The sequence below is a fragment of the Bufo bufo genome, chromosome 9 (genome assembly GCF_905171765.1).
Source record: "Bufo bufo chromosome 9, aBufBuf1.1, whole genome shotgun sequence".
In the NCBI taxonomy this organism is placed as follows: domain Eukaryota; kingdom Metazoa; phylum Chordata; class Amphibia; order Anura; family Bufonidae; genus Bufo; species Bufo bufo.
The window spans coordinates 1,779,693-1,923,871 of NC_053397.1; the positions used below are offsets into that span (position 1 = coordinate 1,779,693).

General features: G+C 46.3%; 1 protein-coding gene across 1 annotated transcript; it reads right to left on the bottom strand.

The window, feature by feature from the left end:
• Positions 1-22,954: 22,954 nt before the first annotated feature.
• LOC120979092 lies at positions 22,955-115,126 on the bottom strand. Its single transcript, XM_040407638.1, has 5 exons — positions 114,617-115,126; positions 114,353-114,448; positions 113,895-114,236; positions 23,444-23,484; positions 22,955-23,230 (listed from the first exon to the last, which is right to left on the bottom strand). Exons 1-5 carry the CDS (start codon positions 115,029-115,031, stop codon positions 23,105-23,107), a joined length of 1,020 nt encoding a protein of 339 aa, XP_040263572.1. The 5' UTR covers positions 115,032-115,126; the 3' UTR covers positions 22,955-23,104.
• Between the last annotated feature and the right edge of the window lie 29,053 nt (positions 115,127-144,179).

Here is a 144,179-nt window from a genome sequence, read left to right on the forward strand (position 1 = left end):
ATAGTCTCACTGCTCTTACAGTAAAGAGTCCATAGTCTGACTGCTCTTACAGTAAAAAGTCTATAGTCTCACGGCTCTTACCGTAAAGAGTCCATAGTCTCACTGCTCTTACAGTAAAGAGTCCATAGTCTCACTGCTCTTACAGTAAAGAGTCCATAGTCTCACTGCTCTTACAGTAAATAGTCCATAGTCTTACCGCTCTTACAGTAAAGAGTCCATAGTCTCACTGCTCTTACAGTCAAGAGCCCATAGTCTCACTGCTCTTACTGTAAAGAGTCCATAGTCTCACTGCTCTTACAGTAAAGAGTCCACAGTCTCACTGCTCTTACAGTAAAGAGTCCATAGTCTCACTGCTCTTACAGTAAAGAGTCCATAGTCTCATTGCTCTTACAGTAAAGAGTCCATAGTCTCACCGCTCTTACAGTATAGAGTCCATAGTCTCACCGCTCTTACAGTAAAGAGTCCACAGTCTCACTGCTCTTACAGTAAAGAGTCCATAGTCTCACTGCTCTTACAGTAAAGAGTCCATAGTCTCACTGCTCTTACCGTAAAGAGTCTATAGTCTCACTGCTCTTACCGTAAAGAGTCCATAGTCTCACTGCTCTTACCGTAAAGAGTCCATAGTCTCACTGCTCTTACAGTAAAGAGTCCATAGTCTCACTGCTCTCACAGTAAAGAGTCCATAGTCTCACTGCTCTCACAGTAAAGAGTCCACAGTCTCACTGCTCTTACAGTAAATAGTCCATAGTCTTACCGCTCTTACAGTAAAGAGTCCATAGTCTCACTGCTCTTACAGTCAAGAGCCCATAGTCTCACTGCTCTTACTGTAAAGAGTCCATAGTCTCACTGCTCTTACAGTAAAGAGTCCACAGTCTCACTGCTCTTACAGTAAAGAGTCCATAGTCTCACTGCTCTTACAGTCAAGAGCCCATAGTCTCACTGCTCTTACTGTAAAGAGTCCATAGTCTCACTGCTCTTACAGTAAAGAGTCCATAGTCTCACTGCTCTTACAGTAAAGAGTCCATAGTCTGACTGCTCTTACAGTAAAGAGTCTATAGTCTCACGGCTCTTACCGTAAAGAGTCCATAGTCTCACTGCTCTTACAGTAAAGAGTCCATAGTCTCACTGCTCTTACAGTAAAGAGTCCATAGTCTCACTGCTCTTACAGTAAATAATCCATAGTCTTACCGCTCTTACAGTAAAGAGTCCATAGTCTCACTGCTCTTACAGTCAAGAGCCCATAGTCTCACTGCTCTTACTGTAAAGAGTCCATAGTCTCACTGCTCTTACAGTAAAGAGTCCACAGTCTCACTGCTCTTACAGTAAAGAGTCCATAGTCTCACTGCTCTTACAGTAAAGAGTCCATAGTCTCACTGCTCTTACAGTAAAGAGTCCATAGTCTCACCGCTCTTACAGTATAGAGTCCATAGTCTCACCGCTCTTACAGTAAAGAGTCCACAGTCTCACTGCTCTTACAGTAAAGAGTCCATAGTCTCACTGCTCTTACAGTAAAGAGTCCATAGTCTCACTGCTTTTACCGTAAAGAGTCTATAGTCTCACTGCTCTTACCGTAAAGAGTCCATAGTCTCACTGCTCTTACCGTAAAGAGTCCATAGTCTCACTGCTCTTACAGTAAAGAGTCCATAGTCTCACTGCTCTCACAGTAAAGAGTCCACAGTCTCACTGTTCTTACAGTAAAGAGTCCATAGTCTCACTGCTCTCACAGTAAAGAGTCCATAGTCTCACTGCTCTTACAATAAAGAGTCCATAGTCTCACTGCTCTTACAGTAAAGAGTCCATAGTCTCACTGCTCTTACAGTAAAGAGTCCATAGTCTCACTGCTCTTACAGTAAAGAGTCTATAGTCTCACTGCTCTTACAGTATAGAGTCCATAGTCTCACTGCTCATACCGTAAAGAGTCCATAGTCTCACTGCTCTTACAGTATAGAGTCCATAGTCTCACTGCTCTTACAGTATAGAGTCCATAGTCTCGCTGCTCTTACAGTAAAGAGCCCATAGTCTCACTGCTCTTACAGAAAAGAGTCCACAGTCTCACTACTCTTACAGTATAGAGTCCATAGTCTCACCGCTCTTACAGTATAGAGTCCATAGTCTCACTGATCTTACAGTAAAGAGTCCATAGTCTGACTGCTCTTACCGTAAAGAGTCCATAGTCTCACTGCTCTTACAGTAAAGAGTCCATAGTCTCACTGCTCTTACAGTATAGAGTCCATAGTCTCACTGCTCTTAAAGTAAAGAGTCCATAGTCTCACTGCTCTTACAGTAAAGAGTCCATAGTCTCACTGCTCTTACAGTATAGAGTCCATAGTCTCACTGCTCTTACAGTAAATAGCCCATAGTCTCACTGCTCTTAGAGTACAGAGTCCATAGTCTCACTGCTCTTACAGTATAGAGTCCATAGTCTCACTGCTCTTACAGTAAAGAGTCCATAGTCTCACTGCTCTTACAGTAAAGAGTCCATAGTCTCACTGCTCTTACAGTATAGAGTCCATAGTCTCACTGCTCTTACAGTAAAGAGTCCATAGTCTCACTGCTCTTACAGTACAGAGTCCATAGTCTCACTGCTCTTACAGTATAGAGTCCATAGTCTCACTGCTCTTACAGTATAGAGTCCAGAGTCTCACTGCTCTTACAGTAAAGAGTCCATAGTCTCACTGCTCTTACAGTATAGAGTCCATAGTCTCACTGCTCTTACAGTAAAGAGTCCATAGTCTTACTGCTCTTACCGTAAAGAGTCCATAGTCTTACTGCTCTTACAGTATAGAGTCCATAGTCTCACTGCTCTTACAGTAAAGAGTCCATAGTCTCACTGCTCTTACAGTATAGAGTCCAGAGTCTCACTGCTCTTACAGTATAGAGTCCATAGTCTCACTGCTCTTACAGTAAAGAGTCCATAGTCTTACTGCTCTTACAGTAAAGAGTCCATAGTCTCACTGCTCTTACAGTAAAGAGTCCATAGTCTCACTGCTCTTACAGTAAAGAGTCCATAGTTTCACTGCTCTTACAGTAAAGAGTCCATTGTCTCACTGCTCTTACAGTAAAGAGTCCATAGTCTCACTACTCTTACAGTAAAGAGTCCATAGTCTCACTGCTCTTACAGTAAAGAGTCCATAGTCTCACTGCTCTTACAGTAAAGAGCCCATAGTTTCACTGCTCTTACAGTAAAGAGTCCATAGTCTCACTGCTCTTACAGTAAAGAGTCCATAGTCTCACTGCTCTTACTGTAAAGAGTCCATAGTCTCACTGTTCTTACAGTAAAGAGTCCATAGTCTCACTGCTCTTACCGTAAAGAGTCCATAGTCTCACTGCTCTTACAGTAAAGAGTCCATAGTCTCACTGCTCTTACAGTAAAGAGTCCATAGTCTCACTGCTCTAACAGTAAAGAGTCCATAGTCTCACTGCTCTTACAGTAAAGAGTCTATAGTCTCACTGCTCTTACTGTAAAGAGTCCATAGTCTCACTGCTCTTACAGTAAAGAGTCCATAGTCTCACTGCTCTTACCGTAAAGAGTCCATAGTATCACTGCTCTTACCGTAAAGAGTTCATAGTCTCACTGCTCTTACAGTAAAGAGTCCATAGTCTCACTGCTCTTATAGTAAAGAGTCCATAGTCTCACTGCTCTTACAGTAAAGAGTCCATAGTCTCACTGCTTTTACAGTAAAGAGTCCATAGTCTCACTGCTCTTACAGTAAAGCGTCCATAGTCTCACTGCTTTTACAGTAAAGAGTCCATAGTCTCATTGCTCTTACCGTAAAGAGTCCATAGTCTCACTGCTCTTACCGTAAAGAGTCCATAGTCTCACTGCTCTTACCGTAAACAGTCCATAGTCTCACTGCTTTTACAGTAAAGAGTCCATAGTCTTGCTGCTCTTACAGTAGAGAGTCCATAGTCTCACTGCTCTTACAGTAAAGAGTCCATAGTCTCACTGCTCTTACCGTAAAGAGTCCATAGTCTCACTGCTCTTACAGTAAAGAGTCCATAGTCTCACTGCTCTTACCGTAAAGAGTCCATAGTCTCACTGCTCTTACAGTAAACGGTCCATAGTCTCTCTGCTCTTACAGTAAAGATTCCATAGTCTCACTGCTTTTACCGTAAAAAGTCCACAGTCTCACTGCTCTCACAGTAAAGAGTCCATAGTCTCACTGCTCTTACCGTAAAGAGCCCACAGTCTGACTGCTCTTACAGTAAAGATTCCATAGTCTCACTGCTCTTACAGTATAGAGTCCATAGTCTTACTGCTCTTACAGTAAAGAGTCCATAGTCTGACTGCTCTTACAGTAAAGAGTCCATAGTCTCACTGCTCTCACAGTATAGAGTCCATAGTCTCACTGCTCTTACCGTAAAGAGTCCATAGTCTCACTGCTCTTACCGTTAAGTGTCCTTAGTCTCACTGCTCTTACCGCATAGAATCCTTTTCTATGTTTGTGTACAAACCTTCTTTCCTCCAGACGCAGAGGATGTCCCCTTATCACAGTCTTCCATACTGTGAGAGCAGGGACACTATGGACTCTTTACTGTGAGAGCAGTGAGACTGTGGACTCTTTACTGTAAGAGCAGTGAGACTATGGATTCTTTACTGTAAGAGCAGTAAGACTATGGTCTCTTTACTGTAAGAGCAGTGAGACTATGGACTCTTTACTGTGAGAGCAGCGAGACTATGGACTCTTTACGGTAAGAGCAGTGAGACTATGGACTCTTTACTGTGAGAGCAGTGAGACTATGGACTCTTTACTGTAAGAGCAGTGAGACTATGGACTTTTTACTGTGAGAGCAGTGAGACTGTGGACTCTTTACTGTAAGAGCAGTGAGACTATGGACTCTTTACTGTTAGAGCAGTGAGACTATGGACTCTATACTGTAAGAGCAGTGAGACTATGGACTCTTTACTGTAAGAGCAGTGAGACTATGGACTCTTTACTGTAAGAGCAGTGAGACTATGGACTCTATACTGTAAGAGCAGTGAGACTATGGACTCTGTACTGTAAGAGCAGTGATACTATGGACTCTTTACTGTGAGAGCAGTGAGACCGTGGACTCTTTACTGTAAGAGCAGTGAGACTATGGACTCTTTACTGTAAGAGCAGTGAGACTATGGACTCTTTACTGTAAGAGCAGTGAGACTATGGACTCTTTACTGTGAGAGCAGTGAGACTGTGGACTCTTTACTGTAAGAGCAGTGAGACTATGGACTCTTTACTGTAAGAGCAGTGAGACTATGGACTCTTTACTGTGAGAGCAGTGAGACTGTGGACTCTTTACTGTAAGAGCAGTGAGACTATGGACTCTTTACTGTAAGAGCAGTGAGACTATGGACTCTTTACTGTGAGAGCAGTGAGACTATGGACTCTTTACTGTAAGAGCAGTGAGACTATGGACTCTTTACTGTAAGAGCAGTGAGACTATGGACTCTTTACTGTAAGAGCAGTGAGACTATGGGCTCTTTACTGTAAGAGCAGTGAGACTATGGGCTCTTTACTGTAAGAGCAGTGAGACTATGGACTCTTTACTGTAAGAGCAGTGAGACTATGGACTCTATACTGTAAGAGCAGTGTGACTATGGACTCTTTACTGTAAGAGCAGTGAGACTATGGACTCTTTACTGTAAGAGCAGTGAGACTATGTAATCTATACTGTAAGAGCAGTGAGACTATGGACTCTTTACTGTAAGAGCAGTGAGACTGTGGACTCTTTACTGTAAGAGCGGTGAGACTATGGACTCTTTACTGTAAGAGCAGTGAGACTGTGGACTCTTTACTGTAAGAGCAGTGAGACTATGGACTCTATACTGTAAGAGCAGTGAGACTATGGACTCTTTACTGTAAGAGCCGTGAGACTGTGGACTCTTTACTGTAAGAGCAGTGAGACTATGGACTCTTTACTGTAAGAGCAGTGAGACTATGGACTCTTTACTGTAAGAGCAGTGAGACTATGTACTCTTTACTGTAAGAGCAGTGAGCCTATGGACTCTTTACTGTAAGAACAGTGAGACTATGGACTCTTTACTGTAAGAGCAGTGAGACTATGGGTTCTTTACTGTAAGAGCAGTGAGACTATGGACTCTTTACTGTAAGAGCAGTGAGACTATGGACTCTACTGTAAGAGCAGTGAGATTATGGATTCTATACTGTAAGAGCAGTGAGACTATGGACTCTTTACTGTAAGAGCAGTGAGACTATGGACTCTTTACTGTTAGAGCAGTTAGACTATGGACTCTTTACTGTAAGAGCAGTGAGACTATGGGCTCTTTACTGTAAGAGCAGTGAGACTATGGACTCTTTACTGTAAGAGCAGTGAGACTATGGACTCTATACTGTAAGAGCAGTGAGACTATGGACTCTTTACTGTAAGAGCCGTGAGACTGTGGACTCTTTTCTGTAAGAGCAGTGAGACTATGGGCTCTTTACTGTAAGAGCAGTGAGACTATGGACTCTTTACTGTAAGAGCAGTGAGACTATGGACTCTTTACTGTAAGAGCAGTGAGACTATGGACTCTTTACTGTAAGAGCAGTGAGACTATGGGCTCTTTACTGTAAGAGCAGTGAGACTATGGACTCTTTACTGTAAGAGCAGTGAGACTTTGGACTCTTTACTGTAAGAGCAGTGAGACTATGGACTCTTTACTGTAATAGCAGTGAGACTGTGGACTCTTTACTGTAAGAGCAGTGAGACTATGGACTCTTTACTGTAAGAGCAGTGAGACTATGGACTCTTTACTGTGAGAGCAGTGAGACTATGGACTCTTTACTGTAAGAGCAGTGAGACTATGGACTCTTTACTGTAAGAGCAGTGAGACTATGGACTCTTTACTGTAAGAGCAGTGAGACTATGGGCTCTTTACTGTAAGAGCAGTGAGACTATGGGCTCTTTACTGTAAGAGCAGTGAGACTATGGACTCTTTACTGTAAGAGCAGTGAGACTATGGACTCTATACTGTAAGAGCAGTGTGACTATGGACTCTTTACTGTAAGAGCAGTGAGACTATGGACTCTTTACTGTAAGAGCAGTGAGACTATGGACTCTATACTGTAAGAGCAGTGAGACTATGGACTCTTTACTGTAAGAGCAGTGAGACTATGGACTCTATACTGTAAGAGCAGTGAGACTATGGACTCTATACTGTAAGAGCAGTGAGACTATGGACTCTTTACTGTAAGAGCAGTGAGACTATGGACTCTATACTGTAAGAGCAGTGAGACTATGGACTCTATACTGTAAGAGCAGTGAGACTGTGGACTCTTTACTGTAAGAGCGGTGAGACTATGGACTCTTTACTGTAAGAGCAGTGAGACTGTGGACTCTTTACTGTAAGAGCAGTGAGACTATGGACTCTATACTGTAAGAGCAGTGAGACTATGGACCCTTTACTGTAAGAGCAGTGAGACTATGGACTCTTTACTGTAAGAGCAGTGAGACTATGGACTCTTTACTGTAAGAGCAGTGAGACTATGTACTCTTTACTGTAAGAGCAGTGAGCCTATGGACTCTTTACTGTAAGAGCAGTGAGACTATGGACTCTTTACTGTAAGAGCAGTGAGACTATGGGTTCTTTACTGTAAGAGTAGTGAGACTATGGACTCTTTACTGTAAGAGCAGTGAGATTATGGATTCTATACTGTAAGAGCAGTGAGACTATGGACTCTTTACTGTAAGAGCAGTGAGACTATGGACTCTTTACTGTTAGAGCAGTTAGACTATGGACTCTTTACTGTAAGAGCAGTGAGACTATGGGCTCTTTACTGTAAGAGCAGTGAGACTATGGACTCTTTACTGTAAGAGCAGTGAGACTATGGACTCTATACTGTAAGAGCAGTGAGACTATGGACTCTTTACTGTAAGAGCCGTGAGACTGTGGACTCTTTTCTGTAAGAGCAGTGAGACTATGGGCTCTTTACTGTAAGAGCAGTGAGACTATGGACTCTTTACTGTAAGAGCAGTGAGACTATGGACTCTTTACTGTAAGAGCAGTGAGACTATGGACTCTTTACTGTAAGAGCAGTGAGACTATGGGCTCTTTACTGTAAGAGCAGTGAGACTATGGACTCTTTACTGTAAGAGCAGTGAGACTATGGACTCTACTGTAAGAGCAGTGAGACTATGGACTCTATACTGTAAGAGCAGTGAGACTATGGACTCTATACTGTAAGAGCAGTGAGACTATGGACTCTTTACTGTAAGAGCAGTGAGACTATGGACTCTATACTGTAAGAGCAGTGAGACTATGGACTCTATACTGTAAGAGCAGTGAGACTGTGGACTCTTTACTGTAAGAGCGGTGAGACTATGGACTCTTTACTGTATGAGCAGTGAGACTATGGACTCTTTACTGTAAGAGCAGTGAGACTATGGGCTCTTTACTGTAAGAGCAGTGAGACTATGGACTCTTTACTGTAAGAGCAGTGAGACTATGGACTCTACTGTAAGAGCAGTGAGATTATGGATTCTATACTGTAAGAGCAGTGAGACTATGGACTCTATACTGTAAGAGCAGTGAGACTATGGACTCTTTACTGTAAGAGCAGTGAGACTATGGACTCTATACTGTAAGAGCAGTGAGACTATGGACTCTATACTGTAAGAGCAGTGAGACTATGGACTCTATACTGTAAGAGCAGTGAGACTGTGGACTCTTTACTGTAAGAGCGGTGAGACTATGGACTCTTTACTGTAAGAGCAGTGAGACTATGGACTCTATACTGTAAGAGCAGTGAGACTATGGACTCTATACTGTAAGAGCAGTGAGACTATGGACTCTTTACTGTAAGAGCAGTGAGACTATGGACTCTTTACTGTAAGAGCAGTGAGACTATGGACTCTATACTGTAAGAGCAGTGAGACTATAGACTCTTTACGGTAAGAGCAGTGAGACTATGGACTATTTACTGTAAGAGCAGTGAGACTATGGACTCTATACTGTAAGAGCAGTGAGACTATGGACTCTTTACTGTAAGAGCAGTGAGACTATGGACTCTTTACTGTAAGAGCAGTGAGACTATGGACTCTTTACTGTAAGAGCAGTGAGACTATGGACTCTTTACTGTAAGAGCAGTGAGACTATGGACTCTTTACTGTAAGAGCAGTGAGACTATGGACTCTATACTGTAAGAGCAGTGAGACTATGGACTCTATACTGTAAGAGCAGTGAGACTATGGACTCTTTACTGTAAGAGCAGTGAGACTATAGACTCTTTACGGTAAGAGCAGTGAGACTATGGACTCTTTACTGTACGAGCAGTGAGACTATGGACTCTTTAGTGTAAGAGCAGTGAGACTATGGACTCTTTACTGTAAGAGCAGTGAGACTATGGACTCTGTACTGTAAGAGCAGTGAGACTATGGACTCTATAATGTAAGAGCAGTGAGACTATGGACTCTTTACTGTAAGTGCGGTGAGACTATGGACTCTATACTGTAAGAGCAGTGAGACTATGGATTCTTTACTGTAAGAGTAGTGAGACTGTGGACTCTTTACTGTAAGAGCAGTGAGACTATGGACTCTTTACTGTAAGAGCAGTGAGACTATGGACTCTTTACTGTAAGTGCGGTGAGACTATGGACTCTTTACTGTAAGAGCAGTGAGACTATGGACTCTTTACTGTAAGAGCAGTGAGACTATGGACTCTATACGGTAAGAGCAGTGAGACTATGGACTCTTTACGGTAAGAGCAGTGAGACTATGGACTCTTTACTGTAAGAGCAGTGAGACTATGGACTCTTTACTGTAAGAGCAGTGAGACTATGGACTCTATACTGTAAGAGCAGTGAGACTATGGACTCTTTACTGTAAGAGCAGTGAGACTATGGACTCTATACTGTAAGAGCAGTGAGACTATGGACTCTATACTGTAAGAGCAGTGAGACTATGGACTCTATACTGTAAGAGCAGTGAGACTGTGGACTCTTTACTGTAAGAGCGGTGAGACTATGGACTCTTTACTGTAAGAGCAGTGAGACTATGGACTCTATACTGTAAGAGCAGTGAGACTATGGACTCTATACTGTAAGAGCAGTGAGACTATGGACTCTTTACTGTAAGAGCAGTGAGACTATGGACTCTTTACTGTAAGAGCAGTGAGACTATGGACTCTATACTGTAAGAGCAGTGAGACTATAGACTCTTTACGGTAAGAGCAGTGAGACTATGGACTATTTACTGTAAGAGCAGTGAGACTATGGACTCTATACTGTAAGAGCAGTGAGACTATGGACTCTTTACTGTAAGAGCAGTGAGACTATGGACTCTATACTGTAAGAGCAGTGAGACTATGGACTCTTTACTGTAAGAGCAGTGAGACTATGGACTCTTTACTGTAAGAGCAGTGAGACTATGGACTCTTTACTGTAAGAGCAGTGAGACTATGGACTCTTTACTGTAAGAGCAGTGAGACTATGGACTCTTTACTGTAAGAGCAGTGAGACTATGGACTCTATACTGTAAGAGCAGTGAGACTATGGACTCTATACTGTAAGAGCAGTGAGACTATGGACTCTTTACTGTAAGAGCAGTGAGACTATAGACTCTTTACGGTAAGAGCAGTGAGACTATGGACTCTTTACTGTACGAGCAGTGAGACTATGGACTCTTTACTGTAAGAGCAGTGAGACTATGGACTCTTTACTGTAAGAGCAGTGAGACTATGGACTCATTACTGTAAGAGCAGTGAGACTATGGACTCTTTACTGTAAGTGCGGTGAGACTATGGACTCTATACTGTAAGAGCAGTGAGACTATGGATTCTTTACTGTAAGAGCAGTGAGACTGTGGACTCTTTACTGTAAGAGCAGTGAGACTATGGACTCTTTACTGTAAGTGCGGTGAGACTATGGACTCTTTACTGTAAGAGCAGTGAGACTATGGACTCTTTACTGTAAGAGCAGTGAGACTATGGACTCTATACGGTAAGAGCAGTGAGACTATGGACTCTTTACGGTAAGAGCAGTGAGACTATGGACTCTTTACTGTAAGAGCAGTGAGACTATGGACTCTTTACTGTAAGAGCAGTGAGACTATGGACTCTTTACTGTAAGCGCAGTGAGACTATGGACTATATACTGTAAGAGCAGTGAGACTATGGACTCTATACTGTAAGAGCAGTGAGACTATGGACTCTTTACTGTAAGAGCAGTGAGACTATGGACTCTATACTGTAAGAGCAGTGAGACTATGGACTCTTTACTGTAAGAGCAGTGAGACTATGGACTCTTTACTGTAAGAGCAGTGAGACTATGGACTCTTTACTGTAAGCGCAGTGAGACTATGGACTATATACTGTAAGAGCAGTGAGACTATGGACTCTATACTGTAAGAGCAGTGAGACTATGGACTCTTTACTGTAAGAGCAGTGAGACTATGGACTCTTTACTGTAAGAGCAGTGAGACTATGGACTCTTTACTGTAAGAGCAGTGAGACTATGGACTCTTTACTGTAAGAGCAGTGAGACTATGGACTCTATACTGTAAGAGCAGTGAGACTATGGACTCTTTACTGTAAGAGCAGTGAGACTATGGACTCTTTACTGTAAGAGCAGTGAGACTATGGACTCTTTACTGTAAGAGCAGTGAGACTATGGACTCTTTACTGTAAGAGCAGTGAGACTATGGACTCTATACTGTAAGAGCAGTGAGACTATGGACTCTTTACTGTAAGAGCAGTGAGACTATGGACTCTTTACTGTAAGAGCAGTGAGACTATGGACTCTATACTGTAAGAGCAGTGAGACTATGGACTCTTTACTGTAAGAGCAGTGAGACTATGGACTCTTTACTGTAAGAGCAGTGAGACTATGGACTCTTTACTGTAAGAGCAGTGAGACTATGGACTCTATACTGTAAGAGCAGTGAGACTTTGGACTCTTTACTGTAAGAGCAGTGAGACTATGGACTCTATACTGTAAGAGCAGTGAGACTATGGACTCTTTACTGTAAGAGCAGTGAGACTATGGACTCTTTACTGTAAGAGCAGTGAGACTATGGACTCTTTACTGTAAGAGCAGTGAGACTATGGACTCTTTACTGTAAGTGCGGTGAGACTATGGACTCTTTACTGTAAGAGCAGTGAGACTATGGACTCTTTACTGTAAGAGCAGTGAGACTATGGACTCTATACGGTAAGAGCAGTGAGACTATGGACTCTTTACGGTAAGAGCAGTGAGACTATGGACTCTTTACTGTAAGAGCAGTGAGACTATGGACTCTTTACTGTAAGAGCAGTGAGACTATGGACTCTTTACTGTAAGCGCAGTGAGACTATGGACTATATACTGTAAGAGCAGTGAGACTATGGACTCTATACTGTAAGAGCAGTGAGACTATGGATTCTTTACTGTAAGAGCAGTGAGACTATGGACTCTATACTGTAAGAGCAGTGAGACTATGGACTCTTTACTGTAAGAGCAGTGAGACTATGGACTCTTTACTGTAAGAGCAGTGAGACTATGGACTCTTTACTGTAAGCGCAGTGAGACTATGGACTATATACTGTAAGAGCAGTGAGACTATGGACTCTATACTGTAAGAGCAGTGAGACTATGGACTCTTTACTGTAAGAGCAGTGAGACTATGGACTCTTTACTGTAAGAGCAGTGAGACTATGGACTCTTTACTGTAAGAGCAGTGAGACTATGGACTCTTTACTGTAAGAGCAGTGAGACTATGGACTCTATACTGTAAGAGCAGTGAGACTATGGACTCTTTACTGTAAGAGCAGTGAGACTATGGACTCTTTACTGTAAGAGCAGTGAGACTATGGACTCTTTACTGTAAGAGCAGTGAGACTATGGACTCTTTACTGTAAGAGCAGTGAGACTATGGACTCTATACTGTAAGAGCAGTGAGACTATGGACTCTTTACTGTAAGAGCAGTGAGACTATGGACTCTTTACTGTAAGAGCAGTGAGACTATGGACTCTATACTGTAAGAGCAGTGAGACTATGGACTCTTTACTGTAAGCAGTGAGACTTTGGACTCTTTACTGTAAGAGCAGTGAGACTATGGACTCTATACTGTAAGAGCAGTGAGACTATGGACTCTTTACTGTAAGAGCAGTGAGACTATGGACTCTTTACTGTAAGAGCAGTGAGACTATAGACTCTCTACTGTAAGAGCAGTGAGACTATGGACTCTATACTGTAAGAGGAGTGAGACTATGGACTCTTTACTGTAAGAGCAGTGAGACTATGGACTCTATACTGTAAGAGCAGTGAGACTATGGACTCTTTACTGTAAGAGCAGTGAGACTATGGACTCTATACTGTAAGAGCAGTGAGACTATGGACTCTATACTGTAAGAGCAGTGAGTCTATGGACTCTTTACTGTAAGAGCAGTGAGACTATGGACTCTATACTGTAAGAGCAGTGAGACTATGGACTCTATACTGTAAGAGCAGTGAGACTATGGACTCTTTACTGTAAGAGCAGTGAGACTATGGACTCTATACTGTAAGAGCAGTGAGACTATGGACTCTTTACTGTAAGAGCAGTGAGACTATGGACTCTTTACTGTAAGAGCAGTGAGACTATGGACTCTATACTGTAAGAGCAGTGAGACTATAGACTCTTTACGGTAAGAGCAGTGAGACTATGGACTATTTACTGTAAGAGCAGTGAGACTATGGACTCTAAACTGTAAGAGCAGTGAGACTATGGACTCTTTACTGTAAGAGCAGTGAGACTATGGACTCTATACTGTAAGAGCAGTGAGACTATGGACTCTTTACTGTAAGAGCAGTGAGACTATGGACTCTTTACTGTAAGAGCAGTGAGACTATGGACTCTTTACTGTAAGAGCAGTGAGACTATGGACTCTTTACTGTAAGAGCAGTGAGACTATGGACTCTTTACTGTAAGAGCAGTGAGACTATGGACTCTATACTGTAAGAGCAGTGAGACTATGGACTCTATACTGTAAGAGCAGTGAGACTATGGACTCATTACTGTAAGAGCAGTGAGACTATGGACTCTTTACTGTAAGTGCGGTGAGACTATGGACTCTATACTGTAAGAGCAGTGAGACTATGGATTCTTTACTGTAAGAGTAGTGAGACTGTGGACTCTTTACTGTAAGAGCAGTGAGACTATGGACTCTTTACTGTAAGAGCAGTGAGACTATGGACTCTTTACTGTAAGTGCGGTGAGACTATGGACTCTTTACTGTAAGAGCGGTGAGACTATGGACTCTTTACTGTAAGAGCAGTGAGACTATGGACTCTATACGGTAAGAGCAGTGAGACTATGGACTCTTTACGGTAAGAGCAGTGAGACTATGGACTCTTTACTGTAAGAGCAGTGAGACTATGGACTCTTTACTGTAAGAGCAGTGAGACTATGGACTCTTTACTGTAAGCGCAGTGAGACTATGGACTATATACTGTAAGAGCAGTGAGACTATGGACTCTATACTGTAAGAGCAGTGAGACTATGGACTCTTTACTGTAAGAGCAGTGAGACTATGGACTCTATACTGTAAGAGCAGTGAGACTATGGACTCTTTACTGTAAGAGCAGTGAGACTATGGACTCTTTACTGTAAGAGCAGTGAGACTATGGACTCTTTACTGTAAGCGCAGTGAGACTATGGACTATATACTGTAAGAGCAGTGAGACTATGGACTCTATACTGTAAGAGCAGTGAGACTATGGACTCTTTACTGTAAGAGCAGTGAGACTATGGACTCTTTACTGTAAGAGCAGTGAGACTATGGACTCTTTACTGTAAGAGCAGTGAGACTATGGACTCTTTACTGTAAGAGCAGTGAGACTATGGACTCTATACTGTAAGAGCAGTGAGACTATGGACTCTTTACTGTAAGAGCAGTGAGACTATGGACTCTTTACTGTAAGAGCAGTGAGACTATGGACTCTTTACTGTAAGAGCAGTGAGACTATGGACTCTTTACTGTAAGAGCAGTGAGACTATGGACTCTATACTGTAAGAGCAGTGAGACTATGGACTCTTTACTGTAAGAGCAGTGAGACTATGGACTCTTTACTGTAAGAGCAGTGAGACTATGGACTCTTTACTGTAAGAGCAGTGAGACTATGGACTCTATACTGTAAGAGCAGTGAGACTTTGGACTCTTTACTGTAAGAGCAGTGAGACTATGGACTCTATACTGTAAGAGCAGTGAGACTATGGACTCTTTACTGTAAGAGCAGTGAGACTATGGACTCTTTACTGTAAGAGCAGTGAGACTATGGACTCTTTACTGTAAGAGCAGTGAGACTATGGACTCTTTACTGTAAGTGCGGTGAGACTATGGACTCTTTACTGTAAGAGCAGTGAGACTATGGACTCTTTACTGTAAGAGCAGTGAGACTATGGACTCTATACGGTAAGAGCAGTGAGACTATGGACTCTTTACGGTAAGAGCAGTGAGACTATGGACTCTTTACTGTAAGAGCAGTGAGACTATGGACTCTTTACTGTAAGAGCAGTGAGACTATGGACTCTTTACTGTAAGCGCAGTGAGACTATGGACTATATACTGTAAGAGCAGTGAGACTATGGACTCTATACTGTAAGAGCAGTGAGACTATGGACTCTTTACTGTAAGAGCAGTGAGACTATGGACTCTATACTGTAAGAGCAGTGAGACTATGGACTCTTTACTGTAAGAGCAGTGAGACTATGGACTCTTTACTGTAAGAGCAGTGAGACTATGGACTCTTTACTGTAAGCGCAGTGAGACTATGGACTATATACTGTAAGAGCAGTGAGACTATGGACTCTATACTGTAAGAGCAGTGAGACTATGGACTCTTTACTGTAAGAGCAGTGAGACTATGGACTCTTTACTGTAAGAGCAGTGAGACTATGGACTCTTTACTGTAAGAGCAGTGAGACTATGGACTCTTTACTGTAAGAGCAGTGAGACTATGGACTCTATACTGTAAGAGCAGTGAGACTATGGACTCTTTACTGTAAGAGCAGTGAGACTATGGACTCTTTACTGTAAGAGCAGTGAGACTATGGACTCTTTACTGTAAGAGCAGTGAGACTATGGACTCTTTACTGTAAGAGCAGTGAGACTATGGACTCTATACTGTAAGAGCAGTGAGACTATGGACTCTTTACTGTAAGAGCAGTGAGACTATGGACTCTATACTGTAAGAGCAGTGAGACTATGGACTCTTTACTGTAAGAGCAGTGAGACTATGGACTCTTTACTGTAAGAGCAGTGAGACTATGGACTCTATACTGTAAGAGCAGTGAGACTATGGACTCTTTACTGTAAGAGCAGTGAGACTATGGACTCTATACTGTAAGAGCAGTGAGACTATGGACTCTCTCCCTGAGGAGGTGGTGATGGTGAGTACAATAAAGGAATTCAGGAGGGGTCTGGATGTATTTCTGGAGGGTAATAATATTACAGGCTATAGCTACTAGTGAGGGGTCGTTGATCCAGGGAGTTATTTTGATGCCTGATTGGAGTCGGGAAGGAATTTTTTCCATTAAGTGAGGAAATTTGGCTTCTACCTCAGTTTTTTTTTTGCCTTCTTCTGGATCAACTTGCAGGATAACAGGCCGAACTGGACTGAGGGCATTTTTCGGCCTTATGTAGTATGTTACTCTGTATGTTACTTTGTGAGCGGTAGCCTTGCATGTCTCCGATGGCACACTATGGGGGGATGTATTATGAGGAGGATGAGTCTGTGCTTTATTCCACATTCATCACAGGTCACAGGCTGTCTGATAAATGGGGCTTGTTCTGGGGTTGCTCCTCCAGTTTTCCTACTTCTGGAGTGAGATTGCCACCCTAACCCAAAAATGACGTGTCTGATCGGCCGGAAGCAGACGAGCCGGGACAGACAAAACACCTGGAACCAGCAAACACAAATCAATAACCAAATGACACCAAAGTCAATACCAGGAGAGATGCACGAGACATTTCCACTGTCACTGCTGCAGTTTCTGCACAGTGTGCCAGGCAGGGTCACAGCATCCATTTACACAGGCTGTGTGTCACTGACTGGAGCGCATCAGTCACAAATTCTCACTCCATCGATCTGTGCAAAAGAAAACTGACCCTGTACTGACTGCGCTCTGTATTTACTGCAGAACCAGACAAAATTGGCTTTTTTTTTTTCTTTAATTTGAGCGAAAACTGCATTTTATACAGCAGGTAATCATCACACGCCATTCTGGTGAGTACTTGAGAAAACGTACATTTCAATATTGCATTTTTTGTGTATATTTATAATAAAACCGTAAAGTGGAATATTGCTGGTAGTGCAGGAAATGGGTTTCTTGCATCATAGACTGAAATTTGGGGTTTAGTAGGAAACAGGGACATCTGATTAGGAGAAAATGACAAAAGACGGGACAAAGGGTGAAAAACCATTTCGTCCACCGGTAATGTCAGCGGCGGCGGCACTGCCAGACTCTGCACCAGCCGGTGAATCCACCTGTGGCCGGCCGTCAGTATAGAGGAAGGAGATGAAAATGGGGAGAGCGTCATCTCACAGCCGCATGATGTCACCTCTGACAGTGACGTCACCCTCAGATTTTGCTCCTCCCTACAGAGTTGGCTAGTTACACACTGGGCTTTCTATTCGGCCTGTAACGTGTCCGCTCTATCTAGGATCTGCCCTTAAAGGAACACAACTTGGAAGGCCATATAAAAGACAAGCCGCGTCTTCGTTTCTGAGCCACAATCCTGATCACCGCCACAATATATTTTATAAAACTTGTGTAACAACTTACTAGTACATAATAGATGGAAAATGTCCTTTTGGGGTACGGGAAATAGTCACAGTGTGAGTCGGCTAAATCCTGTCCCTGAAAAGGACCTCAGCATCAGCGGTGTGAATCCTACATAATAGATGGAAAAGGTCCTTTTGGGGTATGGGAAATAGTCACAGTGTGAGTCGGCTAAATCCTGTCCCTGAAAAGGACCTCAGCATCAGCGGTGTGAATCCTACATAATAGATGGAAAAGGTCCTTTTGGGGGTACGGGAAATAGTCACAGTGTGAGTCGGCTAAATCCTGTCCTTGAAAAGGACCTCAGCATCAGCGGTGTGAATCCTACATAATAGATGGAAAAGGTCCTTTTGGGGTACGGGAAATAGTCACAGTGTGAGTCGGCTAAATCCTGTCCCTGAAAAGGACCTCAGCATCAGTGGTGTGAATCCTACATAATAGATGGAAAAGGTCCTTTTGGGGTACGGGAAATAGTCACAGTGTGAGTCGGCTAAATCCTGTCCCTGAAAAGGACCTCAGCATCAGTGGTGTGAATCCTACATAATAGATGGAAAAGGTCCTTTTGGGGTACGGGACATAGTCACAGTGTGAGTCGGCTAAATCCTGTCCCTGAAAAGGACCTCGACCTCAGCGGTGTGAATCCTACATAATAGATGGAAAAGGTCCTTTTTGGGTACGGGAAATAGTCACAGTGTGAGTCGGCTAAATCCTGTCCCTGAAAAGGACCTCAGCATCAGCGGTGTGAATCCTACATAATAGATGGAAAAGGTCCTTTTGGGGTACGGGAAATAGTCACAGTGTGAGTCGGCTAAATCCTGTCCTTGAATAGGACCTCAGCATTAGCGGTGTGAATCCTACATAATAGATGGAAAAGGTCCTTTTGGGGTACGGGAAATAGTCACAGTGTGAATCGTCTAAATCCTGTCCCTGAAAAGGACCTCAGCGGTGTGAATCCTACATAATAGATGGAAAAGGTCCTTTTGGGGTACGGGAAATAGTCACAGTGTTAGTCGGCTAAATCTTGTCCTTGAAAAGGACCTCAGCATCAGCGGTGTGAATCCTACATAGTAGATGGAAAAGGTCCTTTTGGGGTACGGGAAATAGTCACAGTGTGAATCCTCTAAATCCTGTCCTTGAAAAGGACCTCAGCATCAGCGGTGTGAATCCTACATAGTAGATGGAAAAGGTCCTTTTGGGGTACGGGAAATAGTCACAGTGTGAATCGTCTAAATCCTGTCCCTGAAAAGGACCTCAGCGGTGTGAATCCTACATAATAGATGGAAAAGGTCCTTTTGGGGTACGGGAAATAGTCACAGTGTGAATCATCTAAATCCTGTCCCTGAAAAGGACCTCAGCGGTGTGAATCCTACATAATAGATGGAAAAGGTCCTTTTGGGGTACGGGAAATAGTCACAGTGTGAATCCTCTAAATCCTGTCCCTGAAAAGGACCTCAGCGGTGTGAATCCTACATAATAGATGGAAAAGGTCCTTTTGGGGTACGGGAAATAGTCACAGTGTGAGTCGGCTAAATCTTGTCCTTGAAAAGGACCTCAGCATCAGCAGTGTGAATCCTACATAGTAGATGGAAAAGGTCCTTTTGGGGTACGGGAAATAGTCACAGTGTGAATCCTCTAAATCCTGTCCTTGAAAAGGACCTCAGCATCAGCGGTGTGAATCCTACATAGTAGATGGAAAAGGTCCTTTTGGGGTACGGGAAATAGTCACAGTGTGAATCCTCTAAATCCTGTCCTTGAAAAGGACCTCAGCGGTGTGAATCCTACATAATAGATGGAAAAGGTCCTTTTGGGGTACGGGAAATAGTCACAGTGTGAATCCTCTAAATCCTGTCCTTGAAAAGGACCTCAGCATCAGCGGTGTGAATCCTACATAGTAGATGGAAAAGGTCCTTTTGGGGTACGGGAAATAGTCACAGTGTGAATCCTCTAAATCCTGTCCTTGAAAAGGACCTCAGCGGTGTGAATCCTACATAATAGATGGAAAAGGTCCTTTTGGGGTACGGGAAATAGTCACAGTGTGAATCCTCTAAATCCTGTCCTTGAAAAGGACCTCAGCATCAGCGGTGTGAATCCTACATAGTAGATGGAAAAGGTCCTTTTGAGATATAGGGAATTTCTAATTAGTTTTTTAAACAAATAATTTTAAAGAGGCTATCTGATATTTGAAATATCCCCGCCAATGCCCGGGCCCTTAGTATGGATTATACATACGTGCTCATGTCACCCGCGTCGCTCCGGATCCCTGTGTGGCCCCCGCTGCATCTCCCCGTCACTCACATTAAAATATCCGGAGAACAGGTGGGACTGGGACGAGCCCCCGTGGGTCCGATCTTCGTTGCGGCCTGCTATTGGCTGATCCCCCCGTCACCAGATGCCGCCGTCACTGGATGTTTTAATCCGAGCGACAGAGAGATGCACCGTTGGCCATGCAGGGATACGGAGCGACGCGGGTGCCACTGAGCAGGTAAGTATAATCCATACAAAGGGCCCGGGCATTGGCGGGGATATCCCGATATCGGATAACCCCTTTAATTTCTAGGAAAGTACAGAGATCACATGACCAGATGTTTCTGCGGAGCGCTTTACCATGAATATGATAGGACCGGACTGTCACGGCTGTCTCATGGTCTGTAATTGTGCACCATGACACTTTTGCCGTGCATGCTTGTTGCCGGTGGCAACATGTTGTTTTGACACTTCCCCTTTGAGCTGTGTGTCCCTTCCCATTCTGGTGTGCACAGGGTTAAGGTGTGCTTGGTCGGTGTGGTGGGTGAGACCTCAGGCCTCCTATATGTTGGTGTGGAGCGCTGCTCCTGGGCTGAATGAGCCACCTTTATTATTCTGTGTACCTTGCTCTGTCTGTTGTCCCCTCCGGTGTCTTTCTGTTCACCCTTCCCCACCTGTGGTGTATGTTGTATGGTGTGGGTTAAGCGAAGGCAAGACTGTGGGTTTCCCAGCCTGGAGCCTCCGTCCATCTGGGCTGCAGCAGGTAAGTGTTCATAGCATTGTTATGTTGCTGTTACTTACCTGCCGTACTGTTTAGCCCGAGGTCTTGCTTCCTGTTTGCTACTGGGCCTCTGGAGACACCATTCATCCGTGGAGTAGGATGAATGGGTGGTCTCTGCCCTGTGGTCCTAGGTTGGTGGGCATGAGCCCCCTTACCTTCTGAGGCGGCTCATGCGTTAGGAGTCTAGGGAGAGTTCAGGGTTGCACTAGGTGGTGACCTGCTCCGAACGCCGAGGCACAGTGGGGGGTTTCCACCACTCCCCGCCGTGACACGGACATTTCTGCAGAGACAAGTGCTCAGAAGTCACATGATAGTTTGTTTTTATTGTTTATTGTAAAGATTTTTCAGAAATAAAAATAAACATAAAAGAGGCTTATTCTACAATAGTCAGCTACATAACTATATTGTAACCCTGCATCCATGTAGAAGCGGTGTCACTGACAGGTCCTAACAGACAAGGGGATTTAAAGCGAACCTTTCACCTGGATTTCACTTAATAAACCATCACCAGTACCTTATAGATTATCCTCATTCTGTTTCAATGCATTCTTGTGCCGCTTTCCTGGGATGTATATTCATGAAAAAAACGCCTTATACAGTCCTAGTCTCCAGCTCCTGCAGTCACGCTAGAAGTCAAGGGGGTGGCCCTTCCCTCACTCCGGGCTGTAACTCCCCTGCCCTAACCCCTCCTCTAAGTAGTGTAACTGACACCCGGCTCAGTCGCCGGGACCGCGCTTGTACAGGCGGCGCATGCGCCGTCGGACTCAAGCGCGATCCTGTAACTGAATCGCGCATGCGCCGTCCCCGATGCCTGTCTTCTCTTCCTCACGCGCATGCGCCGCCTGTACAAGCGCGGTCCCGGCGACTGAGCCGGGTGTCAGTTACACTGCTTAGAGGAGGGGTTAGGGCAGGGGAGTTACAGCCCGGAGTGAGGGAAGGGCTACCCCCTTGACTTCTATCGTGACTGCAGGAGCTGGAGACGAGGACTTTATAAGTCGTTTTTTTCATGAATATACATCCCAGGAAAGCGGCACAAGAATGCATTGAAACAGAATGAGGATAATCTATAAGGTACTGGTAATAGTTTATTAAGTGAAATCCTGGTGAAAGGTTCGCTTTAACAAGTCATTGAGAAGCAACTAAATCCCATCACAGTTCAGTAACCAGATCAACGAGGCAGAAGAAGAGGTCCCTCCACATGATGGAAATGGACAGCTCCTGTAGAGTCGGCTGTTTCATAGCACTGGTGAGGACCAGGTCCTTGGAGTAGAGGATTTAGCCAACTCCCTGTGAACCGGCTATATACTATTTCGGTTTTGGACCTGACCACTAGGGGGCAAACATCTCCTTACCAGTGATGGGAAATAGACAGCCCACAGTCGACAATTTCCTATCACTGGTAAGAACCAGGTCCTTACAGAGTATAGTATCTAGTCACACCCCTTCTCTATGGTATGACACTGTACCAATTCCTGGAAGGCAGAGGGCAATGCCTTCTGAGACATCACACGGTTCTGCAGGGGAGGAGTCTTCTCTGTGGTATGACACTGTACAGATCCGCCTCCTGGTAGATGGAGGGTTCTGCCTTCTGAGACATCATATGGTTCTGCAGGGGAGGAGTCTTCTCTGTGGTATGACACTGTACAGATCCACCTCCTGGTAGATGGAGGGTTCTGCCTTCTGAGACATCATATGGTTCTGCAGGGGAGGAGTTTTCTCTGTGGTATGACACTGTACAGATCCGCCTCCTGGTAGATGGAGGGTTCTGCCTTCTGAGACATCACACGGTTCTGCAGGGGAGGAGTCTTCTCTATGGTATGACACTGTACAGATCCGCCTCCTGGTAGATGGAGGGTTCTACCTTCTGAGACATCATATGGTTCTGCAGGGGAGGAGTCTTCTCTGTGGTATGACACTGTACAGATCCGCCTCCTGGTAGATGGAGGGTTCTACCTTCTGAGACATCATATGGTTCTGCAGGGGAGGAGTCTTCTCTGTGGTATGACACTGTACAGATTCACCTCCTGGTAGATGGAGGGTTCTGCCTTCTGAGACATCATATGGTTCTGCAGGGGAGGAGTCTTCTCTGTGGTATGACACTGTACAGATTCACCTCCTGGTAGATGGAGGGTTCTGCCTTCTGAGACATCATATGGTTCTGCAGGGGAGGAGTCTTCTCTGTGGTATGACACTGTACAGATTCACCTCCTGGTAGATGGAGGGTTCTGCCTTCTGAGACATCATATGGTTCTGCAGGGGAGGAGTCTTCTCTATGGTATGACACTGTACAGATCCGCCTCCTGGTAGATGGAGGGTTCTGCCTTCTGAGACATCACACGGTTCTGCAGGGGAGGAGTCTTCTCTATGGTATGACACTGTACAGATCCGCCTCCTGGTAGATGGAGGGCCCTGGCTTTTGTGGGGCCTGTACTGGCAGAAACAGGTTGTATTGTTGATTTTCCATCATGTACTGTGAAGTCTCATTCTGCTGGACCAGAAGAAGAAAGCATTATTAGTCTGCACTGCTCACAGTGCGAAGAGAACAGACAGCACAAAACCATTCCTGGATTTACTCTGAAGCCTCAGATTCAAGAGGACAACATCCCTCCAACACACGCGGTAAAAACCAAAAAGTACAGAACATGCTCCTTTCAAGGCCCTGACTGTACGACACATATCATAGATAATAAAAACATGTCACCTGCAGCAGTTCGGGGCCACGGGGCTCATTCTGGATGCGGTCTGTGAATTATAATATAAAATATGATGATTATTATAATAGGTCTGTCTGTGATAATATTATATAATGTGTAATAATACTATATAATGTGTTTGTGATAATATTATATAATGTATCTGTAATAATACAATATATTGTGTAATGATACTATATAATGTGTCTGTGATCATATTATATATTGAATTTGTCTTTAAAAAAACTGAATAATATGTCTGTCAGTAATAATACTATATAATGTGTGTGTAATAATTTATATCATGCGTCTGTTATAATATTATATAATGAGTCAGTCTGTAATAATACTATATAATGTGTCTGTGAAATACTATATAATATGTATATGTAATATTATATCATGACTTTGTAGTATTAATATGAAATGTGTCTATGATAATACTTTATAATGTAAGTGTAAAATTACAATAAAATGTGTAATATACTATATAGTGTGTCTGTAATAATGCTATATGATAAGTCTGTAATAATAATATATAATGTGTTCATCTGTAATAATAAAAGGCTCACGTACAACAATCTCGAAGTGTGTTTGCGTCACTGTTTTCCATCTATCTCACTGCAGTATGGGACGCTTTAAAAAAAAAAATAAACACTAACCAGTTGTGCTCACACGGTGCAGCCCAACAGAGAGGTGTCCAGGGCTGAGACCTTCAGAATGGCTGCACTGTGTGAGCACAACTGAGAGGTGTCCAGGGCTGAGACCTTCAGAATGGCTGCACTGTGTGAGCACAACTGAGAGGTGTCCAGGGCTGAGACCTTCAGAATGGCTGCACCGTGTGAGCACAACCGAGAGGTGTCCAGGGCTGAGACCTTCAGAATGGCTGCACCGTGTGAGCACAACCGAGAGGTGTCCAGGGCTGAGACCTTCAGAATGGCTGCACTGTGTGAGCACAGCTAAGAGGTGTCCTGGGCTGAGACCTTCAGAATGGCTGCACCGTGTGAGCACAACCGAGAGGTGTCCAGGGCTGAGACCTTCAGAATGGCTGCACCGTGTGAGCACAACCGAGAGGTGTCCAGGGCTGAGACCTTCGGAATGGCTGCACCGTGTGAGAACAACCGAGAGGTGTCCAGGGCTGAGACCTTCAGAATGGCTGCACCGTGTGAGCACAACCGAGAGGTGTCCAAGGCTGAGACTTTCAGAATGGCTGCACTGTGTGAGCACAGCCGAGAGGTGTCCAGGGCTGAGACCTTCAGAATGGCTGCACCGTGTGAGCACAACCGAGAGGTGTCCTGGGCTGAGACCTTCAGAATGGCTGCACCGTGTGAGCACAGCTAAGAGGTGTCCAGGGCTGAGACCTTCAGAATGGCTGCACCGTGTGAGCACAACCGAGAGGTGTCCTGGGCTGAGACCTTCAGAATGGCTGCACCGTGTGAGAACAACCGAGAGGTGTCCAGGGCTGAGACCTTCAGAATGGCTGCACCGTGTGAGCACAACCGAGAGGTGTCCAAGGCTGAGACTTTCAGAATGGCTGCACTGTGTGAGCACAGCCGAGAGGTGTCCAGGGCTGAGACCTTCAGAATGGCTGCACCGTGTGAGCACAACTGAGAGGTGTCCAGGGCTGAGACCTTCAGAATGGCTGCACCGTGTGAGCACAACCGAGAGGTGTCCAGGGCTGAGACCTTCAGAATGGCTGCACTGTGTGAGCACAACCGAGAGGTGTCCAGGGCTGAGACCTTCAGAATGGCTGCACCGTGTGAGCACAACCGAGAGGTGTCCTGGGCTGAGACCTTCAGAATGGCTGCACCGTGTGAGCACAACCGAGAGGTGTCTAGGGCTGAGACCTTCAGAATGGCTGCACTGTGTGAGCACAGCTAAGAGGTGTCCTGGGCTGAGACCTTCAGAATGGCTGCACCGTGTGAGCACAACCGAGAGGTGTCCAGGGCTGAGACCTTCAGAATGGCTGCACTGTGTGAGCACAACTGAGAGGTGTCCTGGGCTGAGACCTTCAGAGTGGCTGCACCGTGTGAGCACAACCGAGAGGTGTCCAGGGCTGAGACCTTCAGAATAGCTGCACCGTGTGAACACAACCGAGAGGTGTCCAGGGCTGAGACCTTCAGAATGGCTGCACCGTGTGAGCACAACCGAGAGGTGTCCAGGGCTGAGACCTTCAGAATGGCTGCACTGTGTGAGCACAACTGAGAGGTGTCCTGGGCTGAGACCTTCAGAATGGCTGCACCGTGTGAGCACAACCGAGAGGTGTCCAGGGCTGAGACCTTCAGAATAGCTGCACCGTGTGAACACAGCCGAGAGGTGTCCAGGGCTGAGACCTTCAGAATGGCTGCACCGTGTGAGCACAGCTAAGAGGTGTCCAGGGCTGAGACCTTCAGAATGGCTGCACCGTGTGAGCACAACTGAGAGGTGTCCTGGGCTGAGACCTTCAGAATGGCTGCACCGTGTGAGAACAACCGAGAGGTGTCCAGGGCTGAGACCTTCAGAATGGCTGCACCGTGTGAGCACAACCGAGAGGTGTCCAAGGCTGAGACTTTCAGAATGGCTGCACTGTGTGAGCACAGCCGAGAGGTGTCCAGGGCTGAGACCTTCAGAATGGCTGCACCGTGTGAGCACAACTGAGAGGTGTCCAGGGCTGAGACCTTCAGAATGGCTGCACCGTGTGAGCACAACCGAGAGGTGTCCAGGGCTGAGACCTTCAGAATGGCTGCACTGTGTGAGCACAACCAAGAGGTGTCCAGGGCTGAGACCTTCAGAATGGCTGCACCGTGTGAGCACAACCGAGAGGTGTCAAAGACTGAGACCTTCAGAATGGCTGCACCGTGTGAGCACAACCGAGAGGTGTCCAGGGCTGAGACCTTCAGTATAGCTGCACCGTGTGAGAACAACCGAGAGGTGTCCAGGGCTGAGACCTTCAGAATGGCTGCACCGTGTGAGCACAGCTAAGAGGTGTCCAGGGCTGAGACCTTCAGAATGGCTGCACCGTGTGAGCACAACTGAGAGGTGTCCAGGGCTGAGACCTTCAGAATGGCTGCACCGTGTGAGCACAACCGAGAGGTGTCCTGGGCTGAGACCTTCAGAATGGCTGCACCGTGTGAGCACAACCGAGAGGTGTCCAGGGCTGAGACCTTCAGAATGGCTGCACTGTGTGAGCACAGCTAAGAGGTGTCCTGGGCTGAGACCTTCAGAATGGCTGCACCGTGTGAGCACAACCGAGAGGTGTCCAGGGCTGAGACCTTCAGAATGGCTGCACTGTGTGAGCACAACTGAGAGGTGTCCTGGGCTGAGACCTTCAGAATGGCTGCACCGTGTGAGCACAACCGAGAGGTGTCCAGGGCTGTGACCTTCAGAATAGCTGCACCGTGTGAGCACAACCGAGAGGTATCCAGGGCTGAGACCTTCAGAATGGCTGCACCGTGTGAGCACAACCGAGAGGTGTCCAGGGCTGAGACCTTCGGAATGGCTGCACCGTGTGAGAACAACCGAGAGGTGTCCAGGGCTGAGACCTTCAGAATGGCTGCACCGTGTGAGCACAACCGAGAGGTGTCCAAGGCTGAGACCTTCAGAATGGCTGCACTGTGTGAGCACAGCCGAGAGGTGTCCAGGGCTGAGACCTTCAGAATGGCTGCACCGTGTGAGCACAACCGAGAGGTGTCCAGGGCTGAGACCTTCAGAATGGCTGCACCGTGTGAGCACAACTGAGAGGTGTCCAGGGCTGAGACCTTCAGAATGGCTGCACCGTGTGAGCACAACCGAGAGGTGTCCAGGGCTGAGACCTTCAGAATGGCTGCACTGTGTGAGCACAACCGAGAGGTGTCCAGGGCTGAGACCTTCAGAATGGCTGCACCGTGTGAGCACAACCGAGAGGTGTCCAAGGCTGAGACCTTCAGAATGGCTGCACCGTGTGAGCACAACCGAGAGGTGTCCAGGGCTGAGACCTTTAGTATAGCTGCACCGTGTGAGAACAACCGAGAGGTGTCCAGGGCTGAGACCTTCAGAATGGCTGCACCGTGTGAGCACAACCGAGAGGTGTCCAGGGCTGAGACCTTCAGAATGGCTGCACCGTGTGAGCACAACCGAGAGGTGTCCAGGGCTGAGACCTTCAGAATGGCTGCACCGTGTGAGCACAACCGAGAGGTGTCCAGGGCTGAGACCTTCAGAATGGCTGCACTGTGTGAGCACAACCGAGAGGTGTCCAGGGCTGAGACCTTCAGAATGGCTGCACTGTGTGAGCACAACCGAGAGGTGTCCAGGGCTGAGACCTTCAGAATGGCTGCACTGTGTGAGCACAACCGAGAGGTGTCCAGGGCTGAGACCTTCAGAATGGCTGCACTGTGTGAGCACAACCGAGAGGTGTCCAGGGCTGAGACCTTCAGAATGGCTGCACTGTGTGAGCACAACTGAGAGGTGTCCTGGGCTGAGACCTTCACAATGGCTGCACCGTGTGACCACAGCTAAGAGGTGTTTACTTCTCCCATTCTTTTATAGGAATTAAATCAATAACGTTTTTTTGTTTTTGTTTTAAGCGTCCCATACTGCAGTGAGATTGTCTGTAATAATACTATATAATGTTCTGGTAATATAAATATAATGTGTAATAATACTATATAATATAATTGCAATAATCCTTTATATTGAATCTGTAATATTACTATATAATGTGTCTGTAATAATACTATATAATAATACTATATGATCTGTCTGTAATATTACTATATTGTGTCTATAATAAATACAAAAACCACCAAAAGTGACCCTATTGCCAAAACTAAGTGTACCAATCCGTATTGAGCTATAAGTAAGTAAGGGGCCAACTTGGGGAAATAACCGGTACAAGCTCCCACAAATGAGGAACAGCTAAAAAAGAAATCGAGCTCACAAAGTATCCATATAAAATATAATATTTTATTGAAAAATTGTTAATATGTAAAAGTATATTCCATTAAAAAGGGGGAAGTGGCAGAAAAGACTCCATCCTGGTGATACACACACAACACAACGTATATTTATGGACAGAAGCTGCAGGTGGTGGTAATATGGTACAAATACATAAAATATCAGATGGATCTGTATCTACAATAGTCATGAGCATAAATCAAGGACACTGGCAATAGAAAATATATAAAGGTATGTCCCATAAACTGGCGAATCCAGGAAGGGGGGGGGGGGACGGGGCAATGGCCCACCCCCGAGCTGGCGGCGTGGCCCTGGTGAAAAGAGGGGGGTGGCGGCAGGGCACAGGGAGATGAGCGCTCAGCTCGATAGTCATCTGTATCGCCGTCCTCAGGACTCAGTGCTGTGGCGGGGGAGGGGAGGAGGAGGCGGCGTGTCCCTTCCCTGTTCCTCTGATAGGCTGCCGGCCTAGTGCTGGCAGCCTATCAGAGGCCGGTGCAGACGTCATCGCGCCGCCTGAGCCGTACAGCGCGGGACACAGGCCGGAAGAGGCTGCATCGCATCGCTGACATGATGGGGGGGCTCTTGTTACTGGCACATGATTGGGGGGCATCTATGGGGGCACTTCTTACTGGCACAATATTAGGAGGCACTATAGGGGCATCTACTGAGGACACAAAAAAGGGGTATGTTATATGGGGGGCTCTGTACAGTAGCATTTTTACTGGGACACATTATGGTTGGTTCTATGGGGAAGGGGAGAGAGGAGCACTATGGGGGCATTTACTGGGGGCACTATATCGGGGTATTTTATACTGGCACAATATGGGGGCACTATGGGGGACATTAGCTCAACTCGGGGCATTACAATAGGGTATTTTTTGCACTGTCACATTATAAGGAGAATTATTACTACTGGGGGGGGCATTATGGTGGGCTTTATTACTCCCCCATGGTATGACCCCCTAGTAGCAGCACCAGCCTCTCCCTGCTCTGCTATCCCTCTGCCCCTTCTCCAAATCCTTATTAAGAAATCTTTCTCATTAGGATAAAACACATCATCAGCTCCGCCGAGCCCCCGGCCAAGTGTGGAAGTGGCGTCCGGGACCCCCAAGGGCCAAGCCAAGTAATTGTAAGTGTTCATGTGGAATATGTTTATGTTATACACATATAGCCTACACTGTGCCACACAATATACAGTATACCGCTACACTGTGCCCCACGATATACAGTATACCTCTACACTGTGCCACACAATATACAGTATACCTCTACACTGTGCCCCACAATATACAGTATACCGCTACACTGTGCCACACAATATACAGTATACCTCTACACTGTGCCACACAATATACAGTATACCTCTACACTGTGCCCCACAATATACAGTATACCGCTACACTGTGCCCCACGATATACAGTATACCTCTACACTGTGCCACACAATATACAGTATACCTCTACACTGTGCCCCACAGTATACCTCTACACTGTGCCCCACAATATACAGTATACCTCTACACTGTGCCACACAATATACAGTATACCTCTACACTGTGCCCCACAATGTACAGTATACCGCTACACTGTGCCCCACAATATACAGTATACCTCTACACTGTGCCACACAATATACAGTATACCTCTACACTGTGCCACACAATATACAGTATACGCTACACTGTGCCCCACGATATACAGTATACCTCTACACTGTGCCACACAATATACAGTACACCTCTACACTGTGTCCCACAATATACAGTATACCTCTACACTGTGCCACACAATATACAGTATACCGCTACACTGTGCCCCACGATATACAGTATACCTCTACACTGTGCCACACAATATACAGTATACCTCTACACTGTGCCACACAATATACAGTATACGCTACACTGTGCCACACAATATACAGTATACCTCTACACTGTGCCACACAATATACAGTATACCGCTACACTGTGCCCCACAATATACAGTATACCTCTACACTGTGCCCCACAATATACAGTATACTCTACACTGTGCCACACAATATACAGTATACCGCTACACTGTGCCACACAGTATACAGTATACCTCTACACTGTGCCACACAATATACAGTATACCTCTACACCGTGCCACACAATATACAGTATACCTCTACACTGTGCCCCACAATATACAGTATACCGCTACACTGTGCCCCACAATATACAGTATATCGCTACACTGTGCCACACAATATACAGTATACCTCTACACTGTGCCACACAATATACAGTATACCGCTACACTGTGCCACACAATATACAGTATACCTCTAAACTGTGCCCCACAATATACAGTATACCTCTACACTGTGCCCCATAATATACAGTATACCTCTACACTGTGCCCCACAATATACAGTATACCTCTACACTGTGCCACACAATATACAGTATACCGCTACACTGTGCCCCACGATATACAGTATACCTCTACACTATGCCACACAATATACAGTATACCGCTACACTGTGCCCCACAATATACAGTATACCTCTACACTGTGCCACACAATATACAGTATACCGCTACACTGTGCCCCACAATATACAGTATACCGCTACACTGTGCCCCACGATATACAGTATACCTCTACACTGTGCCACACAATATACAGTATACCTCTACACTGTGCCCCACAATATACAGTATACCGCTACACTGTGCCACACAATATACAGTATACCTCTACACTGTGCCACACAATATACAGTATACCGCTACACTGTGCCCCACAATATACAGTATACCTCTACACTGTGCCCCACAATATACAGTATACCTCTACACTGTGCCACACAATATACAGTATACCGCTACACTGTGCCCCACAATATACAGTATACCTCTACACTGTGCCACACAATATACAGTATACCGCTACACTGTGCCCCACAATATACAGTATACCTCTACACTGTGCCACACAATATACAGTATACCTCTACACTGTGCCACACAATATACAGTATACCTCTACACTGTGCCCCACAATATACAGTATACCTCTACACTGTGCCCCACAATATACAGTATACCTCTACACTGTGCCACACAATGTACAGTATACCTCTACACTGTGCCACACAGTATACAGTATACCTCTACACTGTGCCCCACAATATACAGTATACCTCTACACTGTGCCCCACAATATACAGTATACCGCTACACTGTGCCCCACAATATACAGTATACCGCTACACTGTGCCCCACAATATACAGTATACCTCTACACTGTGCCCCACAATATACAGTATACCTCTACACTGTGCCCCACAATATACAGTATACCTCTACACTGTGCACACAATATACAGTATACCTCTACACTGTGCCCCACAATATACAGTATACCTCTACACTGTGCACACAATATACAGTATACCTCTACACTGAGCCACACAATATACAGTATACCGCTACACTGTGCCCCACAATATACAGTATACCTCTACACTGTGCCACACAATGTACAGTATACCTCTACACTGTGCCCCACAATATACAGTATACCTCTACACTGTGCCACACAATATACAGTATACCTCTACACTGTGCCCCACAATATACAGTATACCTCTACACTGTGCCAAACAATATACAGTATACCTCTACACTGTGCCACACAATATACAGTATACCGCTACACTGTGCCACACAATATACAGTATACCGCTACACTGTGCCCCACAATATACAGTATACCTCTACACTGTGCCCCACAATATACAGTATACCTCTACACTGTGCCAAACAATATACAGTATACCTCTACACTGTGCCACACAATATACAGTATACCGCTACACTGTGCCACACAATATACAGTATACCTCTACACTGTGCCCCACAATATACAGTATACCTCTACACTGTGCCCCACAATATACAGTATACCGCTACACTGTGCCACACAATATACAGTATACCTCTACACTGTGCCACACAATATACAGTATACCTCTACACTGTGCACACAATATACAGTATACCTCTACACTGTGCCACACAATATACAGTATACCTCTACACTGTGCCGCACAATATACAGTATACCTCTACACTGTGCCACACAATATACAGTATACCGCTACACTGTGCCACACAATATACAGTATACCTCTACACTGTGCCCCACAATATACAGTATACCTCTACACTGTGCCGCACAATATACAGTATACCTCTACACTGTGCCACACAATGTACAGTATACCTCTACACTGTGCCACACAATGTACAGTATACCTCTACACTGTGCCCCACAATATACAGTATACCTCTACACTGTGCCACACAATATACAGTATACCTCTACACTGTGCCACACAATATACAGTATACCTCTACACTGTGCCCCACAATATACAGTATACCTCTACACTGTGCCACACAATATACAGTATACCGCTACACTGTGCCCCACAATATACACTATACCTCTACACTGTACCACAAAATATACAGTATACCTCTACACTGTGCCCCACAATATACTGTATACCTCTACACTGTGCCCCACAATATACAGTATACTGCTACACTGTGCCCCACAATATACAGTATACCGCTACACTGTGCCCCACAATATACAGTATACCTCTACACTGTGCCACACAATATACAGTATACCGCTACACTGTGCCACACAATATACAGTATACCTCTACACTGTGCCCCACAATGTACAGTATACCTCTACACTGTGCCACACAATGTACAGTATACCTCTACACTGTGCCCCACAATATACAGTATACCTCTACACTGTGCCACACAATATACAGTATACCGCTACACTGTGCCACACAATATACAGTATACCTCTACACTGTGCGCCACAATATACAGTATACCTCTACACTGTGCCACACAATATACAGTATACCGCTACACTGTGCCACACAATATACAGTATACCTCTACACTGTGCACACAATATACAGTATACCTCTACACTGTGCCACACAATATACAGTATACCGCTACACTGTGCCACACAATATACAGTATACCTCTACACTGTGCCCCACAATATACAGTATACCTCTACACTGTGCCACACAATATACAGTATACCGCTACACTGTGCCACACAATATACAGTATACCTCTACACTGTGCCCCACAATGTACAGTATACCTCTACACTGTGCCACACAATGTACAGTATACCTCTACACTGTGCCCCACAATATACAGTATACCTCTACACTGTGCCACACAATATACAGTATACCGCTACACTGTGCCACACAATATACAGTATACCTCTACACTGTGCGCCACAATATACAGTATACCTCTACACTGTGCCACACAATATACAGTATACCGCTACACTGTGCCACACAATATACAGTATACCTCTACACTGTGCACACAATATACAGTATACCGCTACACTGTGCCACACAATATACAGTATACCGCTACACTGTGCCACACAATATACAGTATACCTCTACACTGTGCCGCACAATATACAGTATACCTCTACACTGTGCCGCACAATATACAGTATACCTCTACACTGTGCCCCACAATATACAGTATACCTCTACACTGTGCCCCACAATATACAGTATACCTCTACACTGTGCCACACAATATACAGTGTACCTCTACACTGTGCCCCACAATATACAGTATACCTCTACACTGTGCCCCACAATATACAGTATACCTCTACACTGTGCCGCACAATATACAGTATACCTCTACACTGTGCCCCACAATATACAGTATACCTCTACACTGTGCCCCACAATATACAGTATACCTCTACACTGTGCCACACAATATACAGTGTACCTCTACACTGTGTCCCACAATATACAGTATACCGCTACACTGTGCCACACAATATACAGTATACCGCTACACTGTGCCACACAATATACAGTATACCTCTACACTGTGCCACACAATATACAGTATACCTCTACACTGTGCCAGACAATATACAGTATACCTCTACACTGTGCCAAACAATATACAGTATACCTCTACACTGTGCCACACAATATACAGTATACTCTACACTGTGCCACACAATATACAGTATACCTCTACACTGTGCACACAATATACAGTATACCTCTACACTGTGCACACAATATACAGTATACCGCTACACTGTGCCACACAATATACAGTATACCTCTACACTGTGCACACAATATACAGTATACCTCTACACTGTGCCACACAATATAGAGTATACCTCTACACTGTGCCACACAATATACAGTATACCTCTACACTGTGCCACACAATATACAGTATACCTCTACACTGTGCCACACAATATACAGTATACCGCTACACTGTGCCCCACAATATACAGTATACCTCTACACTGTGCCACACAATATACAGTATACCTCTACACTGTGCCACACAATATACAGTATATCTCTACACTGTGCCACACAATATACAGTATACCGCTACACTGTGCCCCACAATATACAGTATACCGCTACACTGTGCCCCACAATATACAGTATACCGCTACACTGTGCCCCACAATATACAGTATACCTCTACACTGTGCCACACAATATACAGTATACCTCTACACTGTGCCACACAATATACAGTGTACCTCTACACTGTGTCCCACAATATACAGTACACCTCTACACTGTGCCCCACAATATACAGTATACCGCTACACTGTGCCCCACAATATACAGTATACCGCTACACTGTGCCACACAATATACAGTATACCGTTACACTGTGCCACACAATATACAGTATACCGCTACACTGTGCCACACAATATACAGTATACCGCTACACTGTGCCACACAATATACAGTATACCTCTACACTGTGCCCCACAATATACAGTATACCTCTACACTGTGCCACACAATATACAGTATACTCTACACTGTGCCACACAATATACAGTATACCTCTACACTGTGCCACACAATATACAGTATACCTCTACACTGTGCCGCACAATATACAGTATACCTCTACACTGTGCCGCACAATATACAGTATACCTCTACACTGTGCCGCACAATATACAGTATACCTCTACACTGTGCCGCACAATATACAGTATACTCTACACTGTGCCGCACAATATACAGTATACCTCTACACTGTGCCGCACAATATACAGTATACCTCTACACTGTGCCCCACAATATACAGTATACCTCTACACTGTGCCCCACAATATACAGTATACCTCTACACTGTGCCACACAATATACAGTGTACCTCTACACTGTGCCCCACAATATACAGTATACCTCTACACTGTGCCCCACAATATACAGTATACCTCTACACTGTGCCGCACAATATACAGTATACCTCTACACTGTGCCCCACAATATACAGTATACCTCTACACTGTGCCCCACAATATACAGTATACCTCTACACTGTGCCACACAATATACAGTGTACCTCTACACTGTGTCCCACAATATACAGTATACCGCTACACTGTGCCACACAATATACAGTATACCGCTACACTGTGCCACACAATATACAGTATACCTCTACACTGTGCCACACAATATACAGTATACCTCTACACTGTGCCAGACAATATACAGTATACCTCTACACTGTGCCAAACAATATACAGTATACCTCTACACTGTGCCACACAATATACAGTATACTCTACACTGTGCCACACAATATACAGTATACCTCTACACTGTGCACACAATATACAGTATACCTCTACACTGTGCACACAATATACAGTATACCGCTACACTGTGCCACACAATATACAGTATACCTCTACACTGTGCACACAATATACAGTATACCTCTACACTGTGCCACACAATATAGAGTATACCTCTACACTGTGCCACACAATATACAGTATACCTCTACACTGTGCCACACAATATACAGTATACCTCTACACTGTGCCACACAATATACAGTATACCGCTACACTGTGCCCCACAATATACAGTATACCTCTACACTGTGCCACACAATATACAGTATACCTCTACACTGTGCCACACAATATACAGTATATCTCTACACTGTGCCACACAATATACAGTATACCGCTACACTGTGCCCCACAATATACAGTATACCGCTACACTGTGCCCCACAATATACAGTATACCGCTACACTGTGCCCCACAATATACAGTATACCTCTACACTGTGCCACACAATATACAGTATACCTCTACACTGTGCCACACAATATACAGTGTACCTCTACACTGTGTCCCACAATATACAGTACACCTCTACACTGTGCCCCACAATATACAGTATACCGCTACACTGTGCCCCACAATATACAGTATACCGCTACACTGTGCCACACAATATACAGTATACCGTTACACTGTGCCACACAATATACAGTATACCGCTACACTGTGCCACACAATATACAGTATACCGCTACACTGTGCCACACAATATACAGTATACCTCTACACTGTGCCCCACAATATACAGTATACCTCTACACTGTGCCACACAATATACAGTATACTCTACACTGTGCCACACAATATACAGTATACCTCTACACTGTGCCACACAATATACAGTATACCTCTACACTGTGCCGCACAATATACAGTATACCTCTACACTGTGCCGCACAATATACAGTATACCTCTACACTGTGCCGCACAATATACAGTATACCTCTACACTGTGCCGCACAATATACAGTATACCTCTACACTGTGCCCCACAATGTACAGTATACCGCTACACTGTGCCACACAATATACAGTATACCTCTACACTGTGCCACACAATATACAGTATACTCTACACTGTGCCACACAATATACAGTATACCTCTACACCGTGCCACACAGTATACAGTATACCTCTACACTGTGCCACACAATATACAGTATACCTCTACACTGTGCCACACAATATACAGTATACCTCTACACTGTGCCCCACAATATACAGTATACCGCTACACTGTGCCCCACAATATACAGTATACCTCTACACTGTGCCCCACAAAATACAGTATACCTCTACACTGTGTCCCACAATATACAGTATACCGCTACACTGTGCCACACAATATACAGTATACCGCTACACTGTGCCACACAATATACAGTATACCGCTACACTGTGCCACACAATATACAGTATACCGCTACACTGTGCCACACAATATACAGTATACCTCTACACTGTGCCACACAATATACAGTATACCTCTACACTGTGCCACACAATATACAGTGTACCTCTACACTGTGTCCCACAATATACAGTACACCTCTACACTGTGCCCCACAATATACAGTATACCGCTACACTGTGCCCCACAATATACAGTATACCGCTACACTGTGCCACACAATATACAGTATACCGCTACACTGTGCCACACAATATACAGTATACCGCTACACTGTGCCACACAATATACAGTATACCGCTACACTGTGCCACACAATATACAGTATACCTCTACACTGTGCCCCACAATATACAGTATACCTCTACACTGTGCCACACAATATACAGTATACTCTACACTGTGCCACACAATATACAGTATACCTCTACACCGTGCCACACAGTATACAGTATACCTCTACACTGTGCCACACAATATACAGTATACCTCTACACTGTGCCGCACAATATACAGTATACCTCTACACTGTGCCGCACAATATACAGTATACCTCTACACTGTGCCGCACAATATACAGTATACCTCTACACTGTGCCCCACAATGTACAGTATACCGCTACACTGTGCCACACAATATACAGTATACCTCTACACTGTGCCACACAATATACAGTATACTCTACACTGTGCCACACAATATACAGTATACCTCTACACCGTGCCACACAGTATACAGTATACCTCTACACTGTGCCACACAATATACAGTATACCTCTACACTGTGCCACACAATATACAGTATACCTCTACACTGTGCCCCACAATATACAGTATACCGCTACACTGTGCCCCACAATATACAGTATACCTCTACACTGTGCCCCACAAAATACAGTATACCTCTACACTGTGTCCCACAATATACAGTATACCGCTACACTGTGCCACACAATATACAGTATACCGCTACACTGTGCCACACAATATACAGTATACCGCTACACTGTGCCACACAATATACAGTATACCGCTACACTGTGCCACACAATATACAGTATACCGCTACACTGTGCCACACAATATACAGTATACCTCTACACTGTGCCCCACAATATACAGTATACCGCTACACTGTGCCACACAATATACAGTATACCGCTACACTGTGCCCCACAATATACAGTATACCGCTACACTGTGCCACACAATATACAGTATACCGCTACACTGTGCCACACAATATACAGTATACCTCTACACTGTGCCACACAATATACAGTATACCTCTACACTGTGCCACACAATATACAGTATACCTCTACACTGTGCCCCACAATATACAGTATACCGCTACACTGTGCCACACAATATACAGTATACCGCTACACTGTGCCACACAATATACAGTATACCGCTACACTGTGCCCCACAATATACAGTATACCGCTACACTGTGCCACACAATATACAGTATACCGCTACACTGTGCCACACAATATACAGTATACCTCTACACTGTGCCACACAATATACAGTATACCTCTACACTGTGCCACACAATATACAGTATACCTCTACACTGTGCCCCACAATATACAGTATACCGCTACACTGTGCCACACAATATACAGTATACCGCTACACTGTGCCCCACAATATACAGTATACCGCTACACTGTGCCCCACAATATACAGTATACCGCTACACTGTGCCCCACAATATACAGTATACCTCTACACTGTGCCACACAATATACAGTATACCTCTACACTGTGCCCCACAATATACAGTATACCGCTACACTGTGCCACACAATATACAGTATACCGCTACACTGTGCCCCACAATATACAGTATACCGCTACACTGTGCCCCACAATATACAGTATACCGCTACACTGTGCCACACAGTATACAGTATACCGCTACACTGTGCCACACAATATACAGTATACCGCTACACTGTGCCCCACAATATACAGTATACCGCTACACTGTGCCACACAATATACAGTATACCGCTACACTGTGCCACACAATATACAGTATACCGCTACACTGTGCCCCACAATATACAGTATACCGCTACACTGTGCCACACAATATACAGTATACCGCTACACTGTGCCACACAATATACAGTATACCTCTACACTGTGCCACACAATATACAGTATACCTCTACACTGTGCCACACAATATACAGTATACCTCTACACTGTGCCCCACAATATACAGTATACCGCTACACTGTGCCACACAATATACAGTATACCGCTACACTGTGCCCCACAATATACAGTATACCGCTACACTGTGCCCCACAATATACAGTATACCGCTACACTGTGCCCCACAATATACAGTATACCTCTACACTGTGCCACACAATATACAGTATACCTCTACACTGTGCCCCACAATATACAGTATACCGCTACACTGTGCCACACAATATACAGTATACCGCTACACTGTGCCCCACAATATACAGTATACCGCTACACTGTGCCCCACAATATACAGTATACCGCTACACTGTGCCACACAATATACAGTATACCTCTACACTGTGCCCCACAATATACAGTATACCGCTACACTGTGCCCCACAATATACAGTATACCGCTACACTGTGCCACACAATATACAGTATACCTCTACACCGTGCCACACAGTATACAGTATACCTCTACACTGTGCCACACAATATACAGTATACCTCTACACTGTGCCCCACAATATACAGTATACCGCTACACTGTGCCCCACAATATACAGTATACCGCTACACTGTGCCGCACAATATACAGTATACCTCTACACTGTGCCCCACAATATACAGTATACCTCTACACTGTGCCACACAATATACAGTATACCTCTACACTGTGCCAAACAATATACAGTATACCTCTACACTGTGTCCCACAATATACAGTATACCGCTACACTGTGCCACACAATATACAGTATACCGCTACACTGTGCCACACAATATACAGTATACCGCTACACTGTGCCACACAATATACAGTATACCTCTACACTGTGCCACACAATATACAGTATACCGCTACACTGTGCCCCACAATATACAGTATACCGCTACACTGTGCCACACAATATACAGTATACCTCTACACTGTGCCACACAATATACAGTATACTCTACACTGTGCCACACAATATACAGTATACCTCTACACTGTGCCCCACAATATACAGTATACCTTTACACTGTGCCCCACAATATACAGTATACCTTTACACTGTGCCCCACAATATACAGTATACCTCTACACTGTGCCACACAATATACAGTATACCTCTACACTGTGCACACAATATACAGTATACCGCTACACTGTGCCCCACAATATACAGTATACCTCTACACCGTGCCACACAGTATACAGTATACCTCTACACTGTGCCACACAATATACAGTATACCTCTACACTGTGCCACACAATATACAGTATACCTCTACACTGTGCCCCACAATATACAGTATACCTCTACACTGTGCCCCACAATATACAGTATACCGCTACACTGTGCCCCACAATATACAGTATACCTCTACACTGTGCCCCACAAAATACAGTATACCTCTACACTGTGTCCCACAATATACAGTATACCGCTACACTGTGCCACACAATATACAGTATACCGCTACACTGTGCCACACAATATACAGTATACCGCTACACTGTGCCACACAATATACAGTATACCGCTACACTGTGCCACACAATATACAGTATACCGCTACACTGTGCCACACAATATACAGTATACCGCTACACTGTGCCACACAATATACAGTATACCTCTACACTGTGCCCCACAATATACAGTATACCGCTACACTGTGCCACACAATATACAGTATACCGCTACACTGTGCCCCACAATATACAGTATACCGCTACACTGTGCCACACAATATACAGTATACCGCCACACTGTGCCACACAATATACAGTATACCTCTACACTGTGCCACACAATATACAGTATACCTCTACACTGTGCCACACAATATACAGTATACCTCTACACTGTGCCCCACAATATACAGTATACCGCTACACTGTGCCACACAATATACAGTATACCGCTACACTGTGCCACACAATATACAGTATACCGCTACACTGTGCCCCACAATATACAGTATACCGCTACACTGTGCCACACAATATACAGTATACCGCTACACTGTGCCACACAATATACAGTATACCTCTACACTGTGCCCCACAGTATACAGTATACCGCACTACAGTGTCCCACACAATATACAGTATACCTCTACACTGTGCCACACAATATACAGTATACCTCTACACTGTGCCACACAATATACAGTATACCGCTACACTGTGCCACACAATATACAGTATACCTCTACACTGTGCCCCACAATATACAGTATACCTCTACACTGTGCCACACAATATACAGTATATCTCTACACTGTGCCACACAATATACAGTATACCGCTACACTGTGCCACACAATATACAGTATACCGCACTACAGTGTCCCACACAATATACAGTATACCTCTACACTGTGCCACACAATATACAGTATACCTCTACACTGTGCCACACAATATACAGTATATCTCTACACTGTGCCACACAATATACAGTATACCGCTACACTGTGCCACACAATATACAGTATACCGCTACACTGTGCCCCACAATATACAGTATACCTCTACACTGTGCCACACAATATACAGTATACCTCTACACTGTGCCACACAATATACAGTATACCTCTACACTGTGCCCCACAATATACAGTATACCTCTACACTGTGCCACACAATATACAGTATACCGCTACACTGTGCCACACAATATACAGTATACCGCTACACTGTGCCCCACAATGTACAGTATACCGCTACACTGTGCCCCACAATATACAGTATACCTCTACACTGTGCCACACAATATACAGTATACCTCTACACTGTGCCACACAATATACAGTATACCTCTACACTGTGCCCCACAATATACAGTATACCTCTACACTGTGCCACACAATATACAGTATACCTCTACACTGTGCCCCACAATACACAGTATACCTCTACACTGTGCCCCACAATATACAGTATACCTCTACACTGTGCCACACAATATACAGTATACCGCTACACTGTGCCCCACAATATACAGTATACCTCTACACTGTGCCCCACAATATACAGTATACCTCTACACTGTGCCCCACAATATACAGTATACCTCTACACTGTGCCCCACAATATACAGTATACCTCTACACTGTGCCCCACAATATACAGTATAACTCTACACTGTGCCACACAATATACAGTGTACCTCTACACTGTGCCCCACAATATACAGTATACCTCTACACTGTGCCCCACAATATACAGTATACCTCTACACTGTGCCCCACAATATACAGTATACCGCTACACTGTGCCCCACAATATACAGTATACCTCTACACTGTGCCACACAATATACAGTATACCGCTACACTGTGTAGTTCTATAAGCACCATTGTTTTGTGGCGGCGGACAGAAAATAATCTGGATCCGCCACTGGTGCCATACAAGTATTAGCCAGGAGTCCAAGGAAATACTGTCAGATAGACTCACCTAAATAAGTGTCTACACCAGGATGGCGACACCCTGACACGCGTTTGGCGTGCCTTCGTCCGGGGGTAACGCCATCACTGTGGGATCAGATATTTATATCCCCTATCCACCAATACGATGCATGATGTAATAAAAATAATTTCAATCACCTGAGTGTGTAATGGCCGCGCGGCGGCGGCATGCCTTCCTCCCGTCTGGCGTCACGCCACCACGCCCACAAGCACATGACAAAATCATGTGAAGGGGCGGCCTTGGTGTAAAGACGCACAGACAGGAGGTGCCGGGCGCAGCATTGAGCGCCGTTCGCCTACATGACAGGGGAGAGAAAAAGAAGATAAAGATCCCTCTACTGGTCCCATAAAACATTGGCATCGAAATAAGACAATCCTAGTCAATCCTATGAAACCATGATTAAAACATTATATTAGTGACATAAGAAATACATGATGAAAAAAATTTATGAAAATTGTGTGAATTTTGTGCCGTGACAATAAAACTATGTTACAAACTTAATTGAATATCCTAAAAAAAAAAAAAAAACATTTTCTGAATGTGACAAGTGATGTGCAGCAGTGTGTGTTGGTGTAAAAAATGCAACTAAACATGAAAATGTGATGTGACGATGTGCAAAAATATAACGGTGAATTGTAGAGAATCAAGCTGATAAACATATATCATGTAAAGTGCATTGTGCATGACAACCACATATGTAAATTATAATACTCCAAAAATGTTTCAGGATTCCCCATGTGACATACGGCCTCTAAAAAAACGAGAACACACGTCACACAATCGAATGGATGAATGCATGGTCCTCAACTGAATAAAGTCGTCTCAAACAGCTCGCAAGGAGACGATAAGATGGAAAAGGGGAGCAAACAGGAATTGGTCGATGACACAGTCAACAAATAGCATCCTATGGAGAAAGGAAAGGAAAAGGAAAATTAGTAAAACTACAATTAAAAACATAAGGGTGATCCACAGCCGTGGTCAGGGGGATCAGAGGAATGATGAAAAACCCAAATCCTCATTGAGGCCCATGGGGCATAGAGTCTCCAGGGTCCAGATCCAACGACTTTCTTTTTGGGCCAATTTCCTAGATATATTCCCTGCCCTCAAATCCACCTTAATGCAATCGATTCCCCTTACCTTTAGGAGCCTCGGATTGCATACGTGGACATTTTTTAAATGTTTGAGGATGGGTTTCAAATCTTCACTCTTCTCTATATCTTTTGCAGCAATGATTTCCCTCACATCTTCACGTACATGAGTCTTCAGTAATTTTAAAGGTCTTGTGCACGCTCCATATTGGGGCATGCAACACATCTACCACAGGGTTTAAAACCCCATTGTGGTCTATTTTTGTCACGGCCACGGCTATGGTCGTGACTCCTCAACCGCCTGCGGTTTGGTTTTGGTCTTCAATCACAGCTGAGGGCCGCTGGTTTGTGGCCTCACCTGTGGTTGCCGCGGGCAACTAGTTGTATGGTGTTGGTTTCAGCAGAGCAGCCTGAGCGGTGCTGGGCAGCTTGCTGCATTGCATGCGGTTGCACCTAACAACCTTCATGTTGGGTGTTGTGTTTGTTTGTCTGTTGTGCACTGCGTTTTTTGTTGTGTGTGCACTAGGACTCTTCCCTTCACTGTGGCTGCCCATGGCAACGTTTGTTTGGATGTGTACATGTGGTGGCTGACTCCCAGGACATGGTAGCCAACCATGTCGTTGCCTGCGGCAACAGCCACAGTGTGATCTTGGTTTGGACACTTCCCCTTTAAGTGGTGTTTTCCCTTCCCTGGTGTTGGAAGGGTTAACTCCCTTTCTGTGTGTGTGAGACACTGGGTGTGTCTGACTGTTGGGTGTGGCCTCTTGGTCTATAAAGCCTCAGTGTTTGGCATGTCTCAGTGGGTTGCTTCAGCCATGTGTAGCTGGAGCAGCCTCCTGTGTATAGCATCTGCCAGTGGGGGCCACCCTTGTGGTCATAGGTTTATCTGTGAAGTATAAGTTATGTTTGCATGATGTTCAGTTGATGTTTCCCTTTGTTTCCTATTTAGTGCAACTATGGATGTCCTGGTTTCCTGTGTGCTATGTCCCTTTGTGTTCTGTGGACATGAGTAGTGCATGCATGGGTTCCAGTCAGTGTGGCTGTGACAGGTACGTGTGGAACTTGTTTAGTTCGCCTGTCATATCTGTATGTTGTATGTGTTTCCCCATTCCTTGCAGCTTGGCCAGTGAGACCCCTCCATGTCCAGAAGGAACAGGCCGTCTTACCCTGACTCCTAGTTCAGGGACCTGTCGGAGGGTGAGTTAGGGATCCGAGGTTCCGGAGCATGGGCCCTCCTACCTTCAAGGTCGGCCCATGCAGCTAGGAGTTAGGGTCAGGTTAGGGATGTGTTAGGAGGTGACCTGCTCCCTAATCCTGCTGTCCTGGCCGAGCCGCCTTACATCTTTTGGCATCGCACAGCTGAGGATTTTCCCCATCCTCAGCCGTGACAATTTTGTCCAGGGAAAATTTGTGGAGACACTGGTGCTAAATAACTCCTCACCAAGCTGTTACGTAGGGTATCATCCCTACGAGCCGTAATAGAAGGCCGTGTGGGTAGGAGTTTTTCCAAAATTGGGTCGGTTTGCAGGATAGGCCAATGTTTGGCACAGACATTCTCATTTCTTCCCAACGCGGGTGGTACGTAGTCACATACCTGATGTTATTGTCAGTAATTCTCTCTCTTTTTGGCTGTAACAAATTTGGTTGCTTCTGTGCTTGGCTCTGAAGTATGCCCTCTTAATAGACCTGTGGCTATAGCCTCTTCTCAGGAGTCGATCTTTCAAGTCGTTGGCCTGCTTTTCAAAAGTCTTGTCATCTGAACAAATCCTCCGTGTACGCAGGAACTGACCAATAGCGATAGCATTTATGGTGTTCCTGGGGTGCGAGGAGGAAGCATGTAAGTATGCGCTCACAGAGGTATCTTTACGATATACATCAGTTTTTATATAGCCCTCAGTGTCTCTAAGCAAAAACACATCCAAAAAAATCTATTTTGTCCCTGTGATACGTTTAATGTTCCGAGAGTTGTTATTAAGAACCTCAAAGAAATCACGCAGTTGTCCCTCCATTTTCGGCCATCTTAAACCAATTGTAGAAACTCTACCTTCATATACAGTCATGTGAAAAAATTAGGACACCCTTTGAAAGCATGTGGTTTTTTGTAACATTTTTAATAAATGGTTATTTCATCTCCGTTTCAACAATACAGAGAGATTAAAGTAATCCAACTAAACAAAGAAAACTGAAGAAAAGTCTTTTCAAGATCTTCTGTAAATGTCATTCTACAAAAATGCCTATTCTAACTGAGGAAAAAGATAGGACACCCTCACATGTATTCCCTCTTAAATTGTCTCAGATCTCACACAGGTATATCACACCAGGTGCACATAATTAGTAGATCGTTACTCTGCATGTTGAATGAGGCTTGCCCTATTTAAACCTCAGACATTTAGTTTGGTGTGCTCCTGACTGTTGAAGTGAGAGTGAGCACCATGGTGAGAGCAAAAGAGCTGTCAGAGGACTTCAGAAAAAAGATTGTAGCAGCCTATGAGTCTGGGAAGGGATTTAAAAAGATCTCAAAAGATTTTGAAATCAGCCATTCCACTGTCCGGAAGATAGTCTACAAGTGGAGGGCTTTCAAAACAACTGCCAACATGCCCAGGACTGGTCGCCCCAGCAAGTTCACCCCAAGAGCAGACCGCAAGATGCTAAAAGAGGTATCCAAAAACCCTAAAGTGTCATCTCGAGAACTACAGCAGGCTCTGGCTACTGTTGATGTAGAAGTACATGCCTCTACAATCAGAAAGAGACTGTACAAGTTTAACTTGCATGGGAGGTGTGCAAGGAGGAAACCTTTGCTTTCCAAGAGAAACATCGAGGCCAGACTGACATTTGCCAGCGATAAAGTTGACAAAGACCAGGACTTCTGGAATAATGTTCTTTGGACAGATGAGTCCAAAATTGAATTATTTGGACACAACAGCAGAGGACATGTTTGGCGTAAACCAAACACAGCATTCCAAGAAAAGAACCTCATACCAACTGTGAAGCATGGAGGTGGAAGTGTCATGGTTTGGGGCTGCTTTGCTGCAGCAGGACCTGGTCAGCTCACCATCATAGAATCCACGATGAATTCTACTGTGTATCAGAAGGTGCTTGAAGAACATGTGAGACCATCAGTTAGAAAATTAAAGCTGAAGCGGAACTGGACCATGCAACATGACAATGACCCAAAACATACTAGTAAATCAACCAAAGATTGGCTGAAAAAGAAGAAATGGAGAGTCCTGGAATGGCCAAGTCAAAGTCCAGATTTGAATCCCATTGAGATGCTGTGGGGTGACTTGAAAAGGGCTGTACGTGCAAGAAACCCCTCAAACATCTCACAGCTGAAAAAGTTCTGCATTGAGGAGTGGGGTAAAATTTCCTCAGACCGATGTCGAAGACTGGTAGATGGCTACAAGAACCGTCTCACTGCAGTTATTTCAGCCAAAGGAGGTAACACTCGCTATTAGGGGCAAGGGTGTCCTATCTTTTTCCTCAGTTAGAATAGGCATTTTTGTAGAATGACATTTACAGAAGATCTTGAAAAGACTTTTCTTCAGTTTTCTTTGTTTAGTCGGATTACTTTAATCTCTCTGTATTGTTGAAACGGAGATGAAATAACCATTTATTAAAAATGTTACAAAAAACCACATGCTTTCAAAGGGTGTCCTAATTTTTTCACATGACTGTATCAGGGATACGTCGGATTTATTATTAAAATTACAGGGGATTTGTCTGGAGGAGGACACTCTTCTGGTGACATGCGATCTGGAGTCTCTTTACACGAGTATCAAACATTATGATGGGCTCCAGGCGGTGGAGTTTTTTCTCAAGGCCAAACAATTTGACGAAGGAATTGGCTTCATTTTTGCTACAGCTGTTAAATTTTGTTCTTAAGAATTTTTTCACTTTTAATGGGCTCTTTTTCCTACAGCTCCAGGGTACCGCGATGGGGGAAGCTTCTGCGCCCTCATACGTAAATTTATTCCTGGAGCTGTGGGAAAGAAACCTGTTCCTGTCAGACGGGCACGTCAACATGGACTGCGCCATTTTTCGGGCACGGTACATTGATGACATCTTCATGATCTGGCCGAAAACGGAGGGACAACTGCGTGATTTCTTTGAGGTTCTTAATAACAACTCTCTGAACATTAAACATTCCTATGCGTATCACAGGCACAAAATTGATTTTTTGGATGTGTTTTTGTTTAGAGACACTGAGGGCTATATAAAAACTGATGTTTATTGTAAAGATACCTCTGTGAGCGCATACTTACATGCTTCCTCCTCGCACCCCAGGAACACCATAAATGCCATCGCTATTGGTCAGCTCCTGCGTACACGGAGGATTTGTTCAGATGACAAGACTTTTGAAAAGCAGGCCAACGACGTGAAAGATCGACTCCTGAGAAGAGGCTATAGCCACAGGTCTATTAAGAGGGCATACTTCAGAGCCAAGCACAGAAGCAACCAAATTTGTTACAGCCAAAAAGAGAGAGAATTACTGACAATAACATCAGGTATGTGACTACGTACCACCCGCGTTGGGAAGAAATGAGAATGTCTGTGCCAAACATTGGCCTATCCTGCAAACCGACCCAATTTTGGAAAAACTCCTACCCACACGGCCTTCTATTACGGCTCGTAGGGATGATACCCTACGTAACAGCTTGGTGAGGAGTTATTTAGCACCAGTGTCTCCACAAATTTTCCCTGGACAAAATAGACCACAATGGGGTTTTAAACCCTGTGGTAGATGTGTTGCATGCCCCAATATGGAGCGTGCACAAGACCTTTAAAATTACTGAAGACTCATGTGCGTGAACATGTAAGGGAAATCATTGCTGCAAAAGATATAGAGAAGAGTGAAGATTTGAAACCCATCCTCAAACATTTTAAAAATGTCCACGTATGCAATCCGAGGCTCCTAAAGGTAAGGGGAATCGATTGCATTAAGGTGGATTTGAGGGCAGGGAATATATCTAGGAAATTGGCCCAAAAAGAAAGTCGTTGGATCTGGACCCTGGAGACTCTATGCCCCATGGGCCTCAATGAGGATTTGGGTTTTTCATCATTCCTCTGATCCCCCTGACCACGGCTGTGGATCACCCTTATGTTTTTAATTGTAGTTTTACTAATTTTCCTTTTCCTTTCCTTTCTCCATAGGATGCTATTTGTTGACTGTGTCATCGACCAATTCCTGTTTGCTCCCCTTTTCCATCTTATCGTCTCCTTGCGAGCTGTTTGAGACGACTTTATTCAGTTGAGGACCATGCATTCATCCATTCGATTGTGTGACGTGTGTTCTCGTTTTTTTAGAGGCCGTATGTCACATGGGGAATCCTGAAACATTTTTGGAGTATTATAATTTACATATGTGGTTGTCATGCACAATGCACTTTACATGATATATGTTTATCAGCTTGATTCTCTACAATTCACCGTTATATTTTGGCACATCGTCACATCACATTTTCATTTTTAGTAGAAGTTTTTACACCAACACACACTGCTGCACATCACTTGTCTACATTCACAAAAATGGCATCGCTGTAGCTACTGCGCATGCTCCGGCCAACGGCGCGAACCCATCTGCAAGGAGGCGGATCAGAGTCGCGCAGGAGAAGAGGAGGGCATCGCAGTGCGCATGCCCCGGCCAAACGAGGCAGAGCGCAGGCGCAGGATTTAGCTAGGAGAGGAGGAGGACGCAGGGGGCTCCAAAGAGGTTAACGCCGCCCCTGAGCTCCTCCGAGACCTCATTTACATATGAATAAAAGCCGGCAACAAAGAAGAACGCGACAAAGGTACCATTTGATTCATCTAAAGTTATGCCAGAACGCTATGTACGCAGTCTCTAATGTCCACATGTGGTGACAGACTCCCTTTAATTTTGGTTATGCATTTATTATACCGATTTATGGATATATGATCTCATTTTTTGCGGATTAATAACGATTGACTAGGATTGTCTTATTTCGATGCCAATGCTTTATGGGACCAGTAGAGGGATCTTTATCTTCTTTTTCTCTCCCCTGTCATGTAGGCGAACGCAATGCTGCGCCCGGCACCTCCTGTCTGTGCGTCTTTACACCAAGGCTGCCCCTTCACATGATTTTGTCATGTGCTTGTGGGCGTGGTGGCGTGACGCCAGACGGGAGGAAGGCATGCCGCCGCCGCCGCGCGGCCATTACACACTCAGGTGATTGAAATTATTTTCATTACATCATGCATCCTATTTGTGGATAGGGGATATAAATATCTGATCCCACAGGGATAGCGTTACCCCCGGACGAAGGCACGCCAAAACGCGTGTCAGGGTGGCGCCATCCTGGTGTTCACACTTATTTAGGTGAGTCTTGCTGACACAGTATTCCCTTGGACTCCTGGCTAATACTTGTATGGGACATGACTTTATATATTTTCTATTGCCAGTATCCTTGATTTATGCTCATGACTATTGTAGATACAGATCCATCTGATATTTTATGTATTTGTACCATATTACCACCACCTGCAGCTTCTGTCCATAAACATGTGATACGTTGTGTTGTGTGTGTATCACCAGGATGGAGTCTTTTCTGCCACTTCCCCCTTTTTTATGGAATATACTTTTACATATTAACAATTTTTCAATAAAATATATTTAATATGGATACTTTGTGAGCTCCATTTCTTCTTTAGGCATGTCTATAATATTATTATATAATGTATCAGTAATAATACTATATACTGTGTCTGTCTGTTATAATACTATATAATGTGTCGGTAATAATACTATATAATGTGTCTGTGATAATACTATATAATGTGTCTGTTATAATACTATATAATGTGTCTGTGATAATACTATATAATGTGTCTGTGATAATACTATATAATGTGTCTGTGATAATATTATATAAGGTGCCGGTAATAATACTATATAATGTGTCTGTGATAATACTATATAATGTGTCTGTTATAATACTATATAATGTGTCTGTGATAATACTATATAATGTGTCTGTGATAATACTATATAATGTGTCTGTTATAATACTATATAATGTGTCTGTTATAATACTATATAATGTGTCTGTGATAATACTATATAATGTGTCTGTGATAATACTATATAATGTGTCTGTGATAATACTATATACTGTGTCTGTTATAATACTATATAATGTGTCTGTGATAATACTATATAATGTGTCTGTGATAATACTATATAATGTTTAATAATACTATATACTGTGTCTGTTATAATACTATATAATGTATTTGTAATAATACTATATAATGTGTCTGTGATAATATATAATTTGTCTGTGATAATACTATATAATGTGTCTGTAATAATACTATATAATGTATTTGTAATAATACTATATAATGTGTCTGTGATAATACTATATAATGTGTCTGTGATAATACTATATAAAGTGTCTGTAATAATACTATATAATGTCTGTTATAATACTATATAATGTATTTGTAATAATACTATATAATGTGTCTGTGATAATATATAATTTGTCTGTGATAATACTATATAATGTGTCTGTAATAATACTATATAATGTCTGTTATAATACTATATAATGTATTTGTAATAATACTATATAATGTGTCTGTGATAATACTATATAATGTGTCTGTTATAATACTATATAATGTGTCTGTGATAATTATATATTAAGTGCTGGTTATAATACTATATAATGTGTCTGTAATAATACTATATAATGTGTCTGTAATAATACTATATAATGTTTAATAATACTATATACTGTGTCTGTCTGTTATAATACTATATAATGTATTTGTAATAATACTATATAATGTGTCTGTGATAATAATATATAATTTTGTATGTGATAATACTATATAATGTGTCTGTAATAATACTATATAATGTCTGTTATAATACTATATAATGTATTTGTAATAATACTATATAATGTGTCTGTGATAATACTATATAATGTGTCTGTTATAATACTATATAATGTGTCTGTTATAATACTATATAATGTGTCTGTAATAATACTATATAATGTGTCTGTAATAATACTATATAATGTTTAATAATACTATATACTGTGTCTGTCTGTTATAATTCTATATAATGTGTCTGTTATAATACTATATAATGTATTTGTAATAATACTATATAATGTGTCTGTGATAATATATAATTTGTCTGTGATAATACTATATAATGTGTCTGTAATAATACTATATAATGTGTCTGTAATAATATATAATGTGTCTGTGATAATACTATATAATGTGTCTTAATACTATATAATGTGTCTGTGATAATATTATATAAAGTGCCGGTAATAATACTATATAATGTGTCTGTAATAATACTATATAAGGTGTCTGTGATAATACTATATAATGTATTTGTAATAATACTATATAATGTGTCTGTGATAATATTATATAAAGTGCCGGTAATAATACTATATAATGTGTCTGTAATAATACTATATAATGTATTTGTAATAATACTATATAAAGTGCTGGTGATAATACTATATAATGTGTCTGTAATAATACTATATAATGTGTCTGTAATAATACTATATAATGTTTAATAATACTATATACTGTGTCTGTCTGTTATAATACTATATAATGTGTATGTTATGATACTATATAATGTTTCTGTCATAATACTATATAATGTGTCTGTGATAATATTATATAAAGTGACGGTAATAATATTATATAATGTGTCTGTAATAATACTATATAATGTGTCTGTAATAATACTATATAATGTGTCTGCAATAATACTATATAATGTGTCTGTGATAATATTATATAAAGTGCTGGTAATAATACTATATAATGCGTCTGTAATAATACTATATAATGTATTTGTAATAATACTATATAAAGTGCTGGTGATAATACTATATAATGTGTCTGTAATAATACTTTATAATGTGTCTGTAATAATACTATATAATGTTTAATAATACTATATACTGTGTCTGTCTGTTATAATACTATATAATGTGTATGTTATAATACTATATAATGTGTCTGTCATAATACTATATAATGTGTCTGTTATAATATTATATAAAGTGCCGGTAATAATACTATATAATGTGTCTGTAATAATACTATATAATGTGTCTGTGATAATACTATATAATGTATTTGTAATAATACTATATAAAGTGCTGGTGATAATACTATATAATGTGTCTGTGATAATACTATATAATGTGTCTGTGATAATACTATATAATGTGTCTGTGATAATACTATATAATGTGTCTGTAATATTACTATATAATGTATTTGTAATAATACTATATAAAGTGCTGGTGATAATACTATATAATGTGTCTGTAATAATACTATAAATTGTGTCTGTAATAATACTATATAATGTTTAATAATACTATATACTGTGTCTGTCTGTTATAATACTATATAATGTGTATGTTATAATACTATATAATGTGTATGTTATAATACTATATAATGTGTCTGTGATAATATTATATAAAGTGCCGGTAATAATACTATATAATGTGTCTGTAATAATACTATATAATGTGTATGTGATAATACTATATAATGTGTCTGTGATAATATTATATAAAGTGCCGGTAATAATATTATATAATGTGTCTGTCTGTTATAATACTATGTAATGTGTATGTTATAATACTATATAATGTGTCTGTCATAATACTATATAATGTGTCTGTGATAATATTATATAAAGTGCCGGTAATAATATTATATAATGTGTCTGTAATAATACTATATAATGTGTCTGGGATAATACTATATAATGTATTTGTAATAATACTATATAATGTGTCTGTGATAATATTATATAAAGTGCTGGTAATAATACTATATAATGCGTCTGTAATAATACTATATAATGTATTTGTAATAATACTATATAAAGTGCTGGTGATAATACTATATAATGTGTCTGTAATAATACTATATAATGTGTCTGTAATAATACTATATAATGTTTAATAATACTATATACTGTGTCTGTCTGTTATAATACTATATAATGTGTCTGTTATAATACTATATAATGTGTCTGTTATAATACTATATAATGTGTCTGTGATAATATTATATAAGGTGCCGGTAATAATACTATATAATGTGTCTGTGATAATACTATATAATATATTTGTAATAATACCTTATAAAGTGCTGGTGATAATACTATATAATGTGTCTGTGATAATACTATATAATGTGTCTGTGATAATACTATATAATGTGTCTGTGATAATACTATATAATTTGTCTGTTATAATACTATATAATGTTTAATAATACTATATACTGTGTCTGTCTGTTATAATACTATATAATGTATTTGTAATAATACTATATAATGTGTCTGTAATAATAATATATTACTGCGTCTATCTGTTATAATATTACATTGGCATGGACCCCTGTGTCAATATTCCTGTTATGGCTTGTTCTGTTCACATCACCGTTTTGCTTTCCGTTCCTCTGATCTGTCAGAAGAAGAGAGAAAAAAAAACGGATCCTGTTGCATCAGTTGTCATCCATTTGAGCCATTTCGGTCTGAGATCCGTTTTTTAGACTTGGAAAAAACTCCTGAATGCAGCACTTTTGTTTCCGTTTAAAAAAAAACATATTTCAGACGGAAATGGCTGACAACTGATATGACAGGATCCGTTTTTTTACTGAATCCTGTTTTTTTTTCTCACTCTTTGTTCTTCTGACGGATGAGAAGAATGAAAATCTAAATGGTGATGTGAACTCACCCTTAGGGCTCATGCACACGTTTTTTGTTTCCGTTGGGTTTACGTTTCCGTTCCATTTTTCCGTTCCATTTTCCCGTTCCATTTTTCCGTATGCCATATACAGTATACAGTAATTACATAGAAAAAATTGGGCTGGGCATAACATTTTCAATAGATGGTTCAGCAAAAACGGAACGGATACGGAAGACATACGGATGCATTTCCGTATATGTTCTGTTTTTTTTGCGGACCCATTGACTTGAATAGAGCCAAGCACCGTGATTTGCGGACAAGAATAGGACATGTTCTATCTTTTCACGGTACGGAAATACGGAAACGGAATGCACACGGAGACACTTCTGTTTTTTTTGCTGAACCATTGAAATGAATGGTTCAGTATATGTAGCACATACTGAGCTCACAGCCAGTATACTGAACGCAAAATACTGTCGTGTGCATGAGCCCTCACTGTGACCAATTTAAGCTCCTCCCACACTGGCGTTTTGGTTTCCGTTTGTGAGATCCGTTCAGGGCTCAGAGGTCCAAAACGGATCAGTTTTGCCCTAATGCATTCTGAATGGAAAAGGATCCGCTCAGAATGCATCAGTTTGCCTCCGTTCCGTCTCCGTTCCGCTCTGGAGGCGGCCCGCAGCGTTTTGGTGTCCGTCTAATGAAACTGAGCCAAACGTTTTCACTGACACAATCTGGCACAATAGAAAACGGATCCGTCCTCTATTGACTTTCAATGGTGTTCAAGACGGATCCGCCTCGGCTGTGTTACAGATAATACAAACGGATCCGTTCTGAACGGATGCAGCCGGTCGTATGATCTGAACGGATCCGCACAAAACGCGAGTGTGAAAGTAGCCTTAGCAAGTTGAAGATGAAATGATCTGAGGCAGAAAGTTACAGATGAAACGCACTCTTCAGCATTTTAAGCAATATTACAGTGTCCTGAAATACACTCCAACGCATTGAAAGTGTTAAAGGGGTTCCCCGAGGTATGAAAAATATATATAACAGTGAAAATCTGGTCAACTAAGCTAAGCAGGTTTTAGGCCCAAAAAAATATTTTCCCTCATTTCTCTGGTTCTCTTCTGGCCTTTGTTTACCTGCAATAACAACAACCGCTGAGGTTTTTCTCATGGATATTTGTGCCCCCCCCTCTCCCGCTCCGCAAAGGGAATGAATAAAAGTGCTGCCCTGAGTGCAACGTCTGATTGCTGGGAGACTCTGCAGCATGTTGTATGTGTAGGACTACAAGTCCCTGCTGTATAATGACACTGCTGATACAAACAGGATCTTCCCCCTACCTGTTCGTGTGCAATTCTCTGCAGACACTCCTGTGTCTGCAAGATGAGGAGGGCAGATCCTGAGCCCAGCATTTGTCTCTTCACTGCCTGCAGCTGCTCAGCAAAGCCTCCTGCCCTAAGTCTGTGCTGCTGATGGTAGTGTCATGCCCCACTCTGACGATGTGCGGAGGTCGGCCAGGATTGCAGCACGAGTTTAGTGTTTGTTTTGGAGTCGTGCTGGATCCACCCCTCATCAGGTGCACTGGGTGGAGTCATTAGTTTAAATAGCTCCTCTGCCCAGTGCCCTGAGCGGATTATATTCATTATTGTGATCTTGGAAGCTAGGAAGGAAGGTTGGCTGTCTGCTCCAGCTCAGGAAGATAAGTGTTGTTTCTAGTTGGTTGTTTTGTGTCATCTTTCCCATCCAGGTTCTGTGCGAGCAGGCTGCTCCTATTTACCACTTCACCATCTCAGGGAATTCAGGGTTTTGTCAGCCCAGGCACGGGGACATCTCAGATCTACCTTCAAGATCTGTAGATGGGCTGAGCAGTGCAGAGAAAGAGGTCAGGGATTAGCTAGGAGGTGACCCTTCCCTGTCTCTCGCCCAGAGCTGGTTGGTTCGTTATCTGTCATACTGAGTGCACGCCCGCCGTGACATTATAATCCGCCATACTGTGACTGCCATCACTCAGCGCTTTTGTGATGGCGTCAATTGATGCACTGGTTGACCGCATGCAGGGTTTATCCCTAGAGGTTGCGGATCTGCGTGGTACGGTCACACAGTGTCAGAGGTTTCTGGCATCAGGTACAGGTCAAATTGGTGGGGAGCCTAAAGTCGCTCTTCCCGACAGATTTACAGGGAGTACGGATGATTTTTTCCGCTTTAAAGAGTCATGCAAATTGTACTTTCGACTGCGTCCATTTTCGTCAGGTAATGAGAATCAGAGGGTTGGTATCATCATGTCTCTGCTTAAAGGGGACGCTCAATCCTGGGCTTTTTCTCTGCCGCCCGGTTCTCTGGCTCTCCGGTCAGTGGAGGAATTTTTCCAAGCCCTGGGATTGATTTACGATGACCCAGATCGGGTCTCGATGGCAGAATCGAAATTGCGTAACTTACTGCAGGGTGAACGTACTGCAGAGGGTTACTGTATAGAGTTTAGGAGGTGGGCTACTGAGTCGTGGTGGAACGACCCCGCGTTACGTAGTCAGTTTTGTCAGGGGTTATCTGAAAGGTTGAAGGATGCCCTGGCTTTTCATGAGTATCCGGATACTTTAGAGAATGCAATGTCTTTGGCTATACGGTTGGATAGACGTATCCGAGAGAGGTGTAAGGGTCCCTCCGTGCAGGGGATTCCTCCCGCGTGTGGTTTTGTTTCTTCTTCTGCCCAGGGTGATATTGCTTATAACTCTGGAGTAGCGGAGGAACCCATGCAATTGGGTCAGATTTCTTGCCATTCTGATAGTAGAGACTTTAGGAAATTGCACAAGCTATGTTACTATTGTGGAAAGAGGGGTCATTTTATTTTTTCTTGTCCTCATGTTAAATCACAGGTGGAAGAGAAAAAGAAAAAAGAAAAAAAAACCTCCCTCACACTTGGTAGTATGAATGGTGTGGTGGAGCAGACAGGTATGCAAGCTCCCTGCAGTTCCCGTATTCTCCTTTCAGCTATAGTGGCGCTAGAGTCCAAAAATGTGTTTGTTGATGTATTCCTTGATTGTGGTGCTGGGGTAAACCTAATTGACTTTCTTTTTCTTCAAGGCCTGGGACTAAGTACTTGCACGTTAGAGAACGAGATTCGTGTTTTTGCAATTGATTCTTCCCCTCTTTCTCAAAGGAGCCTCACTCACATTGTTCATGGTATTCATTTAAGGGTGGGTGATTCACATGCTGAAATAATTTCTTGTTTTGTCATGAAGGATTTGCCAGCTCCTATAGTTTTGGGGTTGCCATGGTTGATTAGACATAACCCAATTATAGACTGGCAAGCGAAAACAAATCATTGGTTGGAGCGAGTTTTGTTAGGACAATTGTCTTGTCACATCTATCTCTGGTGTGTCCATTACGGCTTTACCTCCGTATCTCTCGGATTTTGCGGATGTTTTTTCGGAGGGTGGGGCTCAGGAATTGCCCCCTCATCGGGACTATGATTGTCCAGTTAATCTCATTACTGGCGCCAAGTTGCCAAAGTCTCGGCTTTACAACCTCTCTCAACCCGAAAGAGAGGTCATGCGAAAGTATGTCGCCGAGAGTTTGGCAAAGGGTCATATTAGACCGTCTAAGTCTCCAGTGGCAGTAGGTTTGTTCTTTGTGAAGAAAAAAGATGGATCACTGAGACCGTGTTTGGATTTCCGGGAGTTGAACCGTATTACAGTCCGGGATCCATATCCCCTGCCTTTGATCTCTGATCTTTTTGATCAGATTGTTGGAGCCAAGGTGTTCTCCAAGTTGGATTTGAGAGGAACCTACAATCTGATCAGGAACAACGAGGGGGATGAGTGGAAAACGGCCTTCAATACGCACGAGGGTCATTTTGAGAACCTGGTGATGCCTTTTGGGTTGACGAACGCGCCAGCAGTATTTCAGCGATTCGTCAATGACATTTTTCATCACTTGGTGGGGAGGTTCGTAGTAGTTTACCTGGATGACATTTTAATTTATTCTCCTGATCTGAAGACCCATCAGGATCATGTGAGACAGGTTTTGACGATCCTTCGGGAGAATAAGTTGTATGCCAAATTGGAGAAATGTTTGTTTGCGGTGCAAGAGCTTCCATTCTTGGGATACATGCTTTCTGATTCCGGTTTTCGTATGGACCCCGAAAAGGTCCGGGCGGTTCTGGAGTGGGACCGACCAGAGAATCAGAAAGATTTGATGCGGTTCTTGGGGTTTACAAATTATTATAGGAAATTTATTTCGAATTATTCTACCCTAGTAAAACCTCTTACTGATATGACTAAGAAGGGCGCCGATGTCTCTGTCTGGTCAGATGAGGCGTTGCAGGCCTTTCGGCTGTTAAGGAGCGTTTTGCGTCCGCTCCCATTCTGGTGCAGCCGGATGTGTCTCAACCATTCGTAGTGGAGGTTGATGCATCAGAGGTGGGGGTTGGGGCGGTGCTGTCACAGGGTTCATCTCCTGGCAAGTGGGTCCCGTGTGCCTTCTTCTCCAAGAAGCTCTCGGTTGCCGAGAGGAATTATGATGTTGGAGATAGAGAGTTGTTGGCCTTTGAGGAATGGCGCCACTGGTTGGAGGGGGCGTCTCACCCCGTTATGGTGTATACTGACCATAAGAATTTGGCTTACCTGCAATCTGCCAAGCGTCTGAACCCTAGGCAGGCCAGATGGTCACTTATTTTTACCAGGTTCAATTTCGTGGTTACCTTTCGCCCAGGGGTCAAGAACGTCAAGGCTGATGCCTTGTCTCGCAGCTTCCCTGGGGGAGGTGATTCAGAAGATCCAGCGCCGATTTTGGCGGATGGAGTGGTGGTCTCCGCTCTGTACCCTGAATTGGAGATGGAGGTGTTGGGAGCTCAGGAGGGGGCTCCTGGTTCGTGTCCCCCAGGGAGGTTGTTTGTTCCTGAGGGCCTACGATACAAGGTGTTTAAGGAACATCACGATACTGTTCTCGCTGGACATCCTGGTGGTAAGTCCACCTGTGATCTGGTGTCCCGGAGGTTCTGGTGGCCAGGTTTGCGTAAGAGTATTGAGAATTACGTGGCAGCTTGTGAAACCTGCGCTCGGTCTAAGGTTGCTCATACTCGACCGCCTGGTTCACTTCTTCCATTGTCTATTCCATCTCGTCCTTGGACACATTTGTCCATGGACTTTATTACGGACCTACCGAGTTCCTCCGGGAGAACAGTGATTTTGGTGGTAGTCGATCGTTTCAGTAAAATGGCTCACTTTATACCACTAACAAGTCTGCCTAACGCTAAGACTCTTGCGCAGATTTTTGTCGATATTATTGTTAAATTGCACGGTATTCCTTCGGATATTGTCTCTGATAGGGGCACGCAGTTTGTCTCCAGGTTTTGGAGGGCGTTCTGCTCTCGACTTGGCATTCAACTTTCTTTCTCGTCGGCTTTTCATCCACAGTCGAATGGTCAGACGGAGCGTACCAATCAAAACCTGGAGACCTACTTGAGGTGCTTTGTGGCTGAGAATCAGGAGGACTGGTCCTCATTCTTGCCCTTAGCAGAATTTGCATTGAATAACCGTAGGCAGGAGTCCACGGGTAAGTCGCCATTTTTTGGCGCATACGGTTTCCATCCTCAGTTTGGTACCTTTTCTGGGTCTGGTTCCTCCGGGATGCCAGATGAGGAGAGATTCTCTTCTGCCTTATCCTCTATCTGGCGGGGGATTCAAGGGAATTTGGAGAGGATGGGTGAGAGGTATAAACGAATGGCTGACAGGAGACGTGTGACTGGTCCGGACCTGTGTGTGGGTGATTTGGTGTGGTTGTCCACTAGGAATATCAAGTTGAGAATGCCATCTTGGAAACTGGGTCCAAGATTTGTTGGTCCATATAAGATTTCTGCTGTGATCAATCCTGTGGCATTTCGACTTGATCTGCCGCAGACTTGGAGGATCCACGATGTCTTCCACAAGTCTTTACTAAAAAAATATGTTAAACCGGTGGTACCATCGCCATTTCCTCCTCCTCCTGTTCTGGTCGAGGGAAACTTGGAGTTCGAGATCTCCAGGATTCTCGACTCGAGAGTTCTGCGGGGTTCCCTCCAGTACCTGGTTCACTGGAGGGGATACGGTCCTGAGGAGAGGATGTGGGTTCCGGTGTCAGATGTCAACGCCAGCCGTCTGGTGAGGGCCTTTCATAGGTCCCATCCGGATAAGGTTGGTCCAGGGTGTCCGGAGGTCACCCGTAGAAGGGGGGGTACTGTCATGCCCCACTCTGACGATGTGCGGAGGTCGGCCAGGATTGCAGCACGAGTCTAGTATTTGTTTTGGAGTCGTGCTGGATCCGCCCCTCATCAGGTGCACTGGGTGGAGTCATTAGTTTAAATAGCTCCTCTGCCCAGTGCCCTGAGCGGATTATATTCATTATTGTGATCTTGGAAGCTAGGAAGGAAGGTTGGCTGTCTGCTCCAGCTCAGGAAGATAAGTGTTGTTTCTAGTTGGTTGTTTTGTGTCATCTTTCCCATCCAGGTTCTGTGCGAGCAGGCTGCTCCTATTTCCCACTTCACCATCTCAGGGAATTCAGGGTTTTGTCAGCCCAGGCACAGGGACATCTCAGATCTATCTTCAAGATCTGTAGATGGGCTGAGCAGTGCAGAGAAAGAGGTCAGGGATTAGCTAGGAGGTGACCCTTCCCTGTCTCTCGCCCAGAGCCTGGTTGGTTCGTTATCTGTCATACTGAGTGCACGCCCGCCGTGACAGGTAGAAGGGGTTACACTTTCCTGAAGAATCCAGTGGGAGGGAGACACAGGGCAGAGTGCAGCAGTCAGTGCAGTGGGGCGTGGCCAGCACAGTGATGGCAGTGAATGGGGTTGTGGCCAGCTCAGTGATAGTGTAGTGCTCTGGAGCAGGGGGTACTTTGATGCTTGGACATTTGTGGACATTTGCCTATTTCCCCTATGCAAAGTTATAAACTTCTTACTTTATTTCACTTGAAAGGGTTAATGTGCACTGTATAATACTGTGTCACTGCATTTTATATGTTGTAACATACACTCACCTAAAGAATTATTAGGAACACCTGTTCTATTTCTCATTAATGCAATTATCTAGTCAACCAATCACATGGCAGATGCTTCAATGCATTTAGGGGGGTGCTCCTGGTCAAGACAATCTCCTGAACTCCAAACTGGATGTCAGAATGGAAAAGAAAGGTGATTTAAGCAATTTTGAGCGTGGCATGGTTGTTGGTGCCAGACGGGCCGGTCTGAGTATTTCACAATCTGCTCAGTTACTGGGATTTTCACGCACAACCATTTCTAGGGTTTACAAAGAATGGTGTGAAAAGGGAAAAACATCCAGTATGCGGCAGTCCTGTGGGCAAAAATGCCTTGTGGATGCTAGAGGTCAGAGGAGAATGGGCCGACTAATTCAAGCTGATAGAAGAGCAACGTTGGCTGAAATAACCACTCGTTACAACCGAGGTCTGCAGCAAAGCATTTGTGAAGCCACAACACGCACAACCTTGAGGCGGATGGGCTACAACAGCAGAAGACCCCACCGGGTACCGCTCATCTCCACTACAAATAGGAAAAAGAGGCTACAATTTGCACGAGCTCACCAAAATTGGACTGTTAAAGACTGGAAAAATGTTGCCTGGTCTGATGAGTCTCGATTTCTGTTGAGACATTCAAATGGTAGAGTCCGAATTTGGCGTAAAGAGAATGAGAACATGTATCCATCCTCTGATGGCTACTTCCAGCAGGATAATGCACCATGTCACAAAGCTCCAATCATTTCACATTGGTTTCTTGAACATGACAATGAGTTCACTGTACTAAAATGGCCCCACAGTCACCAGATCTCAACCCAATAGAGCATCTTTGGGATGTGGTGGAACGGGAGCTCCGTGCCCTGGATGTGCATCCCTCAAATCTCCATCAACTGCAAGATGCTATCCTATCAATATGGGCCAACATTTCTAAAGAATGCTATCAGCACCTTGTGGAATCAATGCCACGTAGAATTAAGGCAGTTCTGAAGGCAAAAGGGGGTCCAACACCGTATTAGTATGGTGTTCCTAATAATTCTTTAGGTGAGTGTATATCCTGTTCATTATCACTGTGTTTACATGGCTCTGTGGAAAGGGTTAATGAATACTGACAGACTGTTAGGACTTTAAATCAGAAGCTGGTCATTTTCCACAGCTGCTATAGGGTTAAAGAAGAGCATGCTTTGGAGAAAAAAAGCCAGGTTTTGTTTATTACCAAACCCAGACAGACTGACCTTGTGACTGTCTGGTTTTAGCTTTGTTGTTAAGTCTGGAAACTTGTTTTTGTCTGGAAAATCTGCTGTGTCATTCCCATTGAGTAATTGAAGCTGTAATGTAAGTCTATGACAGACAGAAAGTGTTACAATGTATCTGTTTGTGCTGAGCTTCTCTACTCCACTCCTCCCACTAGAAGGTTCTAGTCTAGCAAAAGCTGTATATAAGGAGAGCAGTCAGAGCCCCTAGTGTTCTGCAGTTAGGGACCAGTGCTTGGAGGGAAGACTCTGCCAGACTACTGAGTGACCAGAAGAAGAGGCTGAGACAGGGATACTCTGCCACAGACCCTGGATCACCAGCCTTGGACCAGGGTACCAGCCTTCTAAAAGAGAGGGACAGCCAGCTCAGGCCTTTCCTCAACATCAAACCCTTCTTCTGCCAGGGAGGAGACTGGAGAAGCCAGCCCTATGCCTCGTCTGTATTGTTTTGCACCTGAATTCCTCCAGTAAAGAAGCACCCTGGTTTACTGCAGACCCTGACTCTCTGGACTTATTTCCCATTGGGCGGCACCACACCTTACCCTCCCTTCCAGAGAGCAGCAACACGTGGTGACACCCTGACTGCGTCCAAGGGACCCAGCGTAGTGTTGGGGTTACCCCAGGGGGCGTGGCCAGAATAATGACATCTTGTGCACAGATACAGACCTGCTACAAATCCCAGAAGGTTGTTTAGGGAGTGGGAGGTCACATGAGGTAAGTCAGGGATGGCTCCACCCATCCTATCTAGGAGGAATTTTCTGGAGATAATGGCTGCCTGCTAGGAGAGAACACCTAAGAGCAGTGAGGAGCAGCTCCTGGAGACTCCATTCCCCTACAGCCCACCAATTTCTTATGTGCCGCCCTCAGAAGGAGAAGATCTACAGAAGGTTAAGACAACAGAAAGGGATTGAGGACTGTGACAAAGAAGGCAATGGCTGCTAATCTGGCTAGAGCCTCCTCTGAATGTGGTGGAAACAATGTAAGCTACAAGCTGCCCGCCATAACTAAAGGACAGGAGGGCCCCTGTTTAGAGACTGTATTCCTCTGAGGATCCTGTGGATATCATACACTTATATATCTGATGATAGAGAAAGTGCTGCCCTTTAGGAAAAGGAGAGACTGACAAGTCTAATAGAGAGCGAGAGACGCTAGCCTCCATATACCCAGTCTTATAGAGAGAGAAGCTAGCCTCCATATACAACCTCTGGGAACCACTGGAATCGCCTGTAAAGCCTGCATTTCATGTGAATAGAGCTTGTGTGAATCACCTGCTGACTGGCTTCAGTAAAGTGCTGTGGATCTGTTATACCAACACTGGTCTCATCATTATACCACACTACATTTTCACCGCAAGGTGCTGGCGTCACAGCAACTGGGACCCTGCCTTACACCGTAAAACAGCTAAATCAAGGGCACCTCCACCGCCCTCAGACAGTATAACCCTAGAACCAGAGTTTGCCTTAAAGTAATCAGTGTGCCCCTCCCATCACTGCACGTCTGTAGCTGGCTAGCTAAGACCTGTCCTAGGTTGCTAGTATAGCTTATATGTGTATATAGCTAGACCTGCCAATAGCCTTAATACAGTTCCTATGTTTATGTGTTAAAGACAAAAGCAGAGTTATTTGCTGTGACATCATGTTTTTCATGTCATATAACTTTTATATTTTGTGTTCACAGAAGCAGAAAAAGATAATATGCCTTTAAGATTCATTTTGTAATGTAAGGTAAGCTCAGTGACACAGCAGAAACAACAGAAAGCATAATGTTAATCTGTTGTTGCTGGGCAGAAATCTAGACCAATCACAGCCAGTTTCTCACACCGCAAGAGTTTTCACAAATTACAGCCAGCCTCACACACAGCCTGTCTGGGAATTCCCCCAGCTCCCGCTGCTAGAATCATTATTCACCAGAGACAGGAGCTGAAGAGACATTCACTCCACTGAGAGCTGAGTTTTATGGGAACAAGAGGCCAATATAGGTATTTAAAACAGTTATATGATGTTCATGTTGTTAGTATAGTGATTAGAACTGTATACTGAACCAGTTATATATGTGTTTACTTACAGTTCCACCAAATTGCAAGCATACTGAGCCATACAATTGCATACAAATTCAATTGCAAATTCAATATACAAAAAAAGATCTGGACCAATATTTAGATCAGATTGTCCTGAGAGAAATATCTAAGGCCCAAAAGGAATATCTGGAAAAATAAATATCTATTTTAGAAATAGAAGAGGTCTTGGGTATGGTGAAACCTGTAAAAACACCAGGGTGTGACCGACTTCCTTTCGAAATATATAAGACCTTTGCGCAGGTGTTAATACCAGAATTATGAGCAACACTGTGTGAGGCCCAAAAAATAGGCGATTTACCAGACTCAATGAAAGAAGCAATTATTAAATTGATTCCAAAAAAGGGTAAAGAACAACTAGACCCCGGTTCATATAGACTAATATCTCTGTTAAATACGGATGTTAAAATTTTGGCAAAGGTTTTGGCAGGTAGGCTTTCTAAGGTGATTAAAGGTATAATCCATGAAGATCAGACAGGTTTTATACCCGGAAGAACGATATATTCAAATATAAGAATGCTGTACCTCAATATTGAAGCCAATAAAACAGAAAATGGTGAGAGAGCCATACTCTCACTGGATGCTCAAAAGGCATTTGATTGTATCGAGTGGGAGTATCTATGGGCAGTTTTGAAAAGGGTTGGCATAGGGGAGGGATTCATAAGATAGATTCAACTTATATACTCCAATCCGAGGTCTAGGGTGATGGTGGATGGGAGCTTGTCCCTGCCTCTTGTCCTCTATCGGGGCACCAGGCAGGGATGCCCTCTCTCCCCATTACTATTTGCTATTGCAATAGAGTCTATGGCATGTACAGTACAGACCAAAAGTTTGGACACACCTTCTCATTCAAAGAGTTTTCTTTATTTTCATGACTATGAAGGCATCAAAACTATGAATTAACACATGTGGAATTATATACATAACAAACAAGTGTGAAACAACTGAAAATATGTCATATTCTAGGTTCTTCAAAGTAGCCACCTTTTGCTTTGATTACTGCTTTGCACACTCTTGGCATTCTCTTGATGAGCTCCAAGAGGTAGTCCCCTGAAATGGTCTTCCAACAGTCTTGAAGGAGTTCCCAGAGATGCTTAGCACTTGTTGGCCCTTTTGCCTTCACTCTGCGGTCCAGCTCACCCCAAACCATCTCGATTGGGTTCAGGTCCGGTGACTGTGGAGGCCAGGTCATCTGGCGCAGCACCCCATCACTCTCCTTCATGGTCAAGTAGCCCTTACTTTCAAAGTTTTCCCAATTTTTCAGCTGACTGACTTTCATTTCTTAAAGTAATGATGGCCTCTCGTTTTTCTTTACTTAGCTGCTTTTTTCTTGCCATAATACAAATTCTAACAGTCTATTCAGTAGGACTATCAGCTGTGTATCCACCTGACTTCTCCTCAACGCAACTGATGGTCCCAACCCCATTTATAAGGCAAGAAATCCCACTTATTAAACCTGACAGGGCACACCTGTGAAGTGAAAACCATTTCAGGGGACTACCTCTTGAAGCTCATCAAGAGAATGCCAAGAGTGTGCAAAGCAGTAATCAAAGCAAAAGGTGGCTACTTTGAAGAACCTAGAATATGACATATTTTCAGTTGTTTCACACTTGTTTGTTATGTATATAATTCCACATGTGTTAATTCGTAGTTTTGATGCCTTCATAGCCATGAAAATAAAGAAAACTCTTTGAATGAGAAGGTGTGTCCAAACTTTTGGTCTGTACTGTATAATAGGAAATGATATGGAGTTTAAAGGTTTTCAATATGGGGAAGGAAATGAAAGATGATCAATGTACGCCAATGATATTTTATTATTTATGCACAACACTGGGGATGAGTTTAATAGAGCAATAGATATAATAGATAAGTTCGTTTTTTTTTCCGGTTTAAATATTAATTGGGGGAAATCCCATATGATGTTATTAGAGAAGGGGCGACTACAGAATGGCTCAAGGGTGCATGTGCTTGAGAAACACAAGAGTTTTAAATATTTAGGTATACAAATTTCTAGAAATATAGAAGAATATGAAAAGCCAAATGTACTCCCCTTAATAAAAGAACTTAGAACTAAAATTCATATTTGGAAAAGATTACCATTGTCAATTCAGGGTCGGGTGAATTTTATAAAAATGATTTTTCTCCCAAAAATACTGTATGTTTTACAAAATGCCCCTATGAGGTTGCCGAAGAAAATTTTCAGGTTATTAGACAGTTTAATGGGGGATTTTATTTGGAAAGGTGCCATCTCTAGGATAAAGAGAGAAGTGCTTCAGCTCCCAGTAAGAGAGGGTGGATTAGCAGTTCCTAATTGGTTTTTATTATTATTTATTAACACAATATAGTCAGATAAAAGGGAGTTTAAATGGTTTAGTGGGAAGGGAGGAATTATTGAAAATGGGGTGGAGAGGGGAAATGAATCACTTAGAGGTTTTAGACTCAGGAACACTGGGGAAAAATATCACAGACAATAGAATATTGAACTCAATGGATTATATATGGGTGGAAGTTAAAAAATATTAGAGATTAAAGGTTATTTGCAGTATACACCTATTTGGAAAAATACCAACTTAAAGGAATTGCAAATGATTAGGTCTTATATAGACTGGGATAAAAGGGGGATAAAATGCCTAGGTCAAGTATTTGAGGAAGATAAACTGAAGGATTTTGGCACCTTGGTAAAGGAGTTTGGGATCCCCCAAAAGGATAGTTATAAATATCTTCAGCTCAAAAATATATATAAAGGAACAATCAGATAAAATAGATAAATTTACTATTGGAGGAGAAAAAAGAGGAATAACGGCAAAAAGATATAGGATTTTGATGGAAGGAAAAAAAAACGGATTACAATACTTGCCAGAGAAAAATGGGAAAAAGAGCTTCCGTCTTTTACGGAAGAAAAATGGAAGGATGCTCTCAGAAGTTATATTATGGTGTCGGAAAGGGCCTCACATAAGGTCTCAGTTCTTTATAGTTCATAGGTTACATCAATCTCCTTGGGCGTTAAAGAGAATGGGGGTGAGAACTTCTGATAAGTGCCCAAAATGTAGGGGAGAGAAGGCGGATCTTATGCCCTAAACTTCTTTGGTATTGGAAAGAAATGGCTGAGATTGTATTAGTATTTCTGGGTGTTCAAGTTTCTGAAGACCCAGTAGTTTGCATATTAGGGGCTACAGAACATCTTCAATTAAATAAAGAGATACGATTGGTTTTAGGCAAAGTATTATTTCAAGCCAGACTTCTTATACTTCGGAAATGGGTAAATGACGATCCCCCTACAGTGGGACAGTGGTAACAAGCACTTGCTAATTTGATTAGATTGGAACGGGTCTCTGAGAGACATAGTGAGAGAGCAGAAAAAAATGATAAAATATGGAAAAAAATGATAAAATATGGAAAAGATTGTTAAACTAGGGCCGGATGTTTGTATAATTTTTTTAATAATTTTTTGATTTATATTCTTGATTTGTAATATGGATCTTTGGATTTTTCTGATTTTCTATATGTTTCTTATATAATTGCAATAAAAAAAAGAAAACTCGTGTCCTTACCACAAAACCCAGTATCCGAAGTTTGCAAAATAAGATCTAAACAAGCCGGATGCATTCTGGAAACAAGTCCTGTGGACCGATGAGGGTAAAATAGAAAAAAAATGGGTAGAGAATTTCATGAGAATGCTTTGGAGTTGTGGTGCAGCCAATGGCATGGGGAAGATTTCACGGGTGGAGGGAGGAATGGATTCAATGAAATTCCTGCAAATTCTGGAAGCAAACATAACACCAACTGTAAAAAAGCTGAGGCTGAAAAGAGGATGGCTTCTAGAAACTGATAATGATCCTAAACATAACTCAATATCCACAATATACCACCCCAAAAGGCCCAAGCTGAAGGTTTTACCATGGCCCTCACCATCACTGAAATCTGTGGATAGACCTCAATAGAGCAGAGCGTGCAAGACGCCCCGGAATCTCACAGAACCGGAAGACGTCTGCAAGGAGGAAAATCCCTCAAACAAGAACTGAAAGACTCTTGGCTGCTACAAAAAGCATTTCCAAGGTCTTATACCTGCCCAAGAGGGCGCTACTAGGTGCTAACCACGCAGGGGGCCCAAACCTTTGCTTAAGGCCCTTTTCCATTTTTGTTATTTTGGAAATGTAAAATAATAAAAAAAAATTTTTTTGCTTAAAATACAAGGGGAATGTGTCGGAAAAATTATGTTTAAATTGTGTTATAAAGAGTTACATTTTCTTGAATTACATTCTCTTTCATGTGCAGGCGCTGAGATTAGATAACTGAGCCTGATGCTTCCTCGGTGACCTCCTTAAGCCTGACTGCAAAGTGACTGTAACCGATGCTTTATGCCTGATGTAGTAATGGAGTAACAACTGTCCCTGCAGCGAGGAGGTATAAGAAGTATGTATCCGTCCACACGTCAGACACCGCTCTAATGACACGGCTTTCCGTGCTGTCTCCTCGCCGGCGAGAAGAACTAAACAACTCTGTTTCCTTTCAATATATCCTGACTTGATAAAAGAAAATCTTTGGTAACAGAATGCACAACTTTCTGCCTGAGATCATTTCCTCTTCAGCACCAGGAGCGCCAGAGCCTTCCCCTGTAAGAGGAATGATGACGATGATCTATTACCTGGAGCGATGAACTCGGTGTAGATGATGGGACCCCTGACACCAAGAGAAGTAAGATTTATTATCTAATATATATATATACACACTCAATGCAGATTTTACATACATAATATATACTTATCTAAGAAACACTGTACATACATGCTATATGCATAATTCCATAGGGGTCATTTATCAAACTGGTGTAAAGTAGAACTGGCGTAGTTGCCCATAGCAACCAATCAGATTCCACCTATCATTTTTGACAGCTTCTTCGGAAAATAAAAGGTGGAATCTTGGTTGCTATGGGTAACTAAGGCTACTTTCACACTAGCGTTTAAGTTTTCCGGTATTGAGATCCATCATAGGGGCTCAATACCGGAAAAAAACGCTTCAGTTTTGTCCCCATTCATTGTCAATGGGGACAAAACTGAACTGAACAGAACGGAGCCGCCAAAATGCATTCCGTTTAGTTGCGATCCCAGACCGGAGAGCAAACAGCAACATGCTGTATTTGTAGTTTGATAACTAACCCCATATGTACATAATACATGGCATACACTGCACATTCATAATACACTTATATACACTACTCACAAAAAGTTCAGGATATTTGGCTTGTGGGTGAGATTTCAGGATGAACCTAAAATGCCCTCTGACCTTTACAGGAGAAGTGGCCCCTGAGCTTAGAGTGGCCCCAGAAGGTTGTATCAGAGAATGGAAGAGTCACAGAAGGCACTCTTGTGAACACTGCCCTGCGGAACCGGATGATGAATGCCACACAACTCCAGGCACATGTGAGGGAGGTGAGAGGCACCAAGTGTCACGTCAGACCATAGGAAACCGTTTACATCGGCGTGGTCTGTGTGGTACCTGCCAGGTACCTGACCGCACCACCAGGCACAGGCGTCAGCGTCTCGTATGGGCCGGGGAGCATCTACACTGACGAGGGACCAGTGGCCTCAGTGCTGTTCACTGATGAAAGGCAATATACGCTGAGAAGAGATGATGGCCGCCAGCAGAGTGGGATGCCATGCCTCAGCTAACAATAAGTCGCTCTATAAAAAGCAGGAGATGTCATTGTCAAGCTGGAATTGATACTCAAGGACACAGGACAAGTTCCTGAAACGCTGACATTTTGGGGGGTAAACCCAGCACTGGGGTCGGTGAAACGCTGACATTTTGGGGGGTAAACCCAGCACTGGGGTCGGTGAAACGCTGACATTTTGTGGCAGTATACCTAGCACTGAGGTCGGTGAAACGCTGACATTTTGGGGGAAGGGTATACCCAGCACTGGGGTCGGTGAGACGCTGACATTTTGTGGCGGTATACCCAGCACTGGGGTCGGTGAGACGCTGACATTTTGTGGCGGTATACCCAGCACTGGGGTCGGTGAGACAATGACATTTTGTGGCAGTATACCCAGCACTGGGGTCGGTGAAACGCTGACATTTTGTGGCAGTATACCCAACACTGGGGTCGGTGAGACGCTGACATTTTGTGGCAGTATACCCAGCACTGGGGTCGGTGAGACGCTGACATTTTGTGGCGGTATACCCAGCACTGGGGTCGGTGAAACGCTGACATTTTGTGGCAGTATACCCAGCACTGGGGTCGGTGAAACGCTGACATTTTGTGGCAGTATACCCAACACTGGGGTCGGTTGAGATGCTGACATTTTGTGGCAGTATACCCAGCACTGGGGTCGGTGAGACGCTGACATTTTGTGGCGGTATACCCAGCACTGGGGTCGGTGAGACGCTGACATTTTGTGGCGGTATACCCAGCACTGGGGTCGGCTTCTGAGATAAGGAAATCCCCATCACTGCTTCTACTTAATGCCCAACTTTCCTGATATAATATCACTGGAGCCACAACTTCTTACCTTTTCCATAAATTTCTCCCAAAAGCCAAATATCTGTCACGGCTGAGGATGGGGAAAACCCTCAGCCGTGCGATGACAGAGGATGGTAGTCACGTCTTGGCCAAAACCACAGAACTAGGGAGCAGGTCACCTCCTATTGCCTCCCTAATCTGTCACGGCTGTATGTGGGCAACAATAGTAATACACAGTACAGAGCTACTGACTGGACCCAGAACTAGGGAGGATAACGGGTGACCCCTGTCCGACCCTCAACGCTCTCCCTATTCTGCTAAAGCACATGCCCGGATCCAAATGGCGGAAAGAGGCATGCCCACGTGCCTAAGACTAATGACCACTGTAACCCCTACAATAGTGGAAGGGGCACGGCCACCAGTGCCCTACTCAGTATATGGAGGGAACCGTGGCCACCTCAGATCCAGTCAGAAAATAAACAGGAACACAACAATGTCTGCACACTTAGCTGACGGTGTTGCAGCCGCAGAGAAGACGGATCCAAGGACAGGCTGGCAATATCCAGAGTGCTAGCTGCAGCAGAACACAGGTCCAGTGAACTGATAGCTACAAGTGAAGAAACTAAAGCCAGAGCTACAACTGAAGTGAGAACTATAATCCACATCCTATCATAGGAGGAGGGGTGATATAAAGAGAGGAAAATCAAACACATGAAGGACAGCTGTGGTGAAAGAAACCAAAAGTAAACAGAGTAGTGAGAACTCCTCCCAGCTCTAGTAGTGACATCATCACAGGGGTGGAGAAACAGAGCTGTGAGAACGTCCCAAAGCTCTGGTAGTGACAGTACCCCCCCCTCTACGGGTGGACTCCGGACACCCAGGACCCACCTTCTCAGGATGAGCCCTATGAAATGCCCTGATGAGGCGAGTGGCTTTAATGTCCGACACCGGAACCCACATCCTCTCCTCAGGACCATAACCCTTCCAATGAACGAGGTACTGAAGAGAACCGCGGACCATGCGAGAGTCCACAATTCTGGAAACCTCAAACTCCAGATTGCCATCAACCAAAATCGGAGGAGGAGGCAAAGAGGAGGGTACCGTGGGCTGGACATATGGTTTTAAGAGAGATCTGTGAAATACATTATGTATCTTCCAAACCCGTGGAAGATCAAGACGGAAGGCAACAGGATTGATGACTGACAAGATTTTATAAGGCCCAATAAACTTGGGACCCAATTTCCAGGAGGGAACCTTCAACTTAATGTTTCTAGTAGACAACCACACCAGATCACCCACATTCAGGTCCGGACCAGGCACACGTCTCTTATCAGCCACACGCTTATACCTCTCACTCATCTTTTTAAGATTACCCTGAATCTTTTGCCAAATGGTAGACAAAGACGAGGAAAATCTCTCCTCCTCAGGTAAACCAGAAAGAGCCCCTCCCGAGAATGTCCCAAACTGTGGATGGAACCCATATGCACCAAAGAATGGTGACTTATCAGAAGATTCCTGACGACGGTTGTTCAGAGCAAACTCAGCAAGAGGGAGAAATGAACACCAATCCTCCTGGTTCTCTGAAACAAAACAGCGCAAATATGTCTCCAGATTCTGATTGAGGCGCTCAGTCTGACCATTCGACTGCGGATGAAAAGCAGAAGAGAAGGACAGCCGAACCCCCAGGCGAGAACAGAAAGCCTTCCAGAACCTGGACACAAACTGCGTGCCTCTATCGGAAACAATATCAGAGGGAATGCCGTGCAATTTAACAATATGGTCGACAAAAGCTTGCGCCAACGTTTTAGCATTAGGTAAACCAGGGAAAGGTACGAAATGAGCCATCTTGCTAAAACGGTCCACCACCACCAGGATCACCGACTTCCCCGAGGAACGAGGAAGATCCGTGATAAAGTCCATGGACAGGTGTGTCCAAGGACGGGAAGGAATGGGTAACGGGAGAAGGGAACCTGAAGGCCGTGAACGAGGGACCTTAGCGCGAGCGCACGTCTCACAAGCAGCCACAAAACCCTCCACCGACTTACGAAGAGCCGGCCACCAAAATCTCCGAGCAATGAGATCCACCGTGGCTCTACTCCCGGGGTGACCAGCAAGAACCGTATCATGATGCTCCTTAAAGAGTTTGTGACGTAGCTCAGGAGGCACGAACAACTTCCCAGAAGGACAACGGGCAGGTGTCTCAGTCTGGGCAGCCTGGACCTCGGCCTCCAAATCGGAATATAGAGCAGAAACAACTACCCCCTCCGCCAAAATGGGACCCGGGTCCTCGGAGTTTCCTCCTCCCGGAAAACAGCGAGAGAGAGCATCAGCCTTCACATTTTTTATCCCAGGTCGGAATGTAACAACAAAATTGAATCTGGAGAAGAACAGAGACCATCTGGCCTGTCTCGGATTCATACGCCTGGCCGACTCCAAGTATGCCAGATTCTTATGGTCGGTAAAAACGGTGATAGGGTGCCTGGCCCCCTCCAACCAATGGCGCCATTCCTCGAAAGCCAACTTGATGGCCAACAACTCCCTATCGCCCACATCATAGTTTCTCTCTGCCGGGGAGAGTTTTTTAGAGAAAAAGGCACAGGGTCGCCACTTGGCAGGGGAAGGGCCCTGGGACAAAACCGCACCCACACCCACCTCGGAAGCATCCACCTCAACAATAAAAGGTAAGGAAACATCGGGATGCACCAAGACGGGAGCAGACGCAAAATTCTCTTTAATCTTAGAAAAGGCTGCAAGCGCCTCCTCCGACCAAGAGGAAAAATCCGCCCCCTTTTTTGTCATGTCAGTGAGGGGTTTGACAACAGAGGAATAATTCAAAATGAACTTTCTGTAATAGTTCGCAAAACCCAGAAAGCGCATCAATGCCTTCTGATTCTCAGGAAGCTCCCACTCAAGTACAGCACGGACCTTCTCGGGATCCATGCGAAAACCAGAAGCAGAGAGGAGAAAACCCAGAAATTGAATCTCCGATACCATAAAAAGACATTTCTCCAGCTTGGCGTACAATTTATTTTCCCGCAGAATCTGCAGAACCTGAAAAAGATGATCCTGATGGGTCTGAACATCAGGGGAAAAAATCAAAATATCATCAAGATACACCAATACAAATTTCCCCATTAAATGATAGAAAATACTATTAACAAAATGCTGAAAGACGGCCGGAGCATTCATCAGGCCGAAAGGCATAACGAGATTCTCGAAATGCCCGTCAGGGGTATTAAAGGCCGTTTTCCATTCATCCCCCTCTCTGACCCTGACCAGGTTGTACGCGCCTCTCAAATCCAATTTGGAAAACACCTTGGCCCCAACAATTTGATTGAAGAGGTCCGGGATCAGAGGAAGGGGATAGGGATCGCGAATCGTGATACGGTTCAGCTCCCTAAAATCTAGGCAAGGTCTCAGAGAGCCATCTTTCTTTTTAACAAAAAAAAACCCGCGGCCACAGGTGACTTTGAGGGACGAATATGCCCCTTTTCGAGACTCTCGGAGATGTAAGTTCGCATAGCGATTCTTTCCGGTTGTGAGAGATTGTAGAGGCGTGCTTTTGGCAGCTTGGCGCCGGGAATGAGGTTAATGGGACAGTCAAACTCCCGGTGAGGAGGTAGCTCCTGAACACCGCTCTCGGAAAACACGTCCGAGAAATCAGAGAGAAATGATGGCACCGTTTTAGTAGACACCTCTGCAAAAGTCGCTGTGAGACAATTCTCTCTACAAAAGTCACTCCACTCATTTATTTGCCTTCCTTGCCAATCAATAGTGGGGTTATGTCTAGTGAGCCAGGGTAACCCCAAAACTAGAGGAGACGGCAATCCGTTAAGGACAAAACAAGATATATCCTCCACATGAGTGTCACCTACAGCTAGCCGGATATTGTGAACAATGCCTTTCAGAGATCTCTGTGAGAGTGGAGCAGAGTCAATAGCAAAAACAGGTATATCTTTATCTAATGTGCAAACCTGAAAACCATGCATGGCTACAAATTGAGTGTCAATAAGATTGACGGCCGCTCCACTATCGACAAAAATCTCACAAGAAATGACTTTGCTCTCTAGCGCCACCCTGGCAGACAGGAGAAAACGGGAACTGCAGGTCAGAGGAAAAGCATCAAATCCTACATCAACTTTGCCCAAAGTAGCAGATGAAGCAGAACTTGATGATTTACCTTTTGAGATTTTTCTCTTATTATCGCTCTTAGTACGGTTCAAGAATCTCCTAGATGGACAAACATTTGCCAAATGACCTATGCCCCCACAACAAAAACAGACCATACTCTGAGGACTAAATCCTCTTTTATCAGGGGCAAGTCGAGCTAGCTGCATGGGTTCCTCCTCAGAGGGGAGCGAGACAGGATGAGGCCCCTGCACACTGAATGAGTCCGCACCACTTCCCCTAGACTGACAATGGCTGGACAGAGAGGTCTCGTTTCTTTCTCTTAGACGCCTGTCAAGGCGTACCGCCAATGACATGGCAGACTCTAAGGACGTTGGTCTCTCATGGAAAGCAAACGCATCTTTTAATCTCTCCGAGAGACCATGACAGAACTGACTCCGGAGTGCAGCATCATTCCAACCCGAATCAGCTGCCCATCTCCGAAATTCAGAACAATAAAGCTCCGCAGACCGTTTGTTCTGGCATAAAACACGTAGGTTAGATTCGGCCAGAGCAACACGATCCGGGTCATCATAAATCTGCCCCAGGGCCACAAAAAATCCCTCCACGGATCGAAGGGAGGGATCCCCTGATGGCAGCGAAAAAGCCCAAGTCTGAGCATTACCCCTGAGCAGGGAGATGACAATCCTCACCCTCTGCTCTTGATTACCAGAAGAGTGAGGACACAAGCAAAAATGGAGTTTGCATGCCTCTCTGAAACGAACAAAATTCTCACTGCCCCCGGAGAACGTCTCCGGAAGTGAGACCTTTGGCTCGCAACAGACTCCATGAGCCGGAGCAGGGCCCAATGCTTGAAGCTGAGTCATAGTTTGACGGAGATCCGCTACTTCCAAAGAAAGACCCTGCATGCGGTCAACCAGGCCAGAAAGCGGATCCATGTCAAAAAAGGACGGTTTTGGTGGATTATAATGTCACGGCTGTATGTGGGCAACAATAGTAATACACAGTACAGAGCTACTGACTGGACCCAGAACTAGGGAGGATAACGGGTGACCCCTGTCCGACCCTCAACGCTCTCCCTATTCTGCTAAAGCACATGCCCGGATCCAAATGGCGGAAAGAGGCATGCCCACGTGCCTAAGACTAATGACCACTGTAACCCCTACAATAGTGGAAGGGGCACGGCCACCAGTGCCCTACTCAGTATATGGAGGGAACCGTGGCCACCTCAGATCCAGTCAGAAAATAAACAGGAACACAACAATGTCTGCACACTTAGCTGACGGTGTTGCAGCCGCAGAGAAGATGGATCCAAGGACAGGCTGGCAATATCCGGAGTGCTAGCTGCAGCAGAACACAGGTCCAGTGAACTGATAGCTACAAGTGAAGAAACTAAAGCCAGAGCTACAACTGAAGTGAGAACTATAATCCACATCCTATCATAGGAGGAGGGGTGATATAAAGAGAGGAAAATCAAACACATGAAGGACAGCTGTGGTGAAAGAAACCAAAAGTAAACAGAGTAGTGAGAACTCCTCCCAGCTCTAGTAGTGACATCATCACAGGGGTGGAGAAACAGAGCTGTGAGAACGTCCCAAAGCTCTGGTAGTGACATAATCTGACCCTGACCTTGAAGGTAGGAGGACTCATGCTCTGGAACCTCGGGTCCCTACTTGCCCTCCGCCGGTCCCTACGCTAGGAGCTGGGTAGACTACCTGTTCCTCCTGGACATGGAGAAATAGGAGTCTAAAGATGGCCAAACTATAAAGACATGGGAAACGGAAACAGGCATATGGCAATGGCAGGTAAGTGCAACTAGTACCAACACCTACCTGCCACAGACACAGGGCCTGGGACCCAAGTATCAGTGCTGCTGTCCACAAACACAAACGACAGAGCACACACACCACACAGGACACCAGGAGACCATACGCTGCATAGAATAGACCTGACACACAAACACATCCTCATAACATCGTGTATAAACAATACATAACAATATGTTTATGACCACAAGGGTGGCCCCCACTGGCAGATGGAAATACCAGGAGGGTGTCTCCAGCAAAGCATGGCTGAAGAACCCCCCAGCTTCAGATCTCCAAAGAGGCTTTATAGCCCACAGTGGCCACACCCACACAGACACACACAGGAGAGGGAATTAACCCTTCCAACACTAACAGGGAGTGCAACCACTTAAAGGGGAAGTGTCCAAATGCACATCACACTGTAGCTGTTACCGCAGGCAACGACATGGGTATGTGCCACCACATGTACACATACCAAACGTTGCCACGGGCAGCCACAGTGAAGGGAAGTGTCACAGTGCACACCTAACATAAACCTAGTGCACACCAGACATACAAAGTGCATAACATCCACACACACACCTAACAGAGAGGTTGCTAGGGGCAACCGCATGCACATTGCCGCAAGCTGCCTAGCACCAGCTCAGGCTGCTATGCTGCGACAATACCAAATGACTTGTTGCCCGCGGCAACCACAAGTGAGGCTACACACTAGCGGCCCTCATTTGTGGTTGAACAATCAAACCAAACCGCAGGCAACCGCATGCGGTTCAGGAGTCACGACCATGACCATGGCCGTGACAATATCCCAAACTTTTTGGAGAACTACTACCATTGATGACCAGTTTGCCTGTGGTCGGAGGAATTTGCACCAGGATCCACCATTAGTGCTGCTGTTTTTCTTTGTTGGATATGTAGTTAAGGCTGCCGTGCAGCCTGTATTTGTGGGAGGGGCAGAGGCCACGCCCCTTGGCTATATTAACCCCCACGCAGGTCAGGGGACGGGACGTGCGGCCAGGTACCTGGTACTTCCGGTTCACGTCTGGTTCCTGCACGTCCCGCTCTTTTTCGTCTCGGTTGGGGCACGTTGCTGATCATCATTGGGGAACATTCTGTTGTTCCCCACTCACTGTTCCAGTCTCGCTTCAATTGTGGCCAAATATGTGACGTTTGCATGCCTACTTGGCAGTCCTGGGGCTCGCACGATATTGGTAACCCCGCCGCCGGCCGGGGGGTCTGCAGTCGCACGTACAGAGGCGCAGGTACACCAGCACGGGCACATTCCTAGGCTCGGGGCTGGTTTCATGGGAGCTGTCACCCATTTACCCGGTTCCCAGTGTTCCACAGATGTGTATTATGGTTATAGGTGCTCTACATTACTGAACACAACCTCTTTCAAATCTAAGGGGGCATGATATCGTGTCGGGGATTTTAGCTTATTCACGTGCATATTCGCTCAAACGTATGCCACTGTCTACCTACATACCACATAGATCTGCTATTAGTTCCCATAGGGTAATGTTGGGCAGTCAAGACACAGTTAATATTCAGTATACTTCCTAAACACCACATTTAGTTGAATTGGCGGGTTCGAGAAATATGACACACGTCGGGGAACCTAGACATGAATTCATGGTGGCACGGTTCTCACTCGGATCATGTGCTTACATTCACGGTAGGATCGGACTTGGTTCCACGGTCCGTGACTTGTAGCGCTCTGGGCGAAGGGAGTTAGGCTCCATGGTCAGACGATCGTGGTTAGGATTGTTACCTTCAAGCTACAGCCGTGTGTCTGCTTTTACATTTTGTCCTATACGCCATTCAGTTCTAGAGCAGCGGTCGCGGTTGCATTACATTAATACTCTGTTCCCTTTCAGCTTGCATTCATACAGCTGCGTTATACCATGCTCCTCATGCTCATACTCGGAGCTGTGCCCATACCATGTTTTAGGCACCTCTCACACCCAGAGCTGCATTTACCCACTTGTTCTTGCATCATGTGTTCTACTCTGCTTCCACATTAAGCTGCATTTCTTTCATTTCTACATCATGGTTACTCAGTATTCTTGCTAGGGCTATCAGCGCACCGCTCTACTTCTGCTCTTCCGTTAAACATAGCTGCTTCTTCAGGCTTGAGTTCTTTCCTCGGTGGTGGGTTACGCAGACTGATCTCCTGTACTTCTGGTTCGCATTCACGCAGTTGGATCTCCCGCCCCAGTTAACCAAGTAGCTCCCTAGCGGACAGTGGGCCGATAGGAGTGAGTTCCTACTATGTTTCACAGTTGTTCATGTGTTTGTCACGACAAGGGGCTTTTCTTAGCGAACTGCAATGCCTCTGGCTCTGGTTTTCTCCCATCTGTTTCAATTTCACGGTTGGTTAATGTTTCATTCATGCAAGTGGTTCGGATCACTAATGTCTATGCATTTGCCTTTAGGTCGGGCTCACGTTTAATTACTTATCATCACGGTAAGGTCTTCCGGGTCGATCCCTTGGCTTCGGGGGGGCCTCAGGGCTTCGGGGGCCCGGTGTTCGTTCTTCATGTTGTTCGGTGGGGGGCAATATGGTTGTAGGCTGGTTAGCGTCCTAGGTCATTGTCGGAGAGGATCATGGTTATGCGAGTTCCCAAGTCATACTGGTGCGGCATAGTGGTTGTTAATTAATTAAGAGGGAATTAAGCCGCCATATGACTCCGCCATTAGGGTCTCTCACGCATGGCTTAGCCATTTGAGTCTCTCACGCATGGCTTCTCCCTTTTAGTGTTACATATAACTCTGCCATTAGAGTCTCTCACGCATGGCTTCCCCCTTTTTTATTGTCATGTATGACTCCGCCATTTGAATCTCTCACGTATGGCTTCTCCTTTAGTGTTACATATGACTCCGCCATTAGAGTCTCTCACGCATGGCTTTGTCATTTGAGTCTCTCACGTATGGCTTCCCCCTTTTTAGTGTTACATATAACTCCGCCATTAGAGTCTCTCACGCATGGCTTCTCCCTTGTTAGTGTCACATATGACTCCGCCATTAGAGTCTCTCACGTATGGCTTCTCCCTTTAAGGGTACATATGCCTCCACCATTAGAGTCTCTCACGTGTGGCTTTTCCTTTTGAGTGTTACACATGGCTTTGCCATTTGAGTCTCTCACGTATGGTTACCCCCTTCAGTGTCACATAGGACTCCGCCATTGGAGTCTCACGCATGCCTTCTCCGTTTTAGTCTTCACGTATGACTCCGCCATTAGTCTCTCAGGCATGGCTTCTCCCCTTTTGGTGTTACACATATGAATTCACCATTAGTCTCACGCAGGGCTTCTCCCTTTTAGGGTTACACATGTCTCTGCCATTAGAGTCTCATGCATGGCTTCTCCATTTAGTCTTACACGTATGACTCCGCCATTAGTCTCTCACGCATGGCTTCTTCGTTTTAGTGTTACACATATGTCTCCGCCATTAGTCTCTCACGCATGGCTTCTCCGTTTAGTGTTACACGTATGACTCCGCCATTAGTCTCACGCAGGGCTTCTCCCTTTTAGGGTTACACATGTCTCTGCCATTAGAGTCTCACGCATGGCTTCTCCATTTAGTGTTACACGTATGACTCCGCCATTAGTCTTCCACGCATGGCTTCTTCGTTTTAGGTTACACATATGTCTCCGCCATTAGTCTCTCACGCATGGCTTCTCCGTTTTAGGGTTGCACATGTCTCTGACATTAGAGTCTTTCACGCATGGCTTCTCCATTTAGTCTTACACGTATGACTCCGCCGTTAGTCTCCCACGCATGGCTTCGTTTTGGTGTTACACATATGTCTCTGCCATTAGTGTCCCACGCATGGCTTCTCCGTGTTAGTTTTTACACATATGACTCCGCCATTAGTCTCTCATGCTTGGCTTCCCCCTTTTAGGGTTACACATGTGTTTTGCCATTAGAGTCTCTCACGCATGGCTCCGCCACTTGAGTCTCTCACGTATGGCTTCTCAAAAAAATAAATAAAATTACACACACAACGCCAGTCGAGGCCGGCTGCGTGGTCCCATAACAAGTAAGTTCCATGTCTTTTCTGTCCTCAGTCCCGCTCGCATGGCTCGGTCATCTGTGGCTCGCAACACAATTTTCTTGGGGTGGCTCGCACGTGTGGCTGGTGCCATCAGAGTGCCACTCTCGTTATTGTTTTCTCTGACTCTTTTATTTTCTAGGTTGTTGGGTTTCATTGTTTTCTTTGTAAGCAGTCATTCCAAGCCTGCCTTTGCGGACATCATCTTCTCCCAGGCATGCTTACTTCATCTACAAACTCGGGCTGAGGGTGTTGGTGTCCGGCCTAAGTCCTGGGTATTGGTCCATCTTCCAGTAGGAGGTACAGTAATAAGGCGCAAGTTTACGAAGTCTGTCGTGTCGCCTGACACGACAAGTCCTATCACAACTACAGGCGCAGCATACATAGTTTAGGGTACTTCCACACTTGCGTTTTTCTTTTCCGGCATAGAGTTCCGTCACAGGGGCTCTATACCGGAAAATAACTGATCAGGCATATCCCCATGCATTCTGAATGGAGAGTAATCCGTTCAGTTTGCATCAGGATGTCTTCAGTTCAGTCGTTTTGACTGATCAGGCAAAAGAGAAAACCGCAGCATGCTACGGTTTTATCTCCGGCGAAAAAAACTGAAGACTTGCCTGAATGCCGGATCCGGCATTTTTTTCCATAGGAATGTATTAGTGCCGGATCCGGCATTCAAAATACCGGAATGCCGGATCCGTCCTTCCGGTCTGCGCATGCGCAGACCTTTAAAAATGAAAAAAAACAAAAACGGATCCGTTTTGCCTGATGACACCGGAAAAACGCATCCGGTATTGCAATGCATTTTTTCTGACTGATCAGGCATTTTTCTGACTGATCAGGATCCTGATCAGTCTGAAAAATGCCTGATCAGTCAGAAAAAATGACATCCGCTTGCATACAGTTTGCCTGATCAGGCAGTCAGTTCAGGCAACGGAACTGCCTGCCGGAATCAAACAACGCAAGTGTGAAAGTACCCTTATCACGACCTTAAGTATTTTCTGTCACAACTGCAGGTATTGGGGTACGTCCTGTCCTTAGTACGGGCACATTAGCTCATTAATCATAATAGCCATATATTTCTGGGGATGGTTCCCCAGGCCTGGTGGGTTTACACTTCACTGAGTTTGCTACTTCGGTAGGACAACAGGCACCATGTTCTGACTTTTTTGGCCCTTATTAGGAAGTGTGGCCTGGGGAATAAGTAGAGGTAAGTATTTTGCCACCAGGAACAGTTGGTGCCTGATCGGGGCCCTTGGTGGATGGTTGGGGTTCATCTGGGCCGGGGGTCGTGGGCTGCGGCCCTCCGGCTGTTGCGGGGTTGTGGCTCCCGCGGTGCCCGGACAGCCTACAGGTATCTGCCTGCAGCAGGGCGTTGTGGGGGTTGTGGTTGCGGCAGCTGAGGGGCCGCGGTTTGGGATGCCTGATCTAGGCACTTCCAACCGTTTCACCATTGTTTGTTTTAGTCTGCAGCTCTCAGGATTCAGACCTTCTCGTATATAGGGTCATCTGTTAGTCAACATAGGAGTAAATCGTTCCTGGTTCCAGACACTCTTTCAACTGCATCAGCATTTAACCAGCTCCAAGAACGGTGTGGCGGTACACATGACAAGGAGGTAAGGTAGATGGAAGTCACTGTGATATAAGACGGTATATCCCGCACCTCCATCGTGAAGGGTCTTTTCGTTCAAAACTGGTGTCGTAACGGTAGGTGTATATTTACTCTAAACAGGGTCTGCTCCACTCCTTTCGTTTTGAGGCGGTGTCTATGCACCAGATGCCTCCTCAGGTTATCAGGGGCATGGGACGTTGGAGGTAGTCGTGTTCTCCAGATATGGTCCAAGTCCTCCGATCGGAGATCCGTGATGCTTTCTGTTCACTTGCCCTGTACGGTGCAATGAGTGTTTGATGGTATGGTTGGGTCTCCTTTTTGGCCCCTTTTAGGCCTATCCTCGCTACGGGCTCCCGGCATTTCCCAGCCTGAGGTTAGCTCTAGTTCCTACGTCCAGGGGCCGTCGCCCTGACCACAAGTAGTTAAGGCTGCCGTGCAGCCTGTATTTGTGGGAGGGGCAGAGGCCATGCCCCTTGGCTATATTAACCCCCACGCAGGTCAGGGGACGGGACGTGCGGCCAGGTACCCCTCCCTCCCTTCCCTTTTCTTAGCTCTTCCTTAAGGATAGGCCCCCTTTTAGGCCTATCCTCGCTACGGGCTCCCGGCATTTCCCAGCCTGAGGTTAGCTCTAGTTCCTACGTCCAGGGGCCGTCGCCCTGACCACAAATATATATATACTCTTTACATATAAAACACATACACTGTACATACATAATAATTATATTTATAATACAGTCAGGGGCAGACTGGGAACCTAAAAGTGGCCCCTAGGTGGCTCCAAATTGACATAAGGCGGGACAACAAAAGAAGGCGGGGCCAATAATACTACATTGCAGCACAAAATACTGTCGTCCATGCCTATGTCTCCCAAAAGATAATAAGACAATGTACAAGAGACATTATTGTGGGGGAAAAAACATTTCTCAGCTTTTATTTACATTTGAGCAAAAAGTGTCCAAAATTATTCATACCCTTCACAAACTGTCACAGTCTGTGGGAAAATCCAAAGTTCTACACCATTCCAAATAGTCCAAGCTGTTCTAAAGCCTCCTAATTACCCTGATTAATTGGGAACAGCTGTTTTAATCAACTCAACAGGTGAAAAGCAGCAGCTCTCTGCAGATGGTTTGTGGACAGTCATGGCTAAGACAGAGGAGCTCAGTGAGGACCTGCGGCTGCTCACAAGTCAGGAAAGGGCTACAAAGCCATTTCTAAATGTTTTCAAGTTCCAGTGGCCACAGTGCAAAGTATTATTAAAAAATACAAGATGTTCTGCACTGTTGAAAATCTCAGAGGACGTGGACGGAAGCCAAAAGTGACACCTGTGCTGCCAGGAGGATAGTTAGAGAGGTGAAAAAGAATCCATGGATCACCACCAAGGCCATCCTGGTGAATCTGGGCTCTGCTGGTGGCCATGTCTCAGGGCGGACAATCCAACGGACACTGCACACTGCTGGGTTCCACGGATGCAGACCAAGGAGGACGCCACTTCTCCAGATAAGGCACACAAAAGCTCGCTTGGCCTTTGCAAAAGCTCATCTGGACAAAGAAGAAGACTTCTGTGTTATGGTCAGATGAAACAAAAATTTAATTGTTTGGTCACAATGATGTTTCCTTCATTTGGAGTAAAAAAGGAGAAGCCTTCAATCCAAAGAACACCATCCCCACTGTCAGACATGGTGGTGGGAACCTAATGCTTTGGGGATGTTTTTCAGCCAATGGACCAGGGAACCTGATCACAGTAAACGGCACCATGAAAAAAGAGCAATACATGAGGATTCTCAACGACAACATCCGGCCGTCTGCAGAGAAACGTGGCCTTGGGCACCAGTAGACATTTCAGCAGGACAATGACCCAAAACACACAGCAAAAGTGGTGAAGAAATGGTTGGCAGACAACAACATTAACGCTTTGCAGTGGCCCAGCCAGAGTCCAGACTGGAATCCAATCGAGAATCTGTGGAGGGAGCTAAAGATCAGGGTGATGGCAAGAAGACCCTCCAACCTGAAAGAAGAAGACCCTCCAACCTGAAAGACTTGGAGCTCATTGCTAAAGATGAATGGGCAAAAATACCTGTGGAGACCTGCAAAAAGCTTGTCTGCAATTATAGGAAGCGTCTGATCGCTGTAACAGCCAATAAAGGCTTTTCTATTGATTATTGTGAAGGGTAGGAATAATTTTGGACTGGACACTTTTTGCTCAAATGTAAGTAAAAGCTGAGAAATGTTTTTCCCCTACAATAATGCCTCTTGTACATCGTCTTATTATCTTTTGGGAGACACCGATGTCATTTCCCGTCAAAAAATGATTTGCTGGTTAAATAAAAAAAACTATAAGTAAAAATTTGCCCGGGGTATGAATATTTATGGGCAGCACTGTACATATCTAACATACAATGCACATACATAATACACTGCATTTTCACAGAAGCTGGAGGCGGTGGAGGAGGATCCATAGAGCGAACACAACTACCCAGATGGTCCCACAGCCGCTGTAAGGGATGTAGAGTGGATCCTCAAAGCGACCACGACCATCCAGGTGGTCCCACAACTGCTGGAGGGGGTGGGGGGAGGGATCCATACGGCCAATTTTGAGTGTTTTTTCTTCGAAATACTTATTTATTGCAAAATATCGTTAACCTTATATACCCACCGGGGCATATGTGTGGAGACAGCATATCACACACCTTATATACCCACCGAGGGATATGTGTTCTGACAGCTTATCACACCTTATATACCCACCGAGGATATGTGTACAGACAGCCTATCACAACTTATATACCCACCAAAGGATATGTGTGCAGACAGCCTATCACACACCTTATATACCCCCAGAGGGATATGTGTGCAGACAGCTTATCACACCTTATATACCCACCGAGGGATATGTGTGCAGACAGCCTATCACACCCCTTATATACCCACCGAGGGATATGTGTGCAGACAGCTTATCACACCTTATAGACCCACCGAGGGATATGTGTGCAGACAGCCTATCACACTCCTTATATACCCACCGAGGGATATGTGTGCAGACAACCTATCACACCTTATATACCCACTGAGGGATATGTGTGCAGACAGTCTATCACACACCTTATATACCCACTGAGAGATATGTGTACAGACAGCCTATCACACCTTATATACCCACCGAGGGATATGTGTGCAGACAGCTTATCACACCTTATAGACCCACCGAGGGATATGTGTGCAGACAGCCTATCACACCTTATATACCCACTGAGGGATATGTGTGCAGACAGTCTATCACACACCTTATATACCCACTGAGAGATATGTGTACAGACAGCCTATCACACCTTATATACCCACCGAGGGATATGTGTGCAGACAGCCTATCACACCTTATATACCCACCGAGGGATATGTGTGCAGACAGCCTATCACACCTTATATACCCACCGAGGGATGTGTGTGCAGACAGCCTATCACACCTTATATACCCACTGAGGGATATGTGTGCAGACAGCCTATCACACTTTTTATACTCACGAGGGATATGTGTGCAGACAGCCTATCACACCTTATATACACACCGAGGGATATGTGTGCAGACAGCTTATCACAACTTATATACCCACCAAGGGATATGTGTGCAGACAGCCTATCACACACCTTATATACCCCCAGAGGGATATGTGTGCAGACAGCCTATCACACCTTATATTCCCACTGAGGGATATGTGTGCAGACAGCCTATCACGCCTTATATTCCCACGAGGGATATGTGTGCAGACAGCCTATCACACCTTATATACCCACCAAGGGATATGTGTGCAGACAGCCTATCACACCTTATATACCCACCGAGGGATGTGTGTGCAGACAGCCTATCACACCTTATATACCCACCAAGGGATATGTGTGCAGACAGCCTATCACACCTTATATACCCACCGAGGGATGTGTGTGCAGACAGCCTATCACACCTTATATACCCACCAAGGGATATGTGTGCAGACAGCCTATCACACCTTATATACCCACCGAGGGATATGTGTGCAGACAGCCTATCACACCTTATATACCCACCGAGGGATGTGTGTGCAGACAGCCTATCACACCTTATATACCCACCAAGGGATATGTCTGCAGACAGCCTATCACACCTTATATACCCACCGAGGGATGTGTGTGCAGACAGCCTATTACACCTTATATACCCACCAAGGGATATGTGTGCAGACAGCCTATCACACCTTATATACCCACCAAGGGATATGTGTGCAGACAGCCTATCACACACCTTATATACCCACCGAGGGATGTGTGTGCCGACAGCCTATCACACACCTTATATACCCACCGAGGGATATGTGTGCAGACAGCCTATCACACCTTATATACCCACCAAGGCATATGTGTGCAGACAGCCTATCACACCTCTTATATACCCACCGAGGGATATATGTGCAGACAGCTTATCACACCTTATATACCCACCGAGGGATATGTGTGCAGACAGCCTATCACACCTTATATACCCACCAAGGGATATGTGTGCAGACAGCCTATCACACCTTATATACCCACCGAGGGATATGTGTGCAGACAGCCTATCACACCTTATATACCCACCGAGGGATCTGTGTGCAGACAGCCTATCACACACCTTATATACCTACCGAGGGATATGTGTGCAGACAGCCTATCACATCCCTTATATACCCACCGAGGGATATGTGTGCAGACAGCCTATCACACCTTATATACCCACTGAGGGATATGTGTGCAGACAGCCTATCACACCTTATATACCCCCAGAGGGATATGTGTGCAGACAGCCTATCACACCTCTTATATACCCACCGAGGGATATGTGTGCAGACAGCCTATCATACCTTATATTCCCACCGAGGGATATGTGTGCAGACAGCCTATCACACCTTATATACCCACCGAGGGATATGTGTGCAGACAGCTTATCACACCTTATATACCCACCGAGGGATATGTGTGCAGACAGCCTATCACATCTTATATACCCACTGACGGATATGTGTGCAGACAGCCTATCACACCTTATATACCCACCGAGGGATATGTGTGCAGACAGCCTATCACACCTTATATACCCACTGACGGATATGTGTGCAGACAGCCTATCACACCTTATATACCCACCGAGGGATATGTGTGCAGACAGCCTATCACACCTTATAGACCCACCGAGGGATATGTGTGCAGACAGCCTATCACACCTTATATACCCACCGAGGGATATGTGTGCGGACAGCCTATCACACCTTATATACCCACTGAGGGATATGTGTGCAGACAGCCTATCACACCCCTTATTTACCCACCGAGGGATATGTGTGCAGACAGCCTATCACACCTTATATACCCACCGAGGGATATGTGTACAGACAGCCTATCACACCCCTTATATACCCACCGAGGGATATGTGTGCAGACAGCCTATCACACCTTATATACCCACCGAGGGATATGTGTGCAGACAGCCTATCACACCCCTTATATACCCACCGAGGGATATGTGTGCAGACAGCCTATCACACCTTATATATCCACCGAGGGATATGTGTGCAGACAGCCTATCACACCTTATATACCCACCGAGGGATATGTGTGCAGACAGCCTATCACATCTTATATACCTACTGAGGGATATCTGTGCAGACAGCCTATCACACACCTTATATACCCACCGAGGGATATGTGTGCAGACAGCCTATCACACCTTATATATCCACCGAGGGATATGTGTGCAGACAGCCTATCACACCTTATATACCCACCGAGGGATATGTGTGCAGACAGCCTATCACATCTTATATACCTACTGAGGGATATCTGTGCAGACAGCCTATCACACACCTTATATACCCACCGAGGGATATGTGTGCAGACAGCTTATGCAGTTGGACATCTCTCAGGTATGATCTCCACCATAACTGACCAGTGCTCTCTACTCAGATGTTTTACATCAATTTGACACCATAATGATTTTATTTCTGCATTGATAATTATATATTCCTCTAATCACATGAATAAGAAGGGGTTAACAGGCCACTAATTATTTATAACGTTGATGATTACAACGTGTCTATATGTATATATGTATTATGGTGTCCGCAATCTTTGACACTCTTGTTGACACATCATCACATGACTTGATCACGTGATTTGGCCTCACACTGACGATGTCATCATGGTAGCAGACAATTGACTGGCCCCTTTTTGTGATGTCATCACTTCCCAATTTAAATCTCACATTCACTGGGTGTATGCATGGCTTATTAGCTGAAACGTGGCATCTGGAATAAACCTCAGAGAAAGGACGATTTGTCTCCATACTCTCTTTATTAGTTCTTGTGGGTGTCCGACTTGTTAGGGGAATCTAAGCACTTCCCCTGGAGATGTGCACCCACCACCAGATCTACCTGTGTGTGCGGGACACCAGACTATCACACCCCTGATGTACCCACCAAGCCAGATCAGCACACGAGATTTACATCATGAGCTACACACTGCTGACGTAGGAGGTGTTTAGAATAATGGGACACCAATATATACATACATGATACATACATTGTACATGCACTGTACATACATAATACATGCACTGTACACACATTGTACATACATGATACATACATTGTACATGCACTGTACATACATAATACACGCATTGTACATACATTGTACATACATGATACATACATTGTACATGCACTGTACATACATAATACATGCACTGTACACACATTTTACATACATGATACATACATTGTACATGCACTGTACATACATAATACACGCATTGTACATACATTATACATACATAATACATGCACTGTACATACATAATACATACATTCTACATACACTGTACATACATAATACACGCATTGTACATACATTGTACATACATAATACATTGTACATGCACTGTCCATACATAATACATACATAATACATACATAATACATACATTGTACATACATGATACATACATAATACACGCATTGTACATACATTGTACATACATGATACATACATTGTACATACATTGTACATACATGATACATACATTGTACATGCACTGTACATACATAATACATGCACTGTACACACATTGGCCCAGATTCAAGAAGCACTTGCGCGGGAACAAGTGTGATTTGCGCCGCGCAAGTACTGATTTGCTCCTATGCAAATTTGCGGCTGATTCTGTAAACCAGTTAAGCCTGAAATGCGGCCATTTTCCAGCGCACGCAGCCTAGCTGTTCCTGCGCAATTTGCGTGCAATTTTGCGCGGGGTGTAAGTTGCGCCTTCATGGAATTCCCTCAGCGAATATGCAAATTAGGTACTGCCGATGATTCAGAAACATGCGCGTGTGATGCGCATCTTGCGCTGGAAGCGTGCAAGCTTTTTTCCCTGGGCAAACTTGCTCCTGTTAAAAGCAGGGGCAAGTTAGCAAAAGATGGCCAAATGTCATCTGAAGGAGCGCGCAACTTCAGCAGCACCTAGACAGACGATCTGAACAAGCAGATTTGAAATACATCTAAAGAACATCTAAATAGTTATTCTAGATGGCAGTTTGTTCTTATACCTTTTTATCCTATGAGAATAAAACACAAAAACAAGTGTTCCTTGTGCTCTTCAAATGAAAAATGACATTTTCAGATGTTTCTAGAATTTACTTATCTCATTCAAGTACTACACTAAAACAGCTGCACCAATAAAATAAAGGCTATGTATGTTTATTTCTGTTCTTTTATAATTTAAATTCTTTATACAGTAATATAAAATATTTTGGTCCCTTTGGGAGGTGCCATGTCTTGCAAAAGGGCTGAATTTCCTTGCTCAGGGGGGGTAGGAAAAAGCAGGATGAAATTCAGCAAAGAACCTGCGCAAGTCTGCTCCTATTTATTTGCTCAGTGCAAGCAGCTGAGCAGGATTTGCCCTGAAATTATGCTAGCAAACCTCTGCTGAGCCGGAAATTCCTCATTTACATAGGGGCACACCCACTTTGACTTGCACGGCCTTGCGCCCTCAGCTTTGCCTTAAACAGGAGCAAATTAAATGAACAAACGATTCCTGAATCAGGTGGCAATTTGGCAAAATTGCTCCAGCGCAGAGAAATTCAGCTGAGCGGCTCAGGTGTAAGTAATGGGCAAATCTACCTGAATCTGGGCCATTGTACATACATTATACATACATTGTACATGCACTGTACATACATAATACACACATTGTACATACATTATACATACATAATACATTGTACATGCACTGTCCATACATAATACATACATAATACATACATTGTACATGCACTGTACATACATAATACATACATTATACATACATAATACATTGTACATGCACTGTTCATACATAATACATACATAATACATACATTGCACATGCACTGTACATATATAATACATACATACATTGTACATATATAATACATACATAATACATACATTGTACATGCACTGTACATACATGATATATACATTGTACATACATAATACATTATAAATGCACTGTACATACTTAGAACATACATATATCCATAACATACATGTACACATATAACTTACACTTCCGCTGTAGACCTGCGGGCTGCAGAGAGACACGTGTTAGATCTTGCCATGTCACCCCTCCCACCCCCCGCACAGTATATGATGTCACTTCCCCAGCAATAATCACCTTGTCTGGAGATTCTGCAGCCTGTGACCGTCAGGAGAGCGACCACCAGGACGACCCCGAATCCAACTCCCAGGGAGATACGGAGGAGCGGGTACGGGACATCTATAGAGAAGAGAAGCAATGGTCACAAATGCAACCGGACTGGACCCTCCTGCCTCTAACTGCTCACTGATCACTTGCTTCTTCTAGAATTCTATTCATGACACAATTCCTCATCAACTGACACACTGTGTTAGAAGCACCTACCTCCCGTCTTCTCCCTTCACAGAACTTCTCCTGAGACCCACCTAATTTATAGCAAGCACTGCTCCGGATCTATGGATAGCGTAGTCCTCTCTCTCCTGTAGAGTGTAAGCTCTTATGGTCAGTGAGGTCCTCTCTCTCCTGTAGAGTGTAAGCTTTTATGGTCAGTGGGGTCCTCTCTCTCTCTCTCTCCTGTAGAGTGTAAGCTCTTATGGTCAGTGAGGTCCTCTCTCTCCTGTAGAGTGCAAGCTCTTATGGTCAGTGAGGTCCTCTCTCTCCTGTAGAGTGTAAGCTCTTATGGTCAGTGAGGTCTCCTCTCTCTCCTGTAGAGTGTAAGCTCTTATGGTCAGTGAGGTCCTCTCTCTTTCCTGTAGAGTGTAAGCTCTTATGGTCAGTGAGGTCCTCTCTCTCTCTCCTGTAGAGTGTAAGCTCTTATGGTCAGTGAGGTCCTCTCTCTCTCCTGTAGAGTGTAAGCTCTTATGGTCAGTGGGTCCTCTCTCTTCTGTAGAGTGTAAGCTCTTATGGTCAGTGAGGTCCTCTCTCTACTGTAGAGTGTAAGCTCTTATGGTCAGGGAGGTCCTCTCTCTCTCTCTCCTGTAGAGTGTAAGCTCTTATGGTCAGTGAGGTCCTCTCTCTCCTGTAGAGTGTAAGCTCTTATGGTCAGTGAGGTCCTCTCTCTCCTGTAGAGTGTAAGCTCTTATGGTCAGTGGGGTCCTCTCTCTCTCCTGTAGAGTGTAAGCTCTTATGGTCAGTGGGTCCTCTCTCTCTCCTGTAGAGTGTAAGCTTTTATGGTCAGTGGGGTCCTCTCTCTCTCTCTCCTGTAGAGTGTAAGCTCTTATGGTCAGTGAGGTCCTCTCTCTCCTGTAGAGTGTAAGCTCTTATGGTCAGTGGGGTCCTCTCTCTCTCTCTCCTGTAGAGTGTAAGCTCTTATGGTCAGTGAGGTCCTCTCTCTCCTGTAGAGTGTAAGCTCTTATGGTCAGTGGGGTCCTCTCTCTCCTGTAGAGTGTAAGCTCTTATGGTCAGTGAGGTCCTCTCTCTCTCTCCTGTAGAGTGTAAGCTCTTATGGTCAGTGAGGTCCTCTCTCTCTCCTGTAGAGTGTAAGCTCTTGTGGCCAGTGAGGTCCTCTCTCTCCTGTAGAGTGTAAGTTCTTATGGTCAGTGAGGTCCTCTCTCTCCTGTAGAGTGTAAGCTCTTATGGTCAGTGAGGTCCTCTCTCTCTCCTGTAGAGTGTAAGCTCTTATGGTCAGTGGGTCCTCTCTCTTCTGTAGAGTGTAAGCTCTTATGGCCAGTGAGGTCCTCTCTCTCCTGTAGAGTGTAAGCTCTTATGGTCAGTGAGGTCCTCTCTCTCCTGTAGAGTGTAAGCTCTTATGGTCAGTGAGGTCCTCTCTCTCCTGTAGAGTGTAAGCTCTTATGGTCAGTGAGGTCCTCTCTCTCTTACATGTAGAGTGTAAGCTCTTATGGTCAGTGAGGTCCTCTCTCTCTCTTCTGTAGAGTGTAAGCTCTTATGGTCAGTGTGGTCCTCTCTCTCCTGTAGAGTGTAAGCTCTTATGGTCAGTGAGGTCCTCTCTCTCCTGTAGAGTGTAAGCTCTTATGGTCAGTAGGGTCCTCTCTCTCCTGTAGACTGTAAGCTCTTATAGTCAGTGAGGTCCTCTCTCTCCTGTAGAGTGTAAGCTCTTATGGTCAGTGAGGTCCTCTCTCTCTTTCATGTAGAGTGTAAGCTCTTATGGTCAGTGAGGTCCTCTCTCTTCTGTAGAGTGTAAGCTCTTATGGTCAGTGTGGTCCTCTCTCTCCTGTAGAGTGTAAGCTCTTATGGTCAGTGAGGTCCTCTCTCTCCTGTAGAGTGTAAGCTCTTATGGTCAGTAGGGTCCTCTCTCTCCTGTAGACTGTAAGCTCTTATGGTCAGTGAGGTCCTCTCTCTCCTGTAGAGTGTAAGCTCTTATGGTCAGTGAGGTCCTCTCTCTCCTGTAGAGTGTAAGCTCTTATGGTCAGTGAGGTCCTCTCTCTCCTGTAGAGTGTAAGCTCTTATGGTCAGTGAGGTCCTCTCTCTCTTTCATGTAGAGTGTAAGCTCTTATGGTCAGTGAGGTCCTCTCTCTACTGTAGAGTGCTAGCTCTTATGGTCAGTGAGGTCCTCTCTCTCTCCTGTAGAGTGTAAGCTCTTATGGTCAGTGAGGTCCTCTCTCTCTCTCTCTCCTGTAGAGTGTAAGCTCTTATGGTCAGTGAGGTCCTCTCTCTCCTGTAGAGTGTAAGCTCTTATGGTCAGTAAGGTCCTCTCTCTCTCTCTCCTGTAGAGTGTAAGCTCTTATGGTCAGTGAGGTCCTCTCTCTCCTGTAGAGTGTAAGCTCTTATGGTCAGTGGGTCCTCTCTCTCTCCTGTAGAGTGTAAGCTTTTATGGTCAGTGAGGTCCTCTCTCTCCTGTAGAGTGTAAGCTCTTATGGTCAGTGGGGTCCTCTCTCCTGTAGAGTGTAAGCTCTTATGGTCAGTGGGGTCCTCTCTCTCCTGTAGAGTGTAAGCTCTTATGGTCAGTGTGGTCCTCTCTCTCCTGTAGAGTGTAAGCTCTTATGGTCAGTGAGGTCCTCTCTCTCCTGTAGAGTGTAAGCTCTTATGGTCAGTTTGGTCCTCTCTCTCCTGTAGAGTGTAAGCTCTTATGGTCAGTGTGGTCCTCTCTCTCCTGTAGAGTGTAAGCTCTTATGGTCAGTGAGGTCCTCTCTCTCCTGTAGAGTGTAAGCTCTTATGGTCAGTGTGGTCCTCTCTCTCCTGTAGAGTGTAAGCTCTTATGGTCAGTGAGGTCCTCTCTCTCCTGTAGAGTGTAAGCTCTTGTGGCCAGTGAGGTCCTCTCTCTCCTGTAGAGTGTAAGTTCTTATGGTCAGTGAGGTCCTCTCTCTCCTGTAGAGTGTAACCTCTTATGGTCAGTGAGGTCCTCTCTCTCTCTCCTGTAGAGTGTAAGCTCTTATGGTCAGTGAGGTCCTCTCTCTCCTGTAGAGTGTAACCTCTTATGGTCAGTGAGGTCCTCTCTCTCTCTCCTGTAGAGTGTAAGCTCTTATGGTCAGTGAGGTCCTCTCTCTCCTGTAGAGTGTAACCTCTTATGGTCAGTGAGGTCCTCTCTCTCTCTCCTGTAGAGTGTAAGCTCTTATGGTCAGTGTGGTCCTCTCTCTCCTGTAGAGTGTAAGCTCTTATGGTCAGTGAGGTCCTCTCTCTCCTGTAGAGTGTAAGCTCTTATGGTCAGTGTGGTCCTCTCTCTCCTGTAGAGTGTAAGTTCTTATGGTCAGTGAGGTCCTCTCTCTCCTGTAGAGTGTAAGCTCTTATGGTCAGTGAGGTCCTCTCTCTCTCTCCTGTAGAGTGTAAGCTCTTATGGTCAGTGAGGTCCTCTCTCTCTCCTGTAGAGTGTAAGCTCTTATGGTCAGTGGGTCCTCTCTCTTCTGTAGAGTGTAAGCTCTTATGGCCAGTGAGGTCCTCTCTCTCCTGTAGAGTGTAAGCTCTTATGGTCAGTAGGGTCCTCTCTCTCCTGTAGACTGTAAGCTCTTATAGTCAGTGAGGTCCTCTCTCTCCTGTAGAGTGTAAGCTCTTATGGTCAGTGAGGTCCTCTCTCTCTTTCATGTAGAGTGTAAGCTCTTATGGTCAGTGAGGTCCTCTCTCTACTGTAGAGTGCTAGCTCTTATGGTCAGTGAGGTCCTCTCTCTACTGTAGAGTGTAAGCTCTTATGGTCAGGGAGGTCCTCTCTCTCTCTCTCCTGTAGAGTGTAAGCTCTTATGGTCAGTGTGGTCCTCTCTCTCCTGTAGAGTGTAAGCTCTTATGGTCAGTGTGACAAACTGCCATTTGCCACTGGGCATTGTAGAAAACTTATGGCTAGCCTCCTGCCCTACGACATATTACCCTTCAAGAACAGTGTAACAGAACTATGCCGCATGTCTGCACTGTTAATAGGACCGAACGCGGTCAGCGGTGTATACTAAAGATTCTGTGGAACTAAAATCGGATGCGCAAATACACGAACACCGCTGACCCTTACCTTCTTCCATACTGACCTTTCAGCTCCAGAGACTAAGTCCCGTTCGAAGATGGGACTTAGTCGTTTCTCTGCATGAAATTGACCGACCGCACAGCCCAAATCTATGGAACTGTTTTGGGCAGGAAATTGTGCTTGCGGTCGGTCATAAAGGACTTCCACTTAACTTTTGATCCGCTGGAGGGATTTGTGTGATTTTTGGAAGTGTTTATGTTTGATGTATGCTGAGTTTAAATATGTAATTTTTATGGAGATGGAATGTATGGTTTTAAAGTTACAGTGTATGTTTAAAAACTGTATTTTTACTGTCTGTGATAGTTATGTTAATCCATAATTATATCCCAGACAGAAGGGAGGATTTTGTGTATTTGGGTGGTGATTCCTGCCCTGTTGTTCCCACATGTGTATTGGTGATGTCCCTTTGTTCTGAGAGATAATTGAATTACTCTTCGGGTGTCTCCAGGGCAGAGAGGAGGAAGCCATGATGCATTGTGGGGACCTGCATAAATACGGGCGGGTAGCCCTCAATAGAGTTCAGTTCAGGTTTTTCTAACCCTTCAAAACGCTGCCTCGTCTCGTTATTGGAGGGAATTGCTGCATCACGCGGGGGGATTGCTATGCTCTGCATATTCCCTGGAGGAGAGATCTTTCCCACACGGCCCTGAATGCTGGAGGTTCATTCAGGGTGGAAGGAAGACGGCGCGGCTCCAGTTAAGCTACGGCGGTTGTGGAGTCTGCGGTGGTTGTGGTGTCCAGTGCGGTGCTTGTGGTCCTTGGCGCAAGCTAGGAAGCGTCCATTAACGGAAGCGGATCCGTTACATTAGTTGCAAGCAGTGGGATGGCTTCCCTAGTGCGAGGAGCAGCATCCTGGGAACACCAAGCAGAGCTGGAATATTGGTATAGTCACGTACGGTTTGACGCTATGCTGAAGAGGCGGTTGGCTATCTACGGGCCCCACCTAACAGAGGAACTTGTACCGGAAGTGAGGAGAGAACTGGCGGAGTATCTGCAGCAGGAAGCAGAATATCGGGCAGAGATAGCAAAGTATTCCATCCCTGCGCCCCTGCAAAAGCGTGAGTTACAGGGGGCCGAAGGTGTCGTCCTTCCCCCCCAGCGGCAGTGTGTACCCCAGGGGGCCGAAGGTGTCGTCCTTCCCCCCCAGCGGCAGTATGAACCCCAGGGAGCTGAAGGTGTCGTCCATCCTCCCCAGCGGCAGGGTGTGTTACAGGGAGCTGAAGGTGCCCTCCTGCCTCCCCAGCGGCAGTGTGTACCCCAGGGGGCCGAAGGTGTTGTCTTTCCCCCCCCCAGCGGCAGTGTGAACCCCAGGAGCTGAAGGTGTCGTCCTTCCTCCCCAGCGGCAGTGTGTACCCCAGGGGGCCGAAGGTGTCGTCCTTCCCCCCTAGCGGCAGTGTGAACCCCAGGGAGCTTAAGGTGTCGTCCTTCCTCCCCAGCGGCAGTGTGTACCCCAGGGGGCCGAAGGTGTCGTCCTTCCCCCCTAGCGGCAGTGTGAACCCCAGGGAGCTTAAGGTGACGTCCTTCCCCCCCAGCGGCAGTGTGTACCCCAGGGGGCCGAAGGTGGCGTCCTTCCCCCCAGCGGCAGTGTGTACCACAGGGGGCTGAAGGTGTCGTCCTTCCCCCCCAGCGGCAGTTTGTACCCCAGGGGGCCGAAGGTATCGTCCTTTTCCCCCAGCGGCAGGGTAAACCCCAGGGAGCTGAAGGTGTCATCCTTCCTCCCCAGCGGCAGGGTGTGTTACAGGGAGCTGAAGGTGCCCTCCTTCCTCCCCAGCGGCAGTGTGTACCCCAGGGGGTCGAAGGTGTCGTCCTTCCCCCCCAGCGGCAGTGTGAACCCCAGGGAGCTGAAGGTGTCGTCCTTCCCCCCAGCGGCAGTGTGTACCCCATGGGGCCGAAGGTGTCGTCCTTCCCCCCCAGTGGCAGTGTGTACCCCAGGGAGCTGAAGGTGTCGTCCTTCCCCCCCCAGCGGCAGTGTGTACCCCATGGGGCCGAAGGTGTCGTCCTCCCCCCCCCAGCGGCAGTGTGAACCCCAGGGAGCTGAAGGTGTCGTCCTTCCTCCCCAACGGCAGTGGGTGTTACAGGGAGCTGAAGGTTCCCTCCTTCCTCCCCAGCAGCAGTGTGTACCCCAGGGGGCCGAAGGTGTCGTCCTTCCCCCCAGCGGCAGTGTGTACCCCAGGGAGCTGAAGGTGTCGTCCTTCCTCCCCAGCGGCAGTGTGTGTTTCAGGGAGCTGAAGATGCCCTCCTTCCTCCCCAGCGGCAGTGTGTACCCCAGGGGGCCGAAGATGTCGTCCTTCCCCCCCAGCGGCAGTGTGTACCCCAGGGGGCCGAAGATGTCGTCCTTCCCCCCCAGCGGCAGTGTGAACCCCAGGGAGCTGAAGGTGTCATCCTTCCTCCCCAGCGGCAGGGTGTACCCCATGGGGCCGAAGGTGTCGTCCTTCCCCCCCCAGCGGCAGTGTGAACCCCAGGGAGCTGAAGGTGTCGTCCTTCCTCCCCAACGGCAGTGGGTGTTACAGGGAGCTGAAGGTTCCCTCCTTCCTCCCCAGCAGCAGTGTGTACCCCAGGGGGCCGAAGGTGTCGTCCTTCCCCCCAGCGGCAGTGTGTACCCCAGGGTGCTGAAGGTGTCGTCCTTCCTCCCCAGCGGCAGTGTGTGTTTCAGGGAGCTGAAGATGCCCTCCTTCCTCCCCAGCGGCAGTGTGTACCCCAGGGGGCCGAAGATGTCGTCCTTCCCCCCAGCGGCAGTGTGTACCCCAGGGAGCTGAAGGTGTCGTCCTTTCTCCCCAGCGGCAGTGTGTGTTTCAGGGAGCTGAAGATGCCCTCCTTCCTCCCCAGCGGCAGTGTGTACCCCAGGGGGCCGAAGATGTCGTCCTTCCCCCCAGCGGCAGTGTGTACCCCAGGGGGCCGAAGATGTCGTCCTTCCCCCCCAGCGGCAGTGTGTACCCCAGGGGGCCAAAGGTGTCGTCCTTCCCCCCCAGCGGCAGTGTGAACCCCAGGGAGCTGAAGGTGTCGTCCTACCTCCCCAGCGGCAGGGTGTGTTACAGGGAGCTGAAGGTGCCCTCCTTCCTCCCCAGCGGCAGTGTGTACCCCAGGGGGCCGAAGGTGTTGTCCTTCCCCCCAGCGGCAGTGTGAACCCCAGGGAGCTGAAGGTGTCGTCCTTCCCCCCCAGCGGCAGTGTGTACCCCAGGGGGCCGAAGGTGTCGTCCTTTCCCTCCAGCAGCAGTGTGAACCCCAGGGAGCTGAAGGTGTCGTCCTTCCCCCCAGCGGTAGTGTGTACCCCAGGGGGCCGAAGGTGTCGTCCTCCCCCCAGCGGCAGTGTGAACCCCAGGGAGCTGAAGGTGTCGTCCTTCCCCCCAGCGGCAGTGTGTACCCCAGGGGGCCGAAGGTGTCGTCCTCCCCCCAGCGGCAGTGTGAACCCCAGGGAGCTGAAGGTGTCATTCTTCCCCAGCGGCAGTGGGTGTTACAGGGAGCTGAAGGTGCTCTCCTTCCTCCCCAGTGGCAGTGTGTACCCCAAGGGGCCGAAGGTGTCGTCCTTCCTCCCCAGCGGCAGTGTGTACCCCAGGGAGCTGAAGGTGTCGTCCTTCCTCCCCAGCGGTAGCCTGTGTTTCAGGGAGAGGAGCGCAGCACCCTCTCTTCCCCAACAAGGGGAGACGCCAATCGCCCAAACGGCGCAGATGGGACCGTGGTCTCTGCGCCTGACCTACCGGGATGCTGGACAGCCTGTCCAGATCCCCCACTACCCTCACCAGGACAACAGGAGGAGGGGGTAAGTACAAATTCCCCTCCCCAGTTAACTCCTAATGTGGCCTCAGGGTTAACAGAGGTGATGTTAACCCCTACTGACTCCCATGTTCCTCTGGCTACTGAGCCGGACTATGGTCTCAGCACCCCAGCAGAAGAGCTGGCAGCTGGGCAGAGTGCAGTCGGCCTCTGCCCTCCCTCAAGTCCCCACAGCATGTTGCCCCATCACCACAGCAAAATACCCAGGTGAAGTAACTGTTTCTTGTGGGTGGGTCACCGTTGTACCTGTTTGTTGTGGGTGGGCTACTCGGGCATTTGGTTACTGTGGGTTGGTGGATCGACTAACGGAGGCACTGACCGACAGAAGGTCAGGTGCCTGGTTAGTCTTCCCCCCAAAGGGGAGATGTGTGACAAACTGCCATTTGCCACTGGGCATTATAGAAAACTTATGGCTAGCCTCCTGCCCTACGACTATGGCCCCGGGACATATTACCCTTCAAGAACAGTGTAACAGAACTATGCCGCATGTCTGCACTGTTAATAGGACCGAACGCGGTCAGCGGTGTATACTAAAGATTCTGTGGAACTAAAATCGGATGCGCAAATACACGAACACCGCTGACCCTTACCTTCTTCCATACTGACCTTTCAGCTCCAGAGACTAAGTCCCGTTCGAAGATGGGACTTAGTCGTTTCTCTGCATGAAATTGACCGACCGCACAGCCCAAATCTATGGAACTGTTTTGGGCAGGAAATTGTGCTTGCGGTCGGTCATAAAGGACTTCCACTTAACTTTTGATCCGCTGGAGGGATTTGTGTGATTTTTGGAAGTGTTTATGTTTGATGTATGCTGAGTTTAAATATGTAATTTTTATGGAGATGGAATGTATGGTTTTAAAGTTACAGTGTATGTTTAAAAACTGTATTTTTACTGTCTGTGATAGTTATGTTAATCCATAATTATATCCCAGACAGAAGGGAGGATTTTGTGTATTTGGGTGGTGATTCCTGCCCTGTTGTTCCCACATGTGTATTGGTGATGTCCCTTTGTTCTGAGAGATAATTGAATTACTCTTCGGGTGTCTCCAGGGCAGAGAGGAGGAAGCCATGATGCATTGTGGGGACCTGCATAAATACGGGCGGGTAGCCCTCAATAGAGTTCAGTTCAGGTTTTTCTAACCCTTCAAAACGCTGCCTCGTCTCGTTATTGGAGGGAATTGCTGCATCACGCGGGGGGATTGCTATGCTCTGCATATTCCCTGGAGGAGAGATCTTTCCCACACGGTCCTGAAGGCTGGAGGTTCATTCAGGGTGGAAGGAAGACGGCGCGGCTCCAGTTAAGCTATGGCGGTTGTGGAGTCTGCGGTGGTTGTGGTGTCCAGTGCGGTGCTTGTGGTCCTTGGTGCAAGCTAGGAAGCGTCCGTTAACGGAAGCGGATCCGTTACAGGCTCCAACAATCTGATAAAAAGATCAGAGATCAAAGGCAGGGGATATGGATCCCGGACTGTTATTCGGTTCGATTCCCGGAAATCCAAACACGGTCTCAGTGATCCATCCTTTTTCTTCACAGAGAACAAACCTACTGCCACTGAAGACTTAGATGGTCTAATATGACCCTTTGCCAAACTCTCGGCGACATACTTTCGCATGACCTCTCTTTCGGGTTGAGAGAGGTTGTAAAGCCGAGACTTTGGCAACTTAGCCCCCGGAATGAGATTAACTGGACAATCATAGTCTCGATGAGGGGGCAATTCCTGAGTGCCACCCTCCGAAAAGACATCCGCAAAATCCGAGAGATACTGAGGTAAAGCCGTAATGGACACACCAGAGATAAATGTGCCAAGACAATTATCCGAACAAAACTCACTCCAACCAACTCGCTTGCCAGTCTATAATTGGGTTATGTTTAGTCAACCATCGTAACCCAAAACTATAGGAGCTGGCAAATCCTTCATGACAAAACAAGAAATAATTTCCACATGTGAATCACCCACCCTTAAGTGAATACCATGAACAATGTGAGTAAGGCTCCTTTGAGAAAGAGGGGAGGAATCAATTGCAAAAACACAAATCTCGTTCTCTAAAGTGCAAGTACTTAGTCCTAGGTTTTGTAGGAAAAGAAAGTCAATTAGGTTTACTCCAGCACCACAATCAAGGAATACATCAACAAAAACATTTTTGGACTCTAGCGCCACCATAGCTGGAAGGAGAAAACGGGAACTGCAGGGAGCTTGCATACCTGCCTGCTCCACCACACCATTCGTACTACCAAGTGTCAGGGAAGTTTTTTTTTTTCTTTTTTCTTTTTCTCTTCCACCTGTGGTTTAACATAAGGACAAGCAAAAATAAAATGACCCCTCTTTCCACAATAGTAACATAGCTTGTGCACTTTCCTAAAGTCTCTACTATCAGAATGGCAAGAAACCTGACCCAACTGCATGGGTTCCTCCGCTACCCCAGAGTTACCTGTAACATCACCCGGGGAGGCAGTAGAGACGAAACCACTCACAGAAGGGGTAGCTTGCGTGGAGGGAGCCCTATACCTCTCTCTGATACGTCTATCTAGCCGTACTGCTAAAGACATGGCGTTCTCCAAAGAGTCTGGGTATTCGTAAAAAGCAAGGGTATCCTTCAATCTTTCAGATAACCCCTGACAAAACTGACTACGTAACGCGGGATCATTCCACTCTGATTCAGTAGCCCACCTCCTAAACTCAACACAGTAAGCCTCCGCAAGATCCCCCTGAAACAAATTACGTAATCTCGACTCTGATCTCGATCTGGGTCATCGTAGATTAATCCCAGAGCCTTAAAAAATTCCTCCACCGACCGGAGGGCCATAGAACCAGGTGGCAGAGAAAAGGCCCAGGATTGCGCGTTCCCTTTAAGCAGAGAAATAACTATACCTATCCTCTGACTCTCATCACCTGACGACAATGGACGCAGCCGAAAGTACAATTTGCAGGATTCTCTAAAACGGATAAAGTCATCCGTACCTCCTGAAAATCGATCAGGAAGAGCCACTTTAGGCTCCACACAAATTTGACCTGCACCATCTGCCAGAGCATTCTGACACCGTGTGACCGAACCCCGTAGCTCCACAACCTCTAGGGATAGCCCCTCATGCGGTCAACTAATGCTTCAATTGATGCCATCGCAAAACCGCTGAGTAATGGCAGTCACAGTATGGTGGATTATAATGTCACGGCGGGCGTGCACTCAGACTCACAGATAACCCACCAACCAGGCTCTGGGCGAGAGACAGGGGAAGGGTCACCTCCTAGCTAATCCCTGACCTCTTTCCCTGCACTGCTCAGCCCACATGCAGACCTTAATGGTAGGTATGATGTGTCCCCGTGCCTGGGCTGAAACACCCTAAATTCCCTAAGATGGTGAAGAGGGGAAATAGGAGCAGCCTGCTCGCACAGAACCTGGATGGGAGAGATGACACAAAACAACCAAACTAGAAATCACACTTAGCTTGCTGAGCTGGAACAGCCAACCTTCCTTCCTAGCTTCCAAGACCACAATGATTCCTATAATCCGCTCAGAGCACTTGGATGGTGTGCTATTTAAACTAATGACTCCACCCAGTGCACCTGATGAGAGGCGGATCCAGCACAGCTCCAAAACAAACACTAAATCGTCAGAGCAGGGCATGACATTCTGGTGGTGATGGTGACCACAACTCTTCCTCTTCCTCTTCACGCTCATCTACGGCCTGATCCAGAACTCTTTGCAGGGCACGCTCCAGGAAGAAAACAAATGGGATGATGTCGCTGATGGTGCCTTCGGTGCGACTGACTAGGTTTGTCACCTCCTTAAAAGGACGCATGAGCCTACAGGCATTGCGCATGAGCGTCCAGTAACGTGGCAAAAAAATTCCCAGCTCCGCAGAGGCGGTCCTAGCACCCTAGTCATACAAATACTCGTTGAATTGTTTATTGTTGGAGCAGGCGGTCAAACATTAGGAGTGTTGAATTCCAACGTGTCGGGCTGTCGCAAATCAAGCGCCTCACTGGCATGTTGTTTTGCCGCTGGATATCTGAAAAGTGCACCATGGCCGTGTAGGAACGCCTGAAATGGCCACATACCTTCCTGGCCTGCTTGAGGACGTCCTGTAAGCCTGGGTACTTATGCACAAAGCGTTGTACGATGAGATTCAACACGTGTGCCATGCACGGCACATGTGACAACTTGCCCAAATTCAATGCCGCCAACAAATTGCTTCCGTTGTCACACACCACTTTGCCAATCTCCAGTTGGTGCGGGGTCAGCCACTGATCCACCTGTGCATTCAGGGCGGACAGGAGTGCTGGTCCGGTGTGACTCTCTGCTTTCAGGCAAGTCAACCCCAAGACGGCGTGACACTGTCGTATCCGGGATGTGGAATAGACCCTGGGGAGCTGGGGGGGTGCAGTTGATGTGGAGCAAGATGCAGCAGCAGAAGAGGACTCAGCCGAAGAGGTTATCGAAGATGATGGAGTAGGAGGAGAAGAGGAGGTGGCAGCAGGCCTGCCTGCAAGTCATGGCGGTGTCACCAACTCCTCTGCAGAGCCACGCATTCCATGCTTGGCAGCCGTCAGCAGGTTTACCCAATGCACAGTGTAGGTATATACCTGCCCTGACCGTGCTTTGCAGACCAGGTATCAGTGGTCAGATGGACCCTTGGCCCAACACTGTGTGCCAGACATGCCATGACTTCCTTTTGCACAATCGAGTACAGGTTGGGGATTGCCTTTTGTGAAAAAAAAATTTGTCCGGGTACCTTCCACTGCGGTGTCCCAATAGCTACAAATTTATTTGAAGGCCTCAGACTCCACCAGCTTGTATGGTAAAAGCTGGCGGGCTAAGAGTTCCGACAAGCCAGCTGTCAGACGCCGGGCAAGGGGGTGACTCTGTGACATTGGCTTCTTACGCTCAAACATGTCCTTGACAGACACCTGACTGTGGGAAGATGAGCAGGAACTGCTGAAGGTGAGAGGCGGAGTGGCGGGTAGTTGAGAGGGGGCAAGGAGGACAGCAGTGGTTGACGTGGCTGAAGATGCTGGACCAGGAGGAGGATGGCGGCTTTGAGTTTGTGTGCTGATTGTATTCATGTGTTGATTCCATAGGCGTTTGTGATTTGAGATCATGTGCCTTCGCAAAGCAGTTGTACCTAGGTGGGTGTTGGACTTCCCACGACTCAGTTTCTTTTGGCACAGGTTGCAAATGGCATCGCTGTTATCAGAGGCAAACACACAAAAAAAATGCCACACTGCTGAGCTTTGCAATGACGGCATTCTGGTGGAGGCAACAGCATGCGTTGATTGGCGTGCTGTCTGGCTGACCCCGGGTGCCGATACATGCTGTCTGACTGTGCCACTAGCTCCTTGCGATGACCTCCCCCTGCTTCCAACTCGTCTCCTCCTCCTCTCTGTCTCCCCATCTAAACTTTCCCCCTCTTCTTCTTCTCTTCCAGCGGGCACCCATGTGACATCCACGGACACATCGTTATCATCAACCACTTCACTTGTATCTGATACCTCAGCAAAGGAAGCAGCAGCGGGTACAACATCATCATCATCACACCGTATGTCCATGTGTGTAATGCTGCCTGACTGAGACATATCCCTGTGTAACGGATCTGCTTCCGTTAATGGACGCTTCCTTGCTTGCGCCGAGGACCACAAGCACCGCACTGGACACCACAACCACCGCAGACTCCACAACAGCCATAGCTTAACTGTCTTCCTTCCACCCTGAATGAACCTCCAGCATTCAGGACCGTGTGGGAAAGATCTCTCCTCCAGGGAATATGCAGAGCATAGCTATCCCCAGCGTGATACAGCAATTTCCTCCAATAACGAGACAAGGCTACGTTTTGAGGGATCAAGAAGAACATGAACACTTTATTGAGGGCTACCCGCCCGTATTTATGCAGGTCCCCATCTGGTGTACACGCCCCTAGGGGACCAGAAGGAGGACTGTGACACAGGACAGACACGTAGCACTCAGGATACACAGACACAACACATCCCCACAATGCATCATGGTTTCCTCCTCTCTGCCCTGGAGACACCCGAAGAGCAATTAAATTATCTCTCAGGACAAAGGGAAATCACCAATACACATGTGGGAACAACAGGACAGGAATCACCACCCAACACACAATGTCACACCCTCACAGCAAACACAGACATTTAACCTATTCCCAGATAGCTCAAGTCTGAGGGCATATCATTAGGTGAATGCCGCTCAGAGTACACTGCGTGCAGAATTATTAGGCAAATGAGTATTTTGACCACATCATCCTCTTTATGCATGTTGTCTTACTCCAAGCTGTATAGGCTCGAAAGCCTACTACCAATTAAGCATATTAGGTGATGTGCATCTCTGTAATGAGAAGGGGTGTAATCTAATGACATCAACACCCTATATTAGGTGTGCATAATTATTAGGCAACTTCCTTTCCTTTGGCAAAATGGGTCAAAAGAAGGACTTGACAGGCTCAGAAAAGTCAAAAATAGTGAGATATCTTGCAGAGGGATGCAGCACTCTTAAAATTGCAAAGCTTCTGAAGCGTGATCATCGAACAATCAAGCGTTTCATTCAAAATAGTCAACAGGGTCGCAAGAAGCGTGTGGAAAAACCAAGGCGCAAAATAACTGCCCATGAACTGAGCAAAGTCAAGCGTGCAGCTGCCAAGATGCCACTTGCCACCAGTTTGGCCATATTTCAGAGCTGCAACATCACTGGAGTGCCCAAAAGCACAAGGTGTGCAATACTCAGACACATGGCCAAGGTAAGAAAGGCTGAAAGACGACCACCACTGAACAAGACACACAAGCTGAAACGTCAAGACTGGGCCAAGAAATATCTCAAGACTGATTTATCTAAGGTTTTATGGACTGATGAAATGAGAGTGAGTCTTGATGGGCCAGATGGATGGGCCCGTGGCTGGATTGGTAAAGGGCAGAGAGCTCCAGTCCGACTCAGACGCCAGCAAGGTGGAGGTGGAGTACTGGTTTGGGCTGGTATCATCAAAGATGAGCTTGTGGGGCCTTTTCGGGTTGAGGATGGAGTCAAGCTCAACTCCCAGTCCTACTGCCAGTTTCTGGAAGACACCTTCTTCAAGCAGTGGTACAGGAAGAAGTCTGCATCCTTCAAGAAAAACATGATTTTCATGCAGGACAATGCTCCATCACACGCGTCCAAGTACTCCACAGCGTGGCTGGCAAGAAAGGGTATAAAAGAAGAAAATCTAATGACATGGCCTCCTTGTTCACCTGATCTGAACCCCATTGAGAACCTGTGGTCCATCATCAAATGTGAGATTTATAAGGAGGGAAAACAGTACACCTCTCTGAACAGTGTCTGGGAGGCTGTGGTTGCTGCTGCACGCAATGTTGATGGTGAACAGATCAAAACACTGACAGAATCCATGGATGGCAGGCTTTTGAGTATCCTTGCAAAGAAAGGTGGCTATATTGGTCACTGATTTGTTTTTGTTTTGTTTTTAAATGTCAGAAATGTATATTTGTGAATGTTGAGATGTTATATTGGTTTCACTGGTAAAAATAAATAATTGAAATGGGTATATATTTGTTTTTTGTTAAGTTGCCTAATAATTATGCACAGTAATAGTCACCTGCACACACAGATATCCCCCTAAAATAGCTAAAACTAAAAACAAACTAAAAACTACTTCCAAAAATATTCAGCTTTGATATTAATGAGTTTTTTGGGTTCATTGAGAACATGGTTGTTGTTCAATAATAAAATTAATCCTCAAAAATACAACTTGCCTAATAATTCTGCACTCCCTGTACACAAATACAATAAAATTAGCTATCTGGGTGCCATTTTGTTTAATCCATACGGATGGGTCTGTCACAAATTCCAACCGCGTTCGGTCCTATTAACAGTCCAGACATGCGGCATAGTTCTGTTACACTGTTCTTGAAGGGTAATATGTCCCGGGGCCATAGTCGTAGGGCAGGAGGCTAGCCATAAGTTTTCTACAATGCCCAGTGGCAAATGGCAGTTTGTCACACCCTGTTATCTCCATCCTCTGGCAATAATGGTTGCGCATCACTCATTTCTTCCAACTGATGTGTAAATAACTCCTCTGACAGATCAAGTGAAGCGGCTGTGGTGCTAGTGTTGGTAGTGGCGGCAGGCGGGCGAGTGGTAACTTGAGAGGTGCCCGAAGCTGAGCTGGAGGAGGATGGTGCTTCAAGGTTCCGAGCGGAAGCTGTACTAGATTGGGTGTCCTGTGTTAGCCAGTCAACTATGTCCTCAGAACTTTTAGAGTTCAGGGTACGTGGCCTCTGAACACTGGGCATTATTCTAGGGCCAAAGGAAATCACAGCACCACGACCACGACGTGGCCTGCCTCTGCCTGTCATCTTTTTTTAGATTAGTGGTACTATGCGTGCAAGGTTCTGTGCCACCCTATATGAGTGGTGGGCAGTGGGCACAGTACAGTCTGTGGGCCTGATACACTTTGGCAGGCAACTGCAATTATATTACAGAGAAAAAATTAAATGACTTTTGTGGCGAAACCAACCTCGCCACTGGGTTTTGGAGAGGCCTGTTTATCAGCCTCTTGCCTCAGGATTATGGCCCTTACTAACTTTTAAACCCCTGAACCTATTCAAGTGAATTTTGGATAGGTTTGTCCCCAAGTTATACTGTTTAAATTGATGTAAGTTATATGTATGGCCAATGTAAACTCATAAAGTTGTAACAATTTATAATAAGTGTAACTTGTCAGCTTGGGAGGAATATGCTGGGTGTGTTTCTATTGTGCCATTGTCCCATTGTGTGTTTAAAATGGTGATGTCTGTTCTGTTGTCCTCACATGTGTATTGGCGATCTCCCTTTGTCCTGAGAGATAATTGGATTACGCCTCGGGTGTCTCCAGGGCAGAGAGGAGGAAACCATGATGCATTGTGGGGATATGTTGTATCGGTCCTGTGACGCAGTCTCCCTTCTGGTCCTCTGGGGGCGTGAACGATTTGTTGCTGTACTTACATTGTATGTGTTGTAAATTACTGATTGGTTGCATTTCAAAACCCTGTGGGCAGTACTATGTTTGTGGTTTATGAATAAAAGAGGCTGTACGTGAAGTACAGTCAGACCACTGCTTGACCCTCAACACGGAGCCTTGTCTCGTTATTGGGGGGATCCGCTGTATGCTGTTAGAGACTGATTGCCAGGAGTGTAAGCTGATTCCTGTTCGTCTGCTAGCAGCTATTCGTGAGGTTCCTGTTTGGAGTGCTATTTTGTATCCAGTTCGGGAGGTTGGTGTCCTGCAGTAGCTGTGCCTGTCTCTCAGAAAGGGGCACATCGCCTAAACGGATTTTAACCCCTTGTCTGCTGAAACGGTCTGTTACATTGGTGGCAAGCAGCGGGATCATTCCTACCGCCAGAAGGACAGCTACAGGAGACACCATTTCTTTGGATTTTACAACTTAAGGGCAACGCATGTCTCAGTACAGCGACCCTGACAGCACCAGAATGGAAACAGCAGTGGAGTACGATGAGGGTGTCATGGATGACCGAGATGCAGTCCGCAAAGGCATATGGTACCAGGTACTGGGTATTGTGGAGTATATGCAGGACGAGAGACTCCCCACGGAAAACCAGCGGTTGCAGAAGCGAGTAGCCCTGCGGATGCCCTTCCTGGGAGAGCAGCCCCGGGAGGAATGGGTAAAGGAATTGGAACTCCTAGCATGGCGGGAGCTGTGGCTGGAAGATGCCTACCAGGCGCTGTGGTGGTATGGGGCACAGTACCTACCCAGGACAGCTGAGCATGACAAGCCGGAGGGAGAGGAGTTTGATGGTCCTGTCTTGTTATGGGAGACTTTTTCAGAGCTGGAGTTTGGGAGCCCTACACAAGCCCGGTTCCATGATCTCTTGGAATGGAGGGAGAGCAGGTATGACTGGTACGACACTCATGAGATTGAGCAGGACCTGGTCCACCTTGTGACCCGGGAGATGGAGCTGGAACAGGGCTACCAGCAGCTGTTCCACGCCAGTGAGAAGGCTCAGCAGGACAGTAAGGTGACAAACCCAGTCTCCATTCCCCAGCGGCAGTGTGAAGTGCAGGGAGAGGAGAGCAGCGTCCTCCCTCCCCAGCGGCAGGCTGAGTTACAGGGGGCAGAGGTAGTTCTTCCTGCCCCACAGCAGCAGAGTGATATGCCGGGAAGGCAGTGTGAAATGCAGGGAGAGGAGAGCAGTGTCCTCCCTCCTCAGCGGCAGGCTGAGTTACAGGGGGCAGAGGTAGTCGTTCCTGCCCCCCAGCAGCAGCATGATTTTTTGGGAATTGGGAGCCCAGTCTCCATTCCCCAGCGGCAGGCGGAGTTACAGGGGGCAGAGACAGTCGGTCCTGTCCCCCAGCGGCAGAGTGTCCAGCAGGGAATAGAGAGCCCAGTCTCCTTTCCCCAGCAGCAGGACACTGTATTGGGAGCGGAGACGGTCGGTCGCCCTCCCCAGCGGCTGGAAGTATGTATGGGAGAGGAGCTTGTTACCCCCTCTCCCCAGCGGCAGCTTAACGCACCAGGGGGAGACAGTAAGCCCCACAACAGTGCAGATGGGACCGTTGTCTCTGCACTTACAGCACAGGGGGTAGGGACAGTCGGTCTCCCCCTCCAACAACCAGGCTCCAACCAGGCTTCTTCCGTGGTAGCGCTGGCACCAGGGCAGAGTACCACTGATCCCTGCCCACAAAGCAACCTCCACTCCAAGCCAGGGAGCAACACAGAGACCGGGAGTACCAGCTTCCAACATAACCTTGGTGGACTCACTGGACAGAGACAGGCTACTAAAGTCAACAGGTCCAGTATTTGGTTGTGGGTGGGCTGCCAGACTAACTCAGGTACCGACCGGCGTGAGGTCAGGTATCTGGTTAGTCTTCCCTGGGGGGGGGGGAGATGTGTGGCAAAACCAACCTCGCCACTGGGTTTTGGAGAGGACTGGCTGCTGGCCTCTTGCCCCTGGATTATGGGCCATATACTAACTTTTAAACCCCTGAACCTATTCAAGTGAATTTTGGATAGGTTTGTCCCCAAGTTATACTGTTTAAATTGATGTAAGTTATATGTATGGCCAATGTAAACTCACAAAGTTGTAACAATTTATAATAAGTGTAACTTGTCAGCTTGGGAGGAAAATGCTGGGTGTGTTTCTATTGTGCCATTGTCCCATTGTGTGTTTAAATGGTGATGTCTGTCCTGTTGTCTGCACATGTGTATTGGCGATCTCCCTTTGTCCTCAGAGATAATTGGATTGCTCCTCAGGTTGTCTCCGGGACAGAGAGGAGGAGACCATGATGCATTGTGGGGATATGTTGTATCGGTCCTATGTCACAGTCTTCATTCTGGTCCTCTGGGGGCGTGAACGATTGGTTGCTGTAGTTACATTGTATGTGTTGTAAATTACTGATTGGTTGTATTTCAAACCCCTGTGGGCAGTACTATGTTTGTGGTTTGTGAATAAAAGAGGCTGTACGTGAAGTACAGTCAGACCACTGCTTGACCCTCAACACGGAGCCTTGTCTCGTTATTGGGGGGATCCGCTGTATGCTGGTAGAGACTGATTGCCAGGATTGTATGCTTTTCCTGTTCGTCTGCTAGCAGCTATTCGTGAGGTTCCAGTTTGGAGTGCTACTTTGTATCCAGTTCGGGAGTTTGGTGTATCCTGCCGTAGCTGTGCCTGTCTCTCAGAAAGGGGCTTATCGCCTAAACGGATTTTAACCCCTTGTCTGCTGAAACGGTCCGTTACATGTGTGTTTTCTGTCTGGTAGTGATTAAGTTAGCCCATTACGTTTGGTAATTGTATTTTGTGGATTGCGTCTCAGACAATGCCAGTGTGTGTGTTAATTGCGTCTCAGACAATGCTCATTGTATTTTGTTGATTGCGTTACAGACAGAGGGAAGGGGATTTTGTGTACAATTGCTGGGAAGGTTTGAATACTGTAAATGCATGTGATTGGCTGTTTTTACAAAACCCCGTGGGTGGTAACCTTGTTGGAAGATGTGTATAAATCAATGCTTGTGTGTTCAAATAAAGAGAGTTCCTGTTTTTATACCTTCATGAAGTTTTGGCTCATGTTTGGGGAATGGGATAACTACACTCTTGGGGATTGCTATATCACACTACTCCCCTGAGTATAAGCTCTTGTAAGAGCTTGTTCCTGGTTCCTGTCTCTGGATTTAGGAGAGGTTCACCCATTGGAGCCTGGAGCCTTGTCGTAGGTCCAGGGTGGGTAGGAGATGGCAAGACCTCCACCAAGCTTCGGCGGTTCGTGGGGTCTGCAGCGCTGACGGTGTCAAGTGGAGTGCTTGGAGTCCTCTGGAAGCACTAGGAGCATCTATCATCCATCTACCTGGTCGGGGTGCTAGGCGTTTCATTACAACTTTTTTATCTGCAAGGTACTGTGCCACCCGATATGAGTGGTGGGCACTGGCAGTGGGCACAGTACAGTCTGTGGGCCTGACACTCACTGGCAGGCAACTGCAATTATATTACAGAGAAAAAATTTTATGACTTTTTTATCTGCAAGGTACTGTGCCACCCGATATGAGTGGTGGGCACACAGTACAGTCTGTGGGCCTGTGGCCTCTCACACATGGGCAGGCAACTGCAATATATATATATATATATATATATATATAAAAAGCAGACTGATGTACCAGCCCTAAAAAGGGCTTTTTGGGGTGCTGTCAGGACGCTGTCCTTATAGCAGATGAGTCTTTGAGGACTGGAGTGGACACAGAACACTGCCCTAGCTATCGATTTCCCTATTAATTCAGCAGCAGCAGCACTCTCCCTGCTCTCACTAACACTGCAGCTTAAGAATTAATCTAAGATGGATGCTGTCCTTGCTTTTTGATAGGAGGTGGGAAGGTCTGGGAGGGAGGGTCTGCTGCTGATTGGGTGAAATGTGTCTGCTGACTGTGAGGTACAGGGTCAAAGTTTGCTCAATGATGACATATAGGGGGTGGACCGAACATCGCATATGTTCGCCCGCCGCGGCGAACGCGAACAAGCGATGTTCGCCGGGAACTGTTTGCCGGCGAATAGTTCGGGACATCTCTAATCATCTATACAGTGTATCCACTATGACATTATTAAACATCACCTATACAGGGCATACACTATGACATCATGAAACATCGTCTATAGAGCATGTCCACTATGACATTATGAGACATCGTCTATAGAGCGTATCCTCTATGACAGGGATGCCCAACCTGCGGCCCTCCAGCTGTTGTAAAACTACAACTCCACCATGCCCTGCTGAAGGCTGATAGCTGTTGGCTGTTCAGGCATGCTGGGAGTTGTAGTTTTGCAACAGCTGGAGGGCCGCAGGTTGAGCATGCCTGCTCTATGACATTATGACTTATCTTTTCTAAAGCATATCCACTATGACATTATGAGACATCATCTATACAGTGTATCCACTATGACATCATTAAAGATTGTCCATACAGTGTATCCACTATGACATCATCAAACATCGGCTATACAGGGCATCCACTATTACATCATGACATCATCAATTATCGTCTATAGTCTATAGAGCGTATCCACTATGACATTATGATTTATCTTCTATAAAGCATATGCACTATGACATCATTAAAGATTGTCCATACAGTGCATCCACTATTATTACATCATGACATCATCAATTATCGTCTATGGTCTATAGAGCGTATCCACTATGATATCACAATATATTTTCTATCGAGATGGATGATGGTTGTTTCTCACCTGTCACATTGAGCAGGGTTCCGGCTCCACATCCAGATATTCCTCCACCTTCTAGAAAACTGACTGCACAGAAATAACTGGCAGTGTCTGATATAACCACGTTGTGTATGGTGATATGGGCATCTCTGTTACTGATGAATTGTTCTGTATCCGCTCTGGAGATCCGACCGGTGAAGTTTTCATTGCTGTCAGACACCTCCAGCTCAGTCTTCACCAGGTGTCTGTACCACTTGTAGGACCCGATAGTTGCCTCCTCTACTCCAGAGACATTGTAGGTACACGGTAAGGTGACATCGCTCCCCAGGGTGGCATGGACCTCAGGGATCTGGTACACCTGGATCTCTGGGGAGAGAAACTCTGATATAGAGTGTGCAAACTGGGAGACATGAGACAGACAGATATGAGATAGATCAATAAATAGGAGATAGATAGATAATTAGATAGATATCCGCTCTCACTTGTCCCACTGAGCAGGGTCCTCGCATACGGTAAGTTGACATGGATGCACGGGTTGGCATGTAGCTCACGCTTCTGGGTCTCCTGGGAGAGGACTCCTGAGATACGGAGAGATCACGCGTTAGATTCTGAATTCAGATAATCAGCAGAGAGAAAAGGAAGAAAAGAATCCTCTGAATCCTGCTGAGTGCAGAAGAGAATCCCTCTGGGTCCTAGAAGTAATGGCCTCTGACCGCATCTACAGACATGCTGCGCAGAATACTCACCCTCCAGAGCTCCCAGGATAAGCACCAGCTTATGTGCCATGGCTGTGTGCTGAGCCTCTGCTGGTGCAGCCTCTGAACTGGAAGCAGCTTCTAAAGATGCACCCTCTGTATAGGAAGCAGCCTCTGCTGGTGCACCCTCTGTATAGGAAGCAGCCTCTGCTGGTGCACCCTCTGTATAGGAAGCAGCCTCTGCTGGTGCACCCTCTGTATAGGAAGCAGCCTCTGCTGGTGCACCCTCTGTATAGGAAGCAGCCTCTGCTGGTGCACCCTCTGTATAGGAAGCAGCCTCTGCTGGTGCACCCTCTGTATAGGAAGCAGCCTCTGCTGGTGCACCCTCTATAGGAAGCATCCTCTGCTGGTGCACCCTCTGTACTGGAAGCAGGCACTGATGGTGCACCCTCTGTACTGGAAGCATCCTCTGCTGGTGCACCCTCTGTACTGGAAGCAGGCACTGATGGTGCACCCTCTGTACTGGAAGCAGGCACTGATGGTGCACCCTCTGTACTGGTAGCAGGCACTGATGGTGCACCCTCTGTACTGGTAGCAGGCACTGATGGTGCACAATCTGTACTGGAAGCAGGCACTGATGGTGCACCCTCTGTACTGGTAGCAGTCACTGATGGTGCACCCTCTGTACTGGAAGCAGGCACTGATGGTGCACCCTCTGTACTGGAAGCAGGCACTGATGGTGCACCCTCTTTACAGGAAGCATCCTCTGCTGGTGCACCCTCTGTACTGGAAGCAGGCACTGATGGTGCACCCTCTGTACTGGTAGCAGGCACTGATGGTGCACCCTCTGTACTGGTAGCAGGCACTGATGGTGCACCCTCTGTACTGGTAGCAGGCACTGATGGTGCACCCTCTGTACTGGAAGCAGGCACTGATGGTGCACCCTCTGTACTGGAAGCATCCTCTGCTGGTGCACCCTCTGTACTGGAAGCAGGCACTGATGGTGCACCCTCTGTACTGGAAGTAGCCTCTGCTCATGCACCCTCTCTGTACAGGAAGTAGCGTCTACTGGTGCTCCCTCTTTACAGGAAGTAGCTTCTGCTGGTGCTCCCTCTGTACTGGAAGCAGCTTCTGCTTGTGCAGCCTCTATACTGGAAGTAGCCTCTGAACTGAAAGCAGATTCTGTTGGTGCACTTTCTGTATAGGAAGCGACCTCTGCTGGTACACCCTCTGTACTGGAAGCAACTTCTGCTGGTGCACCCTCTGTACTAGAAGTAGCCTCTGCTGGCGCACCCTCTGTAAAGGAAGCAGCAACTGCTGGTGCACCCTCTGTACTGGAACCAACCTCTGCTGGTGCACCCTCTTTAATGGAAGCAGCCTCTGCTGTTGCACCCTCTGTACTGGAAGTAGCCTCTGCTGGTGCACCCTCTCTGTACAGGAAGTAGCTTCTACTGGTGCTCCTTCTTTACAGGAAGTAGCTTCTGCTGGTGCTCCCTCTGTACAGGAAGCACCCTCTGCTCGTGCACCCTCTGTACTGGAAGTAGCCTCTGCTGGTGCAGACTCTGTACTGGAAGCAGCCTCTGCTGGTGCACCCTCTGTACTGGAAGCAGGCACTGATGGTGCACCCTCTGTACAGGAAGCATTCTCTGCTGGTGCAGACTCTATACTGGAAGCAGCCTCTACTTGTGCACCCTCTGTACAGGAAGCAGCCTCTGCTGGTGCACCCTCTGTACTGGAAGCAGGCACTGATGGTACACCCTCTGTACTGGAAGCAGACACTGATGTTGCACCCTCCGTACATGAAGCATTCTCTGCTGGTGCACCCTCGGTACTGGAAGCTGGCACTGATGGTGCACCCTCTGTACAGGAAGCATCCTCTGCTGGTGCACCCTCTGTACTGGAAGCATCCTCTGCTGGTGCACCCTCTATACTGGAAGCAGGCACTGATGGTGCACCCTCTGTACAGGAAGCATCCTCTGCTGGTGCACCCTCTGTACTGGAAGCATTCTCTGCTGGTGCACCCTCTGTACTGGAAGCAGGCACTGATGGTGCACCCTCTGTACTGGAAGCAGGCACTGATGGTGCACCCTCTGTACTGGAAGCAGCCTCTGCTGGTGCACCCTCTGTACTGGAAGCATCCTCTGCTGGTGCACCCTCTATACTGGAAGCAGGCACTGATGGTGCACCCTCTGTACTGGAAGCAGGCACTGATGGTACACCCTCTGTACTGGAAGCAGACACTGATGTTGCACCCTCCGTACATGAAGCATTCTCTGCTGGTGCACCCTCGGTACTGGAAGCTGGCACTGATGGTGCACCCTCTGTACAGGAAGCATCCTCTGCTGGTGCACCCTCTGTACTGGAAGCATCCTCTGCTGGTGCACCCTCTATACTGGAAGCAGGCACTGATGGTGCACCCTCTGTACAGGAAGCATCCTCTGCTGGTGCACCCTCTGTACTGGAAGCATTCTCTGCTGGTGCACCCTCTGTACTGGAAGCAGGCACTGATGGTGCACCCTCTGTACTGGAAGCAGCCTCTGCTGGTGCACCCTCTGTACTGGAAGCAGGCACTGATGGTACACCCTCTGTACTGGAAGCAGGCACTGATGTTGCACCCTCCGTACATGAAGCATCCTCTGCTGGTGCACCCTCTGTACTGGAAGCATCCTCTGCTGGTGCACCCTCTGTACTGGAAGCAGGCACTGATGGTGCACCCTCTGTACTGGAAGCAGACACTGATGGTGCACCCTCTGTACTGGAAGCAGGCACTGATGGTGCACCCTCTGTACTGGAAGCAGCCTCTGCTGGTGCACCCTCTGTACTGGAAGCAGGCACTGATGGTGCACCCTCTGTACTGGAAGCAGGCACTGATGTTGCACCCTCCGTACATGAAGCATCCTCTGCTGGTGCACCCTCTGTACTGGAAGCAGTCACTGATGGTGCACCCTCTGTACTGGAAGCATCCTCTGCTGGTGCACCCTCTGTACTGGAAGCATCCTCTGCTGGTGCACCCTCTATACTGGAAGCAGGCACTGATGGTGCACCCTCTGTACAGGAAGCATCCTCTGCTGGTGCACCCTCTGTACTGGAAGCATCCTCTGCTGGTGCACCCTCTGTACTGGAAGCAGGCACTGATGGTGCACCCTCTGTACTGGAAGCAGGCACTGATGGTGCACCCTCTGTACAGGAAGCATCCTCTGCTGGTGCACCCTCTATACTGGAAGCAGGCACTGATGGTGCACCCTCTGTACAGGAAGCATCCTCTGCTGGTGCACCCTCTGTACTGGAAGCATCCTCTGCTGGTGCACCCTCTGTACTGGAAGCAGGCACTGATGGTGCACCCTCTGTACTGGAAGCAGGCACTGATGGTGCACCCTCTGTACTGGAAGCAGGCACTGATGGTGCACCCTCTGTACAGGAAGCATCCTCTGCTGGTGCACCCTCTGTACTGGAAGCAGGCACTGATGGTGCACCCTCTGTACTGGAAGCAGGCACTGATGGTGCACCCTCTGTACAGGAAGCAGGCACTGATGGTGCACCCTCTGTACTGGAAGCAGGCACTGATGGTGCACCCTCTGTACAGGAAGCAGGCACTGATGGTGCACCCTCTGTACAGGAAGCAGGCACTGATGGTGCACCCTCTGTACTGGAAGCAGGCACTGATGGTGCACCCTCTGTACTGGAAGCAGGCACTGATGGTGCACCCTCTGTACAGGAAGCAGGCACTGATGGTGCACCCTCTGTACAGGAAGCAGGAACTGATGGTGCACCCTCTGTACTGGAAGCAGGCACTGATGGTGCACCCTCTGTACTGGAAGCAGGCACTGATGGTGCACCCTCTGTACTGGAAGCATCCTCTGCTGGTGCACCCTCTGTACTGGAAGCAGGCACTGATGGTGCACCCTCTGTACTGGAAGCAGGCACTGATGGTGCACCCTCTGTACTGGAAGCAGGCACTGATGGTGCACCCTCTGTACAGGAAGCAGGCACTGATGGTGCACCCTCTGTACAGGAAGCAGGAACTGATGGTGCACCCTCTGTACTGGAAGCAGGCACTGATGGTGCACCCTCTGTACTGGAAGCAGGCACTGATGGTGCACCCTCTGTACTGGAAGCATCCTCTGCTGGTGCACCCTCTGTACTGGAAGCAGGCACTGATGGTGCACCCTCTGTACTGGAAGCAGGCACTGATGGTGCACCCTCTGTACTGGAAGCAGGCACTGATGGTGCACCCTCTGTACTGGAAGCAGGCACTGATGGTGCACCCTCTGTACTGGAAGCAGGCACTGATGGTGCACCCTCTTTACAGGAAGCAGGCACTGATGGTGCACCCTCTGTACAGGAAGCAGGCACTGATGGTGCACCCTCTGTACTGGAAGCAGGCACTGATGGTGCAGACTCCTGGGCAGTGATAAGAGCAGAACAGAAGGAGAGGGAGCGTCACCCTCCTGACTACCGGTATTTATAGAAATCAGAAAACTTCTGCTTCCTTCACAGAAAGAGCATGCAGACCCAGGAGAGACCAGCGAGCGCCTCAGGGTCGGCTATGTAAAGGTGATACAACATTACTGGGTCGCCGCTTTCCCAACAAAAAACAAAAAGACCAAGTATACACAGGTAATAAGGGGTGTGGTTTGGGGGCGTGGCTTAACACGGGGTGTCATTCCAAAACAATCGCATGATCATATTTTGAGATTTTTCTTTAAATAAAACACATTTTTCCTGTTATTTGTAATATGAAATGTAGCCAAAAATGCTGCGCCGGCCTCATGTGTGAACAGGTGTCATGTATGAAGAAGCAAACGACCACACAGCCAAGAAACATCCATCCCCTCCACCTATTCCACTGCGGGCCCTGAACCGTGTGGCCCTATGCAGGAGCCCAGTTTGCTCTAGTTTGTCCCTGAAATGTGCAGCCGTATGCAGGAGCCAAGTTTGCTCTGGATTGTATCTGAACCATGTGGCCCTATGCAGGAGCCCAGTATGTCCTGGTTTGTATCTGAACCATGTGGCCCTATGCAAGAGCCCAGTTTGCTCTGGTTTATCCCTTAAAAGTGCGGCCCTATGCAGGAGCCCAGTTTGCCCTGGTTTGTCCCTGAAAAGTGCGGTCCTATGCAGGAGCCCAGTTTGCCCTGGTTTGTCCCTGAAAAGTGCGGCCCTATGCAGGATCCCAGTTTGCCCTGGTTTGTCTCTTAACCGTGTGGCCCTATGCAAGAGTCCATGTTGCCCTGGTTTGTGCCTGAAGCATGCAGTCTTATTCAGGTGCTCAGTTTGCCCTGGTATGTCCCTAAACCGTGCAGCCCTATATAGGAGCCCTTTTTTGACCCTGAACCATGCAGCCCTATGCAGGAGCCCAGATTGCCCTGGTTTGTCCCTGAAACGTGCGGCCCTATGCAGGAGCCCAGTTTTCCCTGGTTTGTCCCTGAAATTTGCAGCCCTATGCAGGAGCCTAGTTTGCCCTGGTTTATCCCTGAACAGTGCAGCACTATGCAGGAGCCTAGTTTGCCTTGGTTTGTACATGAATCGTGCAGCCCTATGGAGGAGCCCAGATTGCACTGGTTTGTCCCTAAACCGTATGGACTATGCAGGAGCCCAGTTTTCCCTGGTTTGTCCCTGAAACATGCAGCCCTATGCAGGAGCCTAGTTTGCCCTAGTTTGTCACTGAAACATGGAGCCCTATGCAGAAGCCCAGTTTGCCCTGGTTTGTCCCTGAACCATGTGGCCCTATGCAAGAGCCCAGTTTGCCTTGGGTTTTCCCTAAACTGTGCAGCCCTATGCAGGAGCCCATTTTGCCCTGGTTTGTCCCTGAAATGTGCAGCCATATGCAGGAGCCCAGTTTGCCCTGGTTTGTCCCTGAACCATGCAGCCCTATGCAGGAGCCCAGTTTGCCTTGGTTTTTCCCTAAACTGTGCAGCCCTATGCAGGAGCCCATTTTGCCCTGGTTTGTTCCTGAAACTTGCAGCCCTATGCAAGAGCCCAGTTTACTCTGGTGTGTCCCTGAAATGTGCGGCCCTATGCATGAACCTAGTTTTCCCTGGTTTGTCCCTAAACTATGCGGCCCTATGCAGGAGCCTAGTTTGCCCTAGTTTGTCACTGAAACATGCAGCCCTATGCAGGAGCCTAGTTTGCCCTGGTTTGTCCCTGAAAGTGCGGCCCTATGCGGGAGCCCAGTTTGCCCTGGTTTGTCCCTGAAATGTGCAGCCCTATGCAGGAGCCCAGTTTTGCCCTGGTTTGTCCCTGAACTGTGTAGCCATATGCAGTGTTAGCGCAATTCATGCGCTTCTCCCTCTTCTTTGTGTGGTGCCAAATTAATTAGAAGTATAAGTATGTGCATGCCATACAGCTTTATAATGAGACCAGACAAACTAGGTGGTTTCATGAAAGCATCTTCTCATCTTCCCTGAGCCATGGTAGAAGAGACCCTTTATTCACAGTACATTCACTTAAATAGCAGACATGACATCACAAAAGGGGTGTTCCTTAAGAAGAGACTATTAGCTCCTTAACCTGATAGGAGTGGTTTCTGCAACTTCAACTGAGTTTAGAGGTGTATTTGAAAACTGTAATGTAATCCCCTCTTCCCCCTCCCTTATTGACCTTCTCATACATATAGTTTGCGGCCATCTAGTGGACAAAAATGTGTACTACAGAATGTTCTCATTATATATGCATAAAATAATAAATCCTTCTCTCACAAATCCCTCCTTTTGCGGGCAATAGACCAGAGGTGAACAGGCAAAGTGAGGTACTCTCCCAACGCCCTAAACAGCGAAGAGCTGGACTTTCCTTATTGCTTCACCAGGTCCCCTCAACTCCCTTTCGGGTTTTCCTTCACCTTGTCCTATTTACCCCGCAACCATCAACAAGGTTTTATTTACTTAAGGATGGAATAATCTTTGTCTTTGACAGGGGCACAGCACATATACATAGTGTGGGCATGGATGTATTATACATTTTCCAAAACAATTTTCCTAAAATGTAGAACTATATGACAGCCTGTTAAAACCAAATTCTAATAACATTGTAGTCGCTGAACCAGTTCCCAAAACATTATTCTGGCCATGATATTAATTTCAGAATCAGTTCATTTGATAAAGTTCATCAGTTTCTTCAGATCCTTGGTGATCCTTCCATCAGTTTCTTCAGATCCTTGGTGATCCATCCATCAGGGGCAGTGTTGTCCGGGATGTAGATGCAGCCGTTCTTGTAGACCCCTCCTTTTTCTGCTGTCAAGGACCAGTCGGTTCTGTAGAGTCATCACTGGAAAAGAGCTCAGTTGTTCCACCATTCCTTCAACAGCATCACCGATATAATTCACTAATCTATGTTGATGACAATAGAGATGTTAATCCAATCAAAAAAAAAAAATTATTTTTTTATTTTTACTAATCATGGGAGTTAATGACTCAAATCCTGCAACTATCTGACTTTTTGCTTTAAATTAATCAGAAACTCTTCTACAGACTCCTATGGCATCCATGTATAAACGTGAGTCATAGGATGTAGGCAGTGACCTCCTTAGTCGTGACCGGACATTGTTTTCTGATTTGATCCCACTCAGGAGGTGAGAATAGAACAAATGGCATCAGTACCCGATCAGGACTTGATCAGGGTACATTGACCTCTTCATTCCACCTGCATCCTGGGTCGGAGTTTCAAATCTCCATACAATCACCAGATATCTGCGTTTTGATAATTTTGGTTGATAAACCAACTGTCAGGGTAAACGTTAGAGTCACTACTTGTCATCTTCATCTGAATTATGTAAGAACAATATCCTGGAGGGAAAACACCAAAGGGCTTTCCTGTATAAATCCTGTCTCTAAGGTCAGTTTGTCATTATATATTAAATTTGGCCAAATATTTAATGTCAATTATAGGTAAGGATGTAGGAGCCACAGAAGCTACTGAACATTGAGGTTTCTCTCTTACCAACATTCTAGATTTGCCTAGGGGATCTTGGTCACTTACACATGCTCCTAAAACATATATCCCCGAATCCTGTTGGATAGGATTTCTAATGGACAGGAACAGAGGATTACACTCATCATGTTTACAGCTGTTTGGTGGGGTTCCCTTCAGGATAGTCATTCTTTGCGACAAACCTTCACCTTTACTGACTCTAGAGGTAGTTTCCACTGGTTTATATTCCTAACACTTTAGACTAGTACTCCATTCGGTTAATCTCCAATATCCACAGTTGGTATGGTCATATTTAAACACAATTACCATAGACTGGGTCAGTCCCCGTCACACAGATGTACTTATCAGACCAAAACCAAGTGTCCTATCTGTCATCTGTCTTACAGTCCACTATACTGCAAAAGTCAACTTAGTTGTTCCTGACTCATCTTGATAATATAACACCGTTGGAATTTGATTTGACTGTGATTTCCCCTTTGTACAATATGGAACAAACAATAAGGCATGAAACAACATTATGGCTCTTATAGTCCTGGCACTTGATTGCAATACGATCAGTTTCTCCTTGCAATTCGACAGCAGTGGCGGCGGTTATCAGGACTTGATGTAGATCTTCAAACCGTAGCTCTAGGACTTTCCACCCGTCTCTTGTTTCACCACTATCCAATCTCCTGATTGTGAAGAATGAATCGCTTCTATACAGTCCGGATTCTAGGAAACAACTAAAACTTGGACAATAAATTGTGCAACAGACAACATCATTTTGGAAAACTACTATGCTGCATCTGGAACTATTGGGGAAATAGCCACCTAATCCAGGAGCATTCCCAAAGAGTACTTCATGAGGACTTAGGCCTATCTTCCGGTTAGAAGTATATCGGAGGAAGAAAAACCCCAGGGATAGGTACTCTCACCTCAGTCAGTATCTTTTAGCTGTAGCCTTTGCTATAGGCCAAATCTCCGAATATCCTGGAAAGAGATCAATACAGACACAGACATATTCACACTGTTCCACCTTTGTTCTGAATGTAGTCAATCCGCAGTCTCTGAAATGGGTAAGATGACCTTGGCATATGCCTTCCTGGAACTCCCATAGTTCTCTCATCATTATTACAGCAACTAACCTAGTGGCAGCATTGTTGAACCCAGGAGTCATCCACCACAGAACCCAATCACACCTTCTCTCGATTTGCCCATGTTCTAAATCCATCCTCTTTAGGTAGAGCGCCCTCTGAAGGAAGAGTTTATTACCAACTTCAACCTTTATCCTTTGATGTTTCCTTTCAGCCTCTGTAGCCTGTATCTGAAAAAGGCAAACTTTTTGGAAGTCCACTGGCCATAAGCCATCCTATATCACACAGATTTCCACTTAGCGTGGACTTCAGGTAATAATGTAACCTCTACCTTCTCAGGCAGTATCAGGGCATCAAACATCTTTCATACACTCAGCATTCATTATTGATGGGCTTAGCCATGGATCCAACAAAATCTCTGCTTCACTAGATTAGACCATAACAATGAGTGATACCGAAGGCATACCTGGATGTTAGTAGTCTTACCCTCAGCCATCTTACCAACCTCAGCGAGTGTCTTCAGCTCGGTCTCCTGCACTACCATTGCTGGACGGAGTGGTTCCTTCTTGACAACATCAGATTAAGTAGGAACAGCATATCCTGTCCGAAATGATCCATCTTCCAGGAACCTGAAATGATCTACCAGAAACTCAAAAATGTGGTTATTAATTGGAGACATTCATGTAAATTTGAATTTTTATATTTTTATTTACTACTCCCAGAAAGCACTTTTTATTTACAGAGTTGGTAAAAAGTGTTTGTATTTACTACTCCCAGCCTCCCCCCCTCCAGATGCAGCAGAGTAATTGGATCTAATTTTGCACACCCTTAAGACGGTGATTAATTGGTGAGAGGAGTAGGAATTGCATTACTAGATGCTCCTACACATGTGATACTACCCTCAGCCATGAGAGATCATGGAACATGTTTGCTATGAGGCAATGGAATTAGATCCCAAAGATTATATAAATAATAGGGATCCAGTATTTGATTCTGGGTTGTTAATTCCCTATGGGTGTTTCATTTGAAGGGCTGAACATTTGTCTTCCTCCCACAGGCGAGGAAGTGGGCAAGTACATACAAAGGCTCCCCCCCCCCCCCCCCCCCTTGTGGGGAGGACTGATAGGCAGCCACCCCCGCCTTAGGTCTTTGTTTGATTTAACTTTAACAATATGACAAAATAGGAACAAAATGAACTTCTCTCAAGCCTAGCCAACACTAGACCTTTCTAGATGATTCTCAAGATCATACACAAAGGCAGCACTTAGGATTTTTTCATACATATCTAAAGTAAGCTCAAAAATCCAAATCCACCCAGCTTTCCTGGAGTCTAGTGAAAACTTTCTCCACACTCTCTGTCCTGAGGACAATGTGACTGACTGATGATCTAAACACTTCCTCCCAGACTCACTGATCTTCACTATGCATTAAATCCCCAGCTCTACATTGGACTCAATTTTCCAAATCTCATAAATAATATGAGAAAACTCTCCATATTTTAACTAATTTTCTATAAAGCAGCATAAGTAAGTCCTCTGAATTGGGAATTCTATTCATCATGGCAAAATTGATGTTACTACTGGGTGTAATATATGTCATACATCATATAATGATGCAGATATCCCTACACTTTCACTCATACCTGAATAAGGACTTAGAATGGGTGCAATCTAGATTGAGTAGACTGGTCTGGAATATTTCTAGTAGGCATCATAGGGGCTGTGGCGAAACCAACCTCGCCACTGGGTTTTGGAGAGGACTGGCTGCTGGCCTCTTGCCCCTGGATTATGGGCCATATACTAACTTTTAAACCCCTGAACCGATTCAAGGGAATTTTGGATAGGTTTGTCCCCACGTTATACTGTTTGAATTAATGTAAGTTATATGTATGGCCAATGTAAACTCACAAAGTTGTAACAATTTATAATAAGTGTAACTTGTCAGCTTGGGAGGAATATGCGGGTGTGTTTCTATTGTGCCATTGTCCCATTGTGTGTTTAAATGGTGATGTCTGTTCTGTTGTCCTCACATGTGTATTGGCGATCTCCCTTTGTCCTCAGAGATAATTGGATTACGCCTCGGGTGTCTCGAGGGCAGAGAGGAGGAAACCATGATGCATTGTGGGGATGTGTTGTGTCTGTGTGTCCTAAGTGCTGTTTATCTGTCCTATGTCACAGTCTTCATTCTGGTCCCCTAGGGGCGTGTACACCAGATGGGCTGTACTTACATTGTATGTGTTGTAAATTACTGATTGGTTGCATTTCAAACCCCTGTGGGCAGTACTATGTTTGTGGTTTATGAATAAAAGAGGCTGTACGTGAAGTACAGTCAGACCACTGTTTGACGCTCAACACGGAGCCTTGTCTCGTTATTGGGGGGATTCACTGTATGCTGTTAGAAGACCGATTGCCAGGATTGTATGCTTTTCCTGTTCGTCTGCTAGCAGCTATTCGTGAGGTTCCAGTTTGGAGTGCTACTTTGTATCCAGTTCGGGAGTTGGTGTTCTGCAGTAGCTGTGCCTGTCTCTCAGAAAGGGGCTTATCGCCTGAACGGATTTTAACCCCTTGTCTGCAGAAACGGTCCGTTACATTGGTGGCAAGCAGCGGGATCGTTCCTACAGCCAGAAGGACAGCTACAGGAGACACCATTTCTGTGGATTCTACAATTTAAGGACAACGCATGTCCCAGTACAGCGTCCCTGACAGCAGCAGGATGGAACCAGCAGTGTTATACGAGGAGGAGGACCTGGATGGCCGGGATGCATTAAGGAAAGGCATCTGGTACCAGGCCCTGGATAATCTACAATACCAGCGGGGTGAGAGTCTCCCCAGTGAAGAGCAGCGGTAGCAGAAGCAAGTGGCCCTGCGGATGCCCTTCCTGGGAGAGCAGCCCCTGGAGGAATGGGTGAAGGAACTAGAGCACCGGGTATGGCAGGAGCTATGGCTGGAGGATGCCTACCAGGCGCTTTGGTGGTATATGGCACAGTATATACCCTGGACAGCCGAACATGACAAGCCAGAGGGAGAGGAGTTTTATGGTCCTGGCTTGTTATGGGAGTCCTTTGCAGAGCCTGACTTCGGGAGCCCTGCACAGTCCAGACTTCAGGACATTTTCTATGAGAGGGAGGCTAGGCATAATTGGGATGACCCCCATGAGGTAGAGCAAGACCTGGCTCACCTAGCAACCCTGGAGTGGGAACTGGAGCAGGACTACCGAGATCTCTTCCACTCCATTGAGAACGCTCAGCAGGACGGTAAGGTGACAGACCCAGATCCAGACCCATTCAGCTAGGCAGATATTGTAGAGTGTTACTGGGAAGGACCCCAGGTGGCCGGTAGAGATGGGACCGAGGTCTCTCCACCGGTCCTGCAGGAAATTGGGAGCCCAGTCTCCATTCCCCAGCGGCAGTGTGAAGTGCAGGGAGAGGAGAGCAGCGTCCTCCTTCCCCAGCGGCAGGCTGAGTTACAGGGGGCAAGGGTAGTTGTTCCTGTCCCCCAGCAGCAGCATGATTTTTTGGGAATTGGGAGCCCAGTCTCCATTCCCCAGCGGCAGGCGGAGTTACAGGGGGCAGAGACAGTCGGTCCTGTCCCCCAGCGGCAGAGTGTCCAGCAGGGAATAGAGAGCCCAGTCTCCTTTCCCCAGCAACAGGACACTGTATTGGGAGCAGAGGGGGTCGGTCGCCCTCCCCAGCGGCTGAAAGTATGTATGGGAGAGGAACTCGTTACCCCCTCTCCCCAGCGGCAGCTTAACGCACCAGGGGGAGACAGTAAAACCCACAACCGTGCAGATGGGACCGTGGTCTCTGCACCTACAGCACAGGGGGTAGAGACAGTCGGTCTCCCCCTCCAACAACCAGGCTCCAACCAGGCTTCTTCCTTGGTAGCGCTGGCACCAGGGCAGAGTACCGCTGATACCTGCCCACAAAGCAACCTCCACTCCAAGCCAGGGAGCAACACAGAGACCGGGAGTACCAGCTTTCAACATAATCTTGGTGGACTCACTGGACAGAGACAGGCTACTAAATTCAACAGGTCCAGTATTGGGTTGTGGGTGGGCTGCCAGACTAACTCAGGTACCGACCGGCGTGAGGTCAGGTATCTGGTTAGTCTTCCCTGGGGGGGGGAGATGTGTGGCAAAACCAACCTCGCCACTGGGTTTTGGAGAGGACTGGCTGCTGGCCTCTTGCCCCTGAGTTATGGGCCATATACTAACTTTTAAACCCCTTAACCGATTCAAGTGAATTTTGGATAGGTTTGTCCCCACGTTATACTGTTTGAATTAATGTAAGTTATATGTATGGCCAATGTAAACTCACAAAGTTGTAACAATTTATAATAAGTGTAACTTGTCAGCTTGGGAGGAATATGCGGGTGTGTTTCTATTGTGCCATTGTCCCATTGTGTGTTTAAATGGTGATGTCTGTTTTGTTGTCCTCACATGTGTATTGGCGATCTCCCTTTGTCCTCAGAGATAATTGGATTACGCCTCGGGTGTCTCGAGGGCAGAGAGGAGGAAACCATGATGCATTGTGGGGATGTGTTGTGTCTGTGTGTCCTAAGTGCTGTTTATCTGTCCTATGTCACAGTCTTCATTCTGGTCCCCTAGGGGCGTGTACACCAGATGGGCTGTACTTACATTGTATGTGTTGTAAATTACTGATTGGTTGCATTTCAAACCCCTGTGGGCAGTACTATGTTTGTGGTTTATGAATAAAAGAGGCTGTACGTGAAGTACAGTCAGACCACTGTTTGACCCTCAACACGGAGCCTTGTCTCGTTATTGGGGGGATTCACTGTATGCTGTTAGAAGACCGATTGCCAGGATTGTATGCTTTTCCTGTTCGTCTGCTAGCAGCTATTCGTGAGGTTCCAGTTTGGAGTGCTACTTTGTATCCAGTTCGGGAGTTGGTGTTCTGCAGTAGCTGTGCCTGTCTCTCAGAAAGGGGCTTATCGCCTGAACGGATTTTAACTCCTTGTCTGCGGAAACGGTCCGTTACAGGGGCAATTACTGCAGGTACCTTTTTAACTGATGGGACATACAATTGGGAAGGGTTATTGGCAGACATCACTGGATATAATCCAGTGTTGGGAACTATGATAGGATTGTGTCCTGTCTTTGAGATCCACAAACACACATGTTGCCTGCACACACACTCCCATCCCCCATAAGGGGGGGGGGGGGTTGCTGTCCTAAGGAAAGAGTTTTTGCAGGATGGGGAAGGGCTAGAGGGAGCAGAAGGCACAGTGGGTGGTGCTGATTAGCACATTCCAGTACATGGTGTAGAGGAGGGGCTGACACAAGGATTGTTTGTTGGACCACAAGACCCAGGATTACTTTTTTTAAAGTTACAACAGATGTGGTGAGGGGAAGGGATGCCACATGGCAAACTTCTTTGTTCCCTACCACACCCAAATCCTCCATTTTACTATACCAATATTGTCCATTCTCCTCAATTTCTTTCAACTTTCCATCTACACTTTAATTTAATCTATCTCCTACTGCATTTGCAATCTCTAGGGGGAACTTTTACACAAAACTGCATATTTCCGGATAATACCGGAAATCGCTGCTACTTAGTATGACAGAATGCTTTCAACTTTTATTCCTAACTGAAACTTTTCCTTCTCTTTTTCCATCAACTGAGCTGCCGTTAACATCTCTTTACTCTGTCCTGCAACATTAGAAATTCCCATTATTGTAGTTACACAAAGTTCAAACAATTGCTATTTATCGAACCCGCTAACTTAAGTGTAGTTGCACAAAGATCAAACGGTATCCGATTACTATAAGTAATCGCTACCGAACCCACTAACTTAAGCGCAGTTGCACGAAGATCAAACAATATAATAGTATTGAGCCCACAATCTCTCTTGGTGAAGACCCCTAGTCAATTCACTGGGATACAAAATCTTAATAACTTCCAATTGCCTATGAAAATTGGTGTTAACCCTTTCCTCAAGATTCTCGTCAGAATCTTGGCTGGGATCCAATTCTACGTCACAGGATATCCGAATCAGTTGTCTTCCGTTTAGTTCCAGCATGTTCTACCACACAAAGAAGGAATATTTCAACAGGTTCTTTCTAACGGACAGATCAGCTATAATTTGAACCCTTCTATCGCGATAACACCAATTCAACTCTTGAGAACCCACAAAAGCGGAAGTTTCAGAGGAGATTTGTAAGAAATAAAGCTTTCTTACCTTGCCGGCATGTGATCTCGTCTGATGGTTCCGTTTAAGTCGCTCTCGTGGCCTTTGAATCGGAAGTTACGCAAGCTGTCTGCCCCACTCATTGGCGCCATTTTGTTAGCGCAATTCATGCGCTTCTCCCTCTTCTAATTAATTTGGCACCACACAAAGAAGAGGGAGAAGCGCATGAATTGCGCTAACAGCAGGAGCCCAGTTCGCCCTGGTTTGTCTCTGAAATGTGCAACCCTATATAGAAGCCCATTTTGCCCTGGTTTGTTCCTGAAAGTTGCAGACCTATGCAGGAGCCCAGTTTACTCTGGTTTGTCCCTGAACCATGCATCCCTATGCAGGAGCCCACTTTGCTCTGGTTTCTCCCTGACATGTGCAGCCCTATGCAGGAGCCCAGTTTTTCCTGGTTTGTCCCTAAACCGTGGAGCCCTATACAGGAGCCCATTTTCCCTGGTTTGTCCCTGACATGTACGGCCCTATGCAGGAGCCCAGTTTGCCCTGGTTTTTCCCTGAACCGTGGAGCCCTATAGAGGAGCCCAGTTTGCACTGGTTTGTCCGTGAACCATGTGGCCCTATGCAGGAGCCCAGTTTGCTCTGGTTTTTCCCTGAAATGTGCAGCCCTATGCAGGAGCCCAGTTTGACCTGGTTGGTCCCTGAACCATTGCAGCCCTATGCAGGAGCCCAGTTTTGCCCTGGTATGTCCCTGAAATGTGCAGCCATATGCAGGAGCCCAGTTTGCCCTGGTTTGTCCCTGAAAAGTGCGGCCCTATGCAGGAGCCCAGTTTGCCCTGGTTTGTCCCTGAACCGTGTGGCCCTATGCAAGAGTCCATGTTGCCCTGGTTTGTGCCGGAAGCATGCAGTCTTATGCAGGAGCTCAGTTTGCCCTGGTTTATCCTGAACCGTGCAGCCCTATATAGGAGCCCTTTTTTGTCCCTGAACCGTGCAGCCCTATGCAGGAGCCCAGTTTGCACTGGTTTTTCCCTGAAATGTGCAGCCCTATGCAGGAGCCCAGTTTGACCTGGTTGGTCCCTGAACCATTGCAGCCCTATGCAGGAGCCCAGTTTTGCCCTGGTATGTCCCTGAAATGTGCAGCCGTATGCAGGAGCCCAGTTTGCCCTGGTTTGTCCCTGAAAAGTGCGGCCCTATGCAGGAGCCCAGTTTGCCCTGGTTTGTCCCTGAACCGTGTGGCCCTATGCAAGAGTCCATGTTGCCCTGGTTTGTGCCGGAAGCATGCAGTCTTATGCAGGAGCTCAGTTTGCCCTGGTTTATCCTGAACCGTGCAGCCCTATATAGGAGCCCTTTTTTGTCCCTGAACCATGCAGCCCTATGCAGGAGCCTAGTTTGCTCTGGTTTGTCCCTGGACCATGCAAGCCCTATGCAGGAGCCCAGATTGCCCTGGTTTGTCCCTGAACCATGTGGCCCTATGCAAGAGCCCAGTTTGCTCTGTTTTGTCCCTGAAACGTGCGGCCCTATGCAGGAGCCAAGTTTGCCCTGGTTTGTCCCTGAAATTTGCAGCCCTATGCAGGAGCCTAGTTTGCCCTGGTTTATCCCTGAACAGTGCAGCACTATGCAGGAGCCTAGTTTGCCTTGGTTTGTACATGAATCGTGCAGCCCTATGGAGGAGCCCAGATTGCACTGGTTTGTCCCTAAACCGTATGGACTATGCAGGAGCCCAGTTTTCCCTGGTTTGTCCCTGAAACATGCAGCCCTATGCAGAAGCCCAGTTTGCCCTGGTTTGTCCCTAAACCATTTGGCCCTATGCAAGAGCCCAGTTTGCCCTGGTTTGTCCCTGAAATGTGCAGCCGTATGCAGGAGCCCAGTTTGCCCTGGTTTGTCCCTGAAAGTGCGGCCCTATGCAGGAGCCCAGTTTGCCCTGGTTTGTCTCTGAAATGTGCAGCCCTATGCAGGAGCCCAGTTTTGCCCTGGTTTGTCCCTGAACTGTGTAGCCATATGCAGGAGCCCAGTTTTACCCTGGTTTGTCCCTGAACTGTGTAGCCCTATGCAGGAGCCCAGTTTGCCCTGGTTTGTCTCTGAAACGTGCAACCCTATATAGAAGCCCATTTTGCCCTGGTTTGTTCCTGAAACTTGCAGACCTATGCAAAAGCCCAGTTTACTCTGGTTTGTCCCTGAAATGTGCGGCCCTATGCATGAACCTAGTTTGCCCTGGTTTGTCCCTGAACTGTGTAGCCATATGCAGGAGCCCAGTTTTGCCCTGGTTTGTCCCTGAACCATGCAGCCCTATGCAGGAGCCTAGTTTGCCTTGGTTTTTCCCTAAACTGTGCAGCCCTATGCAGGAGCCCATTTTGCCCTGGTTTGTTCCTGAAACTTGCAGCCCTATGCAAGAGCCCAGTTTACTCTGGTGTGTCCCTGAAATGTGCGGCCCTATGCATGAACCTAGTTTGCCCTGGTTTGTCCCTAAACTATGCGGCCCTATGCAGGAGCCTAGTTTGCCCTAGTTTGTCACTGAAACATGCAGCCCTATGCAGGAGCCTAGTTTGCCCTAGTTTGTCACTGAAACATGCAGCCCTATGCAGGAGCCCAGTTTGCCCTGGTTTGTCCCTGAACCATGTGGCCCTATGCAAGAGCCCAGTTTGCCCTGGTTTGTCCCTGAAATGTGCAGCCGTATGCAGGAGCCCAGTTTGCCCTGGTTTGTCCCTGAAAGTGCGGCCCTATGCAGGAGCCCAGTTTTGCCCTGGTTTGTCCCTGAACTGTGTAGCCATATGCAGGAGCCCAGTTTTACCCTGGTTTGTCCCTGAACCGTGCAGCCCTATGCAGGAGCCCAGTTTGCCCTGGTTTATCCCAGAAATGTGCAGCCCTATGCAGGAGCCCAGTTTTACCCTGGTTTGTCCCTGAACCGTGCAGCCCTATGCAGGAGACCAGTTTGCCCTGGTTTGTCTCTGAAACGTGCAACCCTATATAGAAGCCCATTTTGCCCTGGTTTGTTCCTGAAACTTGCAGACCTATGCAAGAGCTCAGTTTACTCTGGTTTGTCCCTGAAATGTGCGGCCCTATGCATGAACCTATTTTGCCCTGGTTTGTCTCTGAACTGTGTAGCCATATGCAGGAGCCCAGTTTGCCTTGGTTTTTCCCTAAACTGTGCGGCCCTATGCAGGAGCCCATTTTGCCCTGGTTTGTTCCTGAAACTTGCAGCCCTATGCAAGAGCCCAGCATACTTTGGTGTGTCCCTGAAATGTGCGGCCCTATGCATGAACCTAGTTTTCCCTGGTTTGTCCCTAAACTATGCAGCCCTATGCAGGAGCTCTGTTTGCCCTGGTTTGTCCCTGAGCCATACATCCCTATGCAGGATCCCACTTTGCTCTGGTTTCTCCCTGACGTGCAGCCCTATGCAGGAGCCCAGTTTACTCTGGTTTGTCCTTAAAGTGTGCGGCCCTATGCAGGAGCCCAGTTTTGCCTTGGTTTGTCCCTGACATGTACGGCCCTATGCAGGAGCCCAGTTTGCCCTGGTTTTTCCCTGAACCGTGGAGCCCTATAGAGGAGCCCAGTTTGCACTGGTTTGTCCGTGAACCATGAGGCCCTATGCAGGAGCCCAGTTTGCTCTGGTTTTTCCCTGAAATTTGCAGCCCTATGCAGGAGCCCAGTTTGACCTGGTTGGTCCCTGAACCGTGCAGCCCTATGCAGGAGCCCAGTTTTGCCCTGGTTTGTCCCTGAACTGTGCGGCCCTATGCAGGAGCCCAGTTTTCCCTGCTTTGTTCCTAAATTGTGCAGCCCTGTGCAGTAGCCCAGTTTGCCTTAGTTTGTCCATGAAACGTGCAGCCCTATGCAGGAGTCCATATTGCCCTGGTTTGTGCCTGAAGCATGCAGTCTTTTGCAGGAGCTCAGTTTGCCCTGGTTTATCCTGAACCGTGCAGCCCTATGCAGGAGCCCTTTTTTGTCCCTGAACCGTGCAGCCTTATGCAGGAGCCTAGTTTGCCCTGTCTTGTTCCTGAATGTTCAGCCATATGCAAGAGCCCAGTTTTCCCCAGCATAAGCCTCAAACCTTTCTTCTGCCAGGTAGGAGACTGGAGAAGCCAGCCCTATACCTCGCATCAGGTAGGAGACTGGAGAAGCCAGCCTTATGTCTTGTCCTAGTGAGAAGACTGTAGAAGCCAGCCCTATGCCACACCTGTATTGTTTTCCACCTGAATCCCTCCGGTAAAGAAGCTTCCTGGTTTACTGCAGACCCCGACTCTCTGGACTTATTTCCTATTGGGTGCACCACGCCCCACCATCCCTTACGGAGAGCAGCGACACCTCGTGGTGACACCTCAACGGTGTCTGGGGACCTAGCGTAGAGTTGGGGCCAACACAAACCCAACTACACACATTACACCTGCATCCTCTGGAAGGCTCTACATGGAGGAGAAGGGCACTTTCTCCAGGTCTTTATGCTGTCTGCTGTAGTGTGAGCAGCTGATATTTGCTTGCATCTGTGCAGTCATCCCCAGGCGTGACACAATGACACAGTGATGCTTGCCAGAGTCACACAATAACACAGTGATGCCTGCCCGAGTGACACAATGACACAGTGATGACTGCCAGAGTGACACAATGACACAGTGATGACTGCCAGAGTGACACAATGACACAGTGATGCCTGCCCGAGTGACACAATGACACAGTGATGACTGCCCGAGTGACACAATGACACACTGATGACTGCCAGAGTGACACAATGACACAGTGATGCTTGCCAGAGTGACACAATGACACAGTGATGCCTGCCAGAGTGACACAATGACACAGTGATGCCTGCTAGAGTGACACAATGACACAGTGATGCCTGCCCAAGTGACACAATGACACAGTGATGCCTGCCCAAGTGACACAATGACACAGTGATGCCTGCCTGAGTGACACAATGACACAGTGATGACTGTCAGAGTGACACAATGACACAGTGATGTCTGCCAGAGTGACACAATGACACAGTGATGCCTGCCAGAGTGACACAATGACACAGTGATGCCTGCCAGAGTGACACAATGACACAGTGATGACTGCCCGAGTGACACAATGACACAGTGATGACTGTCAGAGTGACACAATGACACAGTGATGTCTGCCAGAGTGACACAATGACACAGTGATGACTGCCAGAGTGACACAATGACACAGTGATGCCTGCCCGAGTGACACAATGACACAGTGATGACTGCCCGAGTGACACAATGACACACTGATGACTGCCAGAGTGACACAATGACACAGTGATGCTTGCCAGAGTGACACAATGACACAGTGATGCCTGCCAGAGTGACACAATGACACAGTGATGCCTGCTAGAGTGACACAATGACACAGTGATGCCTGCCCAAGTGACACAATGACACAGTGATGCCTGCCTGAGTGACACAATGACACACTGATGACTGCCAGAGTGACACAATGACACACTGATGACTGCCAGAGTGACACAATGACACACTGATGACTGCCAGATTGACACATTGACACAGTGATGACTACCAGAGTGACACAATGACACAGTGATGCCTGCCCAAGTGACACAATGACACAGTGATGCCTGCCCAAGTGACACAATGACACAGTGATGCCTGCCTGAGTGACACAATGACACACTGATGACTGCCAGAGTGACACAATGACACACTGATGACTGCCAGAGTGACACAATGACACACTGATGACTGCCAGATTGACACATTGACACAGTGATGACTACCAGAGTGACACAATGACACAGTGATGACTGCCTGAGTGACACAATGACACACTGATGACTGCCAGAGTGACACAATGACACACTGATGACTGCCAGAGTGACACAATGACACAGTGATGCCTGCCAGAGTGACACAATGACACACTGATGACTGCCAGAGTGACACAATGACACAGTGATGACTGCCAGAGTGACACAATGACACAGTGATGCCTGCCAGAGTCATACAATTAAACAGTGATGACTGCCTGAGTGACACAATGACACAATTATGCCTGCCCAAGTGACACAATGACACAGTGATGACTGCCCGAGTGACACAATGACACAGTGATGACTGTCCGAGTGACACAATGACACAGTGATGTCTGCCAGAGTGACACAATGACACAGTGATGCCTGCCAGAGTGACACAATGACACAGTGATGCCTGCCAGAGTGACACAATGACACAGTGATGACTGCCCGAGTGACACAATGACACAGTGATGACTGTCAGAGTGACACAATGACACAGTGATGTCTGCCAGAGTGACACAATGACACAGTGATGACTGTCAGAGTGACACAATGACACAGTGATGCCTGCCAGAGTGACACAATGACACAGTGATGACTGCCAGAGTGACACAATGACACAGTGATGACTGCCAGAGTGACACAATGACACAGTGATGACTGCCAGAGTGACACAATGACACAGTGATGCCTGCCAGAGTGACACAATGACACAGTGATGCCTGCCCGAGTGACACAATGACACAGTGATGACTGCTAGAGTGACACAATGATGACTGCCAAAATGACACAATGACACAGTGATGAGTGCTAGAGTGACACAATGACACAGTGATGCTTTCCTGAGTGACACAATGACACAGTGATGACTGCCAGAGTGACACAATGACACACTGATGACTGCCCGAGTGACACAATGACACAGTGATGCCTTCCTGAGTGACACAATGACACAGTGATGACTGCCTGAGTGACACAATGACACAATTATGCCTGCCCAAGTGACACAATGACACAGTGATGACTGCTAGAGTGACACAATGACACAATTATGCCTGCCCAAGTGACACAATGACACAGTGTTGACTGCCTAAATGACACAATGACACACTGATGACTGCCAGAGTGACACAATGACACAGTGATGCCTGCCAGAGTCACACAATGACACAGTGATGACTGCCTGAGTGACACAATGACACAATTATGCCTGCCCAAGTGACACAATGACACAGTGTTGACTGCCTAAATGACACAATGACACACTGATGACTGCCAGAGTGACACAATGACACAGTGATGCCTGCCAGAGTGACACAATGAAACAGTGATGACTGCCCGAGTGACACAATGACACAGTGATGACTGCCAAAGTGACACAATAACACAGTGATGACTGCCTGAGTGACACAATGACACAGTGATGCCTGCCAGAGTCACAAAATGACACAGTGATGACTGCCTGAGTGACACAATGACACACTGATGACTGCCTGAGTGACACAATGACACAGTGATGCCTGCCAGAGTGACACAATGACACAGTGCTGACTGCCAGAGTGACACAATGACATAGTGATGCCTGCCCGAGTGACACAATGACACAGTGATGCCTGCCAGAATGACACAATGACACAGTGATGCCTGCCAGAGTGACACAATGACACAGTGATGCCTGCCAGAATGACACAATGACACAGTGATGACTACCAGAGTGACACAATGACATCGGGAAAAATGCATGAGTGACACAATGACACAGTGATGACTGCCAGAGTGACACAATGACACACTGATGACTGCCTGAGTGACACAATGACATCGGGAAAACTGCATGAGTGACACAATGACACAGTGATGACTGCCAGATTGACACAATGACACAGTGATGCCTGCCAGATTGACACAATGACACAGTGATGCCTGCCAGAGTGACACAATGACACAGTGATGCCTGCCAGAGTCACAAAATGACAGAGTGATGCCTGCCCAAGTGACACAATGACACAGTGATGACTGTCAGAGTGACACAATGACACAGTGATGTCTGCCAGAGTGACACAATGACACAGTGATTCCTGCTAGAGTGACACAATGACACAGTGATGCCTGCCCGAGTGACACAATGACACAGGAATGCCTGCCCGAGTGACACAATGATGTCTGCCCGAGTGACACAATGACACACTGATGACTGCCAGAGTGACACAATGACACAGTGATGACTGCTAGAGTGACACAATGACACAGTGATGCCTGCACGAGTGACACAATGACACAGGAATGCCTGCCCGAGTGACACAATGATGTCTGCCCGAGTGACACAATGACACACTGATGACTGCTAGAGTGACACAATGATGCCTGCCCGAGTGACACAATGACACACTGATGACTGCCAGAGTGACACAATGACACAGTGATGTCTGCCAGAGTGACACAATGACACAGTGATTTCTGCTAGAGTGACACAATGACACAGGAATGCCTGCCCGAGTGACACAATGATGTCTGCCCGAGTGACACAATGACACACTGATGACTGCCAGAGTGACACAATGACACAGTGATGACTGCTAAAGTGACACAATGACACACTGATGCCTGCCCGAGTGACACAATGACACAGTGATGACTGCTAGAGTGACACAATGATGACTGCCAAAATGACACAATGACACAGTGATGAGTGCTAGAGTGACACAATGACACAGTGATGCCTGCCCGAGTGACACAATGACACAGTGATGACTGCCAGAGTGACACAATGACACAGGAATGCCTGCCCGAGTGACACAATGACACAGTGATGACTGCTAGAGTGACACAATGACACACTGATGACTGCCAGAGTGACACAATGACACAGTGATGACTGCCAGAGTGACACAATGACACACTGATGACTGCCTGAGTGACACAATGACACAGTGATGACTGCCAGAGTGACACAATGACACACTGATGACTGCCAGAGTGACACAATGACACAGTGATGCCTGCCAGAGTGACACAATGACACAGTGATGCCTGCCAGAGTGACACAATGACACAGTGATGCCTGCCCGAGTGACACAATGACACAGTGATGCCTGCCAGAGTTACAGAATGACACACTGATGACTGCCCGAGTGACACAATGACACAGTGATGCCTTCCTGAGTGACACAATGACACAGTGATGACTGCCTGAGTGACACAATGACACAATTATGCCTGCCCAAGTGACACAATGACACAGTGATGACTGCCTGAGTGACACAATGACACAGTGATGACTGCCTGAGTGACACAATGACACAATTATGCCTGCCCAAGTGACACAATGACACAGTGATGACTGCCTGAGTGACACAATGACACAGTGATGACTGCCTGAGTGACACAATGACACACTGATGACTGCCAGAGTGACACAATGACACAGTGATGCCTGCCAGAGTGACACAATGACACAGTGATGCCTGCCAGAGTGACACAATGACACAGTGATGACTGCCCGAGTGACACAATGACACAGTGATGCCTGCCAGAGTTACACAATGACACAGTGATGTCTGCCAGAGTGACACAATGACACAGTGATGCCTGCCCGAGTGACACAATGACACAGGAATGCCTGCCCGTGTGACACAATGATGTCTGCCCGAGTGACACAATGACACACTGATGACTGCCAGAGTGACACAATGACACAGTGATGACTGCTAGAGTGACACAATGATGCCTGCCCGAGTGACACAATGACACAGTGATGACTGCTAGAGTGACACAATGATTCCTGCCCGAGTGACACAATGACACACTGATGACTGCCAGAGTGACACAATGACACAGTGATGCCTGCCTGAGTGACACAATGACACAGTGATGACTGCCAGAGTGACACAATGACACAGTGATGCCTGCCTGAGTGACACAATGACACAGTGATGCCTGCTAGAGTGACACAATGACACAGTGATGACTGACAGAGTGACACAATGACACAGTAAAGCCTGCCTGAGTGACACAATGACACAGTGATGCCTGCACGAGTGACACAATGACACAGTGATGACTGACAGAGTGACACAATGACACAGTAAAGCCTGCCTGAGTGACACAATGACACAGTGATGCCTGCACGAGTGACACAATGACACAGTGATGACTGCCTGAGTGACACAATGACACAATTATGCCTGCCCGAGTGACACAATGACACAGTGATGCCTGCCCGAGTGACACAATGACACAGTGATGCCTGCCCGAGTGACACAATGACACAGTGATGCCTGCCAGAGTGACACAATGACACAGTGATGCCTGCCAGAGTGACACAATGACACAATGATGTCTGCCAGAGTGACACAATAACACAGTGATGCCTGCTAGAGTGACACAATGACACAGTGATGACTGACAGAGTGACACAATGACACATTGATGCCTGCCAGAGTGACACAATGACACAGTGATGACTGCCAGAGTAACACAATGACACAGTGATGACTGCCAGAGTGACACAATGACACAGTGATGCCTGCCAGAGTGACACAATGACACAGTGATGCCTGCCAGAGTAACACAATGACACAGTGATGACTGCCAGAGTGACACAATGACACAGTGATGCCTGCCAGAGTCACAAAATGACACAGTGATGACTGCCTGAGTGACACAATGACAGTGATGACTGCCTGAGTGACACAATGACACAGTGATGCCTGCCAGAGTCACAAAATGACACAGTGATGACTGCCTGAGTGACACAATGACAGTGATGACTGCCTGAGTGACACAATGACACAGTGATGACTGCCTGAGTGACACAATGACACAGTGATGCCTGCCAGAGTGACACAATGACACAGTGATGACTGCCCGAGTGACACAATGACACAGTGATGCCTGCCAGAGTAACACAATGACACAGTGATGCCTGCCAGAGTGACACAATGACACAGTGATGCCTGCCAGAGTAACACAATGACACAGTGATGACTGCCAGAGTGACACAATGACACAGTGATGCCTGCCAGAGTGACACAATGACACAATGATGCCTGCCCGAGTGACACAGTGACAAAGTGATGCCTGCCAGAGTAACACAATGACACAGTGATGCCTGCCCGAGTGACACAATGACACAGTGATGCCTGCCAGAGTAACACAATGACACAGTGATGCCTGCCAGAGTGACACAATGACACAGTGATGACTGCCAGAGTGACACAATGACACAGTGATGACTGCCCGAGTGACACAATGACACAGTGATGACTGCCAGAGTAACACAATGACACAGTGATGACTGCTAGAGTGACACAATGACACAGTAATGCCTGCCTGAGTGACACAATGACACAGTGATGACTGCCAGAGTGACACAATGACACAGTGATGCCTGCCCGAGTGACACAATGACACAGTGATGACTGCCAGAGTGACACAATGACACAGTGATGACTGCCAGAGTGACACAATGACACAGTGATGCCTGCCTGAGTGACACAATGACACAGTGATGACTGCCAGAGTGACACAATGACACAGTGATGCCTGCCCGAGTGACACAATGACACAGTGATGACTGCCCAAGTGACACAATGACACAGTGATGCCTGCCAGAGTGACACAATGACACAGTGATGACTGCCCGAGTGACACAATGACACAGTGATGACTGCCAGAGTGACACAATGACACAGTAAAGCCTGCCTGAGTGACACAATGACACAGTGATGCCTGCACGAGTGACACAATGACACAGTGATGACTGACAGAGTGACACAATGACACAGTAAAGCCTGCCTGAGTGACACAATGACACAGTGATGCCTGCACGAGTGACACAATGACACAGTGATGACTGCCTGAGTGACACAATGACACAATTATGCCTGCCCGAGTGACACAATGACACAGTGATGCCTGCCCGAGTGACACAATGACACAGTGATGCCTGCCCGAGTGACACAATGACACAGTGATGCCTGCCAGAGTGACACAATGACACAGTGATGCCTGCCAGAGTGACACAATGACACAATGATGTCTGCCAGAGTGACACAATAACACAGTGATGCCTGCTAGAGTGACACAATGACACAGTGATGACTGACAGAGTGACACAATGACACATTGATGCCTGCCAGAGTGACACAATGACACAGTGATGACTGCCAGAGTAACACAATGACACAGTGATGACTGCCAGAGTGACACAATGACACAGTGATGCCTGCTAGAGTGACACAATGACACAGTGATGACTGACAGAGTGACACAATGACACATTGATGCCTGCCAGAGTGACACAATGACACAGTGATGACTGCCAGAGTGACACAATGACACAGTGATGCCTGCCAGAGTAACACAATGACACAGTGATGACTGCCAGAGTGACACAATGACACAGTGATGCCTGCCAGAGTCACAAAATGACACAGTGATGACTGCCTGAGTGACACAATGACACAGTGATGCCTGCCAGAGTCACAAAATGACACAGTGATGACTGCCTGAGTGACACAATGACAGTGATGACTGCCTGAGTGACACAATGACACAGGGATGCCTGCCAGAGTGACACAATGACACAGTGATGACTGTCAGAGTGACACAATGACACAGTGATGACTGCCCGAGTGACACAATGACACAGTGATGCCTGCCAGAGTCACAAAATGACACAGTGATGACTGCCTGAGTGACACAATGACAGTGATGACTGCCTGAGTGACACAATGACACAGTGATGCCTGCCAGAGTCACAAAATGACACAGTGATGACTGCCTGAGTGACACAATGACAGTGATGACTGCCTGAGTGACACAATGACACAGGGATGCCTGCCAGAGTGACACAATGACACAGTGATGACTGTCAGAGTGACACAATGACACAGTGATGACTGCCCGAGTGACACAATGACACAGTGATGCCTGCCAGAGTAACACAATGACACAGTGATGCCTGCCAGAGTGACACAATGACACAGTGATGACTGCCAGAGTGACACAATGACACAGTAATGACTGCCAGAGTGACACAATGACACAGTGATGACTGCCAGAGTGACACAATGACACAGTGATGCCTGCCAGAGTGACACAATGACACAGTGATGCCTGCCAGAGTAACACAATGACACAGTGATGACTGCCAGAGTGACACAATGACACAGTGATGCCTGCCAGAGTGACACAATGACACAATGATGCCTGCCCGAGTGACACAGTGACACAGTGATGCCTGCCAGAGTAACACAATGACACAGTGATGCCTGCCCGAGTGACACAATGACACAGTGATGCCTGCCAGAGTAACACAATGACACAGTGATGCCTGCCAGAGTGACACAATGACACAGTGATGACTGCCAGAGTGACACAATGACACAGTGATGACTGCCCGAGTGACACAATGACACAGTGATGACTGCCAGAGTAACACAATGACACAGTGATGACTGCTAGAGTGACACAATGACACAGTAATGCCTGCCTGAGTGACACAATGACACAGTGATGACTGCCAGAGTGACACAATGACACAGTGATGCCTGCCCGAGTGACACAATGACACAGTGATGACTGCCCGAGTGACACAATGACACAGTGATGACTGCCCAAGTGACACAATGACACAGTGATGCCTGCCAGAGTGACACAATGACACAGTGATGACTGCCCGAGTGACACAATGACACAGTGATGACTGCCAGAGTGACACAATGACACAGTGATGACTGCCAGAGTGACACAATGACACAGTGATGCCTGCCAGAGTGACACAATGACACAGTGATGACTGCCTGAGTGACACAATGACACAGTGATGACTGCCTGAGTGACACAATGACACAGTGATGCCTGCACGAGTGACACAATGACACAGTGATGACTGCCAGAGTGACACAATGACACAGTGATGACTGCCAGAGTGACACAATGACACAGTGCTGACTGCCAGAGTGACACAATGACACACTGATGCCTGCCAGAGTGACACAATGACACAGTGATGACTGCCTGAGTGACACAATGACACAGTGATGACTGCCTGAGTGACACAATGACACAGTGATGACTGCCTGAGTGACACAATGACACAGTGATGCCTGCCAGAGTGACACAATGACACAGTGATGCCTGCCAGAATGACACAATGACACAGTGATGCCTGCACGAGTGACACAATGACACAGTGATGACTGCCTGAGTGACACAATGACACAGTGATGACTGTCCGAGTGACACAATGACACAGTGATGCCTGCCAGAGTGACACAATGACACAGTGATGCCTGCACGAGTGACACAATGACACAGTGATGACTGCCTGAGTGACACAATGACACAGTGATGACTGTCCGAGTGACACAATGACACAGTGATGACTGCCTGAGTGACACAATGACACAGTGATGCCTGCCAGAGTCACACAATGACACAGTGATGACTGTCAGAGTGACACAATGACACAGTGATGTCTGCCAGAGTGACACAATGACACAGTTATGACTGCCAGAGTGACACAATGACACAGTGATGACTGTCCGAGTGACACAATGACACAGTGATGACTGCCTGAGTGACACAATGACACAGTGATGACTGTCCGAGTGACACAATGACACAGTGATGACTGCCTGAGTGACACAATGACACAGTGATGCCTGCCAGAGTGACACAATGACACAGTGATGCCTGCCAGAGTGACACAATGA

Coding starts and splice junctions, on each gene's coding strand:
- LOC120979092 (XM_040407638.1), bottom strand. CDS start 115,031: ATGCTTCCAGTACAGAGGGTGCACCATCAGTGCCTGCTTCCAGTACAG. Junction 114,449..114,616: donor TATCCTGGGAGCTCTGGAGG/GTGAGTATTCTG, acceptor TCCGTATCTCAG/GAGTCCTCTCCCAGGAGACC. Junction 23,231..23,443: donor GTGGCCCCGAACTGCTGCAG/GTGACATGTTTT, acceptor CTTCTGGTCCAG/CAGAATGAGACTTCACAGTA.